This window comes from Notolepis coatsorum (genome assembly GCF_963971535.1).
Source record: "Notolepis coatsorum genome assembly, chromosome: 3".
Taxonomy (NCBI): domain Eukaryota; kingdom Metazoa; phylum Chordata; class Actinopteri; order Aulopiformes; family Paralepididae; genus Notolepis; species Notolepis coatsorum.
Genome location: NC_140167.1, coordinates 66,036,841 through 66,181,019, shown reverse-complemented (window position 1 = coordinate 66,181,019; position 144,179 = coordinate 66,036,841). Strand labels below are relative to the sequence as shown.

Sequence of the window (144,179 nt, the reverse complement as noted above, 5' to 3'; positions counted from 1 at the left end):
TTAATCTTTACAAGCCAGTAATCTGATTGCAGTTACTTGTTCAAGTGGCTGTGCGTTACTATTTCGTTACTATCTCATCATAATGCAGGCGGAATGCAGTATTTTCTTTCGTTTTCGACAGTCAAATATACGTTTGGAAAGCTTTTCCTTGTATTGGGGAGTGACGTCACAGCACGCAAACTCGCGTGTTGAGCCATGCTGGTGGGTGCGGCTGTTATTGTTATTATCAGGCTGACCTGCGAGCTACAGTAGCAGGGAGACGCTCGCGCTCGTAACGCTTCCTTGCACTGGAAGTTCACTAGTCTACTTAACGTTTGTGTAAACTAAGCCGGGTGAAAAAAACATTCACTTTGCGGAGGAAACAAAATACTGTCTACCGCATATGGAATATACAGAACAGCACGACCATCGACTTCTACAGGACTCGGAGTCGGAGCTGCACCAGCCAAACAGTATGTTCCACCTTTGAGTTAAACATCTTTTGCTTGCACTATTCATGAACATGGAACACCATACTGCAGTATGTAGGTTGTCAGTAGCACACTGACAACACTGCAGTATATATATTCCCTCCCCGCCGTGTGTATATTTCCCTCCCACCCACCCACCCCCTCCTAATGTACAGTCCCCTCCCCATCATATGTATATACTCTGTCAGGATCTAGGGGTAACAGTACTGTATATTTGAATACCGTTTATGTCACAAATGTATCAGTACTAAATACCTATATGTCCCTATGCCATAAATGTCATGTATGTTGTGTATGTCATAAATGTCTATATGAATTGAAAATGGGGGACCCTGATGGAAACAAGACAAACGTCTTTCTCAGGTCTGCATCCCCTTAACAATTGTATGTATTGAGCCGTACTGTATTGTACCCATTCTGCAATCTGTTAAATAAAGTTTTCATTCATTCATTCACACAATAATAAATAATAATAACGTAGAACCATATCTGAATGGGGCAGGCCTCAAAGGTAGGCTACATATCAGCCTACATGTGGTGTTATTGACCATTTATCTTTTGTGAAATCTATAGATCTATAGATAGGCCTACCTGCCCTATTAGTACATTTTACTCAAACTGAGTACATTTTACTAAATTTTTTTTGTCATTCTTATGTTGTGGCAGCAGCAGGGGGGACGACTTCGTAACCTAGTTACTTTCAAAGTAACTAAGTTACTCTGATAATCAAGTAATCAGTAAAGTAACTAAGATTACTTTTTAAAGGAGTAATCAGTAATCAGTAATCAGATTACTTTTACAAGTAATCTGTGGCATCACTGGTCTTAGAGCATGGCGATAGAACGCCAGGTAGTTTGCAGTCTGTTCGAGCGGAAATGGACAAAGGAATGTACTTGTTGAGTGTTGTGCTAACGTCGACGAGCTCAGCTGAGCTAACACTTGGCTAACAAGCTATATGGCGGATATCAAGCTCTCCTGCCCTGGACCTGGACGTTTCAACTAAACAGTGAGTCTCTCTCTCTCTCTCTCTCTAACGTTAGTACTAGTACTAGGCTGGTGCGGGCTAACTGGCTATCATTCTGGGAGCTAACGTTAGTACTAGTACTAGGCTGGTGCGGGCTAACTGGCTATCGTTCTGGCAGCTAACGTTAGTACTAGTACTAGGCTGGTGCGGGCTAACTGGCTATCGTTCTGGGAGCTAACGTTAGTACTAGTACTAGGCTGGTGCGGGCTAACTGGCTATCATTCTGGCAGCTAACGTTAGTACTAGTACTAGGCTGGTGCGGGCTAACTGGCTATCGTTCTGGGAGCTAACGTTTGTCTTGTTTACATCAGGGTCCCAGATTTTCGATTCATATCGATAGTTTAATAGCTAGCCTTGGCTCGTTTAACAATATGCAAAATATGTGTACAGCCCTGTACTCATACTGAAGTTATTCTTGGTATATAATAGGTCTGATTGTGTAACGAATCGATTCCACGTCGCGCTGTGTGTGAGAGAGAGAAGGAGAGAGGGAGAGATCTGCCTGTGTTTGTAGACGGGCGAGTTTTGTTTCTAACTTTTCTATTTATATATTGTGTTTCAAGTTGTGAATTAGAGTCTAGACTATACTTTATTTGACTGGTTGTGTGTTGTTGTAGTAACAGCTGAGCGACTCGTTCATAAGAGCCGATTCATTGCAGTGAGCGTGTCGAATCGCTCACGTCTTGCCATGAGTGTTGCGTGGTACTGTACTGTACTGTACAAAATATTTGGTATAGCGCCCCTAGTGGCGAAGTACCCAGCGGCCGCTACTGCCCGAGAGTACTCTTTTTTCTCAGCAAGACACAAGACATTTTCTAGAATAGATTATGTTTTTGCTTCCCCTAGACTATTTGATAGCTTTGACGTGGAATTGGTACCAGATCACAGCTATTTACTCCTAAAGGGCTCTTTTAGTAGAATGACTTCCCGAGCACCAAGATGGCGTTTTAACCCGACACTGTTGAAAAACACTGAATTCAATTTACAATTCAACATTAAACTAAATGATTTCCTACAGAGTAATAAGGGTTCGGTACAAGACCCCAGAATGTTATGGAGATCGGTAAAGGGTTTTATTAAGGAAAACACTACTGTCTTTGCCTCCAACCTCCGCAAGAAACGTCAATCCAAATTGGTAGAACTGGAAATGCTACACTCATCGTTGTTCTCCTCTTTACAACACAACTACTCATGTCAATTGGAGTCTCAAATTAAAGTGTTAAAAAAAGAGATTAACTCCATTTTAAGACAACAATCTGAATTTCAAATACGCAGTACAAGACAACATTATTACTTTCATGGCTCTAAACCGAGTCACCTACTAGCTATGAAGATACGATCCAATGCACAATTTGCTGATATACCCGCTATTAAGGACCAACAGGGATTTGTTACAGACCCCAAGAAAATCAACGAGACGTTTAGTGCGTTTTACTCTAACCTATACAAGTCAGAAGTGGTATTCGATCATAATAAACTGGATTCATTTCTTGATCAAATTAACCTACCTAAAATTTCAGAGGAAGACGCTAAACAGTTAGATGCACCTATTACACAAGAGGAACTTAGGGAGGCTATATCTGAATTGCAAAGTGGTAAGGCCCCTGGATGGGATGGTATCCCACCAGAACTGTACCTCTCATGTTGGGATGTAATTGGACCCCTATTACTTGACATGATTTTATACTCAATCAAAGAGGGGAACTTCTCCAGGGACGTTAATATGGCACTTATAACTGTCCTCCTTAAAAAAGACAAAGACCCCACCGACTGTGGTAGTTATAGACCCTTAAGCCTCCTCAGAACCGATATTAAGCTGTACGCTAAGGTACTAGCCATCAGACTTCAAAAGCATATGAGATCTTTAGTTCATCCTGATCAGACAGGCTTCATAAGAGGCCGCCTGATCACGGATAATATTAGACGGTTACTGCATGTGATAGACGCCAGCAAAGAAGCTGTACCTCCTGTAGCTGTATTATCCTTGGATGCGATGAAGGCCTTTGATAGGTTGGAATGGTCTTATTTATGGGCAGTACTTGGAAGGATGGGGTTAGGAGATGGATTTATTAATATGATCAAAGTACTATACACAGATCCGTCGGCCATGATTATAACAGGGAAATTCACCTCCCCAAACGTCCCTGTGTCGCGCTCGTCCAGACAGGTTGTCCTCTTAGTCCCGGACTGTTTGCTCTATCTCTAGAACCTCTGGCACAGTATAATATCGCCTAATCTATGTTTTAAATTATGGCTATGTGTCTAATCTGCCCGTCGCTTATCAATGACTAATTTCCAGTCAACATTGTCGAAGCGGATTGTTTTTTTATCGGTTCATTTCCGTTTTATAGCATTTTGAAAAGCCCTCGTTTTCACCGAAAAAAAAAAGATTCCATGATAATCGCCCTGTACTGTAATATTCTAGAACGTTGTAATTTTTCGGCCTATTTATGAATCGTTTTCAAATAAACGCTAGATTATCGATAGTATATGTGTACGTGTGCACGCTGGTGCCACGCGCTGAAAATCGATTCTGATCGCTCTTACAGTCAAACAGCCATATCACATTATAGGGGAAAAGCTTATATCTCCTTGAAAACGGGTCTGATTATCCTAAGACTGGTCAAATAGATTCCTTACCTGAGATCAGATGGTATCCAAATGGATTATTCCAATTCCTGATCGCCATTCCAAAAATCAATCCTTTTATTGATCCAACGCGTATACTGTAAAACACATATTACACGCTGTGCTGAGGGTCCAGAATGAATCTGATCGGCTCCGGTTACATGCGTGAGAAGTAAAATGTGGATTCCGGAGTTTTTTTTTCTCATCCATTTTCATTGAGTCCAATCCAAAAGGGTGCATTACCATCTGGGAGACGATAGGGGGCGCTTTTTTCACATCTGAGCGCCTGGCGGGGCAGGTTTACCAACGGTAGACTCAGTTGATGAAATATGAATTCAGATCGCTAATAAAAAAAATAAAACGAGAATTCTCGTGATGGGCATTCAACCCGCGGGCTGATAACCTGAGATATCTCGTGATGGGCATTCAAAGTGTTAACAGGGAAGAAAATAGGCACAGAGGCCAACGATATATACAAACCCACACAAAGTGGAAACAAAGGGCAGTATTGAAATTATCCACTCAACCGTGGCAAACAGAGTAAATATATATATATATGTAGATAATATCCACTTAATAGTGGTGAATGGCACAGAGGCCAACAATATAAACCCACACAAAGTGGAAAACAAGGGCAACCTCCAAAGCTCTGGTCACTGGCAATTGACACAGAGAGGTGCCAGGATGTGTGTGTGCTGTCAGGTATTTATCCACCCGCCCCTCTCGAGGCGATTGCCGTCAGCTGCCACTCATCAGGCAATCAGCACTCTTCAGTGTAGGGATGGGCGGCACCTGACAGAGAAAGAAAAGGGACAGCATTAGCTACCATGGCACACACACATCACATACAAAACATAACACATTTACATATACTAATGTTCAGATGGTGTCATAAATACAGTAATAATGGTAATGACCAACCCACGTACAGTACCCATGTACGTCACACAGGATGCTAACAAAAAGCCAGAAATGATGAAATTACCTACCTGTGGCGTCGTCTACCTACTTTAAAGAATACAAGACAGTCAAATCAAATGATAAATGACAAAATAAGAGCATACTCACCTGTTTGAAGACCGGACTAGAGCCCCCATGTTACAACCAAGCCTGACAACTTGCCCTAAGGCCTCAACAGTCAAGCTGAGATGGCTCGTTTTCCCCTAGGCCTTGGTTGCAACGTGGTGGACACATGGAAGTCGGACACGGTTTTAGCTAAAACAATGATATTTTATTCACTACTACTAATTTACAAAAGACAAAAGTGGAGAGCTGGGTGCTCCAGCATCCGTGGTTCAGGATACAGAACAATAGTTTACAAGCAGCAAAAAAGAGCAAGCAGAAGGCTCAAAATGATGAGAGAACAGGTGAGAGACAACAGCAGTGACGAGCTCCTGGTCTGCTTTATAGGGTGTGGAGCCTCGTCACCACACCTGTGATTAATTACACACAACAACCATGTTAATTACAAGAAACCAATTAGTGACACCACACTCAGACCACAATGTGAATGTAATGCAACAGACAAGGACTACAGCCCCCTCAGCATCGACGGGGCACCGGTTGAGAGAGTCAACAGCTTTAAGTACCTCGGAGCCTACATATCCGAGGACTTGACATGGACCACACACATTAACAGTGTTGTGAAGAAGGCACGACAACGCCTCTACTTCCTCAGGCGCCTAAGGAAGTTCCAAGTCAGCCAGAAGATCCTTAAGAACTTCTACTCATGTACAATAGAGAGCATCTTGACCGGCAACATCACCTCCTGGTTTGGGAATAGCACTGCACAAGACCAAAGCAGACTACAAAGAGTGACACGTTCAGCCGAACGCACAATTGGAGGGGGGCTCCCCACCCTCCAGAACATTTACTACAAGCGTTGCAAGGGCAAGGCTAAGAGAATCATTAAAGACTCCAGTCACCCGAACAACTGCCTCTTTGAACTGCTGCGGTCAGGCAAGCGATACAGGAGTCTCAAGGCGAGCACAGAAAGACTCAGAAGAAGCTTCTATCCCCAGGCCATCAGGCTGCTAAACGAACAATGAATGAACACTACACAACAACAACCACCAAACGCACATAGCACACACATCCACACGCACACACTCACTTTAAACAAACACACTGTAGCACCCACTCCACACACTTATAGCACACACCCACTTTAAACAAACACACTGTAGCACCCACTCCCCACACTTTATATTTATGGATGAAGGATTGCACTACAACTCGTACACCTTACTGTAAATTGTACCTAAAATTGTACCTCATCCCATTTCTGCTTTGCACTAGATAGTACTGTACATTAGTACACTGCATAGTATTGTGTATTGTATATTATATGGTAACTCAGAACATTGTACATATGTCTATACCGAACACTGTGACCTCATTTTCTTCTTCTAAATTCATGCTATATTATGTTATTATGTTATTTGATACTATCTTGTCTAGCACAGTCTCTGGAGCGTAACAGTAAGAAGCATTTTGTATGAAAGTATTCTGTACTTCTGTATGACAACTATTAAAGAACTTGAACTTGAACTTGAACTTGAACAGTGAGTACACCCACCACCATGTGAATGTACACCAAGACAGTATACCCTCCACCATGTGAAAAGTACACATAACACTGATAAACATTAGAAAAGAAAGAAATATAGAAATCACTCACAAATGCTCACACACGCTTCTCTCCTACTCTTGCTCTCAGCATTCACTCCGAGAGAGAGAGAGAGAGAGAGAGAGAGAGAGAGAGAGAGAGAGAGAGAGAGAGAGAGAGAGAGAGAGAGAGAGAGAGAGGAGAGAGAGAGAGAGAGAGAGAGAGAGAGAGAGAGAGAGAGAGAGAGAGAGAGAGAGAGAGAGAATGTGTGTGTGGGGGGGGGAGGCTACATGAGGGGTCAAAGGAGGGAGAAGGTAACATGTTGAGAAATAGTTGCTGTACGTTCACCTCATGATGTATGAATAAAAAAAAGCATGCTTTAACATGAATGTCAATGTTTACTTAAACAAACAGACGCCTTTCTCTTTGCTGCCTGGAGGGGAAAAAAATAAAAAATACACCAGCCAAGACAAGACTTGTTATTTCCACCTCAGCCGCTTCAGAGTGCATCTGTATCACTGCTGAATTTGGAGAGAGAGAGAGAGAGAGAGAGAGAGAGAGAGAGAGAGAGAGAGAGAGAGAGAGAGAGAGAGAGAGAGAGAGAGAGAGAGAGAGAGAGAGAGAGAGAGAGAGAGAGAGAGAGAGAGAGATAATGAACTGAATATTGGAATCAACTGAGGAGGAAATTGGCTTGGGTGTGAGTTACAATAGCATCACCATTAATCTCCGTCTCACAAGTTTACACACAAATTATACAACGGCATGCAAATTTCTCGATTCTGATTGGCCATTTACACGTCTTTATTGGCAACAATCCACGGTCCTGGGCTCAGGACCCGCCCACAACCGAATCACATAATCACTCCGCCGGCTCACTCCGGGAGAATGTTGATAGCGCCAGAATGTTGATAGCGCCATAAGCCCATAACGACTAAATATGAAGCGATTCTGTCAAGGGGAATGTGTTAGTCCTTTAAACAATGTTGGATGATGTAATTGATGGGTCTTGAGTCAATCTAGAACAAAAGAAAAATCGCGGATTGATTGATAGATTAATTGATTGATTTAAATTTCTACTTCCTTCCCACTGACTGCAGCGTTCACTCTCACACTGTCCGACGCTGGCGTACCCACAAACACACACACACACACACACACACACACACACACACACACACACACACACACACACACACACACACACACACACACACACACACACACACACACGCACACACACGCACACACACACACACACTCCTGTCTGCAACAGCGGGGGAGTCAGAGAGAGAAGCAGCGCTGTTTTAAGTGAGCATGGTCTATTGAATTGATTGATTGGTTGATTGCTAATTTTATTACTGTACCCCTGGTTTCCAACTGGTTAAGTTTAGGCTAAAAGAAATAAATAAAAAAATAGGGCGAAGAAAACGTTTTTTTTTCCTATAGGGCAAAGAAAACCTTTTAATTTGTTTTACCTACTTTATATAGAAGCATCTAAGAATGAAGTTCTATGGAAAGTAGGTCTGCATTCCCTTAACAATTGTGTGTATTGAGCCGTACTGTATTGTACCCATTCTGCATCTGGTAATAAAATTTTCAATCAATCATTCCAATAATACACAGTTGGATGTGTTAGTTGGTTGGATGCACTTCAAGCTGCTTCCACATGAGGCAACTTCTCTCAATCATTCCAATAATACACAGTTGGATGTGTTAGTTTGGTTGGATGCACTTCAAGCTGCTTCCACATGGAGGCAACTTGTCTTTTTTGTAGTTGTGGGAACAACTTTTTCTGGCGGATGGTTTTTTCAATAAATCTTCGATTAATGTGTGTTTATTGTATAGAAATAAGGTTGGATGAATCTGGCAGTTGTATAAAAGCTTTACACCACGTGCAGTCGTGATTTGTGACCAATAAACCATGCCTAGGGGGGTCTAACGACCACCCCTAGGCATGGTTTATTGGTCACAAACCACTCCTGCGCGTGATGTAATGCTTAATTAAACAATGCAACATATTAAATTATATCATGTTTTTTCCAGGACATTTAAAGGGGACATAATGTATCTTTTCCAACAATTTTATGTGACTTCCTTGAATCTGTGGGAAGAAAAAGGTAATCTAATTTTAATGATCTATTTATCTAATTATCTAGATAATATTATACTATTATAGATATATCTGTATATATCCCATACCTACTCTTATTAGTTATACCGCTGGACAGTATGGGTTACTACCATAGTGTTTATTATACTTGTATCACTGTACATAATAATAGCACTCTTAGCTAATCTTAGTACGTGTGCTGTACGATGACAAAGCATTTTAATCTAATCTAATCTAATTTGATCTAATCGAATTTTATCTAATCTAAAGATACTGAGAGCACAATCTCCACCACCTGGCCTGGGCACCAGCTGCAGTCTTGCTATTCACAACTCTATTCCTTAGCCTGCACATGTTATGCCCTTCACACAAAGTCTATGAATATGTCAGAGACTGCCAAACATCAAAGCCATTAGTCTATAGTCACAGCCAAGACCACATTTGTCATGTCATCAGATATGAAGTCTCCAGGACAGGAAGGCTCTACAGAGAGTGGTGCGCTCAGCAGAGCGTACTATGGGTATTGCACTACAACCCAGGACCACTGCAGGACTTATACAATAGGAGGTGCAAATTCAGACCCTGCAGAATAATGAAGGACCCTCACCACCCCAACAATAGCCTGTTCAAGCTGCTGCGGTCAGGCAAGCGCCTACGCATACATGCAGCAAGAACAGAGAGACTCAGACTCAGCTTCTTCCCCCAGGCTATCAGGACACTGAACACATCTCTCCACACACACACACACACACACACACACACACACACACACACACACACACACACACACACACACACACACACACACACACACACACACACACACACACACACACACACACACACACACACACACACACACACACACACACACACACACACACACACACCCTGCACTCTCTCACACACTAACACACTACAGGTCACTTTAAACACAAAAGCCGTTACCGGGCTAAGTAAAATTTTTAACTTTTATTTATAGCATTTTCAGCTTTTTCTGGCCATGCAGGACCGATAGAGGGAGAACGGGAGGAGAGGTAGGGAAGACATGCGGCAAATGGTCGCCGGGACTGGGAAACGAACCCGGGACGACCGCTTCGCGACTCAGTGCGCTATGTGGTGTGCTACTGGAGCACCCCTGACCGCCGTTAATCTATTCTCAAAGTTGGGTCTGGGAGCCGATTACATTAGCTGATGTACCGTAAATCCTCTAATAGTGGAGGGTATTCAAATAGAGGACGGGCCTCTTATAATGGCCGGGGGTTTGATACATGCAGTCAAATACAGGCCGGCTTCCAATACAAGGTCGCCATGCCGTGATAATATAGAATGAGATAAACTCTTGTCAATGCAAATTAAGTGCTGTCTTTCTCTACCGTTCCCGCTACACTGACTACATTAACGTTTCCCTCTCGTTGGCGTTAGCGTTAGCGTTAGCATTATCATTAGCTAACGTTGTCATAGCTAGATCTGTGTTGTCGGCTGGATGACGTTGGCTTCGTTTGCAAACGTTAGTTAACGTTCGCTATCTATATGGCGTTGGCAGGCGGGGCTGGCGTTGTCCAGTTGACATTACAGATCATGATGCTATGATAGCGTTAGCTAAGCTATTGCCGCACACCATGTTATCAACTCGATTCGACTCAGGTAGAGTCAAGAAGGTACCACACGCAAAATTGTCTGTGCGGGCCCCGCAACCTAGTATAGACAGTTCCAACTTCAGTGTGTGAATTACGTTAATCCACCACAGTTTTACAATTACACAACTGCACTCAATATTTAAATACCAATGTTAGTCTAAATAAATGTAGACAGACAATGTACGTATTAAAAAATAGAATGGATTATATCCATGAGTGTCATTTTTTTAAATTAAGGCATGGCTCTTATATAAGCCTCTCTCTAATAAAGGCCTGGTGCTCTTTGCAGCTGAGGTAAATACAAGACTCGTCCAATATTAGAGGATTTAAATTGTAAAACAATTTATTAAACACAAGTACATCTTATTGAACATTATTTTGATATTTCATTACCAATTATCATAGCAAAACAGCTTTTTCAAACAGTCTGTAATGCATTTTGGAAACGGGAGATGGGCTGTATTTTATCTTAGTACTTTTTATCATGTCTATTTTATTATCTATTCTATTTTATTCTATTATTAATTTGTATTTTTTGCACAATCAAGGCGGGCATGGCCACCTTCATTTCACTATATGTCTTGTGTATGTATGTGACGAATAAACCTTGAATCTTGAATCGGGAGATGAAAACTATGCTGTTTGTTATTTGAATATTAGAATATAGGTCAAATATATCAAATCACAATGTATTAATGCAATAACTAAGATTTAAAGACTGTGAAATGAAGACTGTGTAGACTCAACCACACACTTTTATTTAGCAGAATACACACTTAATGTATTGGTTGAGTCTACATGGTCCACATTGCCAGACTATGTCAAATGAGGACCACGTAAACTCAAACACAAAAATTCGACTAAATGCTTTATTCCACAAACGGTTAGTGTGGCTGTGTTTTCACTCTCCCTCAGTTGAAACCATCCAAATATGAATGAATGAATGAATTGTGAAAATTCTGATAGTGTGTTCTAATGCCACTGCATGCAGATGCTTCACTGCATCTTCCAAGGTACCACCACCACCACCCTGTGATAAATGTGAACAAATTGCCCCCTCTGTGGTCGATAGCTTCCTCTCGGCTGCCCCGCCGGTCCCTTGGTCCAGGCATGAGCGGCAGAGAGCCTGTGGATAAAATAAAGACGTTTAAGAGATTATGCGGGGCTACATTAAACAGAGACTTGGACGGGGTGTGGTTTTACACCTCCATGAGGAATCTCTCACATCATGGCCCGGCTCCACCGTGGGGGACGGGCGCAGGCATGGAGGAAACTCTGCCTCTTCAGGCCATGACGCTCCCTCAGGGCTCCACCGTGAGGGACGGGCGCAGGCATGGAGGAAACTCTGCCTCTTCAGGCCATGATGCTCCCTCAGGCCTGCTGGAAATTAATTCAATTCCCCATTCATTGGGACCAAAGCACCGAAGCGTATTGAAAGCCAATGAGGTCATCATCGATACAAAAGACGCTTGTGCAAATTTGCATGAGGTGGGGAGGAAATACAGAGAGACACATGCTTCAGAACACATGGCTGAGGAGAGGAGAACAAGAGAGCTAGGGAGAGGAAAGGAAGGGAAGGGAAAGGAAAGGAAAGGAAAGGAAAGGAAAGGAAAGGAAAGGAAAGGAAAGGAAAGGAAAGGAAAGGAAAGGAAAGGAAAGGAAAGGAAAGGAAAGGAAAGGAAAGGAAAGGAAAGGAAAGGAAAGGAAAGGAAAGGAAAGGAAAGGAAAGGAAAGGAAAAGAAAGGAAAGGAAAGGAAAGGAAAGGAAAGGAAAGGAAAGGAAAGGAAAGGAAAGGAAAGGAAAGGAAAGGAAAGGAAAGTGTAAACTGTGTAAACTGTGTTAATATGTACATCAGTTGCGTGTGAGTCAATGAACACACTTGGGTATATCAAACCGTATAGGTTTATTAAACATCTAGTTGTGACGTGACGGTGAGAGCAGGTTCATAATAGCGAGGCAGTTTGTACGCCGTCGCACTAGAGGTACGGTGGCCCGTAGTAGCCAATAGTCAAACTGGATAATCATTCAGTCAATGATCTACATCCTTTCCCTTTAGCTCAAATCTCGTATAACAAAATACTGTATCACTAGGTGAATGTTAACATCACAGAACTTTTCTTTTACTTTGAATTCTACAATTTCCAGTAAACAATTAAATTAAGATACTCTTAGACAAACTTAAAACTATCCATCTGTAGACAAAGGTGGACGAGTATATATCACAGAAGTAGTGCATTCATAAAACTTGGAATCACCATAAGTGCATAAGTGGAACAACTTAGTGCAAATAATATTGACACATTGGGATAGCATTCTACATTAATCAGTTTTCTTTACTCCTTTTTATTTATTTTTATTTATTTTTTTAATACAATCTCTACTGCATATACTTGGGGTTTGGCTTGCAGATGCGGCCTGCACGCGTTGTATATTGTGCGTTACTGTTCTCAGCTGGGAAGCGTGCTGGGTGTGTCGGCCGGGGAGAGTGTGTGTGTTGCATGTTGTTTGGCCCTGGTGATCGTGGCGTGTAGGGTGCATTGTTCACTGTAGAGGAGCCGGTGTTCTGGGAGTCTGGGTCCTCTGCGTGGAACCGTGGTGGTGGTGGTTCTGTGACAGGAAGGATGTGACGGCGATTCCTCCTGTATGTCTTCCCGTTGGACTGGATGACGTAGGAGAGCGGCTCTTTGCTCTTCTCCTTCACAGTCCCAAGTCGGTCGTATCCTTTCGGGGTCTGCATACGGACCACCTGTCCCTCCGTTAAAGGCAGTAGTGGGCGACTTGACTTGTCGAAGTGGTGCTTCAGAGTGAGCCTCCTGTTGAGGAGCTGGGCGCTGACTAGCCGGGCGTCCTTGGGGACAGGTTCCAGTAGTTTGCTACACACTGGAATGGCTGCGCGTGTCTGCCGTGACATCAGACGTTCAGCAGGGGAGCCTAGTGTTGAGTCACGGGGGACGTTCCTGAGGTTTAGGAGATTGAAAAAAACATCGGTTCCATCTCTATGAGATTTCTCCATCAGTTGCTTGGCACTTCTGACCGCCCTCTCTGTAGACGGAGTAGCATTCTCTGAAGACGGGCTGGGGCTGTGTGTATGGGCTTTTTTATGATCGTCACCAGAGGTTGGTGGTCTGTTTCCACGATTATGGGCTTTCCATATACATAGTCCTTGAATTTTGTGCAGGCAAACACGACAGCTAGAAGCTCTCTTTCTATTTGGGCGTACCTTGTCTCCGTATCTGTGAGGGTATGCGACGCAAATGCTACTGGCCTGCCACTTTGCATGCATGCTGCTCCGTTGTCACCGGGCGCGCGCACCACAGCTGCATACACAAACGAGCGCTCCCGCTCTATGGCTTCAGGTCCAGCAATGTTGAGGAGTATGTAAGCCTTTGTCCGTGCAGGTTTCTCTGAGTGTGCTGCGGCAATAAAAATGTCATATTCCCCTTCAAAAATGCGCCAATTCTCGGCGACATGTTCATCAAATACAACAGGGTCGGGTCTGCGAAATCCATCCGCCATAGTGTCTTGTCTACTAGCGCGTCCGCGGCTAGGTTAGCTATAGGCTATCAAAGGCTAGTGTGAGGTTCGCCTCTTCCCTGGACCTTTAATTCCTGTTCCCTGGACCTTTTATTCCCTGTCTCCTCACCTCACCAGCCCCCACCCTCGCGTTGTCGTTACTGTGAGGTTCGCCTCTTCCCTGGACCTTTAATTCCTGTTCCCTGGACCTTTAATTCCCTGTCTCCTCACCTCTCTAGCCCCCACCCTCGCGTTCGTTTACTCTCGTCTGCTCTTCAGCAGCCCACACCCTTGGACTATCTTTCATTATGTGTTTGATTGGTCCGTGCCGAACACACACTTCTAGTCAAGTATCAATTACCTTCACGCACCTGATGTGTGTTCTAATTAGCGCCCCAGTGGGCTTTAAATACCTGGATCTCCCCCCCAGTCCTTATCGGGTCGTTCTCTATCTGTAAGCTCCTACGGGAGATTCCCTATCTGTATCTGTTTCTGTATTCTGGATGCTGTTTCATCTCCGGCGTGAGACGAGGTGCCAGCCTTCGCCACCTGTCGCCGTTTTGCCTGGAGTGGGACACAGTACTGCGCTCTCTAATTCTCTACGGGAGGTATTCCAGTGTTCCACTCCAGACCCCGCGCCAGACGCGCACCACTCCAGACTCCAGTAGTAGAATGGCGCTGCACCGACCGGCTGCCTTTCTGTTCGCTCCGTCGAGACTGTGCTTACTTTTGTTAATATTTATAGTTTTAAGAGTTTTGTCTGTACCAACAGTAGGTGCATTTAATGTGTATGACCGTCAGTCACTTATAGACATCGGATTACGGGAAACTTACCGATTGGATTACTCACTGGACCAGCTTTCCGAACCGCAACAATGGCCTGAGGAGATCCTCCGGAGAATAGGACCAGAGCCTTTGTTCCTTGATCCCAGGAACAAAAGAACCAGACGGCGTGGGAAGAGAGCTGGGATCCGTAACAGGCTGAGATCCAGACGCCACCGAACACCATTGCCCAGTATATTGCTAGCCAATGTACAATCAATTGACAATAAACTGGATGACATCCGAGCAAGGATTCAATACCAAAGAGACGTTAGGGACTGCAACGTTCTCTGCTTCACCGAAACGTGGCTCACGCCGGAGGTTCCAGACCACGCAATCCAACCAGCCGAACACTTCTTTATCCACGCAAAGATCGGACAGCAGAGTCCGGTAAACAACGTGGAGGAGGTATTGCCTTCATGTTTAACAATAATTGGAGCGATCCAACTAACGTGAAGGAATTATCCAACCACTGCTGCCCAGACCTGGAATATATAACCATCAAGTGTCGTCCTTTCTTCCTCCCGAGGGAGTTAACGGCGATCATCCTTGTAGGAGTGTATATTCCACCGCAAGCCAGTAACAACGTCGCGCTCTCCAGACTCCACGACGAGGTAAATAGAATACAAGCGGCGAACGTTAATGCCGCCATTTTGGTGCTGGGTGATTTCAATAGCGCCAATCTGAGAAAGGTATTACCTGACTTCTATCAGCATGTGACTTGCAACACCAGAGGCGGTAACATCCTAGATCACTGTTACACGCAATTTAAAGGTGGCTACAAGGCTCATTCTGATAGTGGCTTTGGTAAATCAGATCACGCGTCAATCTTTCTTTCACCAATGTACAAACAGAGAATCAAAAGTACTCCTGTAGTCTCGCGAGAGGTGCAGAAATGGGATTTGACGTCAGAGGAAACGCTCCGGTCTGCGTTTGACTGCACAGACTGGAATGTGTTCCGCGACACAGATAACATTAATGTCTACACGGAAACAGTGCTGGACTATGTTTGTACTATGGTGGAAGAAACAATCCCCACTACCAAAATGAGAGTTTACCCAAATCAAAAACCCTGGGTAGACAAATCCGTCCGTGAAGCTCTGAGAGAGCGCACCAAAGCATACAATGACGGCCTAGTGGCAGGCAACATGAATGACCACAAGGTGGCGCGATACAACGTAAGGAGGACAGTGTCAGAGGCCAAACGGCGCTACAGGGATAAAATTGAACTCCAGTTTGAACAAGCTGACTCTAGAGCTATGTGGCAGGGGCTCAAAACGATGACAGACTACAAAGGCGCCTCCCTCAAACTGAACAGTGACATCTCCTTAGCAAATGACCTCAATACCTTCTATGCGAGATTTGATGCTGGTAATAACAACACCAGCTCACAAGCCACGGCAATGGGGGGGGGGGGGTCGGCTGCTGATGGAGGCGCAGTGTTCAGGGTAACAGAGCATGAGGTGAGGCGGACCTTTAAAAAAGTGAATATCAGGAAGGCAGCAGGTCCGGACGGCATCCCCGGCCGCGTCCTAAAAGTCTGTGCCGACCAACTGGCCCCAGTATTCACTGACATATTTAACCTGTCCTTAGAACAGGCTGTCATCCCCACCTGCCTGAAGAAGTCCACTATTATCCCTGTACCCAAAAAATCCAAGCCTGCTTGCCTCAACGACTACCGCCCTGTAGCTCTCACCTCCATAGCCATGAAGTGCTTTGAGAAGCTAGTAAAGGGCTACATCTGCTCCTCCCTCCCCATCAACATGGACCCCCTGCAATTTGCATACCGCCCCAACAGGTCCACGGAGGACGCCATAGCCCATGTGCTGCACACAGCAGCATCACACCTGGACAAGAGGCAGGGGAACTATGTGAGAATGCTATTCATCGACTACAGCTCGGCATTCAATACCATAGTCCCCTCGATACTCATAGCCAAGCTCAGGGACCTGGGCTTGAACTATGACCTCTGCCAGTGGGTCTTGGACTTCCTGACTGGCAGACCCCAGGTGGTGAGAGCAGGCAACTGCACCTCCTCATCCATCACCCTCAACATAGGGGCCCCCCAGGGCTGTGTTCTGAGTCCCCTCCTCTACTCCCTGTACACACACGACTGTGTGGCTCAGCGGAGTAGCAATACAATCATCAAATTTGCTGACGACACAGTGGTGGTGGGCCTGATCTCTGCCAACGACGAGAGGGCCTACCTGGAAGAGGTCAAGGTCCTGGCGGGATGGTGCCAGGAAAACAGCCTCTCCTTGAACGTCAGCAAAACAAAGGAGATGATTGTGGACTTCAGGAGGTCGGGGGTCAAGGACTACAGCCCCCTCAGCATCGACGGGGCACCGGTTGAGAGAGTCAACAGCTTTAAGTACCTCGGAGCCTACATATCCGAGGACTTGACATGGACCACACACATTGACAGTGTTGTGAAGAAGGCACGACAACGCCTCTACTTCCTCAGGCGCCTAAGGAAGTTCCAAGTCAGTCAGAAGATCCTTAAGAACTTCTACTCATGTACAATAGAGAGCATCTTGACCGGCAACATCACCTCCTGGTTTGGGAATAGCACTGCACAAGACCGAAGCAGACTACAAAGAGTGACACGTTCAGCCGAACGCACAATTGGAGGGGGGCTCCCCACCCTCCAGAACATTTACAACAAGCGTTGCAAGGGCAAGGCTAAGAGAATCATTAAAGACTCCAGTCACCCGAACAACTGCCTCTTTGAACTGCTGCGGTCAGGCAAGCGATACCGGAGTCTCAAGGCGAGCACAGAAAGACTCAGAAGAAGCTTCTATCCCCAGGCCATCAGGCTGCTAAACGAACAATGAATGAACACTACACAACAACAACCACCAAACGCACATAGCACACACATCCACACGCACACACTCACTTTAAACAAACACACTGTAGCACCCACTCCACACACTTTATAGCACACACTTTAAACAAACACACTGTAGCACCCACTCCCCACACTTTATATTTATTGATGAAGGATTGCACTACAACTCGTACACCTTACTGTAAATTGTACCTAAATTGTACCTCATCCCATTTCTGCTTTGCACTATATAGTACTGTACATTAGTACACTGCATAGTATTGTATATTATATGGTAACTCAGAACATTGTACATATGTCTATACCGAACACTGTGACCTCATTTTCTTCTTCTAAATTACATGCTATACTATGTTATTTGATACTATCTTGTCAAGCACAGTCTCTGGAGCGTAACAGTAAGAAGCATTTTGTATGAAAGTATTCTGTACTTCTGTATGACAACTATTAAAGAAACTTGAAGAAACTTGAACTCCGCGCTGATGCGCTCCTACAGCAGACGCGCACCACTCCAGACTCCGCGCTGATGCGCTCCTACAGCAGACGCGCTCCTTCAGCAGACGCGCTCCACTCCAGACGCGCATCGCTCTCTAATTCTCTACGGGAGGATGTGTCTCTCCGAGCCGGCGCGCTCTCCGAACCGGCGCGTTCTCCAAGCAGACGCGCACCACTCCAGACCCCGCGCCAGACGCGCACCACTCCAGACTCCGCGCTGATGCGCTCCTACAGCAGACGCGCACCACTCCAGACTCCGCGCTGATGCGCTCCTACAGCAGACGCGCACCACTCCAGACTCCGCGCTGATGCGCTCCTACAGCAGACGCGCTCCTTCAGCAGACGCGCTCCACTCCAGACGCGCATCGCTCTCTAATTCTCTACGGGAGGATGTGTCTCTCCGAGCCGGCGCGCTCTCCGAACCGGCGCGTTCTCCAAGCAGACGCGCACCACTCCAGACCCCGCGCCAGACGCGCACCACTCAAGACTCCGCGCTGATGCGCTCCTACAGCAGACGCGCACCACTCCAGACTCCGCGCTGATGCGCTCCTACAGCAGACGCGCACCACTCCAGACTCCGCGCTGATGCGCTCCTACAGCAGACGCGCTCCTTCAGCAGACGCGCTCCACTCCAGACGCGCATCGCTCTCTAATTCTCTACGGGAGGATGTGTCTCTCCGAGCCGGCGCGCTCTCTCCGAACCGGCGCGTTCTCCAAGCAGACGCGCTCCACTCCAGACGCGCATCGCTCTCTAATTCTCTACGGGAGGATGCGTCTCTCCGAGCCGGCGCGCTCTCCTCCAGACGTCTAGCCTGCGCGCTCCTACTCCATCCCTGTAAGCAGCTCCAGCCCTCGCCCTGTCCAAGGCCTTAACCCTGTTTTCTCTGTCCCTGTCTCCAGCCCGCCTCCGCGGGCCTCTGTCCCTGTTCCCCTCTCCAGTGCCCTTGTCCCTCGCCCTGTCCAAGGCCTTAACCCTGTTTTCTCTGTCCCTGTCTCCAGTCCTCCTCCCCGGGCCCCTGTCCCTGTTCCCCTCTCCGTTGCCCCTGTTCCTGCCCTGTCCTTGCCCTGGCCCTGTCCTTTAGCCTTAGCCCCTTAGCCTGCTCGCCTCTTAAAGGCACAGTGCCTATTTTTCCCTAGTTCTTGTTTTCCTGTATTTTGTGTTCTCCCTTAAAGGGACAGTGCCGCTTTTCTGTTGTATTCAATAAATGCCCAGTTCTTGGCTTACTCTCATACCTGTCTTGTGTTGTGCGATTGGGGTCGGTTACAAACCATAACAGTACGACCCGACCAGTCGACGACCCCAGCCAGCACAGACAGTGTATGTTGAGTTTGCCTTTTTTTTTGTTCCCTCTAGTTCCCCTGTTAGCTCCCCTGTTAGCCTTTGTTAGCTCCCCTGTTAGCTCCCCTGTTAGCCTGTTAGTCTCCCCTGTTAGCTCCCCTGTTAGCCCTTGTTAGTTCCCCTGTTGACTCCCCTGTTAGCTTCCCTGTTAGCTCCCCTGTTAGCCTGTTAGCTCCCCTGTTAGCCTGTTAGCTCCCCTGTTAGCCTGTTAGTCTCCCCTGTTAGCTCCCCTGTTAGCCTTTGTTAGTTCCCCTGTTGACTCCCCTGTTAGCTTCCCTGTTAGCTCCCCTGTTGACTCCCCTGTTGTCTCCCCTGTTAGCTTCCCTGTTAGCCTCGTTAGCTCCCCTGCAGCTTGCCAGGCCTCTACTACCGGCATGGCCCCAGTCTGCTAGCTTAGCCCCGGCTGCTAGCACAGCCTCTATGTTAATGCAGCCCTTGCAGCTAGCATAGGCCCTGTAGCTAGCCATGCCCAGGCAGCTAACCCGGTCCCTCTGCTTGGCCTCCACTTTTTGTGTAGCTTCCCCACTGCTAGGACTGCCCCTTCAGCTAGCAAGGTCAGTTTCCCCACTGCTAGGACTGCCCCTTCAGCTAGCAAGGTCAGTTTCCCCACTGCTAGGACTGCCCCTTCAGCTAGCAAGGTCAGTTTTCTCCCACTGCTAGGACTGCCCCTTCAGCTAGCAAGGTCAGTTTCCCCACTGCTAGGACTGCCCCTTCAGCTAGCAAGGTCAGTTTTCTCCCACTGCTAGGACTGCCCCTTCAGCTAGCAGGGTCAGTTTTCTCCCACTGCTAGGACTGCCCCTTCAGCTAGCAAGGTCAGTTTCCCCACTGCTAGGACTGCCCCTTCAGCTAGCAAGGTCAGTTTTCTCCCACTGCTAGGACTGCCCCTTCAGCTAGCAAGGTCAGTTATCTCCCACTGCTAGGACTGCCCCTTCAGCTAGCAAGGTCAGTTTTCTCCCACTGCTAGGACTGCCCCTTCAGCTAGCAAGGTCAGTTTCTCCCACTGCTAGGACTGCCCCTTCAGCTAGCAAGGTCAGTTTTCCCCACTGCTAGGACTGCCCCTTCAGCTAGCAAGGTCAGTTTCCCCACAGCTAGGACTGTCCTTCCAGCTAGCTTGTTCTCTCATGCTGGTCCAGCCCTGTCTGCTGGCCTAGCTCCGGCAGCTAGCGCAGCCTCTATGTTAATGTAGCATTACAGCTAGCATAGGCCCTGTAGCTATCAGTGCCCTGGCAGTTACCCCTCAGCTCCTCTAGTTACCCCTCAGCTCCTCTAGTTACCCCTCAGCTCCTCTAGTTACCCCTCAGCTCCTCTAGTTACCCCTCAGCTCCTCTAGTTACCCCTCAGCTCCTCTTGTTACCCCTCAGCTACCATAGTTACCCCTCAGCTACCCTAGTTACCCCTCAGCTACCATAGTTACCCATCAGCTACCCTAGTTACCCCTCAGCTACCCTAGTTACCCCTCAGCTACCCTAGTTTATCCCTCAGCTACCCTAGTTACCCCTCAGCTACCCTAGTTGCCCCTCAGCTACCCTAGTTACCCCTCAGCTACCCTGTCCCATTGCTAGTCCCACTTTGGGTGTAGCTTCCCCGCTAGCATGGCCCAATTTTTTGTTTGTTGCCTTGGTTATGTCCCCTGCCCCTCTGTCTGTGTTTTTGGGTCGCCCGGTGGCTCCCGTGGAGGGGGGAGTACTGTGAGGTTCGCCTCTTCCCTGGACCTTTAATTCCTGTTCCCTGGACCTTTTTTTCCCTGTCTCCTCACCTCACCAGCCCCCACCCTCGCGTTGTCGTTACTGTGAGGTTCGCCTCTTCCCTGGACCTTTAATTCCTGTTCCCTGGACCTTTAATTCCCTGTCTCCTCACCTCTCTAGCCCCCACCCTCGCGTTCGTTTACTCTCGTCTGCTCTTCAGCAGCCCACACCCTTGGACTATCTTTCATTATGTGTTTGATTGGTCCGTGCCGAACACACACTTCTAGTCAAGTATCAATTACCTTCACGCACCTGATGTGTGTTCTAATTAGCGCCCCAGTGGGCTTTAAATACCTGGATCTCCCCCCCAGTCCTTGTCGGGTCGTTCTCTATCTGTAAGCTCCTACGGGAGATTCCCTATCTGTATCTGTTTCTGTATTCTGGATGCTGTTTCATCTCCGGCGTGAGACGAGGTGCCAGCCTTCGCCACCTGTCGCCGTTTTGCCTGGAGTGGGACACAGTACTGCACTCTCTAATTCTCTACGGGAGGTATTCCAGTGTTCCACTCCAGACCCCGCGCCAGACGCGCACCACTCCAGACTCCGCGCTGATGCGCTCCTACAGCAGACGCGCACCACTCCAGACTCCGCGCTGATGCGCTCCTACAGCAGACGCGCTCCTTCAGCAGACGCGCTCCACTCCAGACGCGCATCGCTCTCTAATTCTCTACGGGAGGATGTGTCTCTCCGAGCCGGCGCGCTCTCCGAACCGGCGCGTTCTCCAAGCAGACGCGCACCACTCCAGACCCCGCGCCAGACGCGCACCACTCCAGACTCCGCGCTGATGCGCTCCTACAGCAGACGCGCACCACTCCAGACTCCGCGCTGATGCGCTCCTACAGCAGACGCGCACCACTCCAGACTCCGCGCTGATGCGCTCCTACAGCAGACGCGCTCCTTCAGCAGACACGCTCCACTCCAGACGCGCATCGCTCTCTAATTCTCTACGGGAGGATGTGTCTCTCCGAGCCGGCGCGTTCTCCGAACCGGCGCGTTCTCCAAGCAGACGCGCACCACTCCAGACCCCGCGCCAGACGCGCACCACTCAAGACTCCGCGCTGATGCGCTCCTACAGCAGACGCGCACCACTCCAGACTCCGCGCTGATGCGCTCCTACAGCAGACGCGCACCACTCCAGACTCCGCGCTGATGCGCTCCTACAGCAGACGCGCTCCTTCAGCAGACGCGCTCCACTCCAGACGCGCATCGCTCTCTAATTCTCTACGGGAGGATGTGTCTCTCCGAGCCGGCGCGCTCTCTCCGAACCGGTGCGTTCTCCAAGCAGACGCGCTCCACTCCAGACGCGCATCGCTCTCTAATTCTCTACGGGAGGATGCGTCTCTCCGAGCCGGCGCGCTCTCCTCCAGACGTCTAGCCTGCGCGCTCCTACTCCATCCCTGTAAGCAGCTCCAGCCCTCGCCCTGTCCAAGGCCTTAACCCTGTTTTCTCTGTCCCTGTCTCCAGCCCGCCTCCGCGGGCCTCTGTCCCTGTTCCCCTCTCCAGTGCCCTTGTCCCTCGCCCTGTCCAAGGCCTTAACCCTGTTTTCTCTGTCCCTGTCTCCAGTCCTCCTCCCCGGGCCCCTGTCCCTGTTCCCCTCTCCGTTGCCCCTGTTCCTGCCCTGTCCTTGCCCTGGCCCTGTCCTTTAGCCTTAGCCCCTTAGCCTGCTCGCCTCTTAAAGGCACAGTGCCTATTTTTCCCTAGTTCTTGTTTTCCTGTATTTTGTGTTCTCCCTTAAAGGGACAGTGCCGCTTTTCTGTTGTATTCAATAAATGCCCAGTTCTTGGCTTACTCTCATACCTGTCTTGTGTTGTGCGATTGGGGTCGGTTACAAACCATAACAGCTAGTAAAAAAAACATGACGGAAAAACACGTTACTCACGGGCGAAAAGTCCGTACCCCGCTTCTGAGACCATGTAAACTGTGTTAATATGTACCTCAGTTGCGTGTGAGTCAATGAACACACTTGGGTATATCAAACCGTAGGTTTATTAAACATCTAGTTGTGACGTGACGGTGAGAGCAGGTTCATAATAGCGAGGCAGTTTGTACACCGTCGCACTAGCGGTACGGTGGCCCGTAGTAGCCAATAGTCAAACTGGATAATCATTCAGTCAATGATCTACACTACAGAAAGGAAAGGAAAGGAAAGGAAAGGAAGGGAAAGGAAAGGAAAGGAAAGGAAAGGAAAGGAAAGGAAAGGAAAGGAAAGGAAAGGAAAGGAAAGGAAAGGAAAGGAACAGAAGGGAAAGGAAAGGAAAGGAACGGAAAGGAAAGGAAAGGAAAGGAAAGGAAAGGAAAGGAAAGGAAAGGAAAGGAAAGGAAAGGAACGGAACGGAAAGGAACGGAAAGGAACGGAAAGGAAAGGAAAGGAAAGGAAAGGAAAGGAAAGGAAAGGAAAGGAACGGAACGGAACGGAACGGAACGGAACGGAACGGAACGGAAAGGAAAGGAAAGGAAAGGAAAGGAAGGGAAGGGAAGGGAAGGGAAGGGAAAGGAAAGGAAAGGAAAGGAAAGGAAAGGAAAGGAAAGGAAAGGAACGGAACGGAACGGAAGGGAAGGGAAGGGAAGGGAAGGGAAGGGAAAGGAAAGGAAAGGAAAGGAAAGGAAAGGAAAGGAAAGGAAAGGAAAGGAAAGGAAAGGAAAGGAAAGGAAAGGAAAGGAAAGGAAAGGAAAGGAAGGGGAATGAAAGGAAAGCAAAGGAATGAAAGAAAAGAAAAGAAAAGAAAAGAAAAGAAAAGAAAAGAAAAGAAAAGAAAAGAAAAGAAAAGAAAAGAAAAGAAAAGAAAAGAAAAGAAAAGAAAAGAAAAGAAAAGAAAAGAAAAGAAAAGAAAAATAGGGGGGAAAAGGTAAGGAAATAAAAGGTAAGGAAAGTTAAGAAAAGAAAGGAAAGGAAAGGAAACAACACATGAACACACACTAACTATCAGGTTCCAGGACGTTCCAGATCCTTAATCCCTGAGAAAAGTGCTCTCCCAGCTGGTGTGGAGGTGTCAGAGGGTAATATAGGGTAGTCAGCTGTGAAAATGAACAGGAGGTGATGTTCACACTGAGAACACGTCATTCACATCATTAGTAAAACTGACATGTGCGATAGCAACATGCTTAAATATCAAGAATGTCAATAAAATATTCTCTCAATTCGATGTCAAAACTATGGAAATCGTTAGCCTAGTTTACCCTTGTTGTTTGTAAATTGTCAAAAAAGGTGAAATAGGTGAAATCAGTATGTAACTAGAACTAAAAGATATATATTTTTTAAAGATCCACTGAATGACATTCCGAGTTTAAAATGTCAATATGTTTCTAAGACCCTAAACATGGCAGTTGCTCAACCAAATAAGGCTCCTCTACTCCGGTATAAGCAATTTTACATCTCACTCCTTTCACTCAGTAGAGTCCTTATGCCTGCTTGTTTATCCCAGAGCCGGTGACGGAAGTTGCTAGTGTTAGTTCCACATCTCGGTGTGTGTGTGGTGTGGTGTGGGTGCCCCCCCCCCCCCCTCTGCTGTTGAGTGTGTATATCATCTAAGAGGTCGCGGCTGAGGCAGATGTTACAAGCTGACACAGTGTCATTACCAGCTCACACACTCACAGAGTTAGTGGTTGGCCCCCACACAGGGTCACGACACACGGGGGCCAGAAGTAACGGAGGGAGTGTGAAAAGAAAAACAGTGTTCAATGAAATCAATTGGGAAGTGGATTAGCCCTGCCTGATGCCTAGTGGGGGGGGGGGGGATTCTGCTTCAGCTAGATGTTTGGTTTTGCATGCTTGGAGACCCAGGTTCGAATCCAGTGGTGAGTGTAGCAGCGGAGTCTGAAGTCTAGTAGGCCTAATATCTCCCTTGGCCAGGGGATATTCCTCCTTTGGCTGAGCGGCAGATGTTTGGTTTCCAACACAGGTGACACTGAGATGGAATCCAGGTGGGTTTCTATAAGCATACAACCTCAAATCAATCCCAGTGTAGACTCTCTGACTGGTCTGGATTCAGGCCCACTTCTCCTGTGGCCCAAATCTCCCTCACTGTGTCAACTGTTCCACGGGCAGAGCTAAGCGGGGCTTGGCGGGGCTTGACGGGGGTGGGATGACAGTGGCTCAGGAGGTAGAACGGTCGTCTGGTAATCGGAAGGTTCCCGGTTCGATTCCCGAAGTGTCCTTGAGCAAGACACTAAGTGCTCCTGATGATTTTAAATATATAAATATATATAGTAATGGCACCGTAGTAGCCTACAACCACCACTACCACTATTACTACTACCACCATTACCACCACCACTACTACTACTACTACCACCACTACCATTACCACTACCACTACTACCACCGCTACTACTACCACTACTACCACCACCACTACTACTACTACTACTACTACTTCCACAAGGAAGCATACTAGGACCGTTACTGTTCCTAATTTATGCAAATTACATGTCATCAGCTTGTGACTGCAACTTGTTCCTGTTCGTGGACGGCTCAGCCCTGCTGGTCTCTGACAGTTGCAGGTTGAAAAAGCCCTCAGCAATGAACTCAGCAGAATCTGCACCTGGCTCGCTGATAACAAACTATCATTACACCTGGGTAAAACAGAATCCATTCTCTTTGGATCAAATAACAAACTGAGCAAGACCAACGGCTTCTCTGTTACAGTGGGTGACAATATTGTCACAAGGAAAGATGAAATTACACCTGGGTTCCATCCTAGAGGCAAATCTTTCCTGTGACAAAATGGCAACCAATGTAATAAAAAAAGTCAATCAACGAACTCGATTCTTGTACCGGATCTCCTCTCTGGTAAACAAGAATACCTTGAAGACTCTAACACAGGAGCACTCATTCAATGGTACTACGATTATGCATGCACCGCATGGTACCAAAGCACCTCAAAGGCCCTAAAAACAAGACTACAAACATCACAAAACAAACTGGTCAGACTACTGCTTGACCTTACTCCTAAAACCCACCTTAACCCTACCCATTTTGACAACCTAGGATGGCTTAGAGTAGACGACAGAGTACAGCAACTTGCAATGGGCCTGGTCTACAAGCTACACTACACCACTAAGATACCCATGTACATGTCGAAATACTTCCCAAAGGTCAGTGAATTCCACTACCACAACACCAGAGGGAATTCCACAAATCATGTTCAACCCAGATTCGGCTCAAACAAGGGACTAAACACGTTTCACAATTATGCCACAACAATGTGGAACGCCCTACCCACAGCCGTAAAATAATGTGAATCCCTACCCTCCTTCAAAACCGCTCTCAAAGAGCACCTACGTGTGGCTGCAATTAGAAACTGGCCCCGGTAAATGTCCAAACCCCCAACGCCACCTGCGTGAACATTTAAGGCAACCAACTTGTGTTCAGCTTTTCTCTGATTGGCCACGACAGCCCGCCCCCTTTTGCCGCGAGAGCGGCAGAGGTCCCTGCGAGCGGCAGAGGTCTCGTCACTGTACATCAGTGCCTTTTGCCGCGAGCGCGGCAGAGGTCCCTGCGAGCGGCAGAGGTCTCGTCACTGTACATCAGTGGAACTGTACATTGTAACGTTATATAATGTATAATGAGCGGCAGAGGTCTCGTCACTGTACATCAGAGGAACTGTACATTGTAACATTATATAATGTATAATGTTATTTTGCGTTTGTAACGTCATAAAACAACTACCAGATTCAGGCGTCACTGTACATCAGTGGAGGCTGATGACTGATTAACTAGAAACTGTACGCTGTAACGTTATATGTTATTTCGCGTTTTTAACGTCATAAACCAACTACCAGATTCACTCGTCACTGTACATCAGTGGAGGCTGCTGACCAGATTTTTAGGTGAAGCACAAATTATTATATTATATTACATATTAAATTATATTTTTTAAACATCCCCAACGCTGCAACACCCGCATTCCTCCCAGGTGTCAGGCGTCAGGCTCCTCATTCGCTTCCATTCATTTTGGGGACCATGTTCAAATATCATACTTCTGAAGTATAAACAAACTATACTGCTGTGACGATTTTGAATATCTTAACATGTATTTACCACCTTCCTCTGCACGAGGCCACAGATGGGTTTTATGTAACACAAGGACAATGAATGAATTTTCTTCTATTTACAAATAATTGTTGATTATTACTGTTACTGTATTGTTTGTCTTGTTTCATGGGCTGCCAAAATGTAATTGCTCTGTGCTGGCTTGCACGTTGGCATGCCAAAAGCTTGCATGTTGGCGGCAGGGTCCATCTTGAATTAGTTAGTTAGTTAGTTAGTTAGTTAGTTAGTTAGTTAGTTAGTTAGTTAGTTAGTTAGTTAGTTAGTTAGTTAGTTAGTTAGTTAGTTAGTTAGTTAGTTATGGCGTTAAGCAACCGCGCGAACACTGCTGATATGGCGATATGGGCATATGGCATTAACGCTAACCAACAACACAACGAGCACCTGCGTGGCGGCGTGTCGTCTCAGAGCACCTGGGGGAGCCTCATGTGCATGCGCGGCCAACGCGTCATTCTCTCTGCCGCGGGCGGCGCAACAACACACAGAGCGGCGGCAGGGCGCGGATAAGGGCATGTGCTAGCGCGGTCACGTGGCCGTGTGGCCAATCAGAGAAACGCTGAACGAAAAGCTGAACACAAGTTGGTTGCCTTAAATGTTCACGCACCCCTCCCACCCACCCAACCCCCTACAATGTACAGTTTCTTCCCCTTCGAATGTATATATTTTTCTTTTAAGATTTCTTTCTCGTAAACAGTACTGTATATTGTGTATATGTCTTATGTCATAAATGTTCTTGATGAAACAGTACTGTATGTCATGTATGTCATAAATGTCTTGATGAATTCAAAATGGGGGAGCCTGATGTAAACAAGACGAAAGTCTTTTTCTGCTCTGCAATTGTTTGTATTGAGCCGTACTGTATTGTACCTATTCTGCAATCTGTTAATAAAGTATTCAATCAATCAATGCTACTACTACTATATGAATTGAAAATGGGGGACCCTGATGGAAACAAGACAAACGTCTTTCTCAGGTCTGCATCCCCTTAACAATTGTATGTATTGAGCCGTACTGTATTGTACCCATTCTGCAATCTGTTAAATAAAGTTTTCATTCATTCATTCATTCATTCATTCATTCATTCATTCATTCATACTACTACTACTACTACTACTACTACTACTACTACTACTACTACTACTACTACTACTACTACTACTACTACTACTACTACTACTACTACTACTACTACTACTACTACTACTACTACTACTACTACTACTACTACTACTACTACTACTACTACTACTACTACTACTACTACTACTACTACTACTACTACTACTACTACTACTACTACTACTACTACTACTACTATTACTACAAGTACTACTATTACTCCCAACTACTACTACTACAAATAATAATAATCACACAAATGTTGTTTTGGGGAAAATCCGGATGAGAAAATAATCTCTGGCCAGCCTTGATTGGCCCTGTTATGGCAGCCAAGCTAATATTGCCCTGTAAATTAACCTGTACCTTCAGGCTGTGTTAAGATTGGACCACCAATAAATCTAAAGGTTTGTGATGCCATGACGTGAACTTCTCTGACCCAACACATGCATTTCTCTCCCATAACACGGTTATTGATATCATGGTAGAGCTGAAGCAGAGGGGGTTCGTTCCAGCCAGGGGACGGGGCAGTATATCAGCTATATGCATGCGTCTCTGTCTTTCCTGTGTGCTTTGGGCTGATGTTTGACCTGTGTACAGGGGCAACGCTTGGCCCCTCTCAGTCTACCTCAGTCTATATTATGCAAAAGAAGCAACAGACAGGGGATGTTAGTACTTCAGTAGCGTTCCTAAAGATCTTCTGACTAAAGCTCCTAAAGCGTTCCTAAAGCTCTTCCGTGGCTCAGGAGGTAGAGCGGTCGTCTGGTAATCAGAAGGTTCCCGGTTCGATTCCGGCTCCTCCCGGCAGCGCGTTGAGGTGTCCTTGAGCAAGACACTTAACCCCTAACAGTTACCGGGAGGAGCCGGAATCAAACCGGGAACCGGGCCTAACTGCTCCCGATGAGCAGGTTGGCACCTTGCATGGTCGCCTCCACCGTCGGTGAGTGAATGGGTGAATGTGAATCATAAATTGTAAAGCATGTTTGGATAAAATAGCTATATAAATGCAGTCCATTCCATTTGAACTGTGTCATCTGTCGTGGGACACAGGCTCACTCAAAACATACAAGTTATGCAAGAACCTACTCCTAGGCTAGATCCTAGGCCAGTTAGACCCTAGACTCTACCTAGGCTAGACCCTAGACTCTACCTAGGCTAGACCCTAGGCTAAATGTAAACAAATGGGTAAACAAATAAAAAGTCTTCATTTCCTAGTTTATTTTCTTGAAGGACTAACTAGTGAATGACCTTTTGATTGTATTTGCTGGATTTTGTGGCTGTAATGGGTTGGTTTACATCAGTACTTTTAATAAATATGACAAAAACAGACCTATATGTAATACGGTAAGAGTTACGGTAAGATATTTTCTATCTACAAATCCAAGTAATAAACAAACAAACAACAACAACAAAATGTCCTCAAAAAAAATTATTTCCTGTGTCGCCAACATTTAAAACACTTAAAACACTGTATTCATCACATCATGTTTTCTAGGTGAGTCCACAATCTTAGGGGAACGGATATTATATGGACATCAGGTTACCTACTCTACCAGTGATAGAGTAAAGATAAGAGATGATCACATAACGACAATAATCACTCATATTAATATATACAAATATTGTATATATATATTGTATGTAACTTGCATCTGATTCTACTTATAATAAGCTAGAATTTCCATCATAAAGATTGATGTCAGCTTCATAAAAGGTGGGTCAATTCTTATGGCCAAATAGAAAGGTAAACTTAGTGTATGTGGTTGTTTCTTGCAGTAGGATCTGGGGTTATGAATGCCTGGTTTAAAGAAACACTGCTCTCCATCTACTCACTCTACTGAATCATCAGTTTACAATTTAAAGAGTTTCAGAAGGACTTAAACTAGTTATTACTTCCAGGGTGGTCCAAGTGGAGTAACGGGGCCTGTCACTGGTTTAAAGGATCATGCTACCCTCTAGTGGTCAGACAGTGTCAATGACATGAACCGTTGCCTCAGACAGCAGGAGCGCTGGTAGCACAATTCTGGTGTGCAGCAGAATTTGGCAGAACACCGGCCCTGATAAAGAACGCTAGATGGGGATGTGTTATTACATCTACTAACACCGGTGTTTCTGAAATTCTGGTCCAGTGACCGGTGCTTGTCCCTCGGATATTTCTGAGTGATCCCGGGTCTTCTTATGATTGAAGAGGTGCCTGCTTGCTTACTTGCCCCGAGACAGATATAAATAAATGCTGGTCTACAGAATATCTTTAGTCAGTTTACATTATTACAGTCTGCTACTCTCATTACCTATACTCAATTTATATCTGCCCTACTGCTTTCACTGTCTACAACTGTCTCACACTGTAATCATAGTAATTATAACTATCTACATCATATCTGTATGATAGCATGTACAACAATGATGTATAGGCTACTGTATACTAGATAAGATAAGATATTCCTTTATTGATCCCCTTGGGGAAATCATATATATTCATTCATATATATATTTGACCGTATGTTGAATATAGAGGTGTATGTATGGTTGTAACTGACTGTAATTGCTCTCTACTGCCCTCATGACTGCATGTATATCTGTGTCCACTGGAGGGCGCTGTAGGCGGAGCGTCTACTGTCTACACCAGGTTGGGACTATCCCTTCTACTGTTCCTTCTTCTCACTTGTGCCCCTCCCGGAGGCGTGAATATTAAAGGCAACCAACTTGTGTTCGGCTTTTCTCTGATTGGCCGCGCCCCCCCCCCCCCCCCCCCCCCCCCCCCCCCCCCCCCCCCCCCCCCCCCCGCCCCCACGCGCAGGCAAGCGCAGCCGTCCCACGTCCCAAATGAAATCCAAATAGCAAGCGCGGCAGCGCGGGCAACCAACTTGTGTAGTGTTGGGCTGCTGTTCCAACGCACTTGTGTTGGGCTGCGGTAGCAGTGGAGCGCTGCTGACTGATTATTATGTTTCGCGTTTTTATACAGTTATGAAATAATAAACACTGTTAGGACTCGCAATAATAAACACTGTTACGACTGTCTGACTCTTAATAATAAACACTGTTAGGACTATCTGACTCTTACTAATAAACACTGTGTTAGGACTATAAACACTGTTAGGACTATCTGACTCTTAATAATAAACACTGTTACAGTGTTAGGACTATCTCGAGTCACGCGTCACTACTGTAACTAGAAACTCTGGGTGTCACTGTACATCAGTAACGTTATTTCGCGTTTTTAACGTCAGCGGGGCGATGCGGTGGTTTGTCCCCGGCTAACGTGCACCGCCGCCGGCTCTACTCGGTCCAGCTCCAGCAGCAGCGGCCGTTCCTCCGTTGTAGAACGAAGCCCTTCAATGACCGCGCTCTCATATTTTGCGAATGCATAAACTATATCTTAAATTATGGCTATGTGTCTAATATGGCTGTCGCTTATCAATGACTTCGCGACAGCCATATTAGACACATAGCCATAATTTAAGATATAGTTTATGCATTCGCAAATATGAGAGCTCTGTCATTGAAGTGGGTGGTGGCAGTGTAACAGCGTTCACCCTGATGTAAAGTAGCGATTTTTATTGTTTTGTCATGACAACCCAATTACATAATCCAACATATGTGTAAAGAAACAACATATTCCAGTTAACGGTATATTTTTTAATGATTCATTACGGTATAAATTAGGTTAACTGGAGCTGTGGAGGCTTCTTGCTGAAGAGCCAGCGGGGCGACGCGGTTGTTTTTTCCCCGGCTTGTGCGCCGCCCGCGGCTTGACTCGGTTCAGCGTTCACCCTGATGTAAAGTAGCGATTTTTATTGTTTTGTCATGAAAACCCAATTACATAATCCAACATATGTGTAAAGAAACAACATATTCCAGTTAACGGTATATTTTTTAATGATTCATTACGGTATAAATTAGGTTAACTGGAGCTGTGGAGGCTTCTTGCTGAAGAGCCAGCGGGGCGACGCGGTTGTTTTTTCCCCGGCTTGTGCGCCGCCCGCGGCTTGACTCGGTTCAGCGTTCACCCTGATGTAAAGTAGCGATTTTTATTGTTTTGTCATGAAAACCCAATTAAATAATCCAACATATGTGTAAAGAAACAACATATTCCAGTTAACGGTATATTTTTTAATGATTCATTACGGTATAAATTAGGTTAACTGGAGCTGCGGAGGCTCCTTGCTGAAGAGCCAGCGGGGCGACGCGGTTGTTTTTTCCCCGGCTTCCGTGTGCCGCCCGCGGCTTTACTCGTTCAGCTCCAGCAGCAGCAGCGGCCGTTCCTCCGTTGTAGGAAGCCCTTCAATGACAAGCGCTCTCATATTTTGCGAATGCATAAACTATATCTTAAATTATGGCTATGTGTCTAATATGGCTGTCGCTTATCAATGACTTCGCGACAGCCATATTAGACACATAGCCATAATTTAAGATATAGTTTATGCATTCGCAAATATGAGAGCTCTGTCATTGAAGTGGGTGGTGGCAGCTTACTAACAGTAGCGATTTTTATTGTTTTGTCATGACCAAACATAATCCCAACATAGATAGGAGGTGTACTGTATGTCAAATGTCGGTCATGTGGTGGAAGAGTTTAGCACAGTCGCACAACAGAACACCAGTGTTTCTAGTAGATATGTCTATACATATATATATGCGCATGCGCAGCCACTCTGCCGCGACTGCCGCGTCTCTCTTGTCTCTCTTGTCTCTCTTGCTGCAAGGCCGCGTGCTAGTGGATTGATTGATTGGCCGTGTGGCCAATCAGAGAAACGCTGAACGAAAAGCTGAACACAAGTTGGTTGCCTTTAATATTCACGCCTCCCGCAGAGGAGATCATATGTGCTGCTGTATTATGAGACTACAAGATAAATAAACCGCTGCCAGCAGAGCAAGGCCAAGATAGAATACCATGCCTCTTGTATACATTATTGTCGCCCCATCGCCAAATCTGTTAACACCGTATATTACTGTATATACAATTTATTTATCCTTCTGTACATACCGGCATATAATCCATTTTACATATCTGTAGATGATACTATATCTATATCTGATTATCTGTACATATCCCTTACCTCTTACTAGTTATGCTGCCAGCCAGTATTACTTACTACCATAGTGTCTTTATACCTGTATCACCGTATATAAGTGCATGTGTAGCAGAGGGTCTGAGTGGGTACATGAATGTGTGGTGTGTCAGTGAGTATGGGTACAAATGTATACGGTAGTGTGTCTATGGGTACATCATGGATGTGTTGTGTGGTAGAGTGGGTATGTATCGTTATTTTAGGTGCTGCACAAACCAATCTCGTTGTACTGTATTGTGCAATGACAATAAAGCTTTCTACTTCTACTTCTAATAATACTACAACTTTGTACATACATCTCATTACCACACTATTACAAGTTTATATATTTTATACCCAGTCTAATCACCTGTACATTGTATATTACTACTGCACACAATGTTACATTTGCACTCTGGTTGGATGCCAAATGTATTTGCGTTGTACTGTACTTGTGCTGTATAATGACGATAAATGTGAATCTGTCCTGCCTCATACTGACCTGTACCTTCTGTCCTGCCTCCTACTGACCTGTACCTTCTGTCCTGCCTCCTACTGACCTGTACCTTCTGTCCTGCCTCCTACTGACCTGTACCTTCTGTCCTGCCTCATACTGACCTGTACCTTCTGTCCTGCCTCCTACTGACCTGTACCTTCTGTCCTGCCTCCTACTGACCTGTACCTTCTGTCCTGCCTCCTACTGACCTGTACCTTCTGTCCTGCCTCCTACTGACCTGTACCTTCTGTCCTGCCTCCTACTGACCTGTACCTTCTGTCCTGCCTCCTACTGACCTGTACCTTCTGTCCTGCCTCCTACTGACCTGTACCTTCTGTCCTGCCTCATACTGACCTGTACCTTCTGTCCTGCCTCCTACTGACCTGTACCTTCTGTCCTGCCTCCTACTGACCTGTACCTTCTGTCCTGCCTCCTACTGACCTGTACCTTCTGTCCTGCCTCATACTGACCTGTACCTTCTGTCCTGCCACATACTGACCTGTACCTTCTGTCCTGCCTCCTATGGAGGAAGAGGACAAGGAGGAGCAGGACAAGGAGGAGGAGGACAAGGAGGAGCAGGACATGGAGGAGGAGGACAAGGAGGAGGAGGTGGAGGAGGAGGAGTGAAATTATGGAAACTGTAAGAACCTTGCTCAAAGGCACAGAAACAGTAGTTGTTGAGAGAAGGGAGAGAATAAGATATGGTAGATACAACTTTATTGTCCACACAGAACGGAAAGTTATCTTGGCAACACCAGGGACAAGAAAATACATACTGATATAATAATAAAAACATAACATTTTTCTTTTTTTAAAGAAAACAGCCAAGAGAATACTGTAGCACATGTGCAACACACTGTACAAATAGTGCATAAGGTAAAATAGTGCATGTGCTATATGCCCAAGACATTTCATAGCTCAGAGGATTTACTAGTAGTGTGCCCACTCTACTTCAACTGGATCTGAGTGGTTCTCCAGCCCCCTGGGCATAGTGACCTTGGACCATCATCATATTTGAGCATACCAGCGCTTCTATTCCTGTGCTTTATTGTTCTTATTTTTATTATTATTTTTACTTTAATTTGTCCTAAATACTTATATTATACATATTCTCATACACATTTTTTCTTGATCTATTATCCATCCTTCTATCATCCATAGCAACACCCATATCACTGTCACCCTGATGGGGGATCCCCTTTGAATTGCCCATCTGAGGTTTCACCTTTTTCTTTCCTATTGTTATGTTACAGGGAGTTGTTCCTTATCTTCATTGGGGAAAGTCTGGGGGTGTTTTTATGGTGGTTTTTATTGTGGATCTATTGTGATGTTACTTGTTGATCTGTGAAGCCTGTCAAGGCAACTTGTTGTGATTTCAATTGGATCCCTAGCCCTGTTTCCTATAGTCCTTCCTCTGTCGCGTTTCAGAGTATAAGCCACATCTGGCAGGCTTGGTGGGCAGACAAGGTGAATATTTGTGATCTGATGAGTATTGGCTGATACCAAACACATCAGGCACACATCACTCACTAAGGACAAATAAACCAAAATTCACCAAGCACCAGGGGTGTGAAAAGTACCCAGCAATTATACTTAAGTGAAAGTATGGGTACCGTCTCAAAATCTTACCTGGAGTATCTGGCTAAAAACACACTTGAGTAAAAGTAAAAAAGTTTCTACTTAAGTACTAAAAAGTTAAAGAAATTTTTTTTTTCTTCTGACTGTCTATTCTTCTGATAGCAGGTGTTTAATCAAAGATCCCCGCTTTCTAGTATTGCATAAGGACCAATCAGCATGGGTATGGGCGAGTTCATTTTCCATTGATGGGGATTTCATTGGCTGTTTTTAAATAAAGTGCGGCCGCAGGATTAATAACATTAACGTTAGTTCGTCAGAGAAACAAATATACTCATTGAAATAGTTGGACCTGCGAGATTTATACTTTGTACTTTGTAGGTCTGCATTTTAAGGCGAGACACCCCAGGTGAATAGGCTAATATAAATTTTTTTCTTGATTTTTAGATTTTGTAATATTTTGCTTCCTAAACATGTCTTCTATGAAACTAGTGACAATAACACGTCAATAACACACATTTAGTTGTTTATTTTACTTCATTTTGCCTGATTGCATCCATAAATGTGCACATATTTAATGGGGAAGTGCCTCATTTGCATATATAAACATACAATTCAGAAAACTTGCAATATACTTTTTGTTTGCCTATTAGGGGGTACTACACTGTTACTATACTGTTTGTAGCCTGTGTATAGTTCTGTTCAGTTCAATAACATCATTATTATTATTCAGTTATCAGGCATGTGTTTAGGTTGTCTATTCCTAATGGTTTGATTAGGTATTGTGTTTGTAAATAGCTCTTTAAAAAAAATTATGGCATTTTACAATACAGAACTTTGAAGGCGTTTTCCCAAAAAATAAATGTGTATGCGTTTTTCTTACACACTTGGGTATAAATGGACCAATTCCATACCACCTATACACACCATACTTTCCACATTTCTTCCTATATATACCCTACATCTTTGTCCAGAGGGGTTTGTTGATATATCATTCATAGCCTGATTTATAGTATATTTAGAACAACAATCCTGGCGAAAATAGATATTTTTATGACTGTAGACAGCATGTCCTGATTTATGGGATGATAAAAAGACATTCCACAATCCCCTCTGGACAAAGTTCACTGTGTTATTAAACTAAGGAGAAATAAACCAAAACACACCAAGCACACATCACTCACACTCACTAAGGAGAAATACACCAAAACACACCAAGCACACATCTCTCACACTAAGGATAAATAAACCAAAACGCACCAAGCACACACATCACTCACACTAAGGAGAAATACACCAAAACACACCAAGCACACATCTCTCACACTAAGGATAAATAAACCAAAACGCACCAAGCACACACATCACTCACACTAAGGAGAAATACACCAAAACACACCAAGCACACATCTCTCACACTAAGGATAAATAAACCAAAACGCACCAAGCACACTCATCACTCACACTAAGGAGAAATAAACCAAAACACTCCAATCACACATCACTCACACACTAAGGAGAAATAAACCAAAACACACCAAGCACACATCACTCACACTAAGGAGAAATAAACCAAAACACACCAAGCACACATCACTCACACTAAGGAGAAATTAACCAAAACACACCAATCACACATCACTCACACTAAGGAGAAATAAACCAAAACACACCAAGCACACATCACTCACACTAAGGAGAAAAGACACAGGCTGGGCAGGTGTCACAGAGGGGGGATTGTGACATTCATCAAAACAAATGTAAAGTTGAAGGGGGCCATGTAAAAAAGCACTGTGGAGTAGGTTTCAGGACATAATTCAGGGTTTGTAGTACAGTCTGAAGACAAAGACCCAAACAGCCCCATTACTTTACATTGGTTTTGTGGCTGGGGCTGTGGTAAGTATGAAGAACAGTGTGAATTGTGCTGAGAAAGGAGTCAATCGTTCGACAACATTATTGGTAAGTATAGGCAATAGGGCTAGGGGACCTAAACCCTAGGGGACATGTTTAAGTCCTTTTCAACACGTTCATCTGTATTTGAGGTCCCCTAAACATGTCTTTATGTCCCCTAAACATGTCTTTTAAGTATTTTTTTAAGCCGTAAGGTATCCCAATTGGGGGACCCTGCTTTTCTTCACCATGAATCGATCAATAGAGACCGTATTAGATCCCCAATTATCATATCATGGGGTATCATTGGAAAGCCACACTCATTGGCTACAACCCTGTCTAATACGTTTCGAGATCGCCAAATGATTGACGGCGGTAGAGCCCCCGGAGTTCGGGGGTGGTAATGTGTACTTTGGTGCACGCCTCACATATCGTCATGTAACTCGAAAACCGCTGAACGGATTTTGTCACCTGAAAGGGCAATTGACAGGCAACAAATAGGGCTTTAATTCTATCTATATATTGTATTAAAAGAAATGCACACCCGAGCCCCTAGAGGTCGGCAAAATAGCGCGTCGCGAATCGTCCTACATGTTAAGATTTATTTAATTTTTTTTGCCAAGAGTAAATGACATAACCCTGTCAAAACAGCAGTCAAAGTGTATATTTATATTTTTACCGATGTTTTATAAGATTTACCGAAAATAAGAATTTATCGAAAAAGATTTAATTCTATCTCTTTTATCGTAAAACCGCGAGAAAATGACTAAATCCAGATTTAACCCTGCCATTGGAAATATGAGCCGTTTCCCTATCCATAGATGTATGATTTGGCCATAGTAAGGTCAAGGTCAAGTCCAAGGTCAAATATGAATTTATAATTAAAATCGATTATCATTTATTACTGTATCTACAAATCCTTCTGTTTAATCATCTTCCCTTTATTCATTTGCTTAGATTTTTTGTACACTTGATCTCAAGAAGGTGGTGAATGAGCTCAGTGAGCGACCTCGGTAACATGGTGTTATTCACCGGCACAGATGCAAAAATAAATCATAATTTATATTCTCCTTTTTTTCATTACAATTTACTCAAGCCTAGTAACAGACACAATATTTCTGACACTGGAAATACATACCCCCAGGTCCCTAGATGTTCCTAGATACCAAGAACATGCAAATTGACCTTGTAGAAGTGGAGCAATCTTTCATTTACTTAGGCATGTACCTTTAGGCGAGATATCTGAAAATAGGGCTACAGCTTAACAGGTTATAATAATAATAATAATAATGCAGGACCTGTTGCAGAGGTCTTTATTCGGCATGCAACGACACTCAATGTTTTAGTGGTACACACAGCGGTTAGTTGGATTATGCATTCTAGCATTCCTCTATACCCCTCTGTTTCAGTCCTATTATCAATGGGCTGTGTCTGTGCCTGTGGTGCACAAGCCTGTAATGTTGAACAAAATTCAGCCCAAACCTTCAGATTAGACTTTGCAGATCAAATAATGACTCAAGATCCAGCAATAGCATATCAAACATACCGTAAAAAAGTTGTCAGAAACATATTTTAGGTTTAACTTTAGGTAGAAAAGAGAAGATTCACAAGCGAGCCGCCATCTTGTGCAGATTTCATCAAGATCTCTTCACACGCACGTACATGAGCAAACAAGGTCTAATAACATTGGCGTAATTGTGGCTGCAATTCTGAATGGCTTAATTATTTCAGCTTGTGTCACAGCACAACTGCGGAAAAGGCACAACACATTTTCTCAGTGTTGGGACAACCCCTCATTATGTAAATACAAATAGGCCCCTTTAACCTAAAACTGGAAGAAACAAGTGCACACCACCAGTAAATGTGCCAATATAATAGGTCAAAAGTGATTGATAAAAAAGTATAGATATTTCCCACAGTATATATTTTGATCCCCCAGTTTATGTGAGTAGAAACCTGGATTGTAGGAAGGCGTAAACATGATTTTACTTTAGTAAAATCAGTTTGAATTGGTCATGACCTTCCTGGTTGCTATTAACAGTCTAACTGTCGTTGTTGGCTGTGCCCACCACATTGACATAACCTGGCCGATGATTAAATGTGTTGAACAGACAGACCGGCCTGTCTGTTGACTCTGCCAGAAGAGGACGAGAATGGTTGAGGATGTCCGTGTTGGAACATGATGGGAAACAGGACGTGCAGGTACAGTGACCAGTCACCTGGAGGACCTCCCCCATCACACAGAGGCCTCTGCACTCCCCCGTACCCTGCTCACACACGTACTCATTTGCTTTTTGACAAGGGATAACATTGTCTGCACTGAGGGTCACATAGTCTGGACTGGCTTCTAAGCCCAGCCCAGGGCTAACCTCTCCTTGCTCCCCAGCAGCAGAACCTCTCCCTGGGCACAAGAGGCGCGTGAACTCCCCATGGGGCTTGACAGATCCCGGAGCTTCTCCCTCCTCAGACATGATCTCCACCACGGACGCAGGGGTCTCCTCATAGCTTTTCGCCGTGAAGAGAGGATCCTGTCGCATTACAAACAATGGAATATTTAATTAATTATTTGTATATTCAGATCAACATCATTGGCACTCATGGAATTAACAGAAGAAATCACAAATTGTATCGACAACAAAAAAATTGCTATTGATCACCATTGATCATGATATATTATTCAATACATTTGAAAAGTATGGTATTTGGGGGATTGGGTTGAGCTGTATGAGGAGCTACTGTATCTAAGAAACAGGAAACAATTTGTGCAAATAGGTGAACATAAATCAAACTAAATGGATATTACTTCTCTGGGGTATACAGTATTAGGGCCGAAACTGTTTATATTATACATAACAATATTATGTAATGTATCAAAACCACTGAAATTCGTCTTGTTTGCAGACGATACAAATATATTTTTGATATATCGACAGTGGCGGCTGGCCCATAGAGGGCGCTCGGGCGCCGCCCCCCCTGGTGAAGAGAGAAGGAGAAGAAGAAATTGTGTTTTATTTTATTTTATATTTTGGACCCCTAAAAAATAAACTAAACATGTTTAAAATGAATAATAATTACTAATTTTAAGTATGTTTGTGTTTAAAATGCACAATAACGTTAATATATCAAATATAAATCATTGTTTTGGGCGTGATTCACATGACGTCACTCTCTCTCTCCTGATAGAGAGTACCTCTAAAGTTGGGCGCATAGACGTAACGCGCACACTGTGCGCGTCACTGTATCGTCACAGCCAATGTAAATAGATCAAGCAAATACATTTCGCCTATCAGGGTGTTCAAATATGATGTCTCTGGCTCATTTTCTAGCGCTCAGAGCAAGCTCTGCTCCACTGTATTCGTCAGTCATCAGACAGAAAATAATGCTTGGAGGAGGAGCCATGAGTATTTTCATTTCAGATTCAGAGTTAGCTTAGCTAGGCTCGTTTAGCTGGTTCGGTAATAAGAAGTGTATTCTCAGGAGTTGGAGAGATCATCACAAGATACTGTACATTCAGACAGTGTTGGATCTAACAAATGGATTTATCAAATGGACAAATGGATTTGGAAACCTTATCATTCAAGAGGTTTATTTGTCACATACACAAGGCATACATTTCACTGAGGGTGGGCTGGCCGCTCTCTCTCTCTCTCTCTCTCTCTCTCTCTCTCTCTCTCTCTCTCTCTCTCTCTCTCTCTCTCTCTCTCTCTCTCTCTCTCTCTCTCTCTCTCTCTCTCTCTCTCTCTCTCTCTTTCTCTTCATGATCATTACATTATGATCGACTAGAATAAAAAAAAAAATAGCTTTACCTTTGTTCATTAATGTTACCTAAACAACTCACCAAAAGTGACTATTGCACAATTTATTTGACTGGGAGTATGTGTAAGATGTGTAAATATAAAATAGAAGAAATTGTGTATATTATATGCTATTTATTTAGTATATATATTATATATTTATATGTCTATTTATATAAATGTATTTATATATAAATGTATTGGATTATATAGAGATACAGCGTTTATACATATAATTAACAATAGAATACAATTATATAATTTGTGATGAATAGTTAAAAAGGGGTAGGAATACAAATTTAAAAAAAGTGTATATACCTACTCCTTTTTTTAACAGGGTTCAACTTCTGACATTTACAGATGTAAACATCTGATTCTGTATATATCTGAATAATCATGCAACGTTTTCCATTCCCTGAGATTTTAGATAAACACATTCCTGTTTACCGCACAGACACACAGTGTTATCGCAGGGAATGTACATTTACAGTCTATACTGTATAATTATATACTCTTATATTTAGGGATGCTCGATATTGGCTTTTTTACCGATACCGATATATCGATATTGTCCAACTCTTAATTTCCGATACCGATATCAACCGATATCAACCGATACCGATATATGCAGGGTTTCCCCCCCAAAAAATGGAATAATTTCAGGTAATTAACATTACATATCTCTTGTTGTGGAATTAACACAACATTATGCATACTTTTGACAATAAATAAAATCAGAATTTGTTCTTACTTGCTTGCCTGGGTAAATAAAGGTTATAGAAATGTAAAAAAAGATATATATATATATTATTTTAAAAAAAAAATGGAAAATCGATACCGATATTTTCCGATATCACATTTTAATGCCGATATCGGCCGATAATATCGGTAGGCCGATAATATCGGACATCCCTACTTATATTCCAACACTTGGGGACCGTTCCACACAGGCAGTGACCCATATGAAGGACAGGAGACACACCTTGTTTCCCCACAGTTTTAGAACGTCAATATTTCATAGAGATATTATTAGAGATATTACCATTGATTCCACCATTATCATTTGAAACTCTGTGAACATCCACTATAACATATTGTTGATTGCCTATTGACCATATTGACACATGGCCATTTTGCTCTTACATCATGCTCAGTTTGGGATTTATTGGGGTGGAAAGAAATCCCAACCTGAGCATGACATAAAGGAAAATGGCCACCATGTGACACACACCCTGCTCTGTTTCAATTGGTCTTTAAACCCTGTGGAGGACCAGTGAAATGGTCAAGCTAAGAGACTAAAGACTCAGACAGACAAGTTGTCAGGATCCGCTTCCACAGCCTGGTCCCATTCCCCCTCCGTCGACCCAGGCTGGCCACACTCCCCCTCCACCTCAGAAAGCCTGCCCTGCAGCCCCCTCTAGTGGTAGTGGAGTGTTCCCGCTTCTCTCCCTTCTCCCTCTGTTAGTCCCTATTCATATGTGTATTCTCCTAATGTCTTTATTGTTCAATGTGTTCTCCGTGGTGTTGTCTTTGTTACCCACTCTGTTCCCTGGTCTGGTCTAGTGTGTTGTCGTTTGTATTTGTATAGATTGATATTCAGTCCTGTCATGTTATATATTGTTGTCATTGTTTGTCTGTCCAGGTGTGTCTTGTTAGTAATTAGTCTCCCTATATATTCTGTCTGTTCCTGTCACTCCCCGGTCGGTTCGTTTACCTATCCTGTCACATTCATTGTAATCTGCCAGCTTATGCTGAGGTACTGATTATTGTTTTGTTGTTGTAGTTAAAGCCTTGTGAAGAACAAGTAAAGCCTTTTTTCAACTACACCCCGTTGTGTCCTGCCTGTCTCTCTCTCTCGTTCCTGTTATTGCTATTGGGTCCACACCAACAACGAATCCTTACACAAGTCTGCCTGGGAGAACACTGACAATAACAAATATTCATTCATCCCTAAGAAAAAACGATGAAAGTTACCCATGTTTGCCTGTTGATCTCCGTCAGAAAGCCTTGTAGAACTTTGTCCAGGTTTGGGACTGGCGGCCACAGATACTCCTTAAGCTTACTAGAGGAGAACGGAAGGACAGTAAACAAGACAAAAGTGGAGGTCAAGTGAAGTCAAATTAATTTGTAGCAACAATAAAAATGCAAAAGGTTACTAAGTAACATTTACTGTAGTTAGTTTGGATATTTAGGCTGCTTTCACACATGCCTCGTTTAGTCTGGTTGAACTCTGTTTGATGTGGTCCCAGCGCTTCCTTTGAAGTGTGAAAACCATCGGACCAAAAGCAGGAACAGACCCGAAAACAATTGCCCATTTAATGAAGCTGAGTGGGTGTTTTTTGTAGAAATTATTTAATATATTTCCAAATGTTCATCATCACAGTTCTCGCTGCTAGTAAGTGGTTGTGTTATTGCTGGTGTTATTGCTCTGGGGCAATGTTGTTACTTGGGATTTCACATACTGTATGTTTTTCATGTGCCCCAGGACAGTTTAGCATGCACCACCTAAAGCTAGAAATCAGAGAGAACTCTAGAGTATTATCTTTCATGTGTGTCTGGAAATTCTCAGCCATTAATGTTTCCATTTGGCTCAGTCTGTCATAATCACAGCACGGGCCTACTTCACTCCCCCTCCTTTGCTAGTGTGTAGATTGCTAGTGTAGTGTGTAGGTTGCTAGTGTATCGTGTAGGTTGCTAGTGTAGTGTGTAGGTTGCTAGTGTAGTGTGTAGGTTGCTAGTGTAGTGTGTAGGTTGCTAGTGTAGTGTATAGCTTGCTTGTGTAGTGTGTAGCTTGGTAGTGTAGTGTGTAGGTTGCTAGTGTAGTGTGTAGGTTGCTAGTGTAGTGTGTTGCTTGCTAGTGTAGTGTATAGCTTGCTTGTGTAGTGTGTAGCTTGCTAGTGTAGTGTGTAGGTTGCTAGTGTAGTGTGTAGGTTGCTAGTGTAGTGTGTAGGTTGCTAGTGTAGTGTATAGCTTGCTTGTGTAGTGTGTAGCTTGCTAGTGTAGTGTGTAGCTTGCTAGTGTAGTGTGTAGGTTGCTAGTGTAGTGTGTAGCTTGTTAGTGTAGTGTGTAGGTTGCTAGTGTAGTATGTAAATGGTAGGCTACATGGTACATTTATATAACGCATTTATCCAAAGCACTTTACTTTGTTCCTCACATTATACGAATATGTTGATATGGATGGGGATTTTGGAAACAGAAAAAAATACTCGCAGCCAATATCTCACAGTTAATATCCTGTGGATCTAGAAGAAAGAAAGGAGGAAAGAAAGAATCTGTCTATGTCATAATTTTTTTGTATTACAATCTCGTCTATCCAAACCAGTCAGATTGTTTGACTGTACCTGAGGTACCTGGAGAACAAGGAAATGAACACCACCGCTAGAATCAGCATCATGACAGGAACGCACGGGATGAGAAACGCACCTAAAAGAGGAATTGTATTCATTACGTGTCTTGGCAACTAACATCATAACCCAATGCAAAACATTTCTTTGTCAAGGAGGATCATCGAGCCACATGCATATGCAAATACGCCTGATTTTTTTTTATATTGTCCCATAGGGAAATCAGTTTCCAATCTGATTTTGATGTAACCAGACCTGTGTTTACATGTGATTTGATGCTAAATTCCTGATAACACTTTATAATACAGCCCGTTTTGTACAGTGTAATACCCGGAACTTACGGTGTAACTTCCTCATATCAATCCGACGTCCGTACATCTAAAATATGTACCAGTTCCTACTGGTTCTTAAATGTAGGTACAGCAGAAGAAAACAAGACAACGAGGAACAGTTGAGGATTTAGAGTAACTTCCATGTAACAACATTTACCTGAATCTGTACATATAAAATATTTACCGTACTTACAGAGTAACAGGGGGGGTCTGAATTATGAAGTTTACACTGGTCTCCCGTTCTTACTCTGTAAGTACTCTATAAGTACAGAGTAACAACAGGAGGCAGGCTGGATTATGAAGTGTTACCAAATTCCTTATTAGCTTTGTGATTTTATTTGAATGGATTCTATCATTTCTATCTTGTGTGTCTCTCAGTCTGTACGCCTGTCTCTCTGTGTGTGTGTGTGTGTGTGTGTGTGTGTGTGTGAGTGTGTGTGTGTGTGTGTGTGTGTGTGTGTGTGTGTGTGTGTGTGTGTGTGTGTGTGTGTGTGTGTGTGTGTGTGTGTGTGTGTGTGTGTGTGTGTGTGTGTGTGTGTGTGTGTGTGTGTGTGTGTGTGTGTGTGTGTGTGTGTGTGTGTGTGTGTGTGTGTGTGTGTGTGTGTGTGTGTGTGTGAGAGAGATCTTTTTTCATGTAACATTGAGAAACTTCTTTGAGACCATGTGACCAGTCAACTGAATACAGAAGATCTTCAGTTAAGCATTAGGATGGTGTTTTGGTTGTAGCCTACCTATATCACTGGGGGTTTCACCAGTGAGTCCCCGAGACCAGTCACTCCAGTGGCCTGAGTAGATGTTCCCCTGAGGCCTGGCTCTGACCTGTAGCCACAAGAACACCAAGAGGATACACAACAATGTATTAATCAATCAATCAATCAATCAATCAACCAATCAATCAATCTCAAACTCCTACCCTCTTTTGTTGATCCTCCAATCACAATTGTTGCTTACACCCGGGTTCTTACCTGGATGACATATCGACTTCCCGCAGGAACCTCCAGACACTTGTCCGTCTCTGGACCTTTCGATGGCACTATCTGGGAGGGGGTGGGGGGTGGGCAAGCAATGGAACATGCATGACACCTTCAAAAAAACATCAACATTATTTTGTCAATAAAAAATTCTAATACTGCACATTTTTCTTTTTAATTCAGTTGTTGTTAACTGTCACAAACTAAATAAACACTTTTTCTCAAATCCTGAATTAAAAAAAAAATTCTTTAGTACAAATGTTCTGCAGGACACAAAGAATATATTTTCTTTCAGTATGACAGACCTTTAAGTTAAACCTTTCAACATGCAAATGTATTGTATTGGTTGTCCTATTACACAATACCAAATTGCTGTATGTTGTAATATGAACCCAAGGCATTAGAATTGATAGAAATATCCTTCAGGTGAAGGTGAACCACCTGTGGGGAAGAAAACCTGCCGACCGAAGGGCAACTGGAGCTGGAGATGAAACACAAGGTCCAAGCCTCGAAGAAGTCTTCAGCCCTAAAGGACTTCACTTTATGCACCGGCATGTGAGGAGCTTACTACCAAAGATTGATGAGATTCGTCTGCTGGCTTATAAAACACAGGTGGGAGTTATTTGAGACCTGGCTTGATCCCAGTATCAGTGATTCAGAAATATAAATACCCAATTACTCTGTAGTCAGAAAGGATCACAGTCATAAAGGAGGGGGGGTCTTTGCTTTTGTGAGAAATTATATAAATTTTACTGTTGGATAAAATTAAGTAAAAAGGTAAAAAGGTTCACTTAGGTAAAACAGAGTCTATTTTGTTCGAATCTAAGGCCAGATTAAAAAAGGCTCCTGAACTCCAGGTAGAATTAGGGTCAGAGGTTATAGCAGCAAGAACAGCAGTGAAGTACCTGGGCTGTATGCTGGATGACAGTCTGGGGGGGGGGGGGGGGGGCCTTACAGGTGCTGGGTAAAGTAAATGCCCACACCAGGTTTTTTTAAGGCCAATCTGCTTGACAGGGAAAGCCTCACGGGACGGGCACACTGAACGCGCACAAAGTTCACGCGCGGCTCCCTCGCGGGATCGAGCGCCTGGCCTGGCACACAGAGTCCGACTTCTCAGCGCGCTGCAGCGCGGAGCCCTGATAGAACCAGCAGCAGCACGAGCTCTCTCTCTCCCTCTCCCTCTCTCTCTCTCTCTCTCTCTCTCTCTCTCTCTCTCTCTCTCTCTCTCTCGCTCTCTCTCTCTCTCTCTCTCTCTCCCCCTCTCTCTCTCTAGAGAGAAAACGAGAAAGAAAGAAAGAGAGGGGGAGAAAGAGACTGGAGAGAGAGAAAGAGAGAAAGAAAGAAAGGCAGGGAGAATAAAGAGAGAGAAAAAGAGAGAGCTGTACTGTATTGTACTCATTCTGCAATCTGTTAATAAAAATTCAAATCAATCAATCAATCAATCGCGTGGCGCACGCCTCCCGCGCCGCCTCGAATCCGATTGAAGCGGAAAAGATAGCTTGCCGCTCGGGAGCCGCCTGCGAGGCGCGCTCCCGCTTGCAGCCAATGTGCACAGTAGCATCCGTTAACATGGGAGCGGAAGTGAAGAGGCAGCCGCCCGTCCGTCCGTGTTCATTCGTTAGCAGTGTGCCCGTGCCGTTAGACTACTAGCTAACAGCCTGGCGCAGTGTAATTTTGATTATGCTAGTGTAGCCTGGTTTGGGGGAATGTCAGTTTCATTAAAGAAGAAACAGGTGTCACAGAATAAGCTGATCAGGGTTGTGATGGGCCTAGACCCTCGTGATCATGTTGGGAGGAGTCATTTTCAGGACCCGAGAGGAGGGAAGGATGGGTCCGGAGTCGTCATATCCTCCTCCACGGCATGAAGTCGAGACAGTGAGTCGGCCTTGGCATTTCTATTTATTTTTTTGATCCTGGGCGGAAAGTGATGGTACAATTGAAACAGCCCAGGAAGAGCGCCCAGCGAGGCTGACGTGAGGTCAACCGTCTGGCCGATCTGACGGTGGCTGTCACGATGGGGTAGGTAGAATGCAATAATACAGAAAGGGAAGGAATGGAGGAGGCAAAGGCGAGGAGTGAAGCTTGGAGAAGGGTGTTTACTGTAGAATCCAGTGCAATACAAGGAACATACAGAAACGACATAACAAACTTCACAATACAAAACAACAAACACTAAGACTTACTAGAAGGAGAACGGTGCGACACGACGTGGATAGGAACAGGGGGTAACTGGAGGTATGTCGCCACAAGGAAGGGAGGACAGACAGACACCTAAATACCCAGACTAATTAACAAATCAAGAACACCTGGTCAACACAGAATCACAACACAACGACCAAAGGCACTGACAAACTAAACAACAACTAGACACTACGGCAATGACACACAACAACACAACAAGGGGTGACATCACACATAGACAGGAGTGGCCCAAAATAATAAACAATTAGACACAAATTCTATTATTTGGAACCAGAGCAAAATGGCCGCCTGTACCAACAGGCTAGTCTGGCCACTAGAGGGTAGGAGACCAATGTCAGGCCGAGGGCCAATGTCAGATGGAGGGCATTGCCCAAAGTTAGGTGGAGGGTACTGCCCAATGTTACCATCCTGCCCAGTCCAGCCAGGACCGGGCCTAGGATCATGACAGTACCCCCCCCCTCAACGGGGGGCTTCCAGACCCCCGAAAACAACGTCCATAAGCAGGTGAGGGAGGAAGCCGGAACCCCGGAGAGGACCCAGGGAGAGGACCCGAAGAAGAGGGACCAGGAGGCTGAACGAAAAACCCAGGAGGGGCATAGCAGCCAGGGGGGTTGAAAACGGGCGCAGATGCCCGGAGAGGGGGGGTGGGGACGGGAACAGAGGCCCGGGGAGGAGGACTGGACCTGGGAACAGAGGTCCGACGAGGGGGGGTGGGGATGGGCACCGAGACCCGGGGAGGGGGGCAGAACCTGAGAACCGAGGCCCGGTGAGGGGGAGTGGGGACGGGCACCGAGGCCCGACGAGGAGGGCTGGACCTGGGAAGAGAGGCCCGACGAGGGGGGGTGGGTACAGGTGTAGAAGCCCGGGAAGGGGAGCTGGACCCTGGAGCAGGATCCCGGGCGAGAGACCCTCCAGCCGCCGGACCCGGGGCCGGTTCAGGAGAGCCGGACCGGAGGTGCGGCGGCGACGACCCCTGGAGCAGTATCCCACGCAGACCACGGCGAAGACCACGGCGAAGACCCCGGCGAGGACCACGGCGAGGACCAGGACGCTGATCACGGCGCAGAGCTGGACCAGACGGGGAGCCAGGATCCGTCGAAGAGCCGGGAGCCGGCACGGCAGCCGGACCAGGTGTAGAGTCCGGGCAGGGCGTGGAGACCGGATCGGTCTCGGCGGCGAGGCTTGGTGTAGGATCCGGAGATGAGGAGCCAGGATCCGTCGAGGAGCCGGGAGCCGGCACGGCAGCCGGACCAGGTGGAAAGGCCGGGCAGGGCGTGGAGACCGGATCGGTCTCGGCGGCGAGGCGTGGTGTAGGATCTGGGGATGAGGAGCCAGGACCCAGAGCTGAGGCTGGACTGGGCGTGGAAGCTGGACCAGCTGTGGAGGCCTTACTAGCCATACTAGCCTCGGGGGCTAGGCTAACTGTGGGCCCTGGACTCACTGTGGGAACTGTGCTAGCTGAGAATGCCTGGCTAGCTTGGGACATCTGGTCCGTCTCAGGTACTAGGCTCACCCTAAACCTGGAGCCTAGTCTGGCAGTGGAGACTGTGCTAGCTGGAGACATCTGGTCTGTCTCAGATACTAGGCTCACCCTGAACCTGGAGCCTAGTCTGGCAGTGGAGACTGTGCTAGCTGGAAACGGCCGGTTAGCTATTGAAACGAAGCTAACGGGCGGAGCTATGTTAGCTGGGGACGGCTGGTTAGCTATTGACACGAAGCTAACGGGCGGAGCTAGGTTAGCTGGGAGTGGCTGGTTAGCTATTGACACAAAGCTAACCGGCGGAGCTATGTTAGCTGTGGACGTCTGGTTAGCTGTCTGAGCAAAGCTAACGGGTGGCGCTGTACCCACTGGAGACGTCTGGCCATCGATAGTGGCGGGACTAACAGGTGGAGCCGTGCTAACTGGGGACGACCGGTTGGCTATTGGCACGAAGCTAACGGGTGGAGCTATGTTAGCTGGGGACGGCTGGTTAGCTATTGACACGAAGCTAACGGGCGGAGCTAGGTTAGCTGGGAGTGGCTGGTTAGCTATTGACACAAAGCTAACCGGCGGAGCTATGTTAGCTGTGGACGTCTGGTTAGCTGTCTGAGCAAAGCTAACGGGTGGAGCTGTACCCACTGGAGACGTCTGGCCATCGATAGTGGCGGGACTAACAGGTGGAGCCGTGCTAACTGGGGATGACCGGTTAGCTATTGGCACGAAGCTAACGGGTGGAGCTATGTTGGCTGTGGACGTCTGGTTAGCTGTCTGAGCAAAGCTAACGGGTGGAGCTGTACCCACTGGAGACGTCTGGCCATCGATAGTGGCGGGACTAACAAGTGGAGCTGTGCTAACTGGGGACGACCGGTTAGCTATTGGCACGAAGCTAGCGGTCGGAGCTATGTTGGCTGTAGACTCAGCGGCTGTGGGAGGATCTAGGCTGACCGTAAGCCTGAGAACAGTCGGCAGGCTAGCTACCCTAGCCTTCGGTTTATGCTTCTCTATGAGGACAGCAACATGTTCAGCCATCTCCCACATCGCCGTCTGCAGTATCGGATTCTCAGTGGCGACCTGGTCGATCTTCCGGAGTAGGAACCCCCATTTGGCCAGTGAGTAACTCTTCATGTCACCGGCCATCAGGGTCAGGACAACGGTGATGGTATCACTTGCCCTTCCTGCTGCATTCGTTACTGTTGGTGGCGACATTCTGTCACGATGGGGTAGGTAGAATGCAATAATACAGAAAGGGAAGGAATGGAGGAGGCAGAGGCGAGGAGTGAAGCTTGGAGAAGGGTGTTTACTGTAGAATCCAGTGCAATACGAGGAACATACAGAAACGACATAACAAACTTCACAATACAAAACAACAAACACTGAGACTTACTAGAAGGAGAACGGTGCGACACGACGTGGATAGGAACAGGGGGTAACTGGAGGTATGTCGCCACAAGGAAGGGAGGACAGACAGACACCTAAATACCCAGACTAATTAACAAATCAAGAACACCTGGTCAACACAGAATCACAACACAACGACCAAAGGCACTGACAAACTAAACAACAACTAGACACTACGGCAATGACACACAACAACACAACAAGGGGTGACATCACACATAGACAGGAGTGGCCCAAAATAATAAACAATTAGACACAAATTCTATTATTTGGAACCAGAGCAAAATGGCCGCCTGTACCAACAGGCTAGTCTGGCCACTAGAGGGTAGGAGACCAATGTCAGGCCGAGGGCCAATGTCAGATGGAGGGCATTGCCCAAAGTTAGGTGGAGGGTACTGCCCAATGTTACCATCCTGCCCAGTCCAGCCAGGACCGGGCCTAGGATCATGACAGGAGGCAGGGTGTTTCCAGCCAGTGCCGCCACTGCTGGAACGCGTCCACGAGAGCCAGCAGCACATGGTTCCCGATATCGTAATTGGCCTCGGTGGGGGTTGTAGCGACAGGAGTAGAATGCGCAGGGGTGCATCTTCTGGTCGGTAGATGCCTGAGAGAGTACGCCCTTGATTCCCGTGTCGGAGGCATCAACCTCCATGGTGAAGGGTCTCGAGGGATCAGGGTTGACTAGGGCCGGCGCTGACGTGAACCGAGCTTTAAGGTCCGTGAAGGCGGCACTGGCTGCAGGAGTCCAGATGAAGGGAAGCAGGGAGGAGGTGAGTGCCGTGAGAGGAGCGGCCACCCACCTGTATTCCCGAATGAATCGCTGATAGAAGTTGGCGAAGCCGAGGAAGGACTGTAACTGTTTCCGGGTGGTAGGTTGGTTCCACTCGACGACAGCTTAGATCTTCTTGGGGTCAGGCCGAGTCTGTCCACCCTCCACAATGAACCCCAGGAACTCCACGGAAGGGGCATGGAAGGTGCACTTCTCAGCCTTAATGAAAAGCTGGTTCTCCAGGAGTCGTTGGATGACAAGGCGAATGTGTTAGATGTGTTCCTCCATGCTCCTGGAGAACAGCAGGATGTCGTCGAGGTAGAGGACCACAAAAATGTCCAATATGTCCCTCAGCAGGTCATTCATTAGCGCCTGGAACACTGACGGTGTGTTGGTGAGTCCGAAGGGCATCACACAGTATTTGTAGTGGCCACGGGGGGTCTTGAACGCCGTTTTCCACTCGTCCCCCTCATGTATCCAGACAAGGTGGTAGGCGTTCCAGAGGTCCAACTTCATAAACACTGTGGCTCCGAGGAGGGGTTCAAAGTTGGAGCTTAGGTTGATGGAGTTAAGCTCACGGTAGTCGAGTTGAGAGATTAGAGATGAGAGGTTCATGCTAAGGTCTGGAATTTTATGTATTCTTGAAGTTGATCTAGAAATGTTTCTTTGCAGATTCTGGGATACGAATTTGAATAAAATATACCCTTTTCAATTAAAAAAGACCATGTGACAATTGTATTACAAAAAAAACACAAACAAAGATGTCATACATAGGGGCGCCCCAGTGGCGAACCACATAACGCGCTGAGTCGCGGCACGGCCGACCCGGGTTCGATTCCCGGACCCGTCGTTATTTGCCAAATGTCTTCCCCCCACTCTGTCTCCCGTTCCTCCTCTCTCTCTATCTACTGGACTGCCCAGTAGCAAAAAGCAATAAACACTAAAAAATAAATAAAAAATAAATAAAATAAAAAGATGTCATACATATAGACACAAAGGGATGTCAACTTGCGTTGTAATTTGCATAAGAATAAACAAGTACTGCCAAATATAGTTATACTGTCAAAAACAAGACAAATATCGCAATATCATATTTTGGCCGTATCGCAGGCTACTGTAACGTGACGTCTTACCATCCACGCCTCATGGTTCCCCCCTCTCCTGGGCTGGTAGCGGACCTGGTACACCAACTGGGCAGACAGGGCTGGGAGAGGGGCTTCCCATGTCAAACACAGCCTGCCCCCCTGCACTGTTGTCTTTACGCTCTCCGGAGGGGAGGTTTTGACTGAGAACACACACAAATATGGTACATACTGTAAGAGGTGAAGGATGAGTTACAACATGGCAGCACTATATCTATATATCTATACTATATATATATATATATTCACATATATATCAGTTTTCTGCTAACAGCCTAACTGCTCAAATGAATATGGTCCGAAAACAACAACAACAACAACAACAACAACAACAACAACAACAACAACAACAACAACAACAACAACAACAACAACAACAACAACAAATAGAATAATGACGGAGCAGACAGCTCTCTGCCAAAGAAAGAAAGAAAGAAAGAAATGAAAAAGAAAGTGAATAATCTCTCACTGCTGCTGTTGAGTGTGAAGGGTTCGGTGTAGAACGTTCTGTTGAGAGGTCCAGAACCAGTGCTGAGCCTGACCCGAAGGACCCCAGCCTTATCGCCATGGAAACGGGAGAGGTCAGTCGAGTTTTCATCTGCCAAGCATTCTCTCCAGACCCCTTCATCACTGTCAGTAGCATGAAAAGGTATGTTCAGAAGCCTTATTTATTTCCTACTTATCATAAAAAGTGTCCTATTCAAACAACCCTGCCATCAGAAGGTCTCATTGAGTCATGGTGTCCTACTCAAACAACCCTGCACTACCAGCAATCTGTGTGTATTCCATTAGTTATTTTCTTTGTTCTTTTCAATTAATATTGTACTGACAGAACAGCATTTGTGTTTGTAGGTGAAAATATTGACCTACCTTGTTTACCATAAAATGCTCAAGACAAAGGTGTAGGGTGTTGTAGTTGAAATATTGTTATCAATGCACAAAAACAAGTATTCCTTTCAGCAAATATCCTAGTTACAACAAGATTGTGGCACAATGTGGCAGTAAGGCATTTTTAGGTTTATACATGACAAGGCTTTCTTTTGGGACAAATGGAGTTTCTTTAGAGTGGAGCCCCCTAGTGGTCAGAACATGGTTGTTGCAGCTTTAAGGTAATAATATTAATGGTATTTTTGTACTACTTTGATCTTCTGTCTTCTATCTTGTAGAAGAGGTTGTATGCAGCCGCGGCTCCATAGGCCTTTCCATCCCATTGGCAGGTCACATTTTGCAGGTCAGAGGTGTAGCACTTGAGTGAAATGTCATCTAAACAAACGAAACAAAAACACATTTTAATCTGACTGTGGAAATGTGTTTGGGTTTGATGGAAGGGTCATAAAACAAACAAACACACACACACACACACACACACACACACACACACACACACACGCACACACACGCACACACACACACACACTCCCTCTTTCTCTTTCTTTCATAATAAACACATGCATACACACAAATCATATCTCACTCAGTCATACTGTATATTATATATACAAATGCATACACACAAAGGCTGACAAGACAACACACACGCACACGCACGCACGCACGCACACACACACACACACACACACACACACACACACACACACACACACACACACACACACACACACACACACACACACACACACACACACACACACACACACACACACACACACACACACACACACACCTGCACTCTGGGGCACCATGGCAGCCACAGGTGATGACCAGTGGCTCCAGTGTCCAGTGTTTTCTTGGATGCTGCGTTTGACCCTCATCTGGACCGGAACCACCTGCCCTGGTGGGTAGTCCAGCTTGTGGAATGTTCCCTGCGGTGATCGAACACATCATCGGTTATAAACATTCCAAACTCCAAACACATACAGTAGCATAGTTTATAAACAATCGAAACTCCAAACACATAGCATAGGTTATAAACATTCCAACCTCCAACTACGAACGTACAGAGTAATTCTTTAGTTTTAAACAAAAACTCAAAAAAAAAATATTTTGTATAAATATATTACATTAAAATATCAAGTAATATAACACACTGATTGGTGGATGCTTTTCTTTTTCTTTTCTTTTTTTACCCATGAGGATACAAGTACAAGTGTACACTTCTGTATGACCTTTGCCAAATTAGTTATACACAGGTACATATTCAACTGAAGGAATACTTGAAGTAGTCAGTAGGTATTGTTGGAACCAGAGCATACAGTATAAGCTATAGTATACCATATCAAAGATGATGTCCATTGAGTTCAGTTGAATTTAATGAACATTTACATTCTCATGATGGTTCATAATGCCCAGTAGACATTATCTTATAAGAATCCTCAGATTGCCTCCTACTTTAATAATAATCAAAGACTCTAGTCACCCAAACAACTGTCTCTTTGAACTGCTGCGGTCAGGCAAGCGATACCGGAGTCTCATGGCCAGTACAGAGAGACTCAGAAGGAGCTTCTATCCACAGGCCATCAGGATGCTCAACGACAATGACAATGACACTAACAACCCATCATCTACACTCACAGCACACACATCCACACGTACACACTCACTTTAAATAAACACTTAACACCCACTTTACTCACTTTAGACACTCTAACACACTTTATATTTATTAGTAAAGAGATTTGCACTACAATTCATACCTCATTGCACCCTACCCTAAGCTTGTACCTCATCCAATTTCTGCATTATATCTGTACCCATCTACATGTGTATTTGTACCACTATACAATATCTGTACTCCTCTACATGTGTATGTATGCCACTATATATGTACTCTCTACATGTGTATGTATACCACTATATATGTACTCTCTACATGTGTATTTATACCACTATATATGTACTCTCTACATGTGTATGTATACCACTATATATGTACTCTATACATGTGTATTTATACCACTATATATGTACTCCTCTACATGTGTATACCACTATATATGTACTCTCTACATGTGTATTTATACCACTATATATGTACTCTCTACATGTGTATGTATACCACTATATATGTACTCTCTACATGTGTATGTATACCACTATATATGTACTCTCTACATGTGTATGTATACCACTATATATGTACTCTCTACATGTGTATTTATACCACTATATCTGTACCTCTCTACATGTATATGTATACCACTATATCTGTACCTCTCTACATGTATTTATACCACTATATATGTACTCTCTACATGTGTATGTATACAACTATATATGTACTCTCTACATGTGTATGTATACCACTATATATGTACTCCTCTACATGTGTATGTATACCACTATATATGTACTCTCTACTATACCGCAGTTACAGTGTTTTGCCTGGCAATATCGCTCGCTCACTCGCTCACTCACTCACTCACTCACTCACTCACTCACTCACTCACTCACTCACTCACTCACTCACTCACTCACTCACTCACTCACTCACTCACTCACTCACTCACTCACTCACTCACTCACTCACTCACTCACTCACTCACTCACAGTACAGTCCAGCACATGCCCCTAGTGGCGGCTCACAGACATGGCACTTTGCTTGGCATCTACTCCACTGTGTGCCTATTGGGTTGAAGTACCTGTACGGACTCCTCTCCCAGCCTGTTGGATGAGTACTGTAGCTCATAGCACAGCTGGTCTTCCCAGTTCTTCTCCACCTGCACACGCCATGTCACCAGCAGCTGCCCTGCCTGGCCGGTGTGGCTGAGGGTCACGTCCCCAGGAGGGTCCAGCAGCACTAATGAGGGGGAGGGCAGACAGTAGAGCCTCATTTTTGTTTTCTTTTTTTTCTCTCTGTGTGTGTGTGTGTGTGTGTGTGTGTGTGTGTGTGTGTGTGTGTGTGTGTGTGTGTGTGTGTGTGTGTGTGTGTGTGTGTGTGTGTGTGTGTGTGTGCGTGTGTGCGTGTGTGTGTGTGTGTTGGTGTCTCACCATGGACAGTAGTAGAGCCTCATTTAATTTTTTTCTCTCTTTTAGACAATGTGTGTGTGTGTGTGTGTGTGTGTGTGTGTGTGTGTGTGTGTGTGTGTGTGTGTGTGTGTGTGTGTGTGTGTGTGTGCGTGCGTGCGTGCGTGCGTGCGTGCGTGCGTGCGTGCGTGCGTGCGTGCGTGCGTGCGTGCGTGCGTGCGTGCGTGTGTTGGTGTCTCACCATGGTCCTCTACATAGACAGTGCGTCTGTAGAGGGTGGTGTTGGTGCCGGGCTGCATCACTCTAAGGTTGGTGTCAGTGAACATGAAGACATCAGAAGCAGGAAAGAGGCAGATGTGGAGGAAGGTCTCCTCCTCCGTCCTCTGGACCTTCACATGGCACCTCTTCTCTCTGGAAATCACACCAATGACAGGTTGCATAAAGGCCAATCCCCAATTCCAAACTAAAATAACAAATGGGTAGCTCTGAAAAATAGGAATGGAGACCTGTTTTCATTCTGTAGATTGATCGATTGAGCTCTTGATATACGGGCTGACACTAGAGGAGAGGTTCATTTGGGGTTTATTTTTATTTTTTTATTTTGTTTGTATTCATATTTCTTTCATATGGGGTTTCTATTGTACTGTATGATCTGAATTCTGTCTGTATAAAACGTTATAAACATTGAAGTAAAACAGACCTATATTAGTCTATTTTCCATCTACAAGTCAAACTCTTCAAGGATGTGTGTCGATGTAGGGGACACATAATAGTAACAGTAGTATTAGTAGTAGTAGTAGTAAATCAAATCAAATCAAATCAAATAAAAATATCACATGGAATAGCCCCCATGGGCTGTACAAGTCTTCTTGTACAAGTCAAGAAGAAACATCACAAAAGATCAAAAACAAAAAACACCATAAAATCCAAATATGCAACACTCCCAGACTTTCCCAAATGAAGATAAGGAACGACTCACTAAAAACCTAGCAATATGAAAATGAAAGCACCACAGGCGGCGTGGAGGAGAGAAACCTCAGATGGGCTCTTCAAAAGGGACCCCCCCCCCCCCCCCCCAACTGGATGTCGGTGATAACATAGTGTTGCAATGGATGATAGATGGATGGAGAATAGAACAGGCGAATAATTGGTATGTATATACATGTAATGAAACACACATATATATACACAGTAACAATAGTATCTAAGGTACATAAGAACATTTAAAAAATATATATATTTTAAAGTGTTTAATTACAGTGATCTATGATCTATATGATTGGGGGGTGGGGAGGGGTGCTGATGTTGATGGGTGAGGGGAGGGGTGTGGAGAGGCTACGTTGGTCAAAGCGGTTGAAAAACGTGTTCAACTCGTTTGCACGCTCCGGGGGGCCCTCCACAGCCGGGCCCTGCTGTTTGAACCCAGTAATCCTCCTGACACCCGCCCACACCTCCCTGGTGTTGTTGACCTGTAGTCTGCCCTCCAGCCCGTCCTTGTAGCTGTCCTTGGCTGCCCGTAGTTATTTTTTGATCTCCCGTTGGACAGCCCTGGCCTGCTCAGTGTCCCCTGCCATGAAGGCCCTCTTTTTCCCATGTAGCAGGTGTTTAATATCCTTGTTAATCCAGGGTTTATTGTTTGAAAAGCAGCATACCTTTTTTGTAGGTACGATGCTCTCTTTGCAGAATCTAATGTAGTCTGTAATGCAGTGGGATAGTCCATAGTAGTAGTAGTAGTTGTTGTTGTTACTATAGATATACTATATATATATGTACTGTACATATCCCTTACCAATCTTACTACTGTTACTAGTTACGCTGCTGGCCAGTATGACTACTACCATACTGTCTTTATACCTGTATCACTGTACATATTAATACTACAACTCTGTACATCTGATTAGCACTACACTCAGTAGTACTAATTTATATATTGTATACCCAGTTTGTGGTACATTGTATATTACTATTGCACTTATTTCCGTTGTACTACACTTGGGGTGTATAATGACAATACATTTTAATCGAATCTAATCGAATCTAATTGAATCGAATAGAATTGAATCGCATCTAATCTAATCTAATCTAATCTAATCTAATCTAATCTAATCAAATCTAGTCTAATCTAATCTAATCTAATTACCAATAATGTAAGGTTGATTTTCACAGTGGTGTTTTTCTCAACCGTGGCCGATGATATGTGGCATTTGTTGCCATATTAGTTGGCATGAAACAACATGATAAAACACTATTAACATACTCATAACCATGCGCGTGGTAGTAGAAATCATACGTCTGGTTGTCTGGTTTCTCAAAGAAGCAGGTGAAATCATGCTCTGTTCTGGTGAAGCATTTTGGATCATCCTCATCCTCCAAGAGCAGCAAAACATCTGTTTGGAGATAATATCAGGGTACATACGCTAGGTATTAGTAGGATAGAATCCACCCACTGTTCTTTTTAAACATATAGTTTTTCATGGCATTTTTACTTGTATTGACTAACTAGATTTAGTCAATCAACCAATCAGCAAATCAATCAATCCGTCAGTCAACAAATCTATATATAAGTTATCGCGTTAATAACGCATTCATGCAAATACATATCAATGGCACAATTTAATTTGACGCATAACGCACATACTGTATATACATATTAAGGCTGTCAAAGTTAATGCGTTATTAACACTTTAATGCAAAATGCTTTTAATGGCAAAAAGAAATTTCCCGCAAGACACATTCCCGGCCAATCACGTATATATACGTTATTGGGAGCCAGCGGTTAATGGCCAAAAACGTATATGTTTTTAACTCATTTTTTATTTTATTCGCTTTTAATATCCTATTCCATGTCACGGAGCTGTATTTTGCCTGGAAAAGGCATATTGGGACTCCAAAGGTGCAGTACCGGCCAGATCCTGGTAGTAGCGCTGTCTCGAGAATGCAGTAACCCCTGTTGCAGACCGGGTGCCACACTGAAAACCTTCCGGGCAGACTTTTCTACTAACGTGAACCTATAGACCACTACACTTCCGCGTTACATTGAAATCAGGGAGGAGATTGCGGGGGGGTCAAATGAATGGATGTGGACGAGAGCCGTGATGGAAGTGGTTGCCGATACGGCTGTGGGGGTGCTAGAGACATGATCGAATAGACGTTTATGCGCCTCGCTCTCCTGAACACGGCGTGACCCATAACTAATCGATCAGAACTAAATCGGCAGAGAAAAAGCCCATTTTAAAGCACCTATTCCGCATGGACATGCGCAGAGTGCCCATGGAGTCTGGACGACGCGAGATGACGCTCGAATGAATGTGGACTGTTCTATCAGAGGGGGGAGCTTCGGTGGCCAATGTCCTTTCAGCCGAACAGGATAATGAAAAAATGATCCCACTAAATGGCCAGACGCGTCTTATGGCGACATCTACAATTACCTCATTGAGTCTACAGGTAGACTAATGTTTATATTTAAGTGCAGCGGTCTGTAGCCACTTACATGACCATCGAAGCTCCCCCCTCTGATGGAACAGTCCACATTCATTCGAGCGTCATCTCGCGTCGTCCAGACTCCATGGGCACTCTGCGCATGTCCATGCGGAATAGGTGCTTTAAAATGGGCTTTTTCTCTGCCGATTTAGTTCTGATCGATTAGTTATGGGTCACGCCGTGTTCAGGAGAGCGAGGCGCATAAACGTCTATTCGATCATGTCTCTAGCACCCCCACAGCCGTATCGGCAACCACTTACATCACGGCTCTCGTCCACATTCATTCATTTGACCCCCCCGCAATCTCCTCCCTGATTTCAGAATCCCGGAAGTGTTACGGTGGTCTATGGCTTCACCGGATCGCATTGAATAGCCCTCGGGATCCCCGACTCACCACGCTGTGGTGGGTTATATCATGGGCCAAATGGACATATGATCTAGCAGATGGCAATCAAATAATTGGAATATTCTTTTTGGAATCCGACTGGCGACAGGTAAGGACAATTTAACGTAAATTTCAGCTTGATCGTGCAAGGATTTCATAGCCATCCCCCTGCTCAGCCTATGTTGTGGTAATAACGAATGCCGTTATTGGAAATCAATTAATCACAAACGAACGTGATGCACAGTGAACGTTTGTAATGGAAAGCCTTCCTAGAGTGGGACCCGTCTAATGGCTGACCCGAATGTGGTACAAACAATTGAATTAAATCAATAAATACAAATTTAAATTTGTTTATTGATACTCTCATTGATACTATGTTTGTTTCTGACTCAAAGTGTGAGAGAGAGAGAGAGAGAGAGAGAGAGAGAGAGAGAGAGAGAGAGAGAGAGAGAGAGAGAGAGAGAGAGAGAGAGAGAGAGGGAGGGAGAGAGAGAGGGAGAGAGGGAGAGAGGGAGAGAGAGAGAGAGAGAGAGAGAGCGAGAGAGAGAGAGAGAGAGAGAGAGAGAGAGAGAGAGAGAGGCGGGGGGGGGGGTGAGTCCTCAACCCTTTTTAGGTGAATGTAACAAGTTCCTAACTTTTTCTTTCCCCTATTATTTCATGCACACTTTATTCATTGTTTTAAATTATTATTTTCTTTTAAGTTATTTTGTGCATCACTCAGTTTGTTTTGAATTTTATGCAAATGTACAATGCATGAGGGTCATCCTTTTTGTGTTAAATGGCTGCTTAAACAAAAACAATGGGGATGAATAGTTCAAGTGTAAAGTTCAACACACTACTGTGTTAGTAATCATTACTATGTTACAGTTAGTAAATTGGTATGCCCATCTGTTATTTTTTTGTTGGGCTTTTTTATTTTTTTACAATGTAGTTTGCAAAAAAAACCTCTCATGTTGATAAGAGTATTACAACTTGAAAAAGATCTGTTTAAGGTAGATTTAGAACAGATAAAATATATGCGATTAATTTGTGATTAATCACAATTAACTATGTACAATCATGCGATTAATCAGATTAAATATTTTAATAGATTGACAGCCTTAACACTTTGAATGCCCAAAACAACATAACACGTGTTAGCAGCCCGCCCCCTGAATGCCCACCACGACAATTAGCGTGATTTTTTTTTATTAGCGATCTGAATTCATATTTCATCAACAGAGTCTCTCGTTGGGAAACCAGCCCCACCAGGCGCTCAGATGTGAAAAAAGCGCCCCCTATCGTCTCCCAGATGGTAATGCACCCTTTTGGAATGGACTCAATGAAAATGGATGAGAAAAAAAACTCCGGAATCCACATTTTACTTCTCATGCATGTACCCCGAGCCGCTCGGAGTCATTGTGGACCATCAGAACAGCGTGTAATATGTCTTTACAGTACGTAGCATTGGATCAATAAACGGATCGATTTTTGGAATGGCGATCAGGAATTGGAATAATCTTTTTGGATACCATCTGATCTCAGGTAAGGAATCTATTTTACCAGTCTTAGGATAATCAGACCTGTTTTCACAGAGATATAAGCTTTTCCCCTATGTGTGATATGGCTGTTTGGCTGTGCGAGCGATCAGGAACTAAGAGAATCGATTTTCAGCTTGCAGCACCAGCGTGCATACGTACACATATACTATCGATAATCTAGTGTTTATTTGAAAACTATTCATAAAATAGGCCGAAAAATGACAACGTTCTAGAATATTCCAGTACATGGCGTTTATCACGGATTCTTTTTATTTTCCGTGAAAACGAGGGCTTTTCAAAATGCTATAAAACTGAAATGAACCGATAAAAAAACAATCCGCTTCGACAATGTTGACTGGAAAATGAGTCATTGATAAGCGACGGGCAGATTAGACACATAGCCATAATTTAAAACATAGATTAGGCGATATTAACGCTAACATTGAAGTGGTTGATGGGCATTCAAGGGGGTAAAAAGGAAAACACGGCCGGCTCTGAAAGTGTTTTACACAAAGATTTACACACATTCAGTCATACCAGTTCATACATCAAGAAAATCCTTTTCATTTTGGTGACTAACATTTCTAAGTACATTTTAATTGCTGACATGCATATGTGTCTGTCCCCCAATATGCCCAGACAATGAAAATAACCTCTCACATGGTAGCCTACTGTATGAGAGGGAGAGAGAGAGAACTTCAGATTTACGCACAAAAGTACATTAGTCTGTAAAAGGTTGGCTAGAGATCAACATTTTATTCCAGTGTGATACTGTTTTGATTTCAATGGGAAGGGGGTGTTTTTGTGACCCTGTAGTGTAGTACAATAGTTTGGTTTTAATGCAAAAAAAATCAGGGGATGTTTTAGTGAACCTTTATAAGAGTAGGGTTGGACACTACATTGTGTGATTACTCATATTACTCAATTACATTTAGCAGGTCAATATGGCCATCTGTTGTTGCCTATTGGGCTTTGCCATGTTATGATTATTTGCAGCATAATTATTTTATGCTAAATGCAGTACCTTTGTTTTTCTCGATAATATTTGTGATTTTGGTTATATGCTCTGCATAAAGCAAGCATATCTGATATGCAAGATAAATCACTGTTAACTATGGACAATCAAGCGATTAATCGCCATTAAATATTTTAATCGATTGACAGCCTAAATATATATATATATATATATATATATATATATATATATATATATATATATATATATATATATATATATATATATATATATATATATATATATATATATATATATATATATATATATACACTGTATGTGCGTGTGTGTGTTTCCATAGCATTGTGGGGTAATCGCCAGCTCAGCGTCCTCATTACAAAAGATCCTAACTCTTACACAGGAAATCTTTTTAAGCCTTAATCCGTCAATCAATCAATCAATCAATCAATCAATCAATCAATCAATCAATCAATCAATCAATCAATCAATCAAGCATTGTCATAGCATTGTGGGGTATATTCACCTAATTTTCCAATCATTTGAAATGAGAACCATGCAGACTCAACCATGTAGACAATTAGGTGAAATAAGCAGGTTATTATTATATGTGTATTATATGTGTATGTAGTGCTCAGTCAATACACTGATGTCATACTCCTACACACACACACACACACACAGACACACACACACACACACACACACACACACACACACACACACACACACACACACACACACACACACACACACACACACACACACACACACACACACACACACACACACACACATGTAGCAAGAGAGTTGTATTTTAAATGTTAGACATTGTAAGAAAGGGGCAGGACTAGATAAGCTGTGCTTCCTAATGCCGCTTCTCGAACTCATCCTTGTTTGTTTTTCTATGGTTGAAGATGGACTAATTTGTCTATGTTTACATTTAGTCTTTATACTGTGATTTGTATGTTTGTTGTGTTTGAGATAAATACAGATCAAATCTAAATCAAATCTCACCTTTCCTTGAGAGGCGAGGGCCACTTCCATCGCCAGCACACATCACTAGCATCCACAAGCCGACGAAGACGGTCTTCCATTTGCCTGACATATCCGTGACACATGTAAGTGGAGCCATGGCAGGTACAAGTGTATCCTACCCCATAGCTTTACTGCAACGTCTACTGTACATCTGCTCGTTACAGACTGCCTGCCAGCATATGTTTGCATCGCAGTAAAGCAGGAACATGAGTGGCTTGGCAGTGTGTCTATCTGACATGTCACTCACACAGGAAGTGTGTTTTGTGTGGATTGAGGCAGACATAGAGAAGAGGGTGATTGGGGACGGGTAAGAAGGTTTGAGGGGTGTACTGTATGTGTAGATGTATATGTGTGTGTGTGTGTCTGTGTGCGCCCTTGTTTACCTACCGTTGTGGGGACATTGTCTGGAGACCCCACAAAGTAAAGGAGCAATTTTAGAGTTGTGGTTAGAGTTAAGTTAAGGTTAGGATAAGTGTGAGGGATAGGGTTAGGTGTGTAGTCATTATGGTTAAAGTTAGGGTAAGGAAAGTATATGGAATGTTCCCACAACACATGAAAACAACCAAGATGTTTTGGCTAAATGCCTTTCTCAGAGCCTCAGAGTCAAGGATGGCAAATCAAAGGTTAACCAAACTTTGATTCACGTTACTAACCTATGTGAGCTAGTATTGTGTTTTTCTCTTTTTGTGTGTCATATGAAGGTGGAAGGTTGAAGGTGCGTTCAAATGCAGCAATAGCAATGTCCATACAAACTCTCAGACCAACCTCTTTCAATTATATACATATATATAAAAGCATATAACTAAGAGTAATATGTTACAGTTGTTGTTGTTATTGTTGTTGTGAACACAGCACTTTCAGTTCCTCTTATCTCTCAGACTACCAGTAAATCACCACCATGAGGTGCAAACTTCCTCTCTCCCATGATCTTTGTCACAGATAGTATAATAACTCAGCCCGCCATATTGTTTTTGCTTGCTTCATGAGTCCTGCCTTGCACTCTGTACTGAAGCGAGTCTCTTCTGTGCACAGAAACAAAACTCACAAAGACAACTTGTCACTTCTCAAGAATCTTCATTTCAACGTAGTATATGTCTCACGGGTGCTCCTACAATATGAATGTCCATGACACAGGCCCTATCTGCTCCCGGCTGCCCTTGGGGGGAAGGACAACGGGATGGGTCAAGTGCAGAGAGACATTTCCTTGGCGACCCAATGCATGTGTGTGTTAAACTGCATGACAAATAAAGACTTCTTCTTCTGGTCAGACGCCGTGAGTCACCACGTGGTTTATAACGGACAGTGTCAGCATCAGTGCTATTTCCTGTTTACTCTGTAGTGTGTCGGATATGGTGGTCTGAAAATGTTTTAAGTGTGAGAAAGTGTGTTTGTTTGTGCGCTCTTGTACGCGCAGGAGAGTGCGTGCGCATGTGTGGATGCAAGATAAAGATAGACAAAGAATAATGCGTATGAGTTTGTGTGCACACACTGTACATGAGTGCCAGTTTGTGTGCATGCAAGAAGAGCGAGATACTCCTTGTACGCACGCATGTGTATTAAGTCTGTGCATGCAGTATGTGTGTGTAAGTGTTTCTGTTGTATGTGTGTGCGTGCGTATATATGTGTGTGTGCTGTCAGGAAGCGGACCCAGTGAGGCCCAGTGTGACAGGGTTGTGTGTCTGTGGTCTAGTTTGTGGAGGAAGCCCTCTGACAGATCAGCCCAGTGCAGCAGGGAACAGGCCAGGCCCCCAGCCCTGCTCTGCACCCCCCCCCCCCCCCCCCCCCCTCCTGGCTGTGGTTTTGACCCGTCAGCCCAGCGGTTGATTTGAGGGAGAGGTGAAGAGCAATGGCAGCCCCTTTGTTAGCATACAAAGCACAACAGACAGCCTCATCAACCAATGGGTCTGCCTCTGGTGGGTCGGCTACGGACCAGAGAACAAGTATTTGGTACCCTTACTTAAAAGGTACAATCCGTAATCTATGAAGAACAGCAAAGTGACCTTATCATTTGATAAATTCTACAAGCCAAACGGATTCAGAGGAGAACCTCCAAACAATGTCTGGCTTGACAAATGGGCTGGTGGAGTAAACAAATTTACCAGCCCTTTATATTTATTTATGTATCTGCTTTTAGCTTCTGTGCCCCCGACGAGTGGAATATTTAGCAATGCACTAAAAAAAACTCAATAATTTAGAATCCATTGGTAATTTAAAATGTATAATAGCCAATGGTTTGTAGTTGTTTTCATTCAGTCTGTAGTTGTTTTAATGCATTTAAATTGTTTAATTGATTGACTTTCCTTTTTGTTTTTCTTATTTATTTATGTGCTGCACTTCTCAACGTAATCGTAAATGAGAGCTTACTCTCAATGCTCTTTCGAGATTAAATACAATTTGTATGAATGAAATCCTAATGTGAACATGATCAATTATAAGCCTGGGACTTAAAGCCTCTTTGTGATGAGTCCAGTCACCACCCTGAAGCTTTATTTAAAGAAACCAGTTAACAAAACACGCTGCATGTTCTCATAGAGTCGATACACCATACCATACAATGCGATATACAGGTAGCATTACTTTTAGTGAACTACAGAAGTAGCCATTCTACAAGTCCCCCCCCCCCCCCCCCCCCCCCCCGCCACCCGACTCTGCAAATACACTGCATTAGAACTGAAGGATTATCCAAACAGTTCCTATTTGGGGTGGAGCAACAGAGTGCAGGAATTATTGCAGCAGCCATGTTGGAAGTTGGACTTGGATGTATACATCTGTATCTGTTCGTGTAACTTTGAGTACATTTGGATAAGAGGGTTGATACATCTATGTGTACATACAGTAGTTACATTCACATGGCAGTGATACGCAGTTAACAAAAACACCAATACAAATATTACTCATAACGGTGGTCGTCCAAGTGCTACATTAGTATGTTCAGTCCGTCTCGGTCTTGAACCATCTGAGAACTTAAAATGTTCCATAACCTGTTCATGATGCCTTCACCATAAAGACTCCTCAGAGTAGTTCACAGCCCACAGACCCTGTGGTGTTGCGTCAAAGACACGCAGCATCTTCTTTTTTTCCACTTAAGAGTCAAATCGATACCTAAAAAGTGAGCAACTCGTCTCCGATCCCAAAGCCGCGGCCAGACCCCTGTCTCCCCACCGTCGCCTGAGCGGCTCGTCTCCGATCCCAAAGCCCCGACCAGACCCCCCCCCATCCCCTGCTCATCCTGTGGACAGTGTCCTTTCACAGTCCTCTCCTTATAGCCAAGTGGCCTTGGTGAGACGCCCGGTCCTCCTAGGGGTGCGGCAGTAACGCAGTGCCTGGTTTCGGGGCCTTCTCTGTGGGCTACGTGTCCTGTCAGGGTCTGGGGGGGCTGGTAGTCAGGCCTCCTCGGCCGTGGCATCTATGCCCGCGTAGGTGAAGTTCTCGAAGAGCGCCATGTTCACGTAGGCCTGTCGGATGGAGGGGGAGATTCATGTTTTAAATTTTTTTAACCATAATGATTAAACACACAAAGTCAAATTTGTAGTGGAACTGTTACAATTTTGGCATAGCTGGATGAAAAAGTTGAATTTTTATATTTCTTTGTATTATTATTGTGTTGCTGATCTTACATGATGGTTGTCTCTTTTTATGGTAATTATTCTGCACCATCACAATAATTTGATGGTGATATGTTCATGTATTAAATGTCCTATAGATAACATTCAGTCACTAGATGTCGCACTAGAGCATCAGCATGTCATTTATCAAATATTGGTGCATTCCATGTGGAGAAATGGGAAGTAGGGAGGTGATACATGCACACAACTAATTCATTTTGGACCATTTGAATATTTTTAAATGAATCAATATTTTTTTGGGGGGGAAGCAATACTTTTATTCCACACCTTTCTAAAAACTATGTGGATGTTTTATTATTATTTTTAAATGATTACATAAAACAGTCTAATCTATAGCTGTGAGGTTTTGCCCGCTGCTCACCACCTTTTCTCTGTTTCTTAAGCCTATACTGTTTATTTTCCCTTCTCACTCACTCTCTCTAGCCCCCACCCTCTCGTTCTTTACTCTCGTTTACTCTCAGTGGCCACACCTGGACTTTTATCAATTGCCTCTCGCACCTGTGGTGGCAGGCTAATTAGTTCCCCTGTGGGCTTTAAATACCAGGGCTCTTCCCCTCGTTTCGGCGTGGGGTCGTGTTGTATACTTGCCGAGTCATATTCTCTAAACATCTAGACTCTTTCGGGAGATCCTCTGTCTGCCTATGCTGTTCCATTCTCCGGCATCGAGATGTTTGCTCCAGCCTTCGCCAGCTGTCGCTGTTGCCTGTGGGGGAGACTGGTCTGCGCTCCCTGTACTTCCACGGGAGGCACCCCAGCGTTCCACTGCAGACCCCCGCGCAGCTGTTCGTCCTGACGCACATCCAGACCAGCGCAGACGCTCTCCAGTCCTCAGCGCGCAACGCGCATCTTCCAAGGACGCTCGAGCTTGGCACGCTCTCCAGACCAGCGCGCAACGCGCATCTTCCAGACCCTCGAGCTTGGCACGCTCTCCAGACCTCAGCGCGCAGACGCGCATCTACCAGACCTTCGAGATTGGCACGCTCTCCCGACCAGCGCGCAGACGCGCATCTCCTAGACCTTCGAGCTTGGCACGCTCTCCCGACCAGCGCGCAGACGCGCATCTCCTAGACCTTCGAGCTTGGCACGCTCTCCCGACCAGCGCGCAGACGCGCATCTCCTAGACCTTCGAGCTTGGCACGCTCTCCCGACCAGCGCGCAGACGCGCATCTCCTAGACCTTCGAGCTTGGCACGCTCTCCCGACCAGCGCGCAGACGCGCATCTCCTAGACCTTCGAGCTTGGCACGCTCTCCCGACCAGCGCGCAGACGCGCATCTCCTAGACCTTCGAGCTTGGCACGCTCTCCAGACCTCAGCGCGCAGACGCGCATCTACCAGACCTTCGAGCTTGGCACGCTCTCCAGACCAGCGCAGACGCGCATCTTCCAGACCTTCGAGCTTGGCACGCTCTCCAGACCTCAGCGCGCCGACGCGCATCTTCCAGACCTTCGTGCTTGGCACACTCCTCCACGCAGACGCACCAGATGCGTCTCTCGGTTCCGACGTGCACACCAAGGTGTGGCGCGCCACTCTGTTCCTCGGCTCCGACAGCGGCTACCCGGTTGACGACACCCTCGCCACCGCCGCTGTTCCAGCACTCTGTTCCTCGGCTCCGACAGTCGGCTACCGGTGACGACACCCTCGCCACCGCCGCTGTTCCAGCACCACTCTGTTCTCGGCTCGGACAGCCAGCTACCCGGTGGCGACACCCTCGCCGCCGCTGCTGTTCCTGCACCATTACGCATACGCCTGGGTGAGTTTTGATTGTTAAGTCACTCATCCAGCGTGTTGCCTCCTGGGTGAGTTTTGATTGTTAAGTCACTCACCCAGCGTTGTGCCTCCTGGGTGAGTTTGACTGTTAAGTCACTCACCCAGCGTAATGCCTGTTTTGTTCTCTCGTGGATATTATACCCTCGCCACCGCCGCCTGTTCCAGCACCACTCTGTTCTCGGCTCGGACAGCCAGCTACCCGGTGGCGACACCCTCGCCGCCGCTGCTGTTCCTGCACCATTACGCATACGTCTGGGTGAGTTTTGACTGTCTAGATCATCTCCGTTTTCGTGTGTTTCTAACACTGAAGAATTACCACCTTTTAATCTGACAGTCACTCACCCAGCGTTGTGCCTCTGTTTGTTTCACTTGGATATTATTTTGGACGTTACATCTCCCACTGTGTGTTTGTTCACACCAAAGATAGTATTCTCTTTGTATTTGTTTTGGTACTTTGCTCTCGTGTATTTTTCACGAAGATAGTTTTACTTTGTTTAACTTTGGTATTTGGACTGGTCACCTCTCCTGCATCTGCTCTGTTTTTCCCCTTTGTACATTAACCCTCTCCTCTCTCCCTCTCGGCCGCCGTTACCCACCTCGGAGATCTGCCGAGAGTTCTGCAGAGCGGCCCAGGTTTTCCCACCAGTCCTCCCAGTCCTCCCTGTCCCCAGCCCGCCTCCGCGGGCCTCTGTCCCTAGTTTCTCCCCTCTCTAGTCCTCTGTCCCTAGTCCTCTATCCCTAGCTCTCCTAGTCCCTAGTCCTCTATCCCTAGCTCTCCTAGTCCCTAGTCCTCTGTCCCTAGTTCTCCTTGTCCCTAGTTCTCCTAGTCTCTAGTTCCTCTGTTTCCTTTAAACCTTCCCCTAGCGTTCCTTTAATGTTCCCCTAGCGTTCCTTTAACCTTCCCTTAGTGTTCCCCTTTCCTGCCCGCCTCTTAAAGGCACCTTTCCTTCCCCTCATATTATATTCCTGTATTTGTGATTCTCCCTTAAAGGGACAGTGCCCTTTTTCCCTGTTTTTCCCTGTTGTTCAATAAATATCTGTTTCTTGGCAAACCATCATACCTGTCTTGTGTTGTGCGATTGGGGTCGGTTACAAACCATAACAGTACGACCCCACCTAATCGACGACCCCAGCCAGCACAGACGGTGTATGTTGAGTTTGCCTTTTTTTTCTTGTTCCCTCTAGCCCCCCCCTAGCTTCCTTGTTGGCCTGTTAGCTCCCCTGTTAGCTTGTTGGTCTCCCCGGTTAGCTCCCCTGTTAGCCTGTTGACTCCCCCATTTGCTTCCCTGTTAGCCCTGTTTAGCTTCCCTGTTTAGCTCCCCTCTTAGCCCTGTTTGACCCCCCTGTAGCTAGCCATGCCCTGGCGGCTAACCCAGTCCCTCAGCAGAGCCCCTGTCTGCTAGCTTTGCCCCGGCTGCTAGCACAGCCTCTATGTTTATGCAGCCCTTGCTGCTGGCATGGGCCCTGTAGCTAGCCATGCCCTGGCGGCTAACCCAGTTTCCCTCTGCATGGTCCCAGTCTGCTAGCTTGGCCCCGGCTGTTAGCACAGCCTCTATGTTATTGCGGCCTTGCAGCTGACATAGGCCCTGTAGCTAGCCAGGCCCAAGCAGCTAACCCGGTCCCTCTGCATGGCCTCCACTTTTTTGTGTAGTTTCCCCACTGCTAGGACTGCCTTTTCAGCTAGCAAGGTCAGTTTATCTCACACAGCTAGGACTGTCCTTCCAGCTAGCTTGTTCTCTCATGCTGGTCCAGCCCTGTCTGCCAGCCTAGCTCCGGCAGGTAGCGCAGCCTCTATGTTAATGTAGCAGTACAGCTAGCATAGGCCCTGTAGCTATCAGTGCCTTGGCAGCTACCCTTTCCCTCTGCTAGCCTAGCTCGGCAGCTAGCGCAGCCTCTATGTTAATGTAGCAGTATAGCTAGCATAGGCCCTGTAGCTATCAGTGCCCTGGCAGCTACCCTTTCCCTCTGCTAGCCTAGCTCCGGCAGCTTGCGCAGCCTCTATGTTGATGTAGCAGTACAGCTAGCATAGGCCCTGTAGCTATCAGTGCCCTGGCAGCTAACCTTCCCTCTGCTAGCCCCCTTCCCGGTGCTCCTCTTGGTTACCCCTCAGCTCCTCTAGTTGCCCCTCAGCTCCTCTGGTTGCCCCTTAGCTACCCTGCTTGCCCCTCTTCTCCTCTAGTTACCCCTCAGCTCCTCTAGTTACCCCTCGGCGACCCTGTCTCTTTTGCTAGCCCCACTCTTGTGGTGGCTTCCCCTGCTGGCTTGGCCAGTGCCTTTGTTTTTGTCTTGTTTTGCCCCCTGCCACTCTGCCTGTATTTGTTTTGGGTCGCCAGGTGGCTCCCGTTGAGGGGGGGGTACTGTGAGGTTTTGCCCGCTGCTCACCACCTTTTCTCTGTTTCTTAAGCCTATACTGTTTATTTTCCCTTCTCACTCACTCTCTCTAGCCCCCACCCTCTCGTTCTTTACTCTCGTTTACTCTCAGTGGCCACACCTGGACTTTTATCAATTGCCTCTCGCACCTGTGGTGGCAGGCTAATTAGTTCCCCTGTGGGCTTTAAATACCAGGGCTCTTCCCCTCGTTTCGGCGTGGGGTCGTGTTGTATACTTGCCGAGTCATATTCTCTAAACATCTAGACTCTTTCGGGAGATCCTCTGTCTGCCTATGCTGTTCCATTCTCCGGCGTCGAGATGTTTGCTCCAGCCTTCGCCAGCTGTCGCTGTTGCCTGTGGGGGAGACTGGTCTGCGCTCCCTGTACTTCCACGGGAGGCACCCCAGCGTTCCACTGCAGACCCCCGCGCAGCTGTTCGTCCTGACGCACATCCAGACCAGCGCAGACGCTCTCCAGTCCTCAGCGCGCAACGCGCATCTTCCAAGGACGCTCGAGCTTGGCACGCTCTCCAGACCAGCGCGCAATGCGCATCTTCCAAGAACCCTCGAGCTTGGCACGCTCTCCAGACCAGCGCGCAACGCGCATCTTCTAGACCTTCGTGCTTGGCACGCTCCTCCGTACCAGCGCGCAGACGCACATCATCCAGACCTCCGAGCTTGGCACGCTCCTCCGTACCAGCGCGCAGACGCACATCTTCCAGACCCTCGAGCTTGGCACGCTCTCCAGACCTCAGCGCGCAGACGCGCATCTACCAGACCTTCGAGCTTGGCACGCTCTCCCGACCAGCGCGCAGACGCGCATCTCCTAGACCTTCGAGCTTGGCACGCTCTCCCGACCAGCGCGCAGACGCGCATCTCCTAGACCTTCGAGCTTGGCACGCTCTCCCGACCAGCGCGCAGACGCGCATCTCCTAGACCTTCGAGCTTGGCACGCTCTCCCGACCAGCGCGCAGACGCGCATCTCCTAGACCTTCGAGCTTGGCACGCTCTCCCGACCAGCGCGCAGACGCGCATCTCCTAGACCTTCGAGCTTGGCACGCTCTCCCGACCAGCGCGCAGACGCGCATCTCCTAGACCTTCGAGCTTGGCACGCTCTCCAGACCTCAGCGCGCAGACGCGCATCTACCAGACCTTCGAGCTTGGCACGCTCTCCAGACCAGCGCAGACGCGCATCTTCCAGACCTTCGAGCTTGGCACGCTCTCCAGACCTCAGCGCGCCGACGCGCATCTTCCAGACCTTCGTGCTTGGCACACTCCTCCACGCAGACGCACCAGATGCGTCTCTCGGTTCCGACGTGCACACCAAGGTGTGGCGCGCCACTCTGTTCCTCGGCTCCGACAGCGGCTACCCGGTTGACGACACCCTCGCCACCGCCGCTGTTCCAGCACTCTGTTCCTCGGCTCCGACAGTCGGCTACCGGTGACGACACCCTCGCCACCGCCGCTGTTCCAGCACCACTCTGTTCTCGGCTCGGACAGCCAGCTACCCGGTGGCGACACCCTCGCCGCCGCTGCTGTTCCTGCACCATTACGCATACGCCTGGGTGAGTTTTGATTGTTAAGTCACTCATCCAGCGTGTTGCCTCCTGGGTGAGTTTTGATTGTTAAGTCACTCACCCAGCGTTGTGCCTCCTGGGTGAGTTTGACTGTTAAGTCACTCACCCAGCGTAATGCCTGTTTTGTTCTCTCGTGGATATTATACCCTCGCCACCGCCGCCTGTTCCAGCACCACTCTGTTCTCGGCTCGGACAGCCAGCTACCCGGTGGCGACACCCTCGCCGCCGCTGCTGTTCCTGCACCATTACGCATACGTCTGGGTGAGTTTTGACTGTCTAGATCATCTCCGTTTTCGTGTGTTTCTAACACTGAAGAATTACCACCTTTTAATCTGACAGTCACTCACCCAGCGTTGTGCCTCTGTTTGTTTCACTTGGATATTATTTTGGACGTTACATCTCCCACTGTGTGTTTGTTCACACCAAAGATAGTATTCTCTTTGTATTTGTTTTGGTACTTTGCTCTCGTGTATTTTTCACGAAGATAGTTTTACTTTGTTTAACTTTGGTATTTGGACTGGTCACCTCTCCTGCATCTGCTCTGTTTTTCCCCTTTGTACATTAACCCTCTCCTCTCTCCCTCTCGGCCGCCGTTACCCACCTCGGAGATCTGCCGAGAGTTCTGCAGAGCGGCCCAGGTTTTCCCACCAGTCCTCCCAGTCCTCCCTGTCCCCAGCCCGCCTCCGCGGGCCTCTGTCCCTAGTTTCTCCCCTCTCTAGTCCTCTGTCCCTAGTCCTCTATCCCTAGCTCTCCTAGTCCCTAGTCCTCTATCCCTAGCTCTCCTAGTCCCTAGTCCTCTGTCCCTAGTTCTCCTTGTCCCTAGTTCTCCTAGTCTCTAGTTCCTCTGTTTCCTTTAAACCTTCCCCTAGCGTTCCTTTAATGTTCCCCTAGCGTTCCTTTAACCTTCCCTTAGTGTTCCCCTTTCCTGCCCGCCTCTTAAAGGCACCTTTCCTTCCCCTCATATTATATTCCTGTATTTGTGATTCTCCCTTAAAGGGACAGTGCCCTTTTTCCCTGTTTTTCCCTGTTGTTCAATAAATATCTGTTTCTTGGCAAACCATCATACCTGTCTTGTGTTGTGCGATTGGGGTCGGTTACAAACCATAACAATAGCACCTATAACAATATATATTGTTAATTGTTATTACCTCTCCCTCCACGTTAAAAACCTGTAGATGCTGTGAATCATAGTGCGCTGTGTTTTATCACTGGAGATACATTTCTCACTCACTCACCAACCACCAGTGTTTTATATGAAAAAGTGGGGTGGCCTTCTTTAACTAAGAGAAGGGACTTACGTTGCATTTTATTTATTTATAAGGCTCTACTTATGAAACGTCCCTATTATCTCTGCTCTTTGATTGCTTTTAAATACAGCACATGCTACTAGGTCACAGGATTACGTAGCTTTAGATACACCACATTTAAAAGCTGAGCTTGGTGAAACTGGTTTTAAATATCATACCGCGCACAAGGAATGAAGTACAGAAAACCCTGAAATTGGAGCATTTCATTCCGTTGAAAGATATTAAACGTTTTGAACACCAACTTTTTAGATATTGATTGTAATTGTTTTCTTTGATTTATTTGTTCTACTGGTTGTTGGACTTGTTTGGTATATGTCTGAACTGTACTCATCTGTCCAATGTCTATTGTTAACATGTCTGTCTTGAAAGAGAGATCTTGATCTCAATGAGACAAACCATGGACAAATACAAATAAATAAAGAAATAATGTGAAAATATTAAATATTTGTGTTAAAAATTAGCGAGAAGTATTGGTATACTGGGCAAGACTAGATATATCCTGAATCAGAAAACTCTCTATATTATACATTGTATTGCACACTCATTATACCATATCTCTCATATTGTTGGGGAAATACTTATAAAAGCAACTTACAAAAGATGCTCTCAGCCCACGATCAAATCTCATGATTGATTGACTAATTTAAAATGTTATTATAACTTGACAGACTGTGTTCTCATAGTGATTCCTTCACGTCAACGCTACAGGCCTCCTTGGAATTAATTAAAATAAACATGACAATATTTGTACGATAAGTAATTACGCATTTGATGTCGGAAAAATAAATAATATGGATTCATCTGATCACAGGGCAGCTGGATTAACCATATCTGAACCAGCTATTTTGGACAAATGTATAATTACTTTAATTACTCAGATATTCAAACATAATTATGCAATTATTGTGAAATGATTGAAAATAATAATTATTTAATGCCTTCTGTGGAATTTGTATTTCTTATTTGTTACACATCTGTTTTAATGATTAATTATATACATTTGAAAGAATGCAGGTCAACATGCAATGTATCCCATTGATTGGTATACAATGGGACAGACCTTTGTTTGATTGATTGATTGATTGATTGATTGATTGATTGATTGAAAACTTTATTAACAGATTGCAGAATGGGTACAGTACAGTAGAGCTCAATTACATAAGGGGGTGCAGACCAGAGAAAGAATTTCATCTGGTTTACATCAGGGTCCCCCATTTTCACTTCATCATAACATATATGACACACACGACACAGATAGACAGTACTGCTACATCTATACATTTATGACATACCAGATTTGTATATGATGCCAATACAAATCTAGTTTTGATGGCACGCAAGCACGATTACGAAACCTAGCCGCATTTCTCGGAGACGCTCTCTGATTGGCACTGACTGACGCTAGGTTTCGTAATCACGCGGCTCGCAAGACTCGCAAAGCACTTCCGCCATTCCATTTGCACACAGCTGCGTCACTAGTTGCCTTATAAGGAGCTCTGGAGGCGGTGTTTTGTATGCAAATGACCTGAACGGGAACGCGCTTTCGAGTTTAAGACAGAATGCCATTCTCCAAGCAGATATCAGATCATATCATTTGTGCGACCTTTTCAGCCACTTAAGACATATTACCAGCACGTTCAGGACTCAGAGTGAACTTGTCATTGATTATGTCTCATTGGTTCCAAGATAAGTCTTCCAGAATATATCTTTGAAAAAATTTCGGGAATGAGACCCAGTGTTTATAATTTAGAGGGACATTAGCTTAAAACAACCTACTGTACAACTCTTTAAAGCATGTGCATTGCAGTTTGTGGGGTATCACTGGAATGGTCTGGGTGTGAGTATAAAATTAAGCAATAATATCAGCAGCTATAAACAAGCACTTATAGACACATAATATAAGAGAGAGGAGCTTGAGCAGTAATGTGACTGCCTAATATATATTTTTTCTCATTTGGATATTTGTATATATAAAAAACTGTACTTTTATAAAATCTTTCATTATTTCATATGATTTTTATTTGTATTATATTATAATGTAAAATATTGTAAGGAAGGGGCAGGGCTTGATACGTAATTTTTCTTTTTTTAAACATTTTTAATCTCGAACACTTATTGAACTATATTATGGAAATAGTTTTTGACTATTTACCTTTTAGTTTTTTTAAACTTGTTTTATGTTTCGAGACAAATACAAAATCGAATCAAAATCCTATTGATAGCACCTTTAGATTATTTTTTATGTTTACATATTATTTTACATTACACACCATTGCATTGTTTGTATAATTGTCTTGGACACCTTGGATGTATGACACTTTAATAAAAAGAATCAATCGATAGATCAATCAATCAATCTGAAAATTATCTGAATCCTTGGCAGCTGATCTCACTGGATGCATTTAAAGTACTGTAAGATGTTTTGATTGATTTATAGCGCTCCTGTATGAACCCTGAAGTTGATTATGAATATTGATAGGGATGTTTGATATTTTGTGATTCTTTAATTTTTTTTTTTTTTTTTTATTGTAAATTGTTATATGTTTTTATTTCTGCAACCCTGTTCATTGTGCTGCTGCCTATCTTGACCAATCAATCAATCAATCAATCTATTAGTGAGTCATAAGTAATACTTCAATATTACATGAATACCTTTCTGGCTTCCTGCATTCTGTTGAGCTGAACAGAAACCTGAGAGAAGGGTGGTCTCTCATAGGGCCGGTCTCTCCAGCATTGCCTCATCATCTCATAGCTACAGTTGGAGAGAGACAAGCATTCATGAACCCAGGGAACTGGCAAAACAACAACAACACGTAAATATACTAGAAGTTAATATAGTTTATTGTATAAGGGCTTATAGGCCTTTTCTAACTTGATCACATAAACATTGTAAAGTCCAAGCATCTTCCCTGTTGCAGTTTGCTAATATCAATAGCTGCAGGAAATACAGATGTTCCCCTACTGCAGCACAGTCTCACTTCATTATGTAAATACAGATGTTACCCTACTGCAGCACAGTCTCACTTCATTATGTAAATACAGATGTTCCCCTACTGCAGCACAGTCGCACTTCATTATGTAAATAAAGTAGGCCTACTTATCCACCACAGGAAAAAGGTACTGTATGTTATGTTATAGCCATAAGTAATTATTGACATATTTATGAAAATGTACAATGTGTACGTAATACAAATAAGTAATACATTGATGTATTTATGAACATTTACAACATACGTACAAGTACATATATTACATATTCAACATTAACCACACTATTACCTTAAACCAGGGGTGTCAAACTCATTAGATAAGGGGCCGCACACTGTCCAATTTGATCTCAAGTGGGCCAGACCAGTAAAATCATAGCATAATAACCCATTGACATTGGTCCTCATTCTCGAACGTGTTCCTAAGTGCCTTTGTAAATATCTTGGAACAGATTTCGTACCAACACATTTACAGAAATCCTCCTCCGGATTCCTGAACGTGTGAAACGCTCTTCGTAAGTGGGCAGAATGTTCGCAGCTGTGCTCCGCTGAATTGAATACGTCACTCATTCTTATGGCAGCGCGTGCCCGTACCCCTGAATTTGCATACAGACACGCCCAGCCAGCTCCTTATAAGGTCAGGGCCGTGTGCAAAAGTGAGAGGGTCTGCTGTGTTGATCCTCCATTCAACAGGTAGCGCAGAACCGATTTGCGACTGATCACAATTCGATTAGATTAAAATGTATTGTCATAATTTATACAGCACAAGTACAATACAACATCCAAGTGCAAATATAATAGTAAAGTGCAATAGTAACATACAATGCACAGGTGATGGAACTGGTAAAATGCTTCATTTGGGATAAATAGTTGGTGATTGCGTTCAAGTCGATTCTACAGACATCATCAGAATTAAATAATTATAATGATAATAAATATGACAATTACGTTTTGCATTTATAGTCATGACAATAGTCAATGAGGAATCTGAGCATTACACACACACAAACACACACGTGTGATGCTCCGTATGTACAGTATCTTCACTAAGACGCCTGCCTCACCTGCTGCATCTTAACTCATTCAGCGCCAATCACAGAAAAAGTCGGGTTAACTCGCCATGCGTTGAGCGCCAATCATGAGAAATCTCGGGTTTTAATTGTTATTTCTTTTATTAGCTATATCCATTTATTTTTCATCCATCCAGCCTGATGTTATCATTGGGAATGGGTCTGAGCTCGCAACGGGCAAATACCGCTGCCTACGCCTTCCAGCCGGTATTGCACATCATTGAAATCCCTCCCCCTTGGGCTGTGCAGTTTCCTACTAAACTATAACTAACGTTATGACACAGAGTTTGGGGAGACTCGGAGCAGCGTGGATTATGCCTTTCGGACATATAACGTTGGATCAATAAACGCGATCAATATTTGGAATGGCGATCAGAAATTGGATTACTTTTTTTGCAGGACATCAAAGACCAGGTAAGGACTCTATGTTACAAATCCTGGGTTAATCCGATGTTTCTTTCGCCACCATCGGAGCGTGTGTGTGTGTGTGTGTGTGTTTCTGCTGTTGGCTGCAGGCAAAGCACTGAGAAGCGATTTTTCAACCCCCGCTTCTGTTCGTGCATGATGACACATATAATACCGATAATCTAGTGTTATTTTCAGAACGATTCATAAATCAAGCGACAAATGGCACAATTTCTAAGGAAATACATTGAAGCGCTGTTTGCTCGAGTTTCTTGAGATTAGACAGAATGCTCTGGAAATATACTCTTATTCACCACGGTATAAAACGAAAATGTACGGATGAAAAAACAATCTGTTTTGTGCATGTTGACTGGAAGCAACTCACTGACAATCGACGGGTGTATTAGATCCATAGCTATAATATTTCAAATTATTTTAAGCACTCGCAAGTTTAGCTTTCTCCCCATTGACTTACAGCGATGGCATTCTAGACCTATATCACGCATCTTGCTGTGGCGCTGATTGAGTTAATAACCCAATCGTGCGATATAGTGGAATAGACTAAGAATAGATTAACGAATTCCATATAAATCTATAGTTCATTAACGATGCAGCAGCTGATACTGTACAGACACACACACGTGTGCTCCATAGTGCGACAGCGTTTTGCGACTCCAAATGATAATAATAATCTTTTATATAATCTCCCAAAATGAGATTAGATTAGACTAAAATGTATTGTCATCATACAGCACAAGTACAATACAACGGAAATAAGTTTGGCATCCAACCAGATTGCAAATTTAAGTACAATAGTAACATACAATCAAGCCGTTTCTACACTGGCTCTTAGAAGTGCGCAAGCAATGTAATAAATAAATAAAACCAACAATAAATAATATCATAATAACAAGACGGTACATGGAATATTAATAGTCTATTCCACTATAGCTATATCCGCGGCGATCGGGTTTAGTTCTTATTTATTTATTTAAAGGTTGAAATACAGTGCTAACTGCGTTGCCATCATCATTGCGTCCAGGCCCGGACTGGCCATCGGGAGCACCGGGAGTTTTCCCGGTGGCCTGACCTGAAAAAAAAAAAAAAAGAAAAAAAAGATATTATAATTTTTTTTTTTAATAATTATAAATTTTTTTTGCCAGGCCATTGTTTCTAGTTGTGGCGGCGGCGCGGCGCGATAATTAGATAACCTAGGTGGGTGGGGAACAACCAGGATTTCACTGTCTGCGACAGAGTTGGAGAACTATCTGACTCTCTCCCTCGGATCACACACACACAATGGAGCCGTGCTGCCGCTTGTGATTGGTGGAGGCGGGACCAGGCGATACAACTGATTGACAGTGGAGGCGGCGAATGGAATGGCAGATGGCACTCTGCAGAATACTGTAACAGCCAGGCAGTGAGCCAGGTAGTTTTGTAATAATGAAAGGTCTGTTATTTAATGTTTGTGTAAGGGCTATTTTAACTGTTGATGGGTAGTGCATCAGTAAAGTGAATATGGTATTGTGCTCTTGCTCTGTTTGAATAGGTGGAGAGAGTGGTTAACTGTATTATAATAGTAAATAGACAAATATGTTGTGCTCTTGCTTTTTTCTTTTTGAAGGTGGAGAGAGTAGCATTGCTAGTGCCACAACAGTTTTATTTGAGGTTCATAACAGTACATTGTACTAAGCAATTGTTGGCTCATTAGTTTGTGATTCACATGCACTAAAATTCACCAGAATGCAGGAAATTAAGTCTTTGTAACTAAAAAAATCCTGGTGGGGGACCCCCAGACCCCCCGCTTAAAAAGTGGCCTGACTGGGGCTATATTTCGCGCTATATCTCCCGGTATGAATTATTTCCCCAGTCCGGCCCTGATTGCGTCTCTGTGCGTCTGTGCTATTTGCGGGTATTTAAATGAGGTAATATGGGTGGAAAATGTGCCCCTTTCTATGCAAATGTCTTCACAAAGATCGGCATTAATTGCCATGCACAGTTTACCTCTTAAGCCCAAGCGGTCCGGTACCGGTACAAGATTGATATCACGCCATAAATCCATCTCTACAGAATGTATGAATTAATGTAGTGTTTCTTTTTCAAATGTATGTCAAGAGTAAAGACCCTAACCCTGTCAAAACAGCAGTCAAAGTGTATATTTTCAGGACTACGTTTGTTTACCAATGATTTTAAGTGCTATTAGTGAAATATGAGTTCATAGAAATCTCAGCCCATCGAGTCGGAAAAAGGCGCTTATTGACGCAAGGATTTGGCGCAACCTAATTTGAGTGTAGTCTTTTGAGAGAAGAGACCCAGGGCTTTCGGTGGGCTTTCTAATTAAAAGAAAACTACACTTCCGAGCTCACGCCAGCCCCTGTCAATCAAAATCAAGCTTTTTTCTTTATATTTTTTTTCGGGATCATATCTCACGGGTGGAACCAACCTGAGCGTTAGAACGCAGTTAGTTCCTCTACATTTCTGTGCACGTCTAGCAAAAAACGGGGTTGCAATCTGATGAAAAATGGCTTACAGAATACACTTTTAACTTATAGCGTTTCGTCAAGTCCATGACTAGTAGACGCTGAAAACACAGTCAATGAAACGTTTATTCTGGAGTATATGAGAATGCAGGGTAACTTCAGTGTCTTACGAGTTGAAATAAAACACACACACAGACACACAGACACACAGACACAGACACACACACACACACACACACACACACACACACACACACACACACACACACACACACACACACACACACACACACACACACACACACACACACACACACACACACACACACACACACACACACACACACACACACACACACACACACACACACACACACAGTAACCCTGTGCATACGTACACTTCATCGTCACAGTTTCTGGGTTGCTCCATCCTGTAGCCCTGGGGGAGTTTCTCATAGAGTTCAGCGCAGGTCATGCCACAGTACGGAGTCCCACCTGGTAGACAGACAGGAAATGGAAGGTACACGTACCATCTGAATCATACTGTAACCACATAACACGAAATAAGCAAAAACAACTTAATTTTCTGCATTTTCTGGCACAATAGGGTCCTCTCTCCAATGGAGAAAGATCTATTAGATCTTAATAGGTTTTCCCCAAATTAATTGACCCATCTCAAACCCCGCCCTCTTCTCTTGATCCTCCAATCACAAATGTTGCTTCCCTCGGATTTATTGGAGGATCAAGGAAAGAGGGCAGGGCTTGAGATAGGTCAATTGTCTATGTCGGATCAGTGAAAGGGATGGATTGGATCAGTATAAGCAGTACAAATAAATACATAAATTAAATAAAATAAAAGGTGACATCAGTGCATTTCTTCAAGGGGGCGATAGTGACTCAGGAGGTAGAGCAGTCGTCTGGTAATTGGAAGGTTCACGGTTGATTCCGGCTCCTCCTGGCAGCGTGTCGAAGTGTCCTTGAGCAAGACACTTAACCCCTAATTGCTCCTGATGAGCAGGTTGGAAATTTGCATGGTCGCCTCCGCCGTCGGTGTGTGAATGTGTGAGTGACGTTGTAAGGCGATTTGGATAAAAGCGCTATATAAATGCAGTCCATTTGTCATTTACCATGAATGTAAACTTACCTAAGCTAACAATCTCCCAGAGTAGCACACCAAAAGACCAGCTGAGAAAGAGAGAGGGGAGGGTGGGGGGGTGTACATTAAGAAAATGGAGGGAGAGAGAGAGAGGAAGACATGGTGGTTAAACTTTTATAGGGCAAGGAAAACATGAACAATACCTTCCAGGAACATGGTAGCTGGAATGACTCAACGAAAACCGTAAAAAATTGTCATTGCTTTCTTCCTTCCTGATCGGAATTCTCTGATTACTTCCATCTTGATTTTAAGAATTCCTTTCTTAAACTATAGGTCAAGGCCAAGGCCTATGTGCCTGTTTCTGCTTAAATTCCAGTGAATCTATTTCATTTAGGCAACGGACTGAACACGTTTAAAGCCCAGATCCATGATTTTCTTGGTCAATGTGGGATATATTCACGTACATTCATTTTGATCTGTAGATGGACCAGTCTTCCTTAACCCATTGTAAACAGAATATAGGTCTCATCTGGGTATTTTACTGACGTAAACAAAACTTTTACAGCCATAAAATGCACCAAATACTATTTAAAAATCATATGTATCTGTTGTCTAGTGTTAGTCTTTGTATCAAGAGCTCGGACAATCAATGGAGAATGACAATGTCTGTTTTAATTTCTTATTTTGGTGGTGGGGGCTATCATCCAATCACTGATTGGAGCTTTAAGAAGCCCTGCTTGGTAGTACGCTGGGGCTTCGCCGTGTTTCATAACTTCAGTTTCAGTTTCAGTTTATTTAAAAAGGACAGTACACATTAATCAACATTACTGTAAATGTGCCAGTTTTAGCCAGCTGTCTAATTTGTAACTGTAGTCCTTTTGGCAAGATGTTATAAAACCTACACCTAAAACAGAAGCATTAAAAGTAAAACACAATATTTACAACACAATCCAACATGATAATAGTAAAAGCAATAACAAAATACACAATAAACTGATTAAAAGTGGTCACATGTTTGATTTGTTAATAGCCAGGTCTTGAGTTTTTTTGTAAAGGTGTGGTAGGTAGCAGAGTATCTTATTTCAGTTGATAGGATGTTCCAAAACTGAGTGGCTCTGACTGCAAAACGGCACAGTACAGTCCCCTCTCTGGGTAGATCTTGTGGACCTATTACGAGATGTTTTTTTGTTTGACAAAAGTACTGAGAGGTGGAGGGGCCTTGCTATTTAAAATATTGAACAGTAGGCAGGCATCAGTGTATTTTGTCAGGTTTTCCCAGCTGAGGTGGTAAGTATATGGTTTTCAGTCCAGCTCCTTGAGATCCTGCTTATACAGAGAGAGAATGGGTTTCATGGTTGTGCTTTTTGCATGGGTCCAGCTAGTCATACAGTACATGATATGGGAAATTATCATTATGTTCATATAGAGAAGCGCAGCAGTAGATGTTAAAACAGTTCCTCATGAATATGAAATTTGACATGTTATATTTGGCAGTCTGCGTTACTCTTTTTACCTGCTTTTTGAAAGATATAGTGTAGAGTCGAGGATAATGCCAAGATATTTAAATTGAGAGACTACTTGGATTGGCTCTCCAGAACCAAAAAACACCATGATTATCAGATGTTGAATTAGATTTTGTGAAGTACATACAACGTCTTCTTCACATTAAGACACAGTTGAGACTCTGTGAGCCAGTTGTTGACATTCGCCATTGCAGCGTTTAGTCCAGCCGCCGGTTCTTTAGTTTTTGCATGAATAATAGATAACGGTGTCATCGGAACACTTGATCATATCCCTCGCCATCAGTTTTACAAACGCAAGGAAGACGCACACGTTTATCTCCTCACTATCCTGCCTAAAAACCCCTCTCAGCTTATTGCTACTGTGACGCGTCAGTGCACATGTGTGTGCACGTGTGTGTGTGTGTGTGTGTGTGTGTGTGTGTGTGTGTGTGTGTGTGTGTGTGTGTGTGTGTGTGTGTGTGCGTGCGTGTGCGTGCGTGCGTGCGCAGGGGTGTAAAGTACTTGAGTAATTGTACTTCGTTACAATACTTAAGTACTGTTTTTGGGGATTTGTACTTTACTAAAGTATTATTAGGTTTGTATACTTATACTTTTACTCAATTACATTTCAGAGAAAAAAAACATACTTTTTACTCCTTACATTTAAAATGCAGACATACAAAGTACAAAATACAAATCTCGCAGGTCCAACTATTTTAATTAGTATATTAGTTTCTCTGGCCAAACTAACGTTAACGCTATTAATCCTGCGGCCGCACTTTATTTAAAAACGTTTTGACTTTTACTCAAGTGTGTTTTTAGCCAGATACTCTGACTTTTACTTGAGTAAGATATATATATATTTTTTTTAATCCTCTTTTTCTCCGCCTGATTTTCTATTTTTCTCCCCATCCCAATTTTAGTTATGCCAATTCCCCCCCTCCAGTCCCGGCGCCATGGGCGGGCATTAGGGGGCCGGGCCCGCCCACTGAGTCAGCTGTGCCCACCCTGGTAAATTTTTTATTTTTTTTTTAATCAAAGTCAACTATCCAAATCCTTAGTCGGGGATATCCCTAGTGGGCACTGATGTCAACAACAACACTACTGAAGCTAGCACAGCACTCTGTGAAAATTCGTTTTCTACCCTCAAGAACGTCTTTACAGAACATCGCCTTAGTATGCTTCATCGACGCAACTAAGGCCAATTTAATTCAGTTTTAGAAGGACTTAACAAAAAAGTTCAGGAATGAGTGGAGGGGCAGTGTTTTAAGAAGATTTCACTCTGTCCCCAAACGCCGCTTGCCGCTCTACTTATGATGGAGGAATTTTGTTTGCTTTTTTATGCACCTTATTTTTGTCAGTTCAGTTCAGTTTGTCAGTGAATTCAGAAGTGTTGAATAAATGGAGACGTTTCAAAGATATAGAATAGAATAGAATAGAAATGTATTATCCTGACACTGCAAATCACTCAACATTAAACATTTAGACAGAACAAGTCACAAATAAGAATAACAAAACAAATGGCCTAAGAATAGAATAAAATGAAATAGAATAAACATAGAATAAAATATACAGTAAATAAATACAGTAAAAATATACTGAAGTCTACAGTAGGTGTAATATTGCACAGTGCTGTTTAAAAAGTAAGAGTCCAGGAAGATGGTAATTGTCACTCTGTGCTCAGTGATGCAGTGAGGCACAGTGATGCATTGTATAGTCTGATGGCTGTCGGAATGAAGGACTTCCTGTGCCGTTCAGTGCTGCATTTAGGTAGTGTGAGCCTATAACATGCTCCTCCTGTCAGCCAAGTCTGTGGGAGGGGTTTTCCCTGATGGCCTGGAGCTTAGCAAGGCTCCTCCTCTCCGCCACCCTCGCTAGAGTCCAGCTCCACCCCAACCACGCTACTGGCCTTCTTGACCATCTTATCCAGCCTGTTTGTGTCCCCTGCTCTCAGTCCGCTGCCCCAGCAGGTCTGTTATATATATCCGTTCAGTCTGTTTTTGTATAAGTGAAAGTTCTTAAGATAGAGAGAAATTAGATTTTTCAATTGCCTCTCTGCTGTTTAGTTCAGCACCGTGGGCAGCGCCAAGCAAGCCACAGCACCGCTGTCCCAGCTGAAACGTATAAAAGGGAACCTGTGTTGAAAAACCATTGTGCCCCCCCGAGAAAATGTTATGCCCCCCCACTAATTTGTTTCTGCAGCCTGGTCTGCCCCCCTCCCCTACCTGGTTGTTGTGCGCATGTTCCTCCTACTGGTCGGTACAAGGGAACCCTGAAGTCCACCACATGCTTCCTCCGACACATGTGGAGACAGCCAGTGGCTCTCTTCTTAAGGCCTCTGCATGCTACAGCAAATTCAAAGCAACTTCGACACAACATCGACAAAGCAACGGTGTTGCAGACACTCTACCTTTATGCTTCTGCAAAATCAACGCGCAGCCTATGTAACATTGTACCCCGTATGTAGCTAGGTTCCCTAGATAGATGACGCTTCCCTTCTCAACCAACCCATTGATAAAAGCAGAAAAATAAGCATAATTTTTACTTCCGGGCGGGGGGTTTCAAAATAAAAGAGCGAGTCTAAAAGCACCGTAAATACGTTTATTTTTTACAATATCTAACGTTACACGAACCTAAACTAATCTAAAGTTAGTTTAGGTTCGTGTTAACTTTGGATAATGTACAAAATAAACGTATTTCCGGTGATTTTAGACGTCGCTCTTTTATTTTGAAAACCCCCGACCGGAAGTGTTATAGTGTCTGTTGCTAGCAGCTTAACTTTCTGTGCTTTTCGAGCTAACGTTACCGTAACATCATTAGTTTCCAATGGAGAGGACCTCGGCTCACATGCAGCTCAAACTACCTATTGGAATAAATTACTTGATTGATGTTTAACTTGTCCCTGTGTGTGTCCAGTCATTTCGACTAGCAAACGTTGTATTTAACGTTACCTCAGGACGGATACCATTGTATTTACTTGGTTAGCTAAGTAGCTAATGTGGATAGCATTTTGAATAGACCCAATGCTAGCTGGCTGGCTACAGCTTTATTTACTAAATTATGGAGGCTTTTTAATCGTCAAGGTAAGAGAGGATTTGTCATGATCAACTGAAGGCGTATGCTATGGAACAATATGTGCTTGGGTTTTCAGAAAAAGGCGAGCTATGTGACGCTGATTATTTAGCGTCAACGCTGGCTTCAACAATGGAGGATATTATTCTCTGCGGGACTAATATTATTCTATGACAGCCCCGCCCCCATTCGCTAACCAACCAATCACTGCTACGCAATATCAACGCAACGGTTGTTCAGATTAGATTCTGGGGACATGTACGCAACGTCCAAGCAACACAGTCTACAAGACCCTCTAAAACAACCGCGCTGAAATCGCGCCGATGTTGTGTTGCAGTTGCTTTGAAGTTGCTGTAGCATGTAGAGGCCTTTACCTGGCAGCGAGGACTCTCATTTGTGAAGCGTAACGTGTGGGAGGTCACGCTGCCTTCACCATTTCCTGCCTTTTGCTGAGCAAGCGCCCAGACCTGACCTGTGTAGGCAGTCCCGGCATTAGGGCCCGGCATTAGGGAGTCAGCTGTGCCCACCCTGGTAAAAATGTTTTTATTTTTTATTTATTTTTTTTATTTTTATTTATTTTTTGGTCAATCAAAGTCAACTATCCAAATCCTTAGTCGGGGACAGCCCTAGTGGGCACTGATGTCAACAACAACACTACTGAAGCTAGCACGGCACTCTGTGAGAATTCGTTTTCTACCCTCAAGAACGTCTTTACAGAACATCGCCTTAGTATGCTTCATCGACGCAACTAAGGCCAATTTAATTCAGTTGGCATTTGAGAAGGACTTAACAAAAAAGTTCAGGAATGAGTGGAGGGGCAGTGTTTTAAGAAGATTTCACTTTGTCCCCAAACGCCGCTTGCCGCTCTACTAATGATGGTGAGTAGCCTGTGGAGGAATTTTGTTTGCTTTTTTATGCACCTTATTTTTGTCAGTTCAGTTCAGTTTGTCAGTGAATTCAGAAGTGTTGAATAAATGGAGACTTTTCAAAGATATAGAATAGAATAGAAATGTATTATCCTGAGGGAAATTTGACACTGCAAATCACTCAACATTAAACATTTAGACAGAACAAGTCACAAATAAGAATAACAAAACAAATGGCCTAAGAATAGAATCAAATTAAATAGAATAAAAATAGAATAAAAGATACAGTAAATAAATACAGTAAAAATATACTGAAGTCTACAGTAGGTGTAATATTGCACAGTGCTGTTTAAAAAGTAAGAGTCCAGGAAGATGGTAACTGTCACTCTGTGCTCAGTGATGCAGTGAGGCACAGTGATGCATTGTATAGTCTGATGGCTGTCGGAATGAAGGACTTCCTGTGCCGTTCAGTGCTGCATTTAGGTAGTGTGAGCCTATAACATGCTCCTCCTGTCAGCCAAGTCTGTGTATAGTGGGTGGGAGGGGTTTTCCCTGATGGTCTGGAGCTTAGCAAGGCTCCTCCTCTCCGCCACCCTCACTAGAGTCCAGCTCCACCCCAACCACGCTACTGGCCTTCCTGACCATCTTATCCAGCCTGTTTGTGTCCCCTGCTCTCAGTCCGCTGCCCCAGCAGGTCTGTTATATATATCCGTTCAGTCTGTTTTTGTATAAGTGAATGTTCTTAAGATAGAGAGAAATTAGATTTTTCAATGGCCTCTCTGCTGTTTAGTTCAGCACCGTGGGCATCGCCAAGCAAGCCACAGCGCCGTTGTCCCAGCTGAAACGTATAAAAGGGAACCTGTGTTGAAAAACCATTGTGCCCCCCCGGGAACATTTTATGCCCCCCCACTAATTTGTTTCTGCAGCCTGGTCTGTGTGTAGGCGTCACTGTCCACAACGCCAGATTACCACCCTCGACTTCCCTCCCGCTAACTCAGCCAAACGAGTTAGTATGACGATCGGCCCAAGCCGCAGGGCAATGCTGACTCCGGGAGTCGAGACCGCAGCCTCTTGCATTGGTGACGAGCGCAATCTCCGCTACGCCATCCGACCGCCTACTTGAGTACGATTTTGAGACGGTATATACGCATACTTTCACTTAAGTATAATTTCTGGGTACTTTTTACACCCCTGTCTGTGTGTGTACCATTGTAACTCAGTTTTGTGTAAGTCTGTGCACACAAAAAAATACAACACAAGGATGCAGGAGCACAGGGTTGATTTCATGATTATTATTCTATTTTTAACCAGATACTGTGAATGTGGGGTGTATTCATAAACATTATTGAATAGTTTACTGTGAGCGGCTGGGTGGCGCAGCGGACATTGCGCTCGTCACCAACGCAAGAGACACCTGGTTCGAATCCGGCTGTCGGCGTTGCCTCCGGCTAGGGCCGGCCGTCATACTAACTCAATTGTCAGAGTTAGCGGGTGGAAGTCGATGGGTGGTAATCAGCGAAATTGGGATGGGATAAAAATAGAAAAAGAGGAGAAAAAGTGGATACAAAAAAAAGAATAGTTTACTGTGTTAATGGGAAATACCCTTCTCTGAACTTTCTTAACCCACTGTAAATCAGAATGTCATAGGTCTGTTTCACCAACATAAAGAAAACCTTTTATAGCAACAAATTGCTAATTGCGCATTTGCACTACATCCATACCTCATTTTAGCATTTAGCATTTTTTAAGTTTGCATTTGTGTACCTCATTGTCTGCATTTTTACTTCATTGTACTTTAGGTTGTACTTTAGTTTGTATATATTGGATATTGGATATTTGTATAGTGTTGGGACTTTATTCTTCTTTTGACTTTTTTACTGTATGAAGCACATTCTCAGGGGCTCATACAGAACCAAGCATTTCACTTGTACTTTATATGTGACAAATAAAACTTGAACTTGAACAAATGTAATTAAAAACTCACATTTGTTTGTTATCTAGTGGTAGTCCTTCAACTAGAAAATTACAATATATCTTGTTTTTGTTGGAGGGGCTACCCAGTTGTTTACATTTGGATCACTGATTGGGCCGTTGAAGAAGCCTTAGTGTTATTTTCTACCTTAACCCTATTCTTCTATCATCTGGAGAGATATCAACTGAATCCCACCAGAAGTCATGTCAGGTGAAGGGTGACTGAGTGAGATGTGTTTCCTTCTGGGCGTCCCTGCTGTGATGTAAACCAACAGTTCCTTTAAGCTTTTCTAACGCGATACTTCAAAGTGTGCATAAAAACAATTGAATGGAAACACAGCTACTGCTCAGGGCAGTGTTGTAGTCGAGTAACTAAATCTCGAGTCCCCAGTGTTTGAGTCCGAGTCCAAGTTCGAGTCACCAAAGAAGAGCCAGAGTCGAGTCGAGTCCCCATTACCCTAGTCCGAGTCCGAGTCCAAGTCATCAAGGTTGAGCCACTCCACTCTGGCAGTCAAAGAGCTGACATACAAATAAAAAAAGGTCTACATTAAACATAAATGACACAGCGGTCACCATTTCAAAGGGAGTTTATTTACTTTGCCATTAACTCAATCAGCGCCATACCCGAGTATAGTCAGGTTTTCATCGTTATTTCTTTTAATCAATATTTTTATTCATTTCTCTCACACGGACCTCGGGGTTACCATTGGGAATCACTCTGAGATCGCTAGAGTGCCATACTGCCCGCATCCTGCCAGGTGGCACTATCGCCCACACTTCGAAACCTTTTTTTCACACCCAGTGTTACATTTAATTCACTCCGGGCGCAGTTTTTTTGGTCAGGCGAGTCCAGTGGTTCACTCGATCACATTGAAACGCGTCCAATGCCCCCGATGCATGTGTTGTGGTGGATTATGTTGGCGACACGATGGACACCAATACTGGAAATCGCGATCAGACAATTGAAACATTCTTTTTGGGGTACCTCCTAGTGAAGGTAAGGACTATATGACATCAATCCTGCTTTGATACAACCATGATTTCACATCGATCGCAATGACCATGTGTAACATACTCCAGAACGTATGCCGTTGGTGAGGATCAAAGCATCAAAAAATTCCCCCCCCCCCCCCTTTCATGCATTCATGATGAAACATAATACCTATTATATACATTTGATTTGGAAATAGTAGCGTGTCCAGACGAGCAACACCAACGCTTTTAGTAAAATTCACGTATTGCTCCATAGCTCCGTTTTCGGGAATTAGCCAGGATCACTCTGAAACTATACTTATATTCACCACGGTATAACACGCGAATGTATACATGAAAAAATATATTCTTTTTCACATATTGAACGATGGATAGTTGATGTCAAATGAGCCATAGTATTGTATCTATAGCTATAATATAGAATATAGATATAGCCCTGCAAACACTGCCACGCATCCCTATCTCTTAGAGCGGTGGCACAGTAGGAACAAAGATGGGCTAGGCCCGTGGCACTGATTGAGTTAATATAGCCATCAATATATTATGCCAAATTATTAGGGCCTATTCTTTTTTTTTATTTATAAATAACTGTATTTATCAATTAACAAGTTTGAGTCCTCATCTGCACCTTCCGAGTCCGAATGCAGTCAATGCTCGAGTCCAAGTCCAAGTCCGAGTCATCAGTGCTCAAGTCCAAGTCGAGTCACGAGTCCTGAAAATCAATCCAGGACTCGAACTGGTGTCAGAGTCCTGGACTCGAGTACTACAACACTGGCTCAGGGTGTTCCAGTCTATCTCAATAGTCGTCAACACACTTACATACACACGCACGCTTGCACACACGCACACAGACAGTGTTTACTACTTTCTAGCCGTCACTATGCTTCCGTTAGCTGTCATATGTTCTGTTCTGTGTATTAATAGGTTTGAGTTGACGGGTCCCTCAGCGCCAACGTATCGGGTCGTCTGCTAAACTGTACCCATGGGTTTCCTGGCTGGGCTTATCAGTTCCACAGCACCAAGTTATCAGTCCGCCATTGACTGGGAGGGGGGGGGGGTATGATTTGTTGTTTCAGAAGGCAGGCTACGAATACACCTCCAAGGCCCTGTGGCTCGTATTATCAAAACCTTACTGGAAGTGATGTGAAACACTGCAGAAATTGTCAGAGTCAAACACATGGAGGGGAACGATAAAGGACTTCATGACGTACTTTTAAATATTTTCTATTTTTATTTTGTCACTATATTTTTGCCCCCTAAAACACAATTCATGATGCTTTTTGTGTCTTGCCGCAGACCGGAATGATTTGTAAGTGGAACAAAAATTTGATTTTCAAATTAGCATTAGGTCCCACTTTATAAACGTGTTGACTCTCAGAGACATACTGGTATATTATGTACTCATGGGCTCCATACTAATACTCACATGTCACTCTCAGGGACATACTGGTATATTATGTACTCATGGGCTCCATACTAATACTCACATGTCACTCTCAGGGACATACTGGTATATTATGTACTCATGGGCTCAATACTCACACGTCACTCTTGGAGGTGTAGACGCTGTAGTTCAGGGACTCAATGGCCATCCAGCGCACAGGCAGCCTCCCCTGCAATGCAGACAGACACAAGAGAGTCAAGTCAGAACATTGGGTCTAATTCTCCAACGGACTTAAGACAAAAAAATGTAGGGCCATTTAAGACATTGTAGATTCCCCAACCGTCCCTAAACTTGGATTCGGCTTTATTTGGGAGGAATCATAGTGATTCCTTCATGTCAACTCTACAGGCCTCCTTGAAATAAATTAATGATAATTTAAATAAATATGACAATATTTGTACGATAAAAAATTACGCATTTGATGGATTCATCTGATCACAGGGCAGCTGGATTAACCATATCTGAACCAGCTATTTTGGACAAATGTATACAGTAATTACTTAATTACTGCGTCTGAACTATTCTTCACTTTCTTTTAGGAGATTGTTTGTAGGAGGCCTCAGCAATCCCGCAAACAATAACATATTTTCCATTTGCCCTCCATGAGGCATATATCCCAAATAAAAAATGGGTTAGGAACACCCCTAACCACTAGAGCTGTCCCCGAAGCCTGTTTTTGGGCTTCGAACTTCGTCAGGGTTAATCATTTTTTTATATATTTTTTTATAAAATATCCTCAAAATAAATCCTCAATTTGAATAAAGTGATTAATCTGATTAAATTTTTTTTTTTTTTTTAAATGTATGACGAGTCATATACTATAATAGTATAATACTATAATATTAGTGTAGCATAATCTTTATCTGCAACTGTGAAGAAAAACCCCATTGGTTTAAACAGACACATAAAAAAAAAAATTATATATATATTTTTTGTTTTATAAAAAATTTAAAATTCGAATGTTGATTTAGAATTCGAACGCCAACGTAACGAACGAAGGTCCGAACGTTCGAACATTTGGGCTCAGCCCTACTAACCACACCCATACCTGGAACCGTCAAGTGACCCATATTTAACATTGACCAGACTGCAATAAAACATATTGGCAACACTTCAGTTATCAACACATTTAATTCCCTTTCCCATTGATACAGTATGTTCCTTTTGGTGTTAACACCTGTTACCCTCTACAGATTGGCCCAATTTAAAATCGCTCCATTCCTAACCAAGTTATCATGGGAATCTTGTTTTTCAATCTCATTGCATTTCTTTTTTGGTATGTTGATGTAAATTACCCATTATCTAAAGCCCTTTGATCACTATCCCGCTGGATAGCAACGAAATCAAGCCATTTCAGATATCCCATCTACTTCCTTTGAAATATTGCACAATACACAGTTACATTGATTGCCCCATCAGTGACATCTAGCTGCTCTCATTGGCCCATCAGTCACATCTAGCTGCTCTGATTGGCCCATCAGTCACATCATCACATTTAAGTCATCAAAGAGGGTGACCTAAAACAGCTATACCAAAACAAATGATACTTCTGAAGCTGAAGAAATTATAATTAACATTCCACAATAAGCAGTTTACGACTGAATTAAAACATCATTGTATTGTAACTAAGTAAACTTATAAGTGCAACACACTTGTGAATGATAGCAATCCTACATTCTTAAACAGTGTTTCTGCTAAACGAAACAAAAACAAAAAGTGAAATATGGATTTCTTTGCTGTGGCATTTTACTGTATACAGTAGAACCTCAACCATGCTTTACACACTACTGCCCTCTAGAGTTAGATTTCCCTAACTTCCATTACAATCTCCATTCCTGACAATGTGTCACCGAATAGCCCAGAAGTTAATTTACAAGCACAACAAACACATTTGTATTTGTGAAACGTGTATCAATGGAATTCAAACATTTTCCATATGGGCTCCCTATACAAACTGTGGTCTGATGGCTTTCTTTTCATAGAGCTTGCTTTATTTTATAATGATGTAATCTGTCTATCATGTTGCTTCATGAGGAATGCCACATACAAGGCCCCTAGAGGGTTTTTAGGCAATTATTTGTATACAAATAATGGCTTCCTATACATTTTAGAATGAATTTCAAGGTCCTGGTGCTCACTTTTAGAGCTTTGCATGGCCAGGCACCAGAATATTTAACCAACCTGCTGGAACCATATCTGCCCAGCAGGACCCTGAGGACAGCTGCCCAGGATCTGTTGGTCATTCCGTGCACCAGGTTGATCACCAAAGGTGACAGAGCCTTTCAATCTGTAGCGCCTAGACTCTGGAATGCCCTTCCTCGTGGCCTAAGAGCTGCAGCGTCTGTTGACATTTTTAAAAATCAGCTAAAAACATTACTGTTTAAACAGGCCTTTGGGTAATGTTTGAGCTTCTCCTCCAGGTATAAAATAAGACTTTTTTTGTCTTCTCTGTGATGCATTGTGTTTTTGTCTCTTATCACTTGAATGGTTCTTGCTTTTTATTTTTATATTTTATATTTTATTTCTGCTGTATGTAAAGCACTTTGTGAGTTCTCTCTGTGAAAAGTGCTATATAAATAAACTTTACTTACTTACTTACAATTATATTGTATTATATGAAATTGTTTTTATATGTGTAAATAAAGAAAATAAACTTTTTATTTGTATTTTATTTTATTCTGTTTTTTTATTTATTTAGTTTTTGTTATTTTTTGTTATTACAAATGTGTGTGTTTATGGTTGAAAATGTTCGAGATAAATAAAGATCAAATCAAATCAAATCTAAATGTATATGGCATTAGGAAAGTTCAGTGAATATCTGTGAACATGAGCTGCTCTCTCTCCCAGAGCCAGAGAGCAGAGACGTAACACTCAACCTTGTGATGCCTATAACATCTGGAGCTGCTCCGTTGACAGTGAATGGGAGACTGATTTAGTGAACCCACAGAACGTTTGTTTGAGTTTCTATACCCAAAAATATATTTTATAGTAGTGGTCTCAGAAGATGTACAATAAATGGTAAATGGTGCATTTTTATATCGCGCTTTTATCCAAAGCGCTTTACAATTTTGTTCCTCACATTCACCCATTCACTCACACATTCACACACCGACGGCGGAGGCGACCATGCAAGGTGCCAACCTGCTCATCAGGAGCAGTTAGGGGTTAAGTGTCTTGCTCAAGGACACTTCGACACGCTGCCCGGGAGGAGTGGGAATCGAACCTGGAACCTTTACGATAGCCAGACAACCGCTCTACCTCCTGAGCCACAGTCGCCCCCAATACATAGAACATTCCCCTGGGTGCTCTCAGTGTCATCTATATACAATGTTCCGAATTCACTGTCAAATTAAACCATTATACCTGATTACACAGATGTGTGTGTGTTGATGCAGCAGCAGCATCATGGAATCGCTTAACCATTTCACTACCACTCTACCAAAAGGTTAACCCTTTCACTACCACTCTACCAAAAGGTTAACCCTTTCACTGCAACTATACCAAAAGGTTCAAATGTAGTTCCCTTGTCTCTCTGTGTGTATATGTAACTAGGAGGGATATGAGGACTGTGTGTATGTATGTAACTAGCAGGGATATGAAGACTGTGTGTATATGTAACTAGGAGGGATATGAGGACTGTGTGTATATGTAACTAGGAGGGATATGAGGACTGTGTGTATGTATGTAACTAGCAGGGATATGAAGACTGTGTGTATATGTAACTAGGAGGGATATGAGGACTGTGTGTATGTATGTAACTACTGTAGGAGGGATATGAGGACTGTGTGTATATGTAACTAGGAGGGATATGAGGACTGTGTGTATGTATGTAACTAGGAGGGATATGAGGACTGTGTGTATATGTAACTAGGAGGGATATGAGGACTGTGTGTATGTATGTAACTAGGAGGGATATGAGGACTGTGTGTATATGTAACTAGGAGGGATATGAGGACTGTATGTATATATGTATGTATGTATGTATGTATGTATGTATGTATGTATGTATGTATGTATGTATGTATGTATGTATGTATGTATGTATGTATGTATGTATGTATGTATGTATGTATGTATGTATGTATGTATGTATGTATGTATGTATGTATGTATGTAATATGTAACTAGCAGGGATATGAGGAATGTGTGTATGTATGTAACTAGCAGGGATATGAGGAATGTGTGTATGTATGTAACTAGCAGGGATATGAGGACTGTGTGTATGTATGTAACTAGGAGGGATATGAGGACTGTGTGTGTGTATGTGACTAGGAGGAATATGAGGACTGTGTGTATGTATGTAACTAGCAGGGATATGAGGACTGTGTGTGTGTATGTGACTAGGAGGAATATGAGGACTGTGTGTATGTATGTAACTAGGAGAGATATGAGGACTGTGTGTATGTTAGGGATGGGTACCTTTCACATTTTAACCGATACGGTACCGGTACCTGTGAATCGATACCGGTACCCAATGGTACCTTTTTTCTGTACTTTAGTCTCTAAAAATGTAATCTACCTACCTCAGTCGTAAAAAAAAATTGCCATTGCCCCGACTGCTTTGTTGTTGAATCAAGTCAAATCCTAGGTAAGCGTATATTGTGCGTGTGAACTTTGACATGAAAAGAAAAAAGGAAAAAAATAAAATAAAAAATTGTAAAAAAATTGAATAATAATAAAAAAAATTTTTTTTTAACGGTATCTCACATGAATCGGTACTCGGTAGTACCGACGTGTTTCGGTAAGTACCTTTAAAAGTACCGAATTCGGTACCCATCCCTACCAACAACACACGTTAATGTCCCCATGGGCCGGACACATCTTCTTTAAACAAGTCAAGAAGAAACATCACAATAAGTCAAGAACAAAACAAGAACACCATAAGGTCCAACAAATTTAAAATAAATGCAAAATAAATTAGTGCAACACTCCCAGACATACCCCACGCGAAGGTAAGGAAAAACTCACTAAAACCTAGCAATAGGAAAAAATGCACCACAGGCAATGTGGAGGAGAGAAACCTTAGAAGGGCCGTTCAAGGGGGGATCTCCCTTCTTAGATGTCGGTGATAGTAGTGTTACAGACGGACAGTTGGTAAGCATGCACTCATGTGCGTAGTTTAGTTTATTCGGATCCCCATTAGCCATTGCCACAGGCATACAACCCTGTACATGGCATCCTCCTCTGTGGAAGATCTGGGTGTGGCACTAAATAAAGAGCTACAAAAAGTAGAAGAGTGGATTAGAGCGAATAGAATGGTTTTAAACATAGCAAAAACAAAGTGTATTTTAATGGGTTCACACACCTTATGCTAATTGCTAATACAAAATTAAAAATAATGATGGGGGGAACTGAAATTGAACAGGTAGAAGAAGCAAAGCTACTAGGTATAACATTGGACAGTCATCTGAACTGGTCAATGCATATAAATAACATAACAAAAAAGATGGGGAGAGGGCTGGCTTTAATTAGAAGATGTGCAGAATTTCTACCTCCAGAGTCAGTGATCCATGTTATCCAGGCTCTGATCCTTTCACACCTGGATTACTGTCCGCTGTATGTATGTAACTAGGAGGGATATGAGGACTGTGTGTATGTATGCAACTAGGAGGGATATGAGGACTGTGTGTATGTATGTAACTAGGAGGGATATGAGGACTGTGTGTATGTATGTAACTAGGAGGGATATGAGGACTGTGTGTATGTATGTAACTAGCAGGGATATGAGGACTGTGTGTATGTATGTATGTATGTATGTATGTATGTATGTATGTATGTATGTATGTATGTATGTATGTATGTATGTATGTATGTATGTATGTATGTATGTATGTATGTATGTATGTATGTATGTATGTATGTATGTATGTATGTATGTATGTATGTATGTATGTATGTATGTATGTATGTATGTATGTATGTATGTAACTAGCAGGGATATGAGGCCTGTGTGTATGTAACTAGGGGGGATATGAGGACTGTGTGTATGTATGTAACTAGCAGGGATATGAGGACTGTGTGTATGTATGTAACTAGCAGGGATATGAGGACTGTGTGTATGTATGTATGTAACTAGCAGGGATATGAGGACTGCGTGTATGTATGTAACTAGGAGGGATATGAGGACTGTGTGTATGTATGTAACTAGCAGGGATATGAGGCCTGTGTGTATGTATGTAACTAGGGGGGATATGAGGACTGTGTGTATGTATGTAACTAGCAGGGATATGAGGACTGTGTGTATGTATGTATGTATGAAACTAGCAGGGATATGAGGACTGTGTGTATGTATGTAACTAGGAGGGATATGAGGACTGTGTGTATGTATGTAACTAGCAGGGATATGAGGACTGTGTGTATGTATGTATGTAACTAGGAGGGATATGAGGACTGTGTGTATGTATGTAACTAGGAGGGATATGAGGACTGTGTGTATGTATGTAACTAGCAGGGATATGAGGACTGTGTGTAAACTGTGTATGTATGTGACTAGGAGGGATATGAGGACTGTGTGTATGTATGTAACTAGGAGGGATATGAGGACTGTGTGTATGTATGTAACTAGGAGGGATATGAGGACTGTGTGTATGTGACTAGGAGGGATATGAGGACTGTGTGTATGTGTAACTAGGAGGGATATGAGGACTGTGTGTATGTAACTAGGAGGGATATGAGGACTGTGTGTATGTGACTAGGAGGGATATGAGGACTGTGTGTATGTATGTAACTAGGAGGGATATGAGGACTGTGTGTATGTAACTAGGAGGGATATGAGGACTGTGTGTATGTGACTAGGAGGGATATGAGGACTGTGTGTATGTGACTAGGAGGGATATGAGGACTGTGTGTATGTGACTAGGAGGGATGAGGACTGTGTGTATGTATGTAACTGGAGGGATATGAGGACTGTGTGTATGTACTGTATGTAACTACAGGGATATGAGGACTGTGTGTATGTATGTAACTAGGGGGGATATGAGGACTGTGTGTATGTATGTAACTAGGGGGGATATGAGGACTGTGTGTATGTATGTGACTAGGAGGGATATGAGGACTGTGTGTATGTGACTAGGAGGGATATGAGGACTGTGTGTATGTGACTGGGAGGGATATGAGGACTGTGTGTATGTATGTAACTAGCAGGGATATGAGTCTGTCAAGGAAGAAAGAGTGTGCAGGGTGAATATCACCCACTACGGAAGCGCAATTTCAAAACTTTATTTAAATTCATAAAACACTGAGGTTACTCTCATCTACAGCGACAACGAGCTTACAAAACAAGACATTGTTTATCAGCAATTTCATACATATAGGCAGAATAAATAAGAATAAACAATAGAAAATCAGCTAAGACGGTTACAACTTTTAAATGCAGCAAAAGAAGGACAAACCTTCACCTTCAGAGTAAGTTGGAGGCATTCCAGGTCCCTTACATACTCTTACTAGTTACACTGCTGGCCAGTATGACTACTACCATACTGTCTTTATACCTGTATCACTGTACATATTATATTACAACTCTATACATCTGATTAGCACTACACTCAGTAGTACTCATTTATATATTTTATAACCAGTTTAATCACTTATAGCAGTGGTTCTCAAACTGTGGTACGTTCTCAGGTGGTACTTGGTGTAAAAAGTTTGAGAACCACTGACTTATAGTATATTACTATTGCACTTTACTGTTACATTTGCACTCTGGTTAGATGCCAAACCTCTTTTCATTGTACTGTACACTGTATGACAATACATTAATCGAATCAAATCTAATCAAATCTATTCTAATCGAATCTAAATTCCTCTTTAAAGTCTTGTTGCCACTCACCATGGTCTTCTTCACGTACACCTCCTCTCCCCTGGACAGGCCGAAGTCTGCTATCTTTGCCACCAGGCTGTCTCCTACTAATACGTTCCTGGCAGCCAGGTCTCTGTGGATGAACTGCAGGAGAGAGAGAGAGCGAGAGCGAGAGCGAGAGAGAGAGAGAGAGAGAGAGAGAGAGAGAGAGAGAGAGAGAGAGAGAGAGAGAGAGAGAGAGAGAGAGAGAGAGAGAGAGAGAGAGAGAGAGAGAGAGAGAGAGAGAAAGGGGGAGAGCAAGAGAGAAATACAAAATTAAATAGGGGGAGAGAGAGAAAAGAAAGAGAGAAAGAGAGAGGGGAGAGACAGTGAGCGAGAGAGGGAGAGAGAGAGACAGAGAGAGAGATAGAGGAGAGAGATAGAATATGATAGAGGGTATTGATAATTGATCATATTGCTAGAGAGACACAACAAAGGGAGAAATCATTGAGAAAATACCCACACACACAGCCTTACATGAGCACACACACAAATGCATACACACCCTCACATGCTCACACACCCTCACATGCGCACGCAGACACACTGCACGTTAATCTACATAATACATGCCCGTGGCCATTTTCACAGCAAACTGTAGCAGTTTGCTCTCTCTCTCTCTCTCTCTCTCTCTCTCTCTCTCTCTCTCTCTCTCTCTCTCTCTCTCTCTCTCTCTCTCTCTCTCTCTCTCTCTCTAGCCCTTAACAAGGGGGCAATATTGCACCATTACGGCAGAGGTACAGTAGTCACATTGCGGGGACAGGTGTGTGGTGTTTTGATGATGTAGTTAACTCTGTGGGGGTTAGCTTGTAGGTAATATCATAACCACAGCTATTTTCATGCAGGGTATCTGCAGGTTTCAACAAGTTAAATGTAAGACTTTTTAATACGTTTTAATACCACTTGTAAAAATGTAATACCAATTTCACAACCATACTAGCAAAACAAAATACATATAGAATTTACTGCAATTGCGCACCAATTTAAATTATGGCGCATTCCATACAAGCTCTCGCCAGACCACCAAGACACAACTTTCACTGTAATGAGTTTTGGTAAAAAGCTCATGGTAGTCTACGTAATGAACTGGCTGCCCTGGACTCCGACACCAGCCTCAAGACCAAACAACACTGCATCATCTACTTAACATGATAAAGCTCACAAAAACAGTATCAAACCTATGGCCAATAGGCACACACAGACACACACACAGACACACACACACACACAGACACACACACACACACACACACACACACACACACACACACACACACACACACACACACACACACACACACACACACACACACACACACACACACACACACACACACACACACACACACACACACACACACACACACACACACACACACACACACACACACACACACACACACACACACACACACACACACACACACACACACACACACACACACACACACACACACACACACACTTGGTGTCATATGCCCTTGATGGGGACTTGTGAGAAACTGCATGGGGCATGTATCTATTCACTGGTAGGAGTCTGACCTTGAGTTTGGTCCCCAGGGGAACATGCGTCACTACTGGGATAGTGTGCAGTAGTGACTCACACACACACAAACACAAACCCCTACTCACACACACACACACACACACACACACACACACACACACACACACACACACACACACACACACACACACACACACACACACACACACACACACACACTACACACACACACACACACACACACCTGTTTGTCACTGAGGTAGTGCATGCCAGTGGCCACGTCCACAGCAAACTGCAGCAGCTGCTGGGAAGTCAGTGTGGAAGCCGTGCCGTGCTCCTTGGCGAAGGCAGGGTCTGTCTCCAGGACTCTGCTCTTTCTCAGGAAGTCTAGCAGGTTTCCATACGGTGCATATTCAATGGCTATGTACAGGTAACCTGTAGTGAGAGAAAGATGACTATTACACCATGGTAGAGAGAGAGAGAGAGAGAGAGAGAGAGGAAAGAAAGAGAAACAGACAGGGGTGAGAGAGACTGTGTGTGTGTGAGAGAGAGAGAGAGAGAGAGAGAGAGAGAGAGAGAGAGAGAGAGAGAGAGAGAGAGAGAGAGAGAGAGAGAGAGAGAGAGAGAGAGAGAGAGAGATGGAGAGAGAAAGAGAGCTAGAGGGAGAGATACAGGGGGGAGAGAGTGAGAGAGAGAAAGGGGGGAGAGAGAGAGAGGGAGAGAGAGAAAGAGAGAACGTGAGAGAGAAAAGGGGGAGAGAGCAAGAGAGATAAATACAGAATTAAAAACAAAATTCTGAAAAACGAAAGAAAGACAGACAAAGAAAGAGAGAGAGAGAGAAAGTGGGTGAGAGAAAGGGGGGAGAGCAAGAGAGAAAGACATAATTAAATAGAGGGAGAGAGAAAAAGAAAGACAGAAAGAAGGACAGAGAGAAAGAAAGAGAGAGAAAGAAAGAGAGAGAGAGGCAGAATTAAAGAACGAAAGGGAGAGTTCTAGGTTCCCATAAGGCCATAGCAGGGGTGCGGCAGTTGAACATGTATGGCGCCAAGTCACACAAGTCACACTCCTGGCAGAGAGCAGAAGTCTAGTAAACTGCAGATGCTATTCCCTCAATCGTAGCGGGCCCAACTCAAGGAGAGTTGAGTTGAGAAACAGTGTTTGCAGTTCACTAGAGGTCTGCTCCCTCTGCTGAGGCCTCGGGGAGCCACGCTCACGATACACAGAACACAGCTGGTACATTTTACCTGTGATGATCACACAAGAGATGAAACAGGCCGGATAAACGCTGAATTAAAGGGTGTCTTTTACTCAAGGCTGAGGTTTTGTAATCTCTCCGCTAATGCACTTCCCAAAGCCATACTCCCTCCTCTCCTATGTTATCAATCCCAGATCAAACGTGCGCAATTCAATGATTCTGTTTAATTCTGTTTAAGAAAACCCTCGGATGTGGTGGGGAAACTGATACTTCACGTTCAGACTTCAGTCCAAGGAATCTCTGTACAAATACATGTCCATGCGGCAGAGCGGGTGGCCTGAGAGGCACAGGGACAAGCCAAACAAAACGTGATCGTGTAAAATGCTCCTAGCAAACAAAGGATGTTTGGCTTGGAGGCCCGGGGCGCTGCCCAGGTGCAGATGATCAGAGATCAGATGAGAAGATGTATTTGGATGTGGATGGGGAGAATTAAACTTTTTCAGACGTCTAAGGTCCATGAAACAGAGCTGTTAGCATTGTGCATCTGACCAGGGCTGCTTGATTATGGCAAAAATCATAATCACAATTATTTTTGATTGATATTGAAATTTCGATTATTAAACACGGAGTGCACCGCTGTGAAGGAAGGGTGCGCTGTATTTACAACACGAGACAAAATGAGAGCAACGCGGCACACGGCGCAATAATCGCTTTATCTCGATCATCTTGATTTCATGATCGTGGGAAGACTAAATCATAATTGAAATTGAAACTCGATGAAATGCGAGCCCCACATCTGACTGCTAATGGGATCCGTCTAATGGAGGCTTCACACAAGGCCATCCGGCTCCACAACCGTGGGCATGGACTGCTGCCAGCAGCTGGAGAACTAACGGCTGCAGAACTCGAGAACTACTAGGAATGTCTGACCACTAAGTGTGTCCGACTCTTAACCACCAAAACCTGTACGGACAACAACGTATGACGTATATCATGCCAGTTAGGGTACCTTGTGTATACTGCACCTTGTGTATACTGCATAATTTTACTCTTACTCATAGTATAGTATATAATATATACTATATATTCAAATTCTTTATTGCCTATATTTATTGTAACGTATAAAATAACCGATATGCACCTTTGATGCCCGAATTTCCCCAAGGGGATCAATAAAGGAATAGCTTATTTTATCTTATCTTATCTTGTGTTCTGAGAGACAAACTCCTCTGCAGTAGCCACTCGGTTCAGCTCAAAAGTACTGACCTTAGCAGGATAAACCAAGTGTCCACTAGGGTCGCTGCTGGCGAGCCACTGTCTAAGTCCCACTACTGCTTGAATTGCATGCAACAGTGCAATGCTGCTCGGTTCCCACAAGTAAAGACAAGTTTAATCTTTTTCTATAAAGGGGGACAAGGAATGGTTAGGCAGCTGTACTTGTTTGAGGCGCATGAGTTTTGAGTTAGTATGGAATATGCCTGCTGTTAAATTGTTCTTTCCTGCATTTAAAAACACAATTCCAGACAAAGGAAGTTTATGTTGGAGACTGGTGCTGCCCAGGTTCTGGGGGAGATGAGAGGATCTGTTTGCATTGAGATGGCGGAGAATTTAACCTCTTCATGTTCTACAGTGGTCTGGTGGCCCTGATACTGAGGGATTTGGGAATCGAATTAAGACAGAAAATGTAAAGATGTGACCGGATTCTTCTCTGCTTAGAACTAAGCATTGAAGGAGATGAGAAGCCCTTACTGGTTGGATAAGAGTCCAGGGTGGAACAGCGGATAAGACCCAGGTCTCTGAGCTGCCCTGGCCTGACATTAGAATGGCTTTAGTACACAGCTGACTCAGCACATTACTGTATGTGATGAACAAGCTTTGCCAGGCAGTCACTGTGAGGATGATGTTGTTCTTAATTGCCCTACGTATTAAGATAAAGCCTAAATCAATGGAGCACGCCAAAGTTATGGGAAATGCGCTTACCATAGTCTCCAGAGTCAGACAAGGAGATAGATACCGATTTCATCTCTGTGTGTTCAGTAGAAAGCTATCCGGCTGCAAGCTAGCCTAGCTTAGCAGAAATGAATGGAAGCGGATATGGACCAGCTAGCCTAGCTGTTGGCCAAAAACACCTCTCCCGGAGTTTTAAGCTATGCTAGTGGTCTTTATCCACTTCTATTAATTTGTGTTGTGCTAGGCTAGCTTGCAGCCGGATACATTTTTACTGAACGCACAGAGAGGAAATTGGTACCTTATTGTCTGCGTATATCCTATAATTTTGGCGTGTTCATTTAAGAGAAAAAAAAGCTTGGTAATTACAGTAGGCTACTGGAAGGTAACACACTGTAGCACAGTGCTTCATCATTTCAGCTTAATAGTCTTCAGTCTTCAGGTGCCATAATCATAAAACATCAAGAACTTAAGCACTGCTCTGGGATCACTGGTCGGATCACATCCATAACCACACTAGCACTTCAAACAGGCACTAAACCTCCCAAACCACATCTCAGTCCATTACTCCTGCTCTAAGGTGCCTTACGAAAACTGGCCCGCAGGAGGTTTTGCCACTGTGGGTATTCCGACTCTCTCAGTTGGAATCCTCCTCCCCTTCTGCGGTGTTTTGCGTCAGCTCCCTCTGTCCCCCTGCCCCTCAGGCATGCACTGCTGTTCTGGGTGGTTGGGATTTCCCCCCTTCTGTAGTCCTCAGTCTTTAGGGGTTCTGCCAGACCTTTTGTCTGCATTGAGTGCTGAACAGAGTGTGAGGAGAGGCCTGGGTGATGCAAGACTCAGGGGCCCCTTACCATACGGACATGCAGTTCAGTGTCAGTGTCAGTTAAAAGGCATGTAGTTCCCCCTAAGGCCCACTGGGTGTCCCCCACTCACCTCTGTTTTCGCAGGCTCCTATGAGGTTGATGATGTTAGGATGCTGGCCTAGTTTACACAGAACCTCCAGCTCCCCCGCGAAGTCTCTGTGGTCGTTCTCTGAGGCGAACTCTGTGGGAATGTCAGAAGTCAGGACGCACACAGTGAGTTGAGAGAGGAGAGCTCGGGCGAGGCGGCTTTGAAAGGAGATGCTCAGATCTATGAAGAAATGTACTGGGTGTGTCTGCTCTTTGTGTGTGTGGTGTGTGGCTACTTTCACACTGCAAGCTTTAGTGCTCAATTCTGATTTATTGCTCAGATAAAAAAAAAAATCTTTGTCTTTTCACATTATTATTTAAATGTGGACATTATCAGATTCCAGTCTGAACTGGTCACTTTCCTGAACTTCAGATTCAGATTCAGATTCAAAATCATAAATACCGTTCTACCATGGGCAAAAGGAACAGGAAGAAGAATAATTCTTATAGTTACCTGCCCCCTATTCCTAAACTAAACAACTTACCAGAAAAAAATAAAATTAACAATAACGATGATGGATGTTAACATGAAGGACACTGACGTCACAGTTTATGGTTTAATTTGTAAGTTGAATGCAGTTGAGGCCAGCTAATTAAAACAAACCAGACCTGTATTTGATATGAAAGTGGCCCAAATCAGAATTGAAAAGATCAGATTCCATGTGATTTGTGCTGTTCACACTGTTATGTGTATCACAGCTGCATTACTGCTCTGCTCCCAAAAACTATTTGGAAAATGTTGTTTTCTTTTCAGCCACCATAAGGTACAGTACTAGCACTGGCAACCAGTGGATTAAAATTCACCTCATTCACTTCGCCGCTCCCTATTGGTCAAGTCTGATGGGAAGTGTCCCGGTCACGTTCAATCTCAAAACTTAACTATGAAAATAAATGCCATTTCAAGAACCAGAAATAGAAGTGAAAGAAAATATATAAAAGAAATACTACCCTTGTAACCTGTCTTTCACTAATATGCACTCTCCTACTAAGGAATCTACCTTGCCTATATAACTACCTACTATGCTAATATGCACTCAAGTCTGTAGCACTCAAGTTCGACACCGTTTGACGAACAACGTTACTTACCCTTCCTGCTGACTTGTTGTACAGAACATGTAAGTCGCTTTGGATAAATAAAAGCTAAATGACTAAATGTCAAATGTAAATGTAAATGTTGTAATTATGAGCTCACGATGACCCGCTACGTGGAAGTGAATTAGTCATCAGGCTCATTGGAATGTGCCCACAGGGATCTATGAAAACAAAAGATGGCGGTGAGGTGAATATTATTCTTAACATGTGTCTCACCTTTCAGCATCTTGATGGCCGCGCTCATCTTGTTACCATCCCTCTTGATCATGGCTTTGATTACCTGGACGAAGGATTTTTACATTTTAGTCATGCCTACTGTCTAGAAAAGCATGTAACCCCTTGAGTTAATGACTAATGTTTAATGTCCACCCCCCAGGTCAGACAGATTTATAAATTCTTTCTCCCCCCCTTTTTTCCGTCTTTTTTTCCCATCCCAATTTAGTCATTATGCCAATTCCCTTCCTGGTCGTTGCACGCATTTTCCCCCACTTGCCGGCCTAGGGAGGGTTGAAGACTATCACATGCCTCCTCTGATACATGCGGAGCCAGCCAGCCGCTTCTTTTCACCCGACAGCGAGGACTCTCACTGGGGGACGCGTGGGAGGATCACACTACCTCCCCCAGATCTCTTCCCTGCTGAGCAGGCGCCCCCACTGACCAGTAGGAGTCGCTGTTTACAACGACCAGGATACATACCCCACCGGCTTCCCACCCGCTAACACTGCCAATTGTGTTAGTAGGGACGACTGACCAAGCCGGAGGTACCGCTGACAGCTGGATTAGATCCCAGTGTCTCTGCGGTGGTAGGCAAGCGCTTAGTCCGCTGCGCTACCCTGCCGCCCCTGTCAGCCAGATCTCTTTGTAGTGAAACACACAAGCTACTTTGATGTCAGGCACTCTGTAACGCGGATGAGTAATGAGCAGGTCTCCGTCCAGATTCAAGCTATGCCAGTTTAGTGGTGGAATCAAATGATCCCGCTTCGCTATTGGAGTGGACAAATTCATTAATCGTACTGGCCTTGAATCATGATGCTATTGAAACTGTATGGGTTGAAATTATTTTCGAAAAGGCAAAAACTGTACTAGTCTGCACCATCTACAGACCTCCAGAGCAGAGTGGTTTTTATGATATTCTTGATGGGTGTTTAGCTGGGGCGGAAGATGTAGAGAAAATTCTTATTGGTGACTGGAACACGGATATGCTACGTAAAGAAGCACCCATCTTCAAATCTTTCAGTATGTTTTGTGATCTGCACAGTCAGTCAGCTAATTACCCAACCCACAAGGGTGTGTGATTCTACTCAAACTATCATTGATCTCATTCTAACCTCGGACACGTCCAAAATCTCCAAGAAAGGGGTTATAGTATGCGGGTTAAGTGATAATTTTATGATATTCTGTACCTGCAAAAAACTAAAACAAAAGGCTGGCTGTCACAAAACAGTCACATCTAGGAACCTTAAAACCTACTCTAGAGAGGCCTTTAATCACGAACTGGAGAGCCTGGACTGGTCCGATGAGCTCAGGGGTACACTAGTTGAACAAACATGGCTTGGCTTCAAAACCGAATTCACATCAATACTAAACAACATGGCTCCCCTGTGAACCACCAGGGTTAAACATCACTCTGAGCCATGGATGCATTCGAACATACTGACCGCTATGAAAGCCAGAAACAAAACATCCTCTGAACTTCATAAAAGTGAGTCAAAGCTTGCCAAAAGCTTCAACAATGATCTCCAAGCCCACATGGTTAAACTCAGACAACAAGGAAACAGGCTAAGAAACGATGTAAATGCCATGATCAAATCTGCACAACATTTGTTTGTCAATGATACTACTGAGGAAAACGGTTTCTAATTTATGCAAACAACATGACATCAGCTTGTGACTGCAACTTGTTCCTGTTCGCGGATGACTCTGCCCTGTTGGTCTCTGACAGGGACAATTTGCAGGTTGAAAAAGCCCTCAGCTCTGAACTCGGTAGAATATGCACCGGGCTCGCTGATAACAAACTATCATTACACCTGGGAAAAACGTAATCCATTCTCTTTGGATCAAATAGCAATCTCAGTAAGGCCAACGGCTTCTCAGTTACAGTGGGTGACAATATTGTCACGAGGAAAGATGAAATGACCTACCTGGGTTCCATCCTAGAGGAAAATATTTCCTGTGACAAAATGGCAACCAATGTAATAAAAAAAGTCAACCAACGAGCAAGATTTTTGGACAGGATCTCCTCTCTGGTAAATAAGAATACTTTGAAGACTCTAACAGGAGCACTCATTCTATGAATATGCTTGCACCTCATGTTACCAAAGCACCTCAAAGGCCCTAAAAACAAGACTCCAAACATCCCAAAACAAACTGGCCAGGCTACTGCTTGGCCTTAGTACTAAAACCCACCTTACCCCTGCCCATTTTGATCATCTAGGATGGTTTAGAGAGAGTAGACGACAGAGTACAGCAACTTGCAATGGGCCTGGTCTACAAGATACACTATACCACAAAGATACCATGTACATGTCTAAATACTTCCTAAAGGTCAGTAAAGTCCACGACCACAACACTAGAGGGAGTTCCACTAATCACGTTCAACCCAGATTCGGCTCAAACAAGGGATTAAACTCGTTTTGCAACTATGCCACAATAATGTGGAACGCCCTACCAACAGCCGTAAAGGAATGTGAATCCCTACCCTCCTTCAAAACTGCTCTCAAGGAGCACCTACGGTGGCTGCAATTAGAAACTGGCCCCGGTAAATGTCAAAATTGTACTGAACCTGGGAAATATGCTTTTAGCTTCTGTGCTCCTGACACGTGGAACATCATACAACAAACTCTAAAACGAAATACTTTGGCATCCTTTGGTCAGTTCAAATCCTCAATCACCAACCATTCCACCATAATCTGCAGTTGTTTTAATTGATTGTACAAACTGTATTATGTTTGCATTCATTATATTATTTATTGTACTTATCATGTATTTATTATGTATGTATGCTTGACGTTATCTGGAATGAGGACTTACCCTGGATTAATTTCCGAGTTGAAAGAAAGATTGAAAGAATGAATGAACTGCGAGTCATTGTTGATTAGCACTAAGCTACCTGACACCAACTGACCTGTCTCAAGCTCTGACCCCTTTTCTTGATCCTCCAATCACAAATGTTCCCTCGGACAGCAATGGTTGTGATTGGAGGATCAAGAGAAGAGGGCAGGGTTTGACAACTGCCACTGCCTGCATTCAAACTATTACCCAGCCAATTAAAGTCACAGTTTGAGTGGTAACCCATTAAACTACAGGCCCTAATGGTGGCTAATAAGTAATATGCAAGTAATAAAGCTTAATAACTTTGTTGTAATAGCTGGTAAATACGATAGTGAGCACTAAACAAGTTATAATTTGTCTCTAGTGTAAGAGTACCTGTCCAAAGTTGCCTTCTCCAATGACATCTTCAAACTTGATATCCTCCCACTCCAGGATGGGGTACGTGAGGGGCTCAGGGGTTGGCTTTGGCCTCCGCGTCAAGGTAAGTGTCCCTGAATTGAACTGTAGGATAGTCTCCTCCCCCTGGAAAAGTCACATGTAACATATAGAATTAAACAAAAGTAAGTGTGGCCGCAAAAAAAGCCTAAATACCCAGATTCGCTAGTCTCATGTATAAATATGAAGATAGTGAAGATGATGAATAGGAGGAGGAGGAGGAGGAGGAGGAGGAGGAGGAGGAGGAGGAGGAGGAGGAGGAGGAGGAGGATAATATAGGGGTTCTTAAATGTGTTATTTCAAGGCCAGGATCCAAATAAAAAAAGCCTCTCGCTCTGGGACGCAGGCTCATTAAAGCACAGTAGCTGCACCTGCCAAGAGATCCTTATTTAGTAGGCCTGTGATCCCACTTAGATCTCTCCCCGTGTGTAAGAACCCAGACGGAGGTGGCATCTCACCGAGCCGGACTGGTAGGTGAAGGTCCGTCTGCGGTTGAGCAGGCTCTTGCGGAGGCAGAAGAGGGCCAGCAGAGCCAGCAGGATGGTGACACAGGTGACCGACACCGAGCCCACCACGGCCACGAGCAGCCGGTAACCCTCCGCACCCGGCCTCCCCGTGCCCACACCCTGGGTGGTGGGGGTGAAACTCTGGAGACCTGGTCGAGGGCAGAGGGGGAGGAGAAATGAGATTAGTGTCTAAATACTGGCTTGTTTAAATTGGTTTGAATTATCTTTTTCCTCCTAATTTTTCTGTTTTTCTCCCATCCCAATGTGGCTTGTACTGGCTTACAAGCGACTTACAAGTTCTGTACGACAAGCCATCAGGAAGGGCACAACTCTATCAGCTGAGCAACGATGTTCATCAAAGTGTTGAGTGCTACAGTGTAGGTTAGTTTATTAGGACAAGTGCATGACAGTACGGTTAGTTAGGGTTAGATATTTTTTTTTACATTTTTTTAGTATTTTTTAATTCAGATAATGGTTGAAGAAGTGCGTCTTTAGTCGACAGCGAAAGATTGGACGTGATTCGGCTGTCCTAACTGGGGTGGGTAGTTCATTCCACCATTGTGGGGCAAGGACTGAGAATAGGCGACTTCTCTTTGATGACCCTCCCGGAGCTTGGATAGGAGTAGGTCTGAGGCGGCCAGAAGATGCAGAGCGTAGGGGTCTTGAGGGTGTGTAGTTAGAGACCATTGACCGGAGGTAGGCGGGAGCGGTTCCCTTTGCCGCATGGTATGCTAGGTCGAGGGCCTTGAAGCGGATTCGTGCAGCAATGGGGAGCCAGTGCAGGTCCCTAAGAAGTGGGGTGACATGGGCCGACTTCGGTAGGTTTGAGATCAGGCGGGCCGCTGCGTTCTGAATGAGTTGAAGAGGCTTAGTGGCAGTGGCTGGGAGGCCAGCGAGCAGTGCGTTGCAGTAGTCGAGGCGGGAGATGACTGTTGGACGAGGAGTTGGGTGGCTTCTTTTGTCAGGAAGGGGCGGATCCTTCTGACGTTGCTCAGGAGGAATCGGCAGGTTCTGGTCGTCTCTGCGATGTGAGCAGAGAAGTTCAACTGGTCGTTGAGGACAACACCAAGGTTCTTGGCGGTCGGGGACGCAGTCACAGCTGCATTCTCAAGGTCGGTTAGGGGGGAGGATTTGGCCGGCAGGTGGAGCAATTCTGTTTTGCTTAGGTTCAGTTTGAGGTGGTTGGTGGTCATCCAGGCGGAGATGTCGGACAGACAGGCCGAGATCCGCTCAGAGACGTGGATATCTGAGGGAGGGAAGGAGAGGAAGAGTTGAGTATCGTCGGCATAACAATGGTAGGAGAAGCCATGAGACGTGATAATGTTACCCAGTGATTTAGTGTAGAGGGAGAAGAGAAGGGGTCCTAAAACCGAGCCCTGGGGGACACCCGTCCGCAGGGGGCGGGTGGCCGACAGGGTCCCTCTCCATGACACTTGGTAGGAGCGGTCATTGAGGTATGATGACAGCCATGTCAGCGCAGAGCCAGCCACTCTCATTCCTGCGAGGGCCGCAAGGAGGATCTGGTGGTTGACTGTGTCGAAGGCTGCAGATAGATCTAGGAGAATCAGGACAGAGGAGAGGCCTTTCGCTTTTGCTAAGTGAAGTGCCTCTGTGACCGCAATGAGGGCTGTCTCTGTGGAGTGACCAGTCCTGAAGCCGTACAATACAGTATGGCTCAATACAAACAATTGTCAACTCATTCCCCGCCAACAACGAGTTCACTCGTTATTGGGAGCCGAGGCTTGAACGCCAACAACCAGTTATTTGATCGTTTTTCCTTTTTTTTCGATATTTGTATTCATTATTCATCCAGGGACCTTGGTGTTACCATAGGGAATGAGTCTGAGATCGCCAAAGTGCAATATCGGCCGCATCCAGCTAGACGGCGGTATCGAGCACCCTTTGAAACCTTGTATCTTGGCCTGTGCAACGGTCAAATGTCACCGGGCTCACTTTTCTTTTTCGGGCGAATTATAACGATCGGTTATAACGATCGGATTGGGAAGCGTCAAAGGCTCCCGATGCATGATGTGTGGTGGATTATGTTGGCGACACGATCGACACCAATACTGGGACTCGCGATCAGATAATTGGAATATTCTTTTTGGGGTACCTCCTAGTGAAGGTAAGGGCTATATGATATCAATCCTGCATTGATCCAACCATGTCTTCACCCCGATCGCAACATGTCTGTGTACCGTTACTCCACAACGTATGCCGTTGGTGACGATTAAAGCATCGAAAAACGACCCCCCCCCCCCCCCCCCCCCCACCCCTATGCATTCATGATGAAACATGATATAGATTTGATTTGGGAATAATAGCGTGTACAGGCAAGAAACTGCAACGCTTATAGTAGAATTGACGTATAAGGCTATTACTCAGCCCTTCGGGAATTACCCCAGACCACACTATAACCACACTTATATTCACCACGGTATAACACAGGAACATATGGATGAAGACATTTATTCTTTTTCACATATTGAACGATAGATAGGTGATGTCAAATGGGCCATAGTATTGTATCCATAGCTATAATATAGAATATAGTTATAGCTCTACAAACAAGGTGACGCACTCCTATCTTTTAAAGCGTGGCAGTGCTAGAACGGGGTCCGACAAATCCCTGGCGGTCAATGAGTTAAGAGGATGCAGACCAGAAAAAGACTTTCATCTTTTTTACATCAGGGTCCCCCATTTTCAATTCATCAAGACATTTATGACATACATGACATACAGATATACATGTACTGTATGTGCTAGTCCGTCATTAGGATGGATTCCTGATAGACAGACATGTATACTTATACAGCATAATTACAGTACAACAAAAATAAGTTTGGCATCCAAAAAAGTGCAATAGTAATCTACAATGTACAGGTGATTAAGCTGGGTAAAATATATATAAATTAGTACTAATGAGTAATCAGATGTATGTACAGAGTTGTAGTATTAATACGTACAGTGATACAGGTATAAAACACTATGATAGTAAGCAGCGTAACTGGTAAGAGTAGGTAAGGGATATGTACAGATATAGATATAGTATCTACAGATGTGTAAAAAGGTTTGAAGATATATTATACGGTATAACAAGCCATAACAAGTTACGATGATATCTGATCTGAAGTGTGGAGGTATGTGTGGAGAGGAGAGAGAGAGAAAGGAGGGGTCAGAGGGAGGAGAGAAAAACAGACATGGAACCGACAACAGATGTACATGTAAGCTCGAACCAGGGGATAGCAGGTAAAAGCATTATACAAGTTGTTTTCCAGGAGAGAGAGAGAGAGAGAGAGAGAGAGAGAGAGAGAGAGAGAGAGAGAGAGAGAGAGAGAGAGAGAGAGAGAGAGAGAGAGAGAGAGAGAGAGAGAGAGAGAGAGAGATGGGTCAAAGAGTGATGGGGGAGGAAGGTATACAGGGCACATGGGAGCGAAGGAGAGAGATAGAACGAAAAAGAGGGGAGAGACCGACGAACGTAAGATACCGAGATACACAGGCTGTTGTTGGCTGTGGCTGGAATAGATAATAACCCAGAGAGTAAAATTCCTTACTTGGTTAGGTGGTCGTTCTCAAGGCTCGCTCCCAGAGACACTGCCTAATATAACCTAGATCTCTGCTGGAGATTTTCCATTTAAGAGTTATTTTTACCCCTGGCACCAAACTAAATGTATTAGCCCAGGGGAAGAACACTACTGTCCTGGCTGAAACATTGGGGAGGATAAGAGGAGGGACAGGGTGTCCTTACAGAGTGGTAAGAAGACAATAAAGGAAGATCAAAGACACTTGACTTGTAGGAAGTCTTCATTTTACTGGCCGATGCTTGACAAAATAGGTCTGTCTTCCTTTAGATTTTCTCTGCTTGGATTTCTGTCTTTCATATTTTCTTCCTCCCATCCTTCCTTCCTTCCTTCCTTTAAACTACATTCACATCCAAGAAACTGACAACTCCTCCTGTACACCTTCCCGATGACCTTGATTCAATTCAATCGAATGGACAGAATACATACTGCTACTCACTACGTCCCTATACTCACCGTCCCCCTGCGTCAGCGCCTGGACCAACTTGCTCCACTCCCCCGGCACCTTGGAGAAGGCGCGCACGCGGAACTGGTAGAGCGTGCTGCCATTGAGCGCCAGGACGTCCTTGGAGGTCTTGTTCCCATCGTCCGTGTCCACCCAGGGCTGGGGGCTCCCCTGGCCCACCGGCTGGTACTCTATGACGTACTTCACGATGCCTCCGTTGGGGTCCTCTGGAGGCTGCCATCTCACCTGGACGGCGGATATGGACAAGGGCAGCGCCTGGACGTGGCGCGGGGACGAGGGGCCTGGGATGGGCAAGTCGAGGGTATTGTCATCAACAAGAACTCTGATTTTGAACTCTGATATTTCATAGACCCTTTTCACAGTGTGTCCGAGCAGGGCGTACAGTAACTAATAATGGATTATGGTTCTGCTCCATTTAGGTGAGCCAGCATGCATAATACCAGCCCTGGCACTAGCACACCTAAATGGCATGGAACCAATAATTAATAGTTAATAGCCAATAGTTACCGCGGTTGTTACCATGCTATGACACAAACATGACATAAACATATCTAAAATGATCACTTTAAAACCATGGCACCTGAGATAAGGGTGACACGATGAGTCTAATATGTCCTGTGCATTTGTTACACTACTGTCCTATCAGCTCACATTTGATCAGCCACAATCCCTAACTCAGCCACACCCATCTTTAACATAGCCACACCCATCTTTAACTCAGCCACACCCATCTTTAACTCAGCCACACCCATCTTTAACTCACACAACCCTTGTGGGCAGGGGGAGAGTCACCAGCAACCAACCACCAATCACACTTTGCCCTGCCTGTTTTGAGCCAATTGGAGAGGCACTCATTTCCACCTTCGCCCGTTTTCCAGTCAATCCTTTACCCGTACCCGGCGTCACAGCTCCCACCCATAAGCCAAATTTGTCCCTGATGATAAACATGTAATTTTATCAAATTAGGGACTCAAATCGGTGCCTTTGAATGCTGCCAATTGTGGACGAGCTCACCAGCTAACGTCTTGCCCATTTCTAGCCAATCGGACGAGCTCAAGATATAATTACGTCCCCCCCCCCCCCCCCTTATTTGTAGCCAATGGAACAAGCGCTAGTTACCCTGGCTGTTGATGCGGAAGTGGTAAGGCTTGGAGGCGGGGCCCTGACTGCCACAGTTGATGAGGCGCACCACCACGGTGTAGTCCTGCTGGTAGTCCAGGCTGTGGAACTTGGTGGAGAGCACATTGAGGTGGGTGGTCTTGTCCTCCCTCAGCTTCTCCCCGGAGGGCGAGGGGCCGAACAGCTGCACTAAAAATCCACTGGCCGCGCCCACGACAGCGCCGTTGTGGTTGCCGGGCAACCGCCATCGCACGGTGGCGTTGCGGCCCTCCAGCGAGCTGATGTCGATCTCGGGCCTTACCGTGGGCTCTATGGCGACACAGAACAACCAATCAGGGAGGAGGGTGGGAGGGGCTCGGGGTGACTGCTACTCCTTACTCATTCCTCCTCGCTAAGTTGTTTCAAGTGGTTCCTTTTATTGTTTTGGTTTTGGTGAGTTTGACCAATTCGAGACAGTTTCACAGATGGTCTTATCGAAGGGTTTGTTTTTTTAGTAAATGGTAAATGGCTGCATTTATACAGTATAGCACTTTTATCCAAAGCGCTTTACAATTTGTTCCTCACATTTGACCCATTCACTCACACATTCACACACCGACGACGGAGGCAAAACCATGCAAGGTGCCGACCTGCTCATCAGGAGCATTTAGGGTTTAAGTTTCTTGCTCAAGGACACTTCGACACGCTGCCCGGGAGGAGCGGGAATAAAACCGGGAACCTCCGGATTACCAGACGACTGCTCTACCTCCCGAGCCACTGTCGCCGCAGTAGAGGACAGTCGATACGTCTGTCACCAGCTATGTGTTCTCAGTCTGCTCTGGCTCTCAGTCTTCTAGTCCCACAGGGCACTTTCACACTGGCAGGACTCCGGTTCAAGCTCCAGCTCCGTTCTGGAGCCTCTGAACCTTGGTGCTTTCTGGCGAACCAGCCCTCATTTACAACTATTTAAGCAGAACCAACGTTCCACCATCCTCCGTCATCAACGGGGGGCGTTACTCAGGCGGAAGTAAACACAACCATATGAACACGACAGTGGCAAGATGAGAGCCGATTCAAATGTATTGTCATTATACAGCACAAGTACAATACACCATCCAACCAGAGTGGATAAAGAAATGCTCCAGAAATAAAGAAATGCCTAAATGAATGAAATAAAACAAAAGAGAGATTTGAACCTGGGACCATAGGATCCACAGGCAGCCGTACTAACCAGTTGAGCTAAAGGGTCCGACGTTGACTGGAACTGACTAATCCATCATTTATACTGGTCAAGAGCCAATTGCGCAGTCGGTTAGTATTGGCATTAATAAATCAGATGTCATGCTAATATGTCATGTTCTACAGTAGGACTTACTACTATGATACCCAATAAACAAGTCATTAGAATAATAGAAGCCTACTTTGCTGGAACGATTAATTTAGAACGTATACAATGAGTTTGTGTGCGCTCGCGCGCTTAGGCTCACTACCTTTCTCCACGCATATTTATTTCTGGAGCATTTATTTATCCACTCTGGTTGGTACTTGTGCTGTATAATAACAATACATTGGAATCTAATCAAATTTTGAGATCAGTCGCAAATCGCTTCCTGTTGAATGGATCGATTGAGTGCAATGCCGAACGTCGAAACGCCGTTTTCGCTGGTCTTGACGGTCAAAGGAAATCTGTCTCCATGTTGTCATAATATTTCTCTATGACAAATTCCTGTTCATTTTCTTTTTACACCAGCCTCTGTAAATGACTTCATGTTTCCAGATCTCATTCACTCAACACGTGCACATCCTCTGAATTCTCTAAATTTTTCACAGCAAATACATGTGTGCTGCATGAGGCTTCAAATGTCCTATTGGCTCAGAGTCCTGCATGTCCCCTCCTTCCGTCTCAATCTCTAGTCCTCTCCCCCTCGTACTCAACACACTCACATAAACTCTCCCCCCTCAGCGCCACAGTAATCACTAACCAAGAACCCCAGAGCTCTAGAGAATAATTTTACAGTTTTTTATACAGATTTTACGACCCGTGACTGACATGACAAAGTCTATTATATTGATATATTTGCCTTAAGGCTACTGATCCACCAGGAGGATTTGAGTCTTATGTTGAATCCCTTGCCATTATTTGTGCTACTATGAGAAAGCTCATATTCCCTCTGGGGTTGTTCAGCTGCGGCCCCACATGGCTTCTTTTTTCCCGGTCAACTTTTAGCCAAATATAAAATGCTCTAACTTTACAGCATCAAAATATATACAAAAACTCAGGATTCGTTTGTCTAAACACAGTCTATTCTCTCCAATCCAACAGGTCGACTTTCAGTGGCGGGGCGACCCATTTGTTTCCATTTGGATGACAGATTACTCCTTTAAAACTCAATAATTTTGTGTCTGTTTGAATATAGCCTCTGTAATCCTCACCAGGGCAGTCAGTCTCCATGATGGCCTCTGGTCCCGGGTCTCCCTCTCCCCCCTCCCCCGGCCGACTCAGCTGCACGCGGACGTGGTAACGTGTCGCAGGCTTCAGGTTCATCATGGTGATGGGCTCTCTGTCGCTGTAGACTAACACACACACACACACACACACACACACACACACACACACACACACACACACACACACACACACACACACACACACACACACACACACACACACACACACACACACACACACACACACACACACACACACACACACACACACACACACACACACAGGAAGAGACAGAGAGGGAGAAAGATCACATTAGATTAGCTTTATTGATCAAAATGAATCAATGTGTATGATAAGAAGATAATATGGAAATGGAAATGTATGTGTCTGATATGGATATATTATTAGAAGATTGAATAATTGGTTGATATAAACGTATGTCTTGTTGTTTTTCATTTGTCTGTATGCCATGTGAATGTCTGAGTGTATAATGTAGGTCTGTAACTGTATTTTATGTGTTATGGACCCCCGGAAGAATAGCACTGCTGTGGCTAATGGCGATCCAAATAAACGTAAACTTAAACAAGGGATCATTTGTTTCATGCATACTGTATAAACAGGACACACACACACACACACACACACACGCACGCACGCACGCACACACGCACACACACACACACACACACACACACACACACACACACACACACACACACACACACACACACACACACACACACACACACACACACACACACACACACACACACACACACACACACACACACACACACACACACACACACACACACACACACTGGCACACCAAATAACACAGATAAATGATTAATAGTGGTGGAGGAAAAATCGATACAGCAATTTATGGTGATATTTTGCGTGCTGATATTATATTGATACAGTGATGCCAAGTATCGATATTATATTAAATTATAATAATAATTTAAAAAATCTTTCTTTCTTTCTTTTTTGCTTGACAATCCCATTTTACTGCAATACAAAATATTGGTATGAGGTGAACAGACTGAAAACGTTACCTTATTAAATAAAACAGATGATGTATATATTTGTATTGCAAATGGCAACAACGTTTTCCATTGGGGACATAATTATCAGGTAATGAACAATATTGTGACTGTAGTATTGTGATAATATTTGATCGTGAGGCCTCTGGTGAGTCCCACCCCTAATAGATAACAGTGCTCTTTGCTCTTTAAATCAGATCAATAGAAGATCCATCTCTTTTCTCACCTATGATGGAGGACCACGAGTCTCCGTTGTCCATGGGCTTGTAGAGGAGCTTGGTGGAGATGACGGGTCCGTCTCCGCGGTACGAGTCCAGGGGCATCACCACCAGCTGCTTGCTCCTCTTCTCCAGCAGCGTGGGGGGGGTGGTGGGCACAGGGGGCTCTGTCGTGGCGCATGGGAAAACACTAGATTTAGGTCTCAATGGATCTCAGTGAGATCTTTCAAATCTGCTCTCGTCAAATGGCTTTGAGACATTAATCTGATGAGAATTGAATTGGATCATTGGATCATGATTTATTTTGTGGGGTATGCTGATGTATCCCACGAAAAAGATAAAAATATCTACATTATACAAGCGAGTAATGTTTTATTACATTTGTTGGCAGTTACTTTACTGTTGCATACTGTATACACACACACACACACACACACACACACACACACACACACACACACACACACACACACACACACACACACACACACACCTTTGACAGTGAGGTTGAACTTGCGTGAGTCCTGGCCTCCGTTGGTGGAGACCCGGCACTCCCAGAGCCCTGCCTGATCAGCGGCCAGGTGAGGGATCTCAAACTGGGCTGTGCTCTTATTGGAGTCCATGGTGGTACGGGAGGCCTGGGAGACATGATCACACACCAAGCCTGTGAGCCACCACTAAGGGCAGAGTGGCTAATCGTGAGTGAGTTACTGGCTGAGTAAGCCTAACAGCTCCAAGGGGGAATTCCCCTTTGGCAAACCAGTAGCGGTTTGGTTTCCCATGCATGAAGTTCGCAACCATGTGGATTATAGTGGTTCCGTGACCCAGATGTTTTTTTCCATGAGGGGGGGGGGGCTGAAGCCTAGTGAGCCTAATATCTCCCTTGGCCAGGGGAGGGATAGCCTTTTGGCTGACCTGTAGATGTTTGGTTTCCGATGTGGGGTGGGTTACTTTAACAAATACCGTCCTCACCTTGAACACAGTGCTGTCCAGTTTGCGGAGCTCAATGCTGTTGTGACTGGGCAACGGGTTGCCTGTGGCTGAACACTGGATCCTGGGACTGGAGTTGAGGTTCCACTCCAAACTACTGGCCATGTCCAGGATCTGAGGAGCGAGGTCTGAACAAGGGAAGACCAGCGGAGAACAATATTCACTAGATTAAATACAAACACAGGCTTCTTTATTTGTGGACATGAGCTACTCTCTGCCAAAGCCAGAAACCAGAGAAGGAAGAATCAAACTCGGGATGTCATCACGTATAAAATCTGGAGAAGATCCATTGACAATGCATGGGAGACTGATTCTGTGGACCCACGGAGCGTTTGTTTTGTTATAAATATCCAAATAAGTTTTATTCTATCTGTCTCAATTCTGAAACAGAAAATGTACCCTATGAACCCAGAACATTCCCCTGGGTGCTCTCACTGTCATCTATAAAACCTTTCCCAATTCAATGTCTATAGTGCAGCTTCTGAATTTATAATTGATGACATCACAAGTTTAAATGTTAGCACTGTAGTTTATGGATTTTGGAGAGAATTGTTTATGTTCACTAATATTTTTGTACCGTCTTAGACCAGAGGAATACAATGTATGAATTCTGAAATTGGGTGTAGTTCCCCTTGAAAGCATCATTTAAACAATGACAACAGGGAGGGTAAAAAGAATGAATAGCCACATGACAATAGCTCTGACATCACTGTTGTAGTCATGGGAGAAATGGAGAGAGGAGCAGATGATGCAGATGGTGTTGGTGAGGATGATGATAGTGATCTATGGGGTCTGTGTTACAGGAGAGAACTGGTCTCTGAGAAACATGTCATCTGTCCCACAATAATAACTAGTGAGATAACAGACATTAGCTCAAGTGCAGTTGTGGTCATTGTTGATAGGCAATGGGTGGCAGTGGTGATGATGATAATGATGATGATATTAATGACGATGACTGATAATGATGATTGATAATAATGATGAGGATGATGATGATTGATGATGATGAAGAGGATGATGATATTGTATATTAATGATATTGTATCTTCATTGAAAGGTTGTCAAGTTCACCTTTATGCTGACGACACTATTGTGTATTGTAATGCTGATTCTGTACAGCTAGCTAATGAAAACCTGCAGCCCTCCTTTTATGCTCGTCAGGGTGCGCTTATTAATCTTAAACAACTGGTAATTAATGCTGATAAAAACAATAGTATAGTATGCATTTATCCACTAGAAATGGATCTACCATTGAGAGAGTTGTTGAATATGAGTATCTTAGTATTTGGCTTGATGAGAAGTACATTTAAATACCATTATAGATGATGTTGTCACCAAACTGCGTAAAAAAAAGATATAGAGCCAGCTTCTCCATGTTTAGTAGAAAACGGATTGTTGAAGCTGTTTTCCTATCAGTGTTGGATTGTGGGATGTTGCTCCTTCCACTCTTAAACCCCTAGACACGGTCTATAATTCTGCCCTCAGATATATTACTGGTGATAGCTATGACACTCACCACTGTGTCCTCTATGCCAAGGTGGGTTGGTCTTCTCTGGCAGAGAGGCAAAATGATCATTGGTATTTGTTGATCTATGAGGCCATTATTGGAAAGCTACCACCTTATATTGCAATGTTGCTAGATGTATATCAAATCCAATCAAATAAAAACCCATTCAAATGACTAGTTTATGCTTAAGGTCCCTCGCGTACAGACTGAACTTGGAAAGTCTGCCTTTTGCTTTGGTGCTACAACCTCCTGGAATGATCTTCAGCTTAAATTGTCAATTGTTTTACTCGTATAATCTTTTACAATCTCTTTTTTTTCTCTTACCTTTATATCCATCTGTTTCCTTTACTTTATTTCTTTAGATGTCGACTCAACAGCTGAAAATGAGGGCAACCTCAACTTGTTTCTCGAGTTTGAGATAAAGGTTTGAAGATGATGAAAAGGTTTGTAACCACATGAGGCATGAGGCATAACATACCTAACTCCTCACAGTGTGGTCCCCTCCATCCCGTGGGACAGTGACAGCCACTGAAGCGGTTACACAGTCCTCCATTCTGACACCCACAGTTCAGCCTGCAGTCTGGCCCGTACATGTCCTCACGGCAGTCTGACAAGACAAAGAAAACAAAGATGAATGTCCGCACACAGTGTGAACAGCACAAATCACATCTGACTTGTGTGACTGGGAGACTCGTGTGACTTGGAGACTTGAGTGTCTGGGAGACTTGTGTGACTGGGAAACTTGTGTGACTGGGAGACTTGTGTGACTGGGAGACTCGTGTGACTGGGAGACTCATGTGACTTGTGTGACTTGGAGACTTGTGTGACTGGGAGACTTGTGTGACTGGGAGACTCATGTGACTTGTGTGACTTGGAGACTTGTATGACTGGGAGACTTGTGTGACTGGGAGACTTCTGTGACTTGGAGACTTGTGTGACTGGGAGACTTGTGTGACTTGGAGACTTGTGTGACTGGGAGACTTGTGTGACTTGTGTGACTTGGAGACTTGTGTGACTGGGAGACTTATGTGACTGGGAGACTTGTGTGACTTGTGTGACTGGGAGACTCATGTGACTTGTGTGATTGGGAGACTTGTGTGACTGGGAGACTTGTGTGACTTGGAGACTTGTGTGACTGGGAAACTCGTGTGACTGGGAGACTCGTGTGACTTGTGTGACTGGGAGACTTGTGTGACTGGGAGACTCGTGTGACTTGTGTGACTGGGAGACTCATGTGACTTGGAGACTTGTGTGACTGGGAGACTTGTGTGACTGGAGACTTGTGTGACTGGAGACTTGTGTGACTGGGAGACTTGTGTGACTTGGAGACTTGTGTGACTTGTGTGATTGGGAGACTCGTGTGACCTGTGTGACTGGGAGACTCGTGTGACTGGGAGACTTGTGTGACTTGTGTGACTGGGAACTTGTGTGACTGGAAGACTTGTGTGACTGGGATACTTGTGTGACTGGGAGACTTGTGTGACTGGGAGACTCGTGTGACTTGTGTGACTGGGAGACTCGTGTGACTTGTGTGACTGGGAGATGTGGTAAATACACATGTCACAACATGTTTACAGGAACGTTTTGGAGTTGTATTTTGATTGTATTTGGAGTGTGTATTTCGTGACTGTAGGGAACTCGGGTAAATGTCTGACCTACTTCCAGTGATGAAGCTAACCTAGGCTAATGGTCCAGGCGTTCCCTAAGCCTAATGCATGCAGAGAGACGAAAAAGGTATGTATCTTCTTGTCTAAGTCCAGGGAAGATGTTAAATAAGCTAATTTCCCAAAATGTTGGAGTTTTCCTTTAATGGAAAAAAATATATATCCCAACTATCCCTTCAAAGTGCAACAACCTTTTTTATTATTGTATTATAATTGTTATTATTTTGATCGTAGAGTTATTTTCTTTCTCAACTGTTTATATAAATATGGGTTTAAATGGAGGGTAAATGGACTGAAAATAACAGCTTTTATTCAAAGCACTTTACAACTTATGCCTCACATTCACCCATTCACTCATCGACAGCGGATGCGACCATGCAAGGTGCCAACCTGCTCATCGGGAGAAGTTAGGGGTTAAGTGTCTTGCTCAAGGACACTTCGACACGCTGCCGGGAGGAGCTGGAATCAAACCGGGAACCTTTCCGATTACCAGACGACTGTTCTACCTCCTGAGCCACTGTCGCCCCAGGTTTACTTAATTGCTTACTAGCTAACTTACTTAATTTGGACAGACATATTTTTATATTCATCTATATTACGATCAACTCACAGTTCTCACATCGGCTCCCAAACCAGCCGCTGGCACAGGAGCATCCGTAAGGGTCCGGGAGACAGAAGCGAAGCCCCCTGCAGTCCAACTCTGAACCACACGGCTCCTGGCAATTACGACCATACATCCCCTCTCTGCAGGCTGGGAGGAGAGACACAATGTTTTTATTGTCCCCCAGAGAAATGATTTGGAAAATTCTAATTCTGTCCACACACATGCAGGCAAGCACGCACACTTGCACGCAAACACACATGCATGCACGCACACGCGCGCGCACACACACACACACACACATGCACACACACGCGCACACACACACACACACACACACACACACACACACACACACACACACACACACACACACACACACACACACACACACTCACCTGTCTCACAGCGAGTTCCCATAAACCCCGGGGGGCAGATGCAGTCTCCGTCAGAGGCGTGACAAACCCCACCGTTGAGACACTCGGGGCAGTCCTTGTCACAGTAGGTACCCCACTTCTTACTGGGGCATACTGAAACAATCAGAGACGTCCATTACATACCGTATATCGTTTAAAGGGGAACTATTTTACTATTTCTTTCACTATTTGGGCACTTTTACACAATTCCTGTGAGTCTATGGAACACCTCTGTAATATATATATATTTTTTTATTCATTGTTTTGTATTTCTAATCAAGTCCTCAAAAACAGCATTTTTCTACCTCAAGATCTCGAGCTGTTTTGAGCCTGGGCTCCTAAACCACTGTGCACCGTCGTCTTCGCCTGAACATTAACATGCAGCAGTGACTATATGACATCACATATAGGCACATTTTCAAACGACTCAGTTCAGTGAGGGTGAATATTGTGAGAGGAGAATTGGAAGAATGCGCCAATATGAGAATTTTGAGACATAGATCATATTAATATAAGTTCACATAGCTATGAAACAATGCTAAACACTCAAAAAGGCCATTTATAAGATAGTTCCCCTTTAAGATACATAACAGAGTTTCATCTGCTTGTGTGTAATCTCTTTCTTATAGTGAGTCTCTACCCGGCATGTCTCAAAGTCCTGTGCTTCTCCTGGGGACAACTAGGACACCAGACCCATGTTAGAATTAGAAGAATACACGTTTTAGATTAGATTAGATTAGACAAACAAGTGCCCAGTGAAGAAAACTTGTGTTTTGTTGAATAACTCAATAAACAGGCCATGAGTGACCTAGAGGGATACTTTTACGATATTATTTAAAGCTAAGCTTTATCGCAAACGGTTCCAAAGATATTTAAAGGGGACATGCATTGCTATTCCTTTCACTATTTAGGCAACTTTACACAATTCCTGTGAGTCTATGGAACACATCTGTAAAGTTGTTTTCAAAGAAATTAATTGTTTTATATTTTTTATCAAGTACTCAAAAGCAAAAATGTTCGACTTCAAGATTTCAAGCTGTTTTGGCCTGGCTCCGCCCATAAGCGCTTTGAGTGACAGTCACCCACAGTCTGCGACTGGCAGACAGAGAGAGATATAGAAAGATTGAGGGGGATACTAATACATTTAGCCGTGGGGGGCATAATTCCACAGGACAATGCATTGGTAACTTGTTTCAAATGACAATAGATACCCCTGTGAATATTATTGCACGGATCGGAATATGGGTGTGCGTGTGGGAGCGTGCCCAACAATATTTTGACAGTGATATGCGAGTGCTCCCGACTGTGGGGGAGACGCACGTCACGCGCACACACATTTACACACACTCCTGCGCACGGTCCCTCTCTCTCTCTCTCCCTCTCTATCTATCTCTCTCTCTCTCTCTCCCTCTCTATCTCTCTCTCTCCCTCTCTCTATCTCTCTCTCTCCCTCTCTCTCGCTCGCTCGTTCTCTGCTGTCTGTCGGCACCCTCTGTTTGAGGAAGTAATTCCACTCGCTCTGTTGTTGAGCGAATTGTTGATTGTGGGCGGTGACTACAAGCAGTGCCTTATTCACATCAGCAAAACAGTCAAATCAGAATGGCTTAGTTGAGTGAGGGAAGATCTCGTGAACTCGAGACTAGACTGATGAGTCAAAATGATAATTAGAGACACAGACCACATTGATATAATCCCCCGTTGCTAGGAAACAATGTTAAACACTGGAAAAGGCCATTTATAAGACACAGGACCTTTAATGTGTTGCAAAACATGTCTAGTGTTGCGTGGGCTTCGGAGGGTTAAAGGGATCCTACTTCCTGCTAAGGATCTACTGTCTACCTCGAACGATGAGCCTCATCCAGGCCCCGTGGAGAGGGCTGGAGCCCATGTAGCTGGCGCTGTAGATGCCTTCGTTTTCCTTAGCCACGTTCTCCACCATCAGCGCCGCCGTGTTGTTGGTCACGTCGTTCCAGTGAGTGGTGTAGTAGTAGTTTCCTGCACGGAGAGCACGTTAATGGTCCCTATTCTGTTGTAGACTTAAGTTCTGCTCTGTTCTGTTCTATCTTCCCTGGAATTGTCCCATTTTGTCTCAGCTCCACTTTTGTATTACTGCGTGAACTGGAAAAGAAACATGCTTTTTTGTGTGCAAAGCAACTTTCCAAACCCTGGTCAATGGAAGCCACTCAAACTCTACTGTGTAATATATATATTATTTTTCGAGCATGGTCCCCGTGCAGTAACATGGGAGGTAGCTCTATTGACGAGCTTACACACAATAATGTGGTTTATTGGCGACCAGTGGTGGCAGCACCAAGTGTTCATTAAGCTTTCCCAGAATACCACAGAAGAAGGCATCATTACCAATTTGAAAGGAGACTTCGGAGAGAAATGGGTAATTTTATACTGTATTTCAGCTGTATTTCTCTCCGAAGTCTCCTTTCAAATCGGTGGTTTTCTGGGAAAGCTCAATGGACACTTGACTTTGGAGAGAAAAGGGCACTGTAATTGTATACTGTATTTGAGCAGCAGCTTGTGTTTTCACCCCACCAGTCTTTGTCGAGACTCTGAGGTTTTTGTTTATCTCTTTGAAAACACAAGAGTTTTGACTAAACCCTCAGAATCTATATTATATCTTGTATGTACATTGAACATATCTATCTCATATGTATATCTTGTATGTCATAAATGTCTGGATGTACAGTAACAGTACTGTATATCTGTATGTCTTGTATGTCATAAATGTTGTGAATTGAAAATGGGGGACCCTGATGTAAACAAGACGAAAGTCTCTCTCCGGTCTGCATCCCCTTAACAATTGTGTGTATTGAGCCGTACTGTATTGTACCCATTCTGCAATCTGTTAATAAAATGTTCGATCAATCAATAGCACGGTTCGTCATAGAGCTTTGTATATAATGTAATGCATACAAAGCTCGTCAATAGAGCTCCATGGGGGGCCGGCTCACCGTTGTACTTCCAAGTGACGTCTGTCTTCTGGGTACCGAGCAGCTGCATGGCCAGGTAAACCGTCTCTCCTCTGTTAGCCGTCAGAGTCAGGTGGAGCGGCACGAAGCTGGCTGAGAGCAACATAGAGGAGGAACTCATTAAGGTGTAGAGATGACTGCTAGGTGATGGCTAGATATATTGCTACATCTGACTTCTCATTTTATGTAAGAACAACATATCAAGGTCATGGTCATGGTCAGATTTATTATATAGCACATAAAAACAACCGAGGTTGACCAAAGTGCTGCACAACACAAAGTACAAAAGTAATGTGAATATAATAATAGAAATACAACACAAGATGCACAATTGCTGCAAACGGTACTACACATACAACAATGCAAATAGGCTACAACTGAAAAATACAATATAAAATGCACAGTAAAAAATAGAAGCACAGATATACTGTACAGCTCAACCTGAATGTTTAACAAAGACTTAAAAATCGCTAAGGTTGGGGCAGATCTAATATGTACTGTAAAGGTAAACTGATACACAGCTTGGGGGCAACCACCCTAAAGGCTCAGTCACCTTTACATCCAGAAGCAACTGATTCGATGACCTCAGTGCTCCCCTGCAGGCACATCACAACCGTGGCAATATTCATGACTATACCACAGCTTCTCGTGTATTATTGCTTAAATCTATTATTCAAATAATTCTTTGTTTGACGCTGATAGGTTTGAGAAATTCTACTTGAAAGACCGGTGCACTGTGGCTGTTTGTGTGTACTAAGAAAAGATAGGATAAGATAAGATATTCCTTTAATTATTCATACTGTACTGTACCTTTGCCAGAATTGCTGATCATTGTGATCTTGTCAGGTGATTCCAGAGTGGTGTCGCAGTAGAAGATGCCAATGCTATCCAGGTCCCGAAACTCTCTGGCCACCAGCTATATAGAGATGTATACAGTATGTAGACAGATGCACCACAATAGCCCCCTTTCCACTGTGAATCCCCGGGATTCCAATCCTGACCCCATTCCACTGTGCTGGACTGGCCCAAAGCAGTCCCACTGTTTGGACCTTCCAAACAGTGAAGACTAAATCTGTTGGCCCTCTGGTGCTTCCAGATCATGGAGATGTCAGTGAGATTACAACTGACTGTAATACAGACACCAAACTTTTCTTGACAGTTGTGCAATTTACAGTTAATAGTTAATTTACTAAATGAACCCCCCCCACCCGCCCAAAATATTTGCTAAACCACAATTGTTGTTTAGTGCCTTCTACACCTACTCCCACATACTATTGCAAGCTAGCAATGTCATCATTGATTGATTGATTGAAAACTGTATTAACAGATTGCAGAATGGGTACAAACAATGCAGTACGGCTCAATACAAACAATTGTTAAGGGGATGCAGACAAGAAAAATACTTTCGTCTTGTTTACATCAGGGTCCCCCATTTTCAATTCATAATGACATTTATGACATACATGATATACAAATATACAGTACTGTTTAAAAGAAAAATATATACATTCGAGGGGGAAGAAACTGTACATTGGAGGGGGTTGGGTGGGTGGGCGGGTGGGGTTTTTGGACATTTACCGGGGCCAGTTTCGAATTGCAGCCACCCGTAGGTGCTCTTTGAGAGCGGTTTTGAAGGAGGGTAGGGATTCACATTATTTTACGGCTGTGGGTAGGGCATTCCACATTGTTGTGGCATAATTGCGAAACTTGTTTAGTCCCTTGTTTGAGCCGAATCTGGGTTGAACATGATTTGTGGAACTCCATGTGGTGTTGTGGTCGTGGAATTCACTGACCTTTGGGAAGTATTTCGACATGTACATGGGTATCTTAGTGGTGTAGTGTATCTTGTAGACCAGGCCCATTGCAAGTTGCTGTACTCTGTCGTCTACTCTAAGCCATCCTAGGTTGTCAAAATGGGCAGGGGTGAGGTGGGTTTTAGGAGTAAGGTCAAGCAGTAGTCTGACCAGTTTGCTTTGTGATGTTTGTAGTCTTGTTTTTAGGGCCTTTGAGGTGCTTTGGTACCATGAGGTGCAAACATAGTCGTAGTACCCTTGAATGAGTGCTCCTGTTAGAGTCTTCGAGGAGATCCGGTACAAGAATCTTGTTTGTTGGTTGACTTTTTTGATTGCATTGGTTGCCATTTTGTCACAGGAAAGATTTGCCTCTAGGATGGAACCCAGGTAGGTAATTTCATCTTTCCTTGTGACAATATTGTCACCCACTGTAACAGAGAAGCCGTTGGCCTTGCTGAGTTTGTTATTGATCCAAAGAGAATGGACTCTGTTTTACCCAGGTGTAATGATAGTTTGTTATCAGCGAGCCCGGTGCAGATTCTGCCAAGTTCAGAGCTGAGGGCTTTTTCAACCTGTAACTTGCTCTTGTCAGAGACCAGCAGAGCTGAGTCGTCCGCGAACAGGAAGTTGCAGTCACAAGCTGATGACATGTAATTTGCATAAATTAGGAACAGTAACGGTCCTAGTATGCTTCCTTGTGGAACACCACAGCTCACTGGGAGGGGGGGGGGGGGGGGGCAGTGTACCGTTTACCTCCACCATCTGTTCTCTCCCCTCATCATGGTTAGCATTGGTTGACAACTCGGCTAGCTAGCCAGGTACCGGAGTCCTTTGTAACAATGGTAACTTTCTCTGTGGAAGTAAAGTATTAAATGTTTGGCCATAGTTTGAGTTTAACTTGAGTTCCAGGCTAGAGTTCCTGGAGGTTCCTGGGCTCTTAGTCTGCCGTGGAAAGGCATTTGGTGCAAGTTGTTCTTCATGTGTAGGGGTTAGGTGCCCTTGTTCAGGACACTTTGACAGTATTGGCCAGCACTGGTACTGTGGATCAAACCCAATGCCTACTAAGTAGCTACCAATCCATCAACTTACCTGTTTGGGCGTAAGCCTATGGACAGTGAAGTTGGGTCTCCTGGGGAGTCTGAAGATCTGGTCGTCTTTTTTGATGTCTAGGTTGATCTGGGCCGCGTGGTGCTCACCGGTGATGCAGGAGATTGAGAAATGATTGACGTTGGTCACCTTTGCCGTGGAGATCATGGTCAAGTCCGTCACTGCATCTGTTGAATGTGATATTGTATTGTACTGTGAATGGGTGCCTTGGGTGGTCACTCTACGCGAGCAGCTTGACTATTATAGAAAGCGTGGCTTTGTGTGTCCTAGAATGTGTGTCCTAGAATGGCCTTTGTGGTTTTCCTTCTCACGCTAGCAGATATAATCTGAAAATTATATCTATCCATGTCTGTCTGTACATAACTGCACATAATCCTTTTAAATATCTGTAGATACTATATATACAGTATATGTACATATCCCTTACCTACTCTTACTAGTTACTCTGCTGACCAGTATGACATACGACCATACTGCCGTTATACCTGTATCTCTGTACATATTGGAATTACAACTATGTACATACATCTGATTAGCACTACACCCAGTAGTACTAATATATATATATATATTTTATTACTGTTACATTTGCACTCTGGTTGGATGCCAAACTTATTTTTGTTGTACTGTACTTGTGCTGTATAATGACAATAGATTTGAATCTAATCTAATCTAATCATAGCTAGTTCTGAGGTATAATTGTAAAAGTGTTCTACTTCCTTACTAGCATGGCATTAGTGATGTCATTGGGAACTTCTCAATCTCTTTTTTAAATCTTGTGCTGCAAATGTGAGCAACGCCTGACTTTTATGACCACGTTATGAATGTTAGACCCTCTACTGGATCCAACAGGATTTAGAATGTTGAACAAGGACACAGAGGCTATGTTCACACTGCAAGCCTTAGTGCTCAATTCAGATTTAGTGCTCAGATGTTTGGGTTTGGCTGTTCACATTGGTTTTTAAATGTGGCCACAGTTCCAGTGTGAACTGGCCACGCTCCCGAAATTACCCCCATGCACAAATGAACAATATCGAAGATGGATTTAAACGTGGAGGACGCTGAAGTAACAGTTTATGGCTTAATTCATAAATTGATGTGCAGTGGAGGCCAGCTAATCCGTGAGCAGATGATAATGGGGGCGAGGAGGAGGTGAAAGAGCCATTTCTTCTTTTAATTTGCTTTCAAACACAGACCGGTTATGATATTTCTCCTCAAGTCATGGTTGTACAAAAGTATCACCCCAGATACTTATAAGGTAAACCTCCTCACTGTCCCTCCACTGACCACCTCCACCACAGCTGTCTTCCATGCTCGTATTCACAAAATGACTCCTGCCACAGAAATGTGAGGAATGTCAATCTAGACTCTAGAGTGACGTAAAAGTCGCATGGATTCTGACATGGCTGTTTGGCATTGCAAAAGATCAGACCTGTATCTGATTTAGGACCACATATTATGAAAGTGGCCAGAATCAGAATTTAAAAGATCAGACTCCATGCGATTTGTGCTGTTCACACTGTCATCTGTCACTGTCAGAATCAGATATGAGTCACATTATGAGCAAAGAAGCAGTGTCATAGAGGGAAAGCATGAAGGCATTATCTCTAAACATGAGTCAAAGCTGTCGTGCATGTGAGCCACCACTAGGGGCAGAGTAGAGTGAGTGAGTGAGTGAGTGAGTGAGTGAGTGAGTGAGTGAGTGAGTGAGTGAGTGAGTGAGTGAGTGAGTGAGTGAGTGAGTGAGTGAGTGAGTGAGTGAGTGAGTGAGTGGTGAGTGGGTGAGTGAGTGAGTGAGTGAGTGAGTGAGTGAGTGAGTGAGTGAGTGAGTGAGTGAGTGAGTGAGTGAGTGAGTGAGTGAGTGAGTGAGTGATATTGTGGGTCTATGAGGTGCTTTGCATCTAAAATATATATATTATATTCTATCCCGTGTAGCCAAGATCCACCCTGAAGCTCAGTCATGATGATGTATAGTATAACATCAGTTTGACCATAGCTGTTGTGTTGAGATCACCGTTGGATGTTGACAACACTCAACTTCTGTCTGTTGTTTTGAGGTGCCAGGTATTGCATAGCATCTATAAGTACATAACATATTACATATTTATAAAACGCTTTACAACAATCATGCTAAATCAGAACCCAATATATAATCTCAGATTTGTATCAGTGTTAATCTGAAAATGTGTTGTTTCCTAAAAAAAATACGTTTTGCAGATGTAAGGTTTTGATCTGAGAGCAACCATAAAACATGATCTCTATTTATTTATTTATGTATTTATGTATGTATGTATGTATGTATGTATGTATGTATGTATGTATGTATGTATGTATGTATGTATGTATGTATGTATGTATGTATGTATGTATGTATGTATGTATGTATGTATGTATTTATTTATTTATTTATTTATTTATTTATTTATTTATTTATTTATTTAACCTTTATTTAACCAAGAACTTAATTCTTATTTACAACGACGGCCTGGCGAGAGGACAAAAGTGCCTCTCGAAGGGTAACAGGGAAAGGGGACAAAAAAAGAGACAAATGATACATACATCACAGAGGTAAGGGAAATAATTGAAACACACATCAAACAAGCAACCAAATAAAATTACAAGGTAATACATGAAGCAGAACAGACCAATTACAATTAAAAAGCCTGGGTGACAGTTGCAGGTGTGTGTAAACAACTCTGCAATATATTCCTTAAAAGTAGTGAGGGGGATCAATTTGTCCATTTTCAGACTTTTGTATCTTGTTCCAACTGCTGGGAGCAGCCAATTGGAAGGAGGATTGACTGAAGGAAGTGTTAACACAGGGAACACCTAAAGAGATATGGTGAGCAGTTATAGATGTGGTCATAGAGTACAAACAACTGTCCAAACAATCACATGTTCTTAATATATTACAGTGTTTCCCATCAGCGATGGTCCACCACAATATTGGACAAGTCCACCACAAATAGATCCCCTAAACTGATAAAAGTGCCTGTTGTGTTGCAAGCCACACTTCTGGCCCCTCCTCAGCTATATGTGTCCCTTGCCCACACAGCATGCCAGCACTGCAAATAACTTAAGCATTTGTGGGGAACACTGCATTAAGAGTCCCGTCACCACTTCCAGAGACAGACCTCACAGACACCTTTAAAATCCTAATGCAGATGGAAAGTGTAGTTGTCCAAGTCACAGAGTGTAAATACACCCTAGAGAGTTGTTAATTTATTCTGAGACACTTTGCTAATACCTGATCCTAATACTTATTGGGTGCATTTACTTCTGTGTTGAAATGTGGCTTGGTGGCCCATCTGGACAGAATCTAGATTAATTCTATCGTTAACGGTGTAAACGGAACTTAATCATTTGATTGACTGATAACATCCCCACTAGGCCAAAATAACATGAAGTATAACTCAGACCCAAAAAATGGCAGAGAAAGGGTTGTCCATAAATGCATCATTCTTGGTCCCTGCCACTTGATCCCCAGATCCACAGAACAATGGCAGGAAACTGGGATGAGCTCCTGTTTTCCCTAAAGGCTTTGCACACAATCTAAAAAAATATGACATAAAACTAGACAATACAATTTTAAAGTAACCCTGAATCCCTGAAAGAGATAAATAAGTAGCCCATACTTTTACAAAAACAATGTTCTCGAGAACATTGTCTGTAATTACAAACAAGCAATTTGATTTTTATTTAGGCTACACACTAAATAACACCAAAAATCACGTTGTAAAATAAGTTCCATCTTACCTGAAAAGGCGACCCAGCAGCACATTAAATACAGACACAGGGGCTCCATCGTATTTGTAATCCTATAGTCAATCAGTCTTCAAACTTGCCAGCAGTCAATCCAACTTTCCAACTAGTAACCAAATCTTCATCGCAAACGGTGACGCCGCGTGCCAAACAGCGCGCGCGCGTCTTTACGCATAATCACAAATCAACCCACTCAAAGTCTCCCTTCCAACGAGGTGTCCAAATAAAACGTCTTCGCTATAAAATTCTGTATGACGACTCCGTTATTATAGCTTTCGGGACCGTTTCACTTTCCCTCACAGTCAAAATGTGAGAGTTGTGGTGGCAGTAAAAACTCTCAGTTCAGACATGGGTGGGAAAGGAAGGAAGAGCGAGGCGCGTCACGAGGGTGGAAAGGAGCTCTCCGACGCCAGGATTTAGCCCAGTGTTGATTTGACAAGTCTTTATGAGTTTACACGTTGTCACTTTTGTAGCTTAAAAAGTGATTTACAGTTTTTCTCAATTGCTTTGGTGCATTTCTCAGATCAGAATTAAAATTAAAATTCTCATAACTGTTAGTTCAAGGTATGTCATAAATGTATAGATGTAGCAGTACTGTCTATCTGTATGTCATGTATGTCATATATGTTATGATGAATTGAAAAGGGGACCCTTATGTAAACAAGACGAAAGTCTTTCTCTGGTCTGCATCGCCTTAACAATTGTATGTATTGAGCTGTACTGTACTGTACCCATTCTGCAATCTGTTAATAAAGTTTTCAATCAATCAATATTTGCATATCGTATATCACAAATGTAACAGTACTATATACCTGTATGTCATGTATGTCCCTATGCCATACATGTCATGATGTCATGTATGTTGTGTATGTCATAAATGACACTGAATTGAAAATGGGGGACCCTGATGTAAACAAGACAAACGTCTTTCTCTGGTCTGCATCCCCTTAACAATTGTGTGTATTGAGCCGTACTGTATTGTACCCATTCTGCAATCTGTTAAATAAAGTTTTCATTCATTCATTCATTCATTCAACCTCCACAACATTTAGTAATTTGTGCACATCATAGTAGCAGTTTCTCATTCCTCCGAACAAAATGCATCAATTGCTTTCATACAATTCTCTGCTGTTTTATAACATTATCATTTGCTTATGTCATGTCAGTCAAAATGAACTATACTTATGAATGCTGAATAGTTATTCTCTATAAAACTAATAGTCCTCATTTCATTGCTTGAGTCATTACAAACATGTTGAACTAGTTGTCAAAATCTGTCAATTGTTGACCATGTTGTCAATCACGGCCTCACAATGGCTGAGGCTGGTCAAAGGGTGCAGCCAAATGTTGAGAGAACCACTGTAAATTAAATTATTCAAACATTTAGTCGGGATAGCAGGTGTGTACATTGGACAGTAATTCAGCACTAAACAATCTGCACTGCACTACTGCCATTGTGTCATACATGAAGCTTACAGTATGGTACTGTACTGCAGCATTTGGGAAGTTGGAAGCACTGTTATTGTACACTACAGTAATATGGGTTACGTGAAGCAGTATATCTCATGTTTACTGTACATTTACATGTACATTTACATTTACATTACAAGAGGGACCCTTTTTTCTCCGCAACAAGAGGAAGCCATTTGTGCAATGGTGATTGCAAACAATGCCATAAGGTTGAGAGAGATACAAAGCGCTGTTATAGAGGATGACAATATCTTTGGTAATATTGAATCTGTTTCAATCGCTACAATTTACAGAGTGCTCAAGTGAAGGAGATCCGTCGCCAGTATGTATAGTACACATTTATGTGTTCTATGCATACTCTAATGTTCAGTGCTGTACTTTGTGTAGTGCCATGCAGTAGACTTACATGACAGTTCATAGTGTACAATATGTTGTCCAAAATGCATTATGTTACACAGGAAAAGTTTTTATAGTTTTTCTCTCTCTCTCTCTCTTCTGAGATAAAGCGTGTACCAGGGAACCGCTGCACACATTATGCGTTGATGAGGCGGGTTTCAATCTGGCAAAAGGTAGAAGGCGTGGAAGAAATCACATTGGACAGAGAGAAACCATTGATGACCTAGAAGACCAACAAGGAGGGAATATTACAATGTGTACAGTAATGTGTAACTTAACTGTAGATTTCAAATAGCTGTGCAAATAGTGTATAGTGCTGTCTTGAGCATTTTCAGGTAGTGTCACCAAGATCTAATTTTTTTTCATTGGAAAACACTTACAGAGTGATCTGTCATAATGAGGGGGGGCTGTACGTTGGTGGGTGGGGTGGGGGTTGGGTAGGAGGGGTGGGTGGGGAACACTGTACAACTGTACAAGCAAAACTGTACATTGGAATATTGACAAAACTATACTTGGTAATTTACTGTACATTGGATGGGGTTGTGTTAGGACATTTACAGGGGCCAGTTTCGAATTGCAGTCTCCCGTAGGTGTTCTTTGAGAGTGGTTTTGAAAGTGGGTAGTGATTCACATTCCTTTACAGCTTTGGGTAGGGCGTTCCACATTGATGTGGCATAATTGCGAAACGTGTTTAGTCCCTTGTTTGAGCCGAATCTGGGTCTACTGTAACATGATTTGTGGAGCTCCCTCTGTTGTTGTGATCGTGGTATTCACTGACCTTTGGGAAGTATTTTGACATGTACATGGGTACCTTGGTCATGTAGTGTATCTTGTAGACCAGGCCTATTGCGAGTTGCTGTACTCTGTCGTCTACTCTAAGCCATCCTAGGTTGTCAAAGTGGGCAGGGGTGAGGTGGGTTCTAGGAGTAAGGTCAAGCAGTAGAAGTAGAATGGTGTCAGGACTTTTCATTTTGATGACACTGACACTTTCATTGACAAGAATACTTGCTTTTGAGGAAGGAACTATCCATTTTGAGCAAGTGACATGCTTTTGCAGGTTATCAACTAGGTGTTGCAGTTTGTAGTACATTGTTTTGAGAAATGCACTAACTGTTGTGCAAATGTTAAAGGTGATGTGAGAAATGCACCAAAGCAACTGAGAAAAACTGGTAACTGCTGATTTTGTCTTTAGTGATGACCCTTACCCTACTTGCCCATTTGCTCACTGGGAGTTTCATATTTCAAAATGATGCTGCAGCCATGGATATTTTTTTGTTTACTTTACCATAAGACTGCATGCAATCAAAATAGATGCAATATGTGCACAATTGTGGCGCACCAGAAAGTGGCCTCCGAAGCTGATACTGAATTGTGTCTGTGAATTACTGGTAGTCTACCTGACTGGATTCAGACAAAATGAGTGAATGAGTTATTTAGTTATATTTCGTACTTGCATCGCGTCCCGCTCTTAAGCCATACCGAGATATACCTCATCTCATGTACCTATTGTACTCCATCAACGAATAAAACCAAAATACACCCCTCACCTGCCAGGCCCCGCCCCTTAGTGGCGTGCTACATAGTACTGGGCATGGCCACCACTCACCCTTCCTCTATTTTCGTTTCCATCATAGCGGATGCAAGACGCCCTATGCAACTAGTTGATTTGAAAAGTTTAGATAATATTAAGTACTTACGGAGATTTGCTTACCCCTGGAATCTTCGGGGTATGTTCCAACGACACGTCGGGTCTATTCTGATGTTCCCTCGTCTTGTGGCAGCAGATCGAGGAACAGCGTGCGAGGTTGGCTATCGAGCCGGCTCGCACACAGGTGAGCCCTGTGTCATCAGGCATTGATGCTAGTGTTAGTAATGCTGATTTGTTTTGTTACACAACCATGTTGTGTGTCGGCGCCAGGGGCGGGATGGTTTGGTGAACGTTCCACTGAAGTGGACGGGTTCCAAGCGATCCTGGAGCGTGCTGCTAAACACTAATGCTAACGCTAAATGCTAATGCTAAATGCTAACACTACTGCTGAAATGCTGGGCACTGTTCTAATGTTCCCCGCCGTGGGATGTTGCCGCTTTTCCCTCCTCTTAAACTGGTTCATTGATGAAGGTCAGTCGGTAGCTAATGTGGGGGTTTTTGCTGAGTCCTATTTTTCCCTTTTACGGGTAAATGGGTTGACAACAGGGTGCAGGGCGGGTGTGCCGTGGCTAGGTAGCCTAGCCAGGTAGCATCGATCCTGTGCCTCGGCGGGGCTGGACGGTGTCCCACCCGGAAGCCGATGCTTGAGAGCGAGTCGGCCCAGCGGGTGGCAGTAGAGCTATACTGCTGCAGGATGGAATTTAGCGGCGGCCAGTGTTGTGGCTCAGCTGACTGTTTTCTGTCCACATTAGCGTCGAACGCTATGCTATAGTGGGGCTACTGTTTTTGTTCTGTCTCTCTGCTACGGGAATGTCTGTCTATGCTACAATCTTCCCTCCTCTCAACCATTCATGCTGACGGTCAATCGATGTCTACTGGGGGAGTAGTGCGGGGGGGGCTTTGTTTACCTTCATGGGTAAATGGGCTGAGGTCTAGGGCTGGTGTGCTGTTGTGAATATTATGAATGAATGTGGGACTGGTTCTCTCTGGTCCGCCTCCCCTTAACGTTGTGTACATGGGCTTGCCCATTCTACAGTATGTTCGTGGTGTTAGTTCATTTATTCATTAACCCCTTCATGGTGCACACCACAGTGGAGGTTGCTGTTTACAACCACCACTGGTGCTCCGTGTTAGCATCAGTCCTTTGCTTTTGACATGTTGAAACAGTGCCCCGCCCGGCCGACGCCATGAGGTGGGTCGGCCCGGCGAGTGGCTGGTGGGCTGCTAAAGCCTGTACCGCCACGGTATGGAATTGGCAGCGATTAGAACTGTGTTCGAATTGCTGTTTTTTCTATCAACAAATGGTGTCTGGTGGCGGGGCCTTGAGGGCCAGCCGACGTCGACACATCGCGCGAGGTTGTTGACGTTATTAGCTTTGACCCAGCCGCAAGCTATAACCGATTAGGGCTCCCCTCTCCGCAGAGGATTTTGGTCTTCCGCTGGAGCGTGGGCGGTATTTGTCCTAGGCCCCACACCGCCTCACACCGCGCAGCCAGAAGAAGAGAGAGCACAGCCTCGTCAGCGGCGATGACAAGGCCCTCGACAGGCGGCCATGTTTTCCCCCGCCAGAGGTATCCTGGGCGTTGAATCGACAGGTGTCCACAAGGCCGACAGCCTTGGCGGCCGAGGGATCGGCCATGTTGGATGGGCTCGGCTTGGAATGTACAAGCCGCCGCCGTCCTGCCGCGAGCAGCCCGCTCTCCGATCACTCCCTCCCCCAACACCAGCGGAAAAAGGGGGCTCTGATTGTTTCCTTTGGCTGCGGGCCGCGTGCCTTCGTTGAAGCGCGGGCGGCCCCACTTTTCGCTTCTCATGGGGACAGGGGCTGACACCCAGTTGATGGCTGAGCCTGGGTCTGTCCGTGAGAATGTTGTGCTGTCAAGCAGCTCCCACACCATAAGCTGTGTTGGTTGAGCCTGGTGTTACGTCTGTCAACTATAGGTCTTGTCAGCAGGGGGGCTCGGAACCTTTTGAGGCACACAGTGCGGGCTTCCCCGGCCTCGCCTTCGCCAGGCCAGGTATCATGTTGGTGCCTCCCACTCCCGCGAGATCGGCAGTGGTCTGAAAAGAAGAGGTGCGCGTGATTTAGGTGGTAGTAATATCACTGCAGGGCTACGATGTGTAGGAACCCATGGGGTCCTCACGCCTTGCATGTCCGGCTGCAGAACAACTCCTCAGCATGTTCTGGAGGGGTGTTCAGTGGGGGGGCTTTTGTCACCTAGATTGATGTCAGCTTCCCCCGTATCAAACCGGCCCTTTCTGTTGGGGTCCCCCCTTGGGTGCGATTGCCTTGTGGGTAGTGTCAGGTTCCGACCCGACTCCACGGAACGCTCTGCTCGCACGGGTCCAGGGTTGGCTACGCACAGCGGGTGGGACCGGGCCGCCTATCTACAGTTCCTTGCGGACCTGCGCCACATGGCGGCGGGTGCGTTGGGAGTGTCATCACATATGGCTACGGCAGTACCATATGTCGAGGTGGATGGAGAGAACGCTGAGGCAGGGACTTGTATTTACACAACCCCACCCGTTTTCGGGTTTGGTACAGACCCTATTGTCAGGGTCACCAGCAGTGACAGCTCTGGTCGACGAGATCTGATCTCTGTGGACGAAGCAAGCCATCGTCGTGGCGTTTTCCTCCCGGTGTTCCTCCCGCATTCCCGATCTTCCGTCCTAGGGCTTACCTACACTTCCTTACAGGGTTAGCGTATGGGTACCAGGGGCTACCGTTCGGCTTTTCTCTGGCTCCCCGCATCTTCACCAAGTGCGTGGAGGCCGCACTGGGGCCTCTGCGTCGTCAGGGGTTACGAAGTGTATTCTGCCCTGCCGACGTTCTGGTCCTTGGCGGTCAAGGTGGATCGTCAGGTCTCATGCCAGGCAGGGTTCCTACCAGCCTGGGGTTGCTGTAGACTGGAAGTGGAGTACTCCTCTTCCCAGTCAACGGGTGGAGTGCTATGGGCATCCCTCTCAGAGCGTGTCATGTCCGGTCTGGGCTTGGGGATTTACCTCACCCTTTCCCCTTGATGTGGGCTTACGGGTCCTCAGGGGGTGCATCTGTCGGGCCTCGCGTCCGCTCTACCCCATATCTCGGTATGGCTTAAGAGCGGGACGCGATGCAAGTACGAAATATAACGACAGGTTATGTATATAACCTAGTTATATGAGTACTGGCTAAGCGTCCCGCTCTTAGCGTGCCCTGAGTTCCCTTGGGGAAACTTTTCTTTGGAAACGATTTTTTCCGAGGAAGAGTGAGTGGTGGCCATGCCCAGTACTATGTAGCACGCCACTAAGGGGCGGGGCCTGGCAGGTGAGGGGTGTATTTTGGTTTTATTCGTTGATGGAGTACAATAGGTACATGAGATGAGGTATATCTCGGTATGGCTTAAGAGCGGGACGCTTAGCCAGTACTCATATAACTAGGTTATATACGTTAGTTAGTTAGTTAGTTAGTTAGTTAGTTAGTTAGTTAGTTAGTTCGTTCGTTCGTTCGTTCGTTCGTTCGTTCGTTCGTTCGTTCGTTCGTTCGTTCGTTCGTTCGTTCGTTCGTTCGTTCGTTCGTTCGTTCGTTCGTTCGTTCGTTCGTTCGTTCGTTCGTTCGTTCGTTCGTTCGTTCGTTCGTTCGTTCGTTCGTTCGTTCGTTCGTTCGTTCGTTCGTTCGTTCGTTCGTTAGTTAGTTAGTTAGTTAGTTAGTTAGTTAGTTCGTGATAGATAGATAGATAGATAGATAGATAGATAGATAGATAGATAGATAGATAGATAGATAGATAGATAGATAGATAGATAGATAGATAGATAGATAGATAGATAGATAGATAGATAGATAGATAGATAGATAGATAGATAGATAGATAGATAGATAGATAGATAGATAGATAGATAGATAGATAGATAGATAGATAGATAGATAGATAGATAGATAGATAGATAGATAGATAGATAGATAGATAGATAGATAGATAGATAGATAGATAGATAGATAGATAGATAGATAGATAGATAGATAGATAGATACTTTATTAATCCCCTTGGACCAATAAATAATAAATAAAATGGGGGACCCTGATGTAAACAAGACGAAAGTCTTTCTCTGGTCTGCATCCCCTTAACAATTGTGTGTATTGAGCTGTACTGTATTGTACCCATTCTGCAATCTGTTAATAAAGTTTTCAATCAATCAATCAATCAGTTCCTTGCATCACTTCACATTGATGATTGGGCCAAAATCTTTGACAATATACATCAGGGCTATTCAACTGGCGGCCCGCGCGCCGGATGATTCTGACCGGCCCGCCAAAGATTACATGATAAAAAAAAAAAAAAAAAAAAATTACTTTTTTCTTTTCATGTCAACGTTCACACGCACAATTGAGCCAAAAGTCACTAAATTAATGACAGATTTCATTGATAAATTGAGGGAAAACTTTGCAAGTCGATGAATTTGACATGTCCAGAGAATTGATGCATTTTGTGAGCAACCCATTTGCCAATGTAGCTGCTATTTCCACAAAAGGACAAGAGTAGATTACAATGTAGATTACCCAGTATGGTTGTCAATATCCCAGTGTACCCAACCCCCCCCACCCAACCTCCTCCAATGTACAGTTTCTACGTCAAATGTATATACTCCCTTTTCCTGACTCCTTCTGTATCACAAACAGTACTGTATTTGCAAATCTGGTATGTCATAAATGTATAGATGTAGCAGTACTGACTATCTGTATGTCATGTATGTCATATATGTCCTGATGAATTGAAAATGGGGGACCCTGATGTAAACAAGACGAAAGTCTTTCTCTGGTCTGCATCCCCTTAACAATTGTGTGTATTGAGCTGTACTGTATTGTACCCATTCTGCAATCTGTTAATAAAGTTTTCAATCAATCAATCAATCAGTTCCTTGCATCACTTCACATTGATGAAGGTCTCCTGCAACTTGAAATAATTGACATGCAAGCATCATCTGCTCTGAAGCAGGCACTTGAGAATGAATCCACCACAACATTTTGGATAAAGTGTATTCATGTCAACACATTCTCCAAAATAAAAACGCTGGCAATATCTGTGCTAACAATGTTTGGCTCAACATACACCTGTGAATCCAGTTTCTCTCACACGAATGCCATTAAAACAAGCAACCGTGCCTCCTTGACAAATGAGCATTTGCATCACTGTTTGCGGGTAGCCCTCACTTCCTATGAACGCTCTTTCTCTGCCATTGCCCAGTCAAAGAAGTGCAATCTCTCTCATTAGATGTGTGTATGTAGGCTAGGCCTGTCTGCCCCCCACCCCCCCCCCTGATGTTTGAGAGTTAAGAGTGGACAATGTTGTTGCACAGACATGAAGCACTTTGTCATAAGCTCAGCTGCACTATAAATGTGTTTTTTTGTTCAAGTGTTGATGTTAGAATGTTCAGATGCACATCATGCACTTGTTTGTTTTTTATTTTATTTTTATATTGAAATGTTGAAGAGGAGATGTTGCAGTTGTTGCACAGTCATAAATGAAGCACTTTTTGCAGGAGATGTTGCAGATGTGGCACATAAATGAAGCACTTTTTTTGAAAAGAATACTACTTTTGCAATGTAGTTAAATAAAAGTTGTGAAAATGTGGTTGCGTGTTGTGTCAAGTGTCCATATATTCATAGCACATGGGAGGCGCCGTGGCAGTCCGGCCCCTGGCCCCTTGGGTTTCTGACAATGTGGCCCCCTGAACAATTTAGTTGAATAGCCCTGATATACATGACTCAGATCAGTGTGTGTGA

General features: G+C 44.2%; 2 protein-coding genes across 5 annotated transcripts; both read right to left on the bottom strand.

Annotated features, from left to right (window-relative positions):
* Positions 1-38,331: 38,331 nt before the first annotated feature.
* Positions 38,332-64,325, bottom strand: mpl (MPL proto-oncogene, thrombopoietin receptor). 3 transcript variants are annotated; one of them, XM_084309836.1, is made up of 13 exons: positions 64,153-64,325; positions 59,035-59,164; positions 57,019-57,188; positions 56,453-56,610; positions 54,538-54,676; positions 53,993-54,116; positions 53,323-53,483; positions 52,845-52,996; positions 45,857-45,928; positions 45,623-45,710; positions 44,557-44,638; positions 43,190-43,277; positions 38,332-39,949 (listed from the first exon to the last, which is right to left on the bottom strand). In XM_084309836.1, exons 1-13 carry the CDS (start codon positions 64,268-64,270, stop codon positions 39,464-39,466), a joined length of 1,968 nt encoding a protein of 655 aa, XP_084165962.1. In that variant the 5' UTR covers positions 64,271-64,325; the 3' UTR covers positions 38,332-39,463. The 3 variants fall into 3 exon arrangements, with proteins under 3 accessions (XP_084165962.1, XP_084165963.1, XP_084165964.1); XM_084309837.1 differs by having other exon boundaries at positions 44,566-44,638; XM_084309838.1 differs by lacking the exon at positions 59,035-59,164.
* Positions 64,326-66,822: 2,497 nt separating this feature from the next.
* On the bottom strand, positions 66,823-135,198 carry tie1 (tyrosine kinase with immunoglobulin-like and EGF-like domains 1). 2 transcript variants are annotated; one of them, XM_084310246.1, is made up of 25 exons: positions 134,901-135,198; positions 131,127-131,311; positions 129,055-129,160; positions 128,227-128,337; positions 127,100-127,255; positions 125,243-125,374; positions 124,854-124,994; positions 123,058-123,186; positions 121,055-121,200; positions 120,576-120,720; positions 120,091-120,249; positions 118,803-118,943; positions 116,391-116,699; positions 115,262-115,552; positions 111,177-111,373; positions 110,659-110,805; positions 107,449-107,512; positions 106,124-106,234; positions 102,293-102,483; positions 100,533-100,646; positions 92,803-92,873; positions 82,905-82,945; positions 82,159-82,255; positions 77,471-77,570; positions 66,823-67,628 (listed from the first exon to the last, which is right to left on the bottom strand). In XM_084310246.1, exons 1-25 carry the CDS (start codon positions 134,947-134,949, stop codon positions 67,557-67,559), a joined length of 3,405 nt encoding a protein of 1,134 aa, XP_084166372.1. In that variant the 5' UTR covers positions 134,950-135,198; the 3' UTR covers positions 66,823-67,556. The 2 variants fall into 2 exon arrangements, with proteins under 2 accessions (XP_084166372.1, XP_084166373.1); XM_084310247.1 differs by lacking the exons at positions 128,227-128,337; positions 129,055-129,160; positions 134,901-135,198 and having other exon boundaries at positions 131,127-131,238.
* Between the last annotated feature and the right edge of the window lie 8,981 nt (positions 135,199-144,179).

Excerpts from the sequence above, each read along its gene's own strand:
- mpl (XM_084309836.1), bottom strand. The coding sequence starts at position 64,270 with ATGGCTCCACTTACATGTGTCACGGATATGTCAGGCAAATGGAAGACC. Across the intron at positions 54,117-54,537 it reads CATGGTGCCCCAGAGTGCAG|ATGACATTTCACTCAAGTGC; the intron begins GTGTGTGTGTGT and ends TCGTTTGTTTAG. Across the intron at positions 39,950-43,189 it reads AGATCAACAGGCAAACATGG|GATCCTCTCTTCACGGCGAA; the intron begins GTAACTTTCATC and ends GTAATGCGACAG.
- tie1 (XM_084310246.1), bottom strand. The coding sequence starts at position 134,949 with ATGGAGCCCCTGTGTCTGTATTTAATGTGCTGCTGGGTCGCCTTTTCA. Across the intron at positions 127,256-128,226 it reads CGTCACTTGGAAGTACAACG|GAAACTACTACTACACCACT; the intron begins GTGAGCCGGCCC and ends CTCTCCGTGCAG. Across the intron at positions 92,874-100,532 it reads TGTACGTGAAGAAGACCATG|GGGAGGCTGCCTGTGCGCTG; the intron begins GTGAGTGGCAAC and ends TCTGCATTGCAG.